Source organism: Anomaloglossus baeobatrachus, chromosome 1, assembly GCF_048569485.1.
Source record: "Anomaloglossus baeobatrachus isolate aAnoBae1 chromosome 1, aAnoBae1.hap1, whole genome shotgun sequence".
NCBI lineage: Eukaryota > Metazoa > Chordata > Amphibia > Anura > Aromobatidae > Anomaloglossus > Anomaloglossus baeobatrachus.
Genome location: NC_134353.1, coordinates 696,413,001 through 696,534,329, shown reverse-complemented (window position 1 = coordinate 696,534,329; position 121,329 = coordinate 696,413,001). Strand labels below are relative to the sequence as shown.

At 46.4% G+C, this 121,329-nt stretch overlaps 3 protein-coding genes across 5 annotated transcripts; 2 read left to right on the top strand and 1 right to left on the bottom strand.

The window, feature by feature from the left end:
* Positions 1-33,587: 33,587 nt before the first annotated feature.
* Positions 33,588-45,136, bottom strand: LOC142249963 (uncharacterized). Its single transcript, XM_075322043.1, has 7 exons — positions 45,127-45,136; positions 35,625-35,731; positions 35,477-35,554; positions 35,319-35,396; positions 35,008-35,221; positions 34,771-34,927; positions 33,588-34,641 (listed from the first exon to the last, which is right to left on the bottom strand). The coding sequence occupies exons 1-7, from the start codon at positions 45,134-45,136 to the stop codon at positions 33,588-33,590; spliced, it is 1,698 nt and encodes a 565-aa protein (XP_075178158.1).
* On the top strand, positions 44,712-96,451 carry PATZ1 (POZ/BTB and AT hook containing zinc finger 1). Of its 3 annotated transcripts, none has more exons than XM_075341756.1 (6): positions 44,712-44,922; positions 47,159-48,346; positions 64,592-64,655; positions 78,271-78,442; positions 86,077-86,214; positions 95,547-96,451. In XM_075341756.1, exons 2-6 carry the CDS (start codon positions 47,199-47,201, stop codon positions 96,068-96,070), a joined length of 2,046 nt encoding a protein of 681 aa, XP_075197871.1. In that variant the 5' UTR covers positions 44,712-44,922; positions 47,159-47,198; the 3' UTR covers positions 96,071-96,451. The 3 variants fall into 3 exon arrangements, with proteins under 3 accessions (XP_075197871.1, XP_075197872.1, XP_075197873.1); XM_075341757.1 differs by having other exon boundaries at positions 44,712-44,935; XM_075341758.1 differs by lacking the exon at positions 86,077-86,214.
* A 14,638-nt stretch (positions 96,452-111,089) lies between these two features.
* On the top strand, positions 111,090-118,419 carry PIK3IP1 (phosphoinositide-3-kinase interacting protein 1). The gene is made up of 4 exons (XM_075320673.1): positions 111,090-111,215; positions 117,140-117,316; positions 117,405-117,483; positions 117,567-118,419. Exons 1-4 carry the CDS (start codon positions 111,155-111,157, stop codon positions 117,769-117,771), a joined length of 522 nt encoding a protein of 173 aa, XP_075176788.1. The 5' UTR covers positions 111,090-111,154; the 3' UTR covers positions 117,772-118,419.
* Positions 118,420-121,329: the final 2,910 nt, after the last annotated feature.

The following is a 121,329-nucleotide window of genomic DNA, read 5'->3' as shown; positions in this document are numbered from 1 at the left end:
TCAAATGCAATGTGCGCATAGATTATACACCATCTACAAAGATTGTGCTGGGGATGCAGGAGGCATGCATTTACGTTGCAGTGCAATATGCAGCGTAAACGCATGAAATTACACAGTGTGCACACATAGCCTTAAAGGGAATCTCACCTAATCTAAGGCTCTGTGCGCACTGGGAAGTGGAATTTTCTTGAGAAAATTCCGCATGCCTTCAAAGATTACCGCACCCGCGGTAAAAAACCGCAGGAAACCGCACCCGAAAACCGCATTCGGTTTGCTGCGGTTTGCTGCGGTTTTACCGCGGTATTATTCGCGGTATTGCCGCGGTTTTGCCGCGTGCGGGTTGGGATGTGCTTTATTGCATTCAATGCAATAAAGCACATTGAAAAAAAAAAAAAGTCATTTAATTCTGAGATAGTAGATAGACAGAAGAATAGATAGAGGGATAGATAGATAGACAGACAGATAGAGGGATAAATAGAGGACAGATCGCTACATTTCCCACGGTCGTCAGTGAGTTCACATTACCGGCCGTGGGAAATGACCGGTAATTACCTCTGCTGTCTGCTGCATTCAGCGCTGTGTCTGTGACAGTCGCGGCTGGATGTCAGCAGTGCAGGACGCCGGAGCTGTGGATTATGTCGGAGCTTTGTTTCGGGGGGGTTAATAAAATGGTGAACGAGGCTTGTTTGTTTTATTTAAAATAAAGGATTTTTCTGTGTGTGTTTTATTCACTTTACTTACGGGTTGATCATGTCAGCTGTCACATAGACGCTGCCATGATCAAGCCTGGAGTTAATGGCGGTGGTCCCCCACCATCATTAACCCCTTGTATTACCTTGCCACCACTGCTACACGGTGGCAAGAAGAGCCGAGGACACGCCGGTCCTGCCGCATAATGCATGCGACAGTGCCGGGGCAGCTGCGGCTGATATTCTCGGCTGCGGGAGGGGGAGTGAGGCGGGGGACATTAACCCTGCCCCTCTCCCTCCCCAGCCTGAGAATACCGGGCCGCTGCTGTGTGCTTACCTCGGCTGGAAGGTAAATATACAGCGGAGCCCACGTTCTTTTTTTCCTATATTTCCGTTTGCTTTCTATGTGTGTTCTATGTGTCTGTGTCTATGTGTTCTATGTCTGTGATGTCTGTGTGTGTGATCTCTGTGTGTTTACTCTGCACGGCTTCCTCTTCCTGTAATGACATCACTTCCCTGCAAAACCGCAGACAAGCGATGCACATTACCGGAGGTAAACCGCGAAATACCGCAGGGAATAACGCAGCAAAACGCGGTGAACCGCACAGAATTTGCTTCCTGCGTTATTCCCTGCGGGATTTCATGATTAACATTGAGTCAATGGAGTGAAATCCCGCAGCGATGTGCGGAAAAGAAGTGACATGCACTTGTTTTTGCTGCGGGATTCCCGCAGCAAAACATGCAGCTGTCAAATTCCGCCCAGTGCGCACAGGATTTTTTTTCTCCATAGGATTTGCTGGTGATTCACTGCAGAGATGTTATGAACATTTTCTGCAGCGAAACATGCAGCAAATCCGCGGAAAATCCGCGGCAAAATCTGGTAAGTGCGCACATAGCCTAAGAGCAGCATATTGTAGGTGCGTATCTCCATATGCATGAGCTGGGCACAATGTACGGGCACTACATCCCATCCACTGTGCTTGTACTGTATATTGCAGCGTTTTGTAAGCAACTGAAACATGCTGCATCCAAAATGCTGCTAACTGTTCGTGGACACGTACGAGGGCACCGAGAGAACCGAGGACTGGTGACATTTTTTTTCCGGATGTGAAGAGAGGCATAATAGAGGACCCAGGATGAGGACATTAATAAAGGATGGGCACATTACTACAGGCGACAAGGATGGGGCACGTTACTACAGGGCACAAAGATAGTGCACATTTTTACAGAGGATAAGGATGGGGCATGTTACTACATGTGCCAAGGATGGACACATTACTACAGGGGACAAGGATGGGGCACATTACTATATGGCACAATGGACACAATGTACGGGCACTACAATGTAATGAGCATTACAAGAGCTTATTTGCAATTTTTAATTCTGCCACATTCATTGCATTTGACTCCATGGGTGTTTTCCAGAGACTAAATCGCAACTACACCCATATATGAACTCACAGAGGGGTGCAAATTCCACAATTTGGTCACTTGAGGGGGCTTCTGCTCTCCTGGTATTTAGGGGGTTTGCAAATGGAATCCGCAAACTATTCTAGGAAAATCTGTGCTCCAAATGTACGGGCACTGCAATGTAATGAGCATTACAAGAGCTTATTTGCAATTTTTAATTCTGCCACATATACCGGCGGCCCGGTATTCTCAGGCTGGGGAGGGAGAGGGGCAGGGTTAATGTCCCCCGCCTCCCTCGCCCTCCCGCAGCCGAGAATATCAGCCGCAGGTGCCCCGGCACTGTCGCATGCATTATGCGGCAGTACCGGAGTGTCCCGGCTCTTCTTGCTGCCGTTTAGCACTGGCAGTCAAGGTAATACAAGGAGTTAATGCTGGCGGATCACCGCCATTAACTCCAGGCTTGATCATGGCAGCGTCTATGAGACAGCTGACATGATCAACCCGTAAGTAAAGTGAAAAAACACAAACACCAACAAATCCTTTATTTTAAATAAAACACAAGCCTCGTTCACCCTTTTATTAACCCCTCCCGAAACAAAGCTCCGGCGTAATCCACAGCTCTGGCGTCCTGCGATGCTTGCATCCAGCCGCGACTGACACAGACACTGCTGAATACAGCCTCGCAGCGAGACAGCAGAGGTAATCACAGGGCATGTCCCACGGCCGGTAATGTTAACTCACTGCCGACCGTGAGAAATGCAGTGTGTGCTCACAGGGACTCCATCCATCCGTGCATCCCTCCCCGCATGCGGTGTTTGGGTACGGTGTACCGCGGGTGCGGTAATCTTTGAATACCTGCGGAATTGTCTTGAGAAAATTCAATTTTCCAGTGCGCACAGGGCCTTAGCCTTGATTAATCCATTGTGGGAGAGAGAGTAGACAGTCACTTCCAACCTACCGGTTTTCTTGTAGACATTCCGCAAGGTGTTCGAGCCGGTCCGGGTCTCTTCAGCCGCATCCTCGCTGCTCAGACTACAACAATGCCAATATGCTGTACAGTTTCCCACCCTGTCCTTTGAACTCGGCTGGAATAAAGAAGCACAGGTAGTTATCTTTTGTCAAAGGTCTGTCTGGAAGAATAAAGGACGAGCTGTCGTTCCATGTTCCCTGGACGACCTAGTATCGCTGGCTATCCACATCAACCTTCGGTTCCAGGAATGAGCGAAATAGATGAGCCGGGAGTAGAGGTCGTTGCGCCTGGCTCCTTCATTCCAGAGGCCCATCATGCCACTACCCGCAGGTTCCTCAGCTTCCTCTGAGGCCATGGAGGTGGATCAAGTGCACACAGCAAGTTGCCCTGTAAAGGCCGACGGACCGCTGTGGGGTGTTTTTACTGCAAAAGTTCCATGCACCTGATCAGTTTTTGTCCAAAAAAACCTTTAAAACGTCCGAGCCTAGGGTCAGTAGGATAGGCTGCCGTAGATGAGAGCAAGTCCTTTTCACCTCTATATTGACTGTGTCCATTGCCAGTGGTGATTCCCGGTTCTCTAAAACAGCCTTACTGGACACTGGTGCTGACAGGAATCTCATACAGCAGGCCGTAGTAGATTAGTATCAGATTCTTGTTTGTCAGCTGCAAATTCCCATTACAGTGCTGTTGGTGGATAGGAAGCCTCTGGCTGAGCTCATCCAGTTCCTCGCTGAGAAAGTTGAGCTCCTTGTGGGGATGTTGCAAACAGAATTGCCTTCCACATTTTACTGGGAATGTCGCATCCGCTGTTGCTGGGCCTGTCATGGCTTTTGAAGCATGAACCAGCTCTTGACTGGAGATCTGGAGACATGCTGTAAGGTCCTGGTGGTGGAAACTCTGGCCCATGCACCGGACTCCTCCAGCGGAGCAACCCGGAGCTAACCCCTATACAGGGACTGTCCGGTCACCCCGCCAGAGGGCCTTGATGCACAGTAGCCGAAGCACTAGCGGTACAGGCACAGTCCGTTCCGGAAAAAAGAAGGAAGATGTCCCGGAGGTCACAGGGTTCCAGATGGTAGTCCCAATAGCAAGGCTTTGGTTCAGGTGCCGGGTGGAGATGACAGGTAGAGCCGGATCCAGCTGGACGAGGGGACGGAGGTCACCACGTGGAGCCGGGGATCTGAGCCGGGTCCGGGCTGAAGAAGTTGGTGGAGTCCTCAGCCGACAGTCACCAACAGGAGTGAAGCAATTGGCGTGGCAGGACGGGCTCTGCGAGACAGACAAGGGTTAATACTGGACAAGGCAAAAGGGGACCTGAACTCCTAGTTTACTAAACACGTAGAACAGGCCCCGCCCACCTGGAATGATAACCCTCTTATACCCTGTACCTGCATATGCAATATCCTGTTTCTGGACGCTGGCCCTTTAAGAGAGGGTCAATGACCGCACGCGCGCTCTAATGTGCGTACGCGAGGCCCGTGTGCCAGACGCCAGGGCAGGACGCGGTGCAGAGGAAGCAGGAGTGCCTGGCAGAGTATCCAGCATCGCAGAGGAGCGCAGGGAGCGGGGAATAGGACGCATGGAGGATGCAGGTGAGGGAGAGGAAGCAGGAAAGCCATGGAGGAGAGGGCCAGAGACCGGAGCGGTGAGCAGGGAGCACCGTCGGGACCCAGAGAGCGGGGCACGGGAACCGGAGAGCGGGGCACGGGACCCGGAGAGCGGGGACCGGGGAGCGTGATAGTACCCCCTCCCCGAAACCGGGACAGGAAGTCACGTATCAGGGGGGTGCCAACATTCTCCCGGGGCTCCCAGGACCTATCCTCGGGACCATAACCTGCCCAGTCCACTAGGAAGAACTGCCGTCCCCGAACGGTCTTCATGGCCACGATATCCCTTACCGCATAGATGTCATCGTCAGCAATAGGAGGAGGAGCAGTACTGATATCAGCGGAGAAGGGACCAAGGACAACCGGCTTGAGCAGGGAGACATGGAAGGAGTTGGGTATTCACATCGTGGCCGGGAGCTGCAGTTTGTAGGAGACCTCATTGATCTTGCTGACGACCTTGAACGGCCTGATGTATCGAGGACCCAAATTGTACGAAGTCAGTTTCAATAGGATGTATTTGGAAGCCAGCCAGACCAGATTGCCTGGAGAGAATTTTGGAGGATCCAGACGCCTCTTGTCGGCGTGTCTCTTCATCCGCAAGGAGGCGCGTTCAAGAGAGGTCTTAACAGTATTCCATATGGCAGAGAAGTCTCGGGTCAGGGCATCAGCAGCGGGGACATCAGAAGCCGGGGATACTGGTAAAGGAACGGAAGGCTGAAGTCCGTAAACGATATGGAGAGGAGAGCTGGAGGTGGACTCGCTGACGTGATGGTTGTAGGAGAATTCAGCCGAAGGAAGAAGCGTGGACCAATCGTCATGATGGGCGTTGACGTAGTGGCGCAGGAATGAAGTCAGGATCTGGTTGACTCGTTCCACTTGGCCATTTGACTGAGGATGGTAGGCTGAAGAAAAGTCCAGAGACACTCCCAGATGCTTGCAGAGGGCCCTCCAGAAGCGTGAGGTAAACCGAGTTCCTCTGTCAGACACGATGTGTGCGGGAAAACCATGTAACCGGAAGATGTGCTGTATGAAGGCGTAAGCGAGCTCCGGAGCGGAGGGCAATCCGACCATGGGGATGAAATGAGCCATTTTAGAGAAACGGTCCACCACGACCCATATGACCGTATGCCCGGAGGACAAGGGCAAGTCTGTAATAAAGTCCATGGCAATGTGTTGCCAAGGTACGGAGGGAATTGGCAAAGGCAGAAGACGGCCATAGGGAAGGTGCTTGGGCGTTTTGTTCCGGGCACAGGATGGACAGGCTGAGACGAAGGAGACGACGTCCTTGCGAAGAGATGGCCACCAATAGTGATGGACAATCGTACTCTATGTCTTCTTTTGGCCAGCATGACCGGCTGTTTTTGAGGCATGACCCCAGTGTAAGACTCTCTGCCTGTCGGTCTCCGAGACATAGGTCTTCCCAGGAGGTATCTGAGCCAGAGTGACAGAAGCCACCGGAATGAGCTTGCTGGGGCAAATGATGGGCTGGAACGCCTCCTCTTCCTGCTCTACTGGCACAAAGGACCTGGACAAGGCATCTGCTCGCACGTTCTTATCCGCGGGCCGGAAATGGAGTTGGAAATCGAACCAGGCAAAGAACAAGGACCATCGGGCTTGTCGTGGGTTCAGTCTTTGAGCCGACCGCAGGTATTCCAGGTTCTTGTGGTCCGTGTAAATGATCACGGGGTATACCGCACCCTCAAGGAGGTAGCGCCATTCTTCCAACGCCAGTTTGACGGCCAGTAGCTCTCGATCACCGATGGTGTAGTTGCGCTCAGGTGCCGAGAAGCTCTTGGAGAAGAATCCGCAAGTGACCATCTTCCCGGTGGAGGTCCTCTGCATCAGTACTTCCCCGGCCCCTGAGGAGGAGGCATCCACCTCCAAGGTGAACTGTCGGTTCAACTCTGGACGATGGAGAACAGGAGAGGAGGCAAAGGCCTGCTTCAGGGAGCGGAATGCAGCGTCAGCTGCCGGTGGCCAGTCCTTCGGGTTAGCCCCCTTCTTGGTCAAGGCCGAGAGAGCGCGCAGTCAGAGCAGAGAAGTGAGGAATAAACTGACGGTAGTAATTGGCGAAACCGAGGAAGCGTTGGATAGCCTTCAGCCCGGAAGGAGGGGGCCAGTTGAGGATGGAAGAGACCTTCTCTGGATCCATCTGCAGACCGATGTTGGAGATCACGTAACCCAGGAAGGGAAGAGACGACTGTTCGAACACGCATTTCTCGTACTTGGCGTACAGGCGGTTCTCTCTCAGCCTTTGTAGGACCAGCTGCACGTTTTCTCTGTGGGTCGGTAGGTCCGGAGAGAAGACCAGGATGTCGTCAAGATACACGACCACACTGACGTAGAGGAGATCCCTGAATACGTCGTTCACTAGTTCTTGGAAGACTGCCGGGGCGTTACACAGACCAAAGGGCATCAGACAATACTCGTAGTGCCCATCACGAGTGTTGAACGCGGTCTTCCATTCGTCCCCGGAGTGGATGCGAACCAGGTTGTAGCACCGCGGAGATCCAACTTGGTGAACACACGGGCTCCTCTAAGCCGATTGAACAATTCGGGAATGAGCGGCAGAGTGTATTTATTTTTCACGGTGATCTGGTTTAGTCCACGGTAGTCAATACAGGGACGCAGGTCACCTTCTTTCTTCTTAATGAAGAAAAAGCCTGCTCCAGCAGGAGACGAGGATCTCCAAATGAATCCCCTAGCCAGATTCTCGGTGATGTAGGTGGACATGGCCCGTGTTTCAGCAGGGGACAAGGGGTATATCCGTCCCCGAGGAGGTGTGGTTCCTGGCAGCAGGTCGATGGCACAGTCGTAGGGACGATGTGGCGGAAGCACCTCCGACTCCTTTTTATCAAACACGTCCGCGAAGGACCAATAGGCGGAAGGCAGTCCTGGTAGAGACTTCGGGGCCGGAGGTCGTCGGTTGGGCTGTATGGACTTCAGACAGTTCACGTGACAGAACGGACCCCATCGGGTGATCTCTCCAGTACACCAGGTGACCGAAGGTTCGTGTTCCCGTAACCAGGGGAGACCCAGCAGGATCTGATGAGACATGCGCAAAAGGACATAGAGAGTGATTTTCTCGGTGTGCAGGGCACCGATGCGAAGTTCCACAGGCTTGGTGATGAACGAGATGGTGTCCGATAGGGGTCTCCCATCCACCGAAGCAATCACGAGGGGTTTGTCTAGTGAAGTAACAGGCACTTGGTACTTGTCCACCGTAGCCTGCTGGATGAAGTTGCCTGCGAGCCAGAGTCGAGATACGCTTCTGCCGTGAACTGGGACTCCTCTGTTGTCACCTGAACAGTCCATGTAATAGGATCTGAGAGAGTCCCAGTACCTAGGGTGGCCTCTCCTACCAACTCTAGGCTTTGGAGTTTCCCGGCCTCTCTGAACAGGACCGTAGCAGATGTGTGCCATCTCCGTAGTAGAGGCAGAGGCCCTTGGCGAGCTGTTCTGCTCGACGTTGCACCGACTGCCTCAGACGGTCGATTTGCATAGGCTCATGGACGGGAATGCCATATGACGCCGCCTGGGGAGCGGCGGGTTTCAACAGAGGAGTGTCGTACTGGACGTCTCTCACAGGACAGTTCTTTGGATCGTTCCTGAAAGCGGAGGTCCACTTGGGTTGCTAGAGCAATCAGGGCATCCAAGGTGGAGGGCACGTCGCGGCCGGCCAACTCGTCCTTGATACGACCAGAGAGCCCTTCTCAGAAAGCGACAGTTAAAGACTCATTGTTTCATCCTAATTCTGAGGCCAAGGTGCGGAAGCGGATGGCATACTGGCCCACCGTCAAGGTCCCCTGACGTAACCTGAGGAGTGATGAGGCGGACGCGGAGGCGCGTCCGGGTTCGTCAAATGCGGTGCGAAAAGCTTGCAGGAAGTCCTGGATGTTGGTGGTTACAGGATCCTCCTTCTCCCACAAGGGATTCATCCAGGCCAGTGCTTCACCCTCTAGATGGGACATCACAAACGCAACCTTGGCTTGGTCTGAGGCAAAAAGATGCGGAAGAAGCTTGAAATGGAGGGAGCACTGATTCAAAACTCTCCTGCAGGCCTTAGGATCCCCAGCATACCGGGGTGGAGATGCCAGCCGGAGTTTAGAGGTCTCCGAGGAAGCCCCCACGGGAGCTGCGGACGTGGACTGAGTAGCCAGGGACGTGGCTGTTGCTTGTAGCATATTCAGGCGGGTGTCCACCGATGTCATGAAAGCCAGCATGCAGGATTGGGTTTCGCGTTGACGTCCTAGTTCCTGCTGTAATCCGGCCAGCTGGGACGCCAGTGCTTCGACGGGATCCATGGCCTGTTCTAGCTGTAAGGTCCTGGTGGTGGAAACTCTGGACCGTGCACCGGACTCCTCCAGCGGAGCAACCCGGAGCTAACCCCTATACAGGGACTGTCCGGTCACCCCGCCAGAGGGCCTTGATGCACAGTAGCCGAAGCACTAGCGGTACCGGCACAGTCCGATCCGGAAAGAGGAAGGAAGATGTCCCGGAGGTCACAGGGTTCCAGATGGTAGTCCCGATAGCAAGGCCCTGGTTCAGGTGCCGGGTGGAGATGACAGGTGGAACCGGATCCAGCTGGACGAGGGGACGGAGGTCACCACATAGAGCGGGGGATTGGAGCCGGGTCCAGGCTGAAGAAGTTGGTGGACTCCTCAGCCGACAGTCACCGACAGGAGTGAAGCAGCAGTCGTGGTTAGGACCGGTTGGCGTGGCAGGACGGGTTCTGCGAGACAGACAAGGGTTAATACTGGACAAGGCAAAAGGGGACCTGAACTCCTAGCTTACTAAACACGTAGAACAGGCCCCGCCCACCTGGAATGATAACCCTCTTATACCCTGTACCTGCATATACAATATCCTGTTTCTGGACGCTGGCCCTTTAAGAGAGGGTCAATGACCGCGCGCGCGCCCTAATGCGCATGCGCGAGGCCCGTGTACCAGACGCCAGGGCAGGAAGCGGTGCAGAGGAAGCAGGAGTGCCTGGCAGAGAATCCAGCGTCGCAGAGGAGCGCAGGGAGTGGGGAACAGGACGCATGGAGGATGCAGGCGAGGGAGAGGAAGCAGGAAAGCCGAGGAGGAGAGGGCCAGAGACCGCAGCAGGGAGCGCCGTCGGGACCCAGAGAGCGGGGCACGGGAACCGGGGAGCGTGACACATGCTCACGTGGGTTTACTGCTGCCACGAAAGATGTCTTGTTTCCATGCAACTGCTTGGCCGCCTGTGAGACCCTCTAACTTCCTGGGTCTGGAGTCCACCTACAGGGCCTATGCAAACGTATTTGACAAGAAAGAGGCCGAGACTCTTATCGCCACACAGACAGTACGACTGTCCTATTGACCTACTCTTCCACATGGTCGTATTCATTCTCTGTCTCAGGCTGACACCCGAGCTATGTCCGAGTACACAAAGGAGAGTCTGGCAAGAGGTTTCATTTAAAAGTCTTCCTTTGTCAAGAAAAACGATGGGTCTCTGTGACCTTGTATCGACTACAGAGGTCTCAACTACAGAAGTCTCAACCAAATGATAAAGAACAAATACCTGCTACCACTTATATCGGAACTGTTCGACCGACTCCGAGGTTCCAGGATTTTATCTAAGCTCGAGCTCCGTGGTGCGTACAATCTAGTTGGATAAAGTCGGGTGATGAATGGAAGATGGCCTTCAACACCCATAACGCCCAATATGAGTATCAGGTGATTCCATCCGGGCTTAGCAAATATCACTCTGGTGCAGTTCCTGGCCACAATGGGCATTTCATTTAGGTCTTAAAGGGAATCTATCAGCAGGTTTTTGCTACTTTTACTACTATTTGAAAGCAGCATGATGTAGGCAAAGACATCCTAAATTTAATGATGTATCCGTTAGTTTACTGGGTGCAGCTGTTCAGATATAATCAAACATTTAATTTTTTTTCACAAGTTGTCCCTGCCCACACCAGGTTTTCAGTGTACTTTTCAATCAACAGAATCTGCTAATCACATAAGAGGGCGGAGTTAGACTTCAGCTTACATGCTCCTCAGTCAGACTAATGATAAAACCACAGTGCTTAAACTAACTTTGCAGGTAAACAAAAACAGCTTGAGACAAGAGACACAGGTCTGCAATCTGAATTTTAACTCTTACAGCATTCTGGGTTTACTTACGTAGCAAAACCTGCTGACAGATGCCCTCTAATTGTGGGTGTCATCCTTTTTCCTACCTATGGATGCTGTCTTTTTATGATTGAACAGTGTCATCTTGAGATGAAAGTATATGCCCACAAAGCTCAACAAATAAAACACACTAGGTAAAAGCCACGTCTCACTAAGCAACATCGCTAGCAACATCGCTGCTGAGGCACGACTTTTGTGACGCAACAGCGATGTTGCTAGCGATGTTACTGTGTGTGACATCCAGCAACAACCTGGCCCCTGCTGTGAGGTCGCTGGTTGTTGCTGAATGTCCTGGACCATTTTTTAGTTGTTGCTCTCCCGCTGTGAAGCACACATCGCTGTGTGTGAAAGCAAGAGAGCAACAACTGAATGTGCAGGCAGCAGGAGCCGCCTTCTGCAGACGCTGGTAACCAATGTAAATATCGGGTAACCAAGAAGCCCTTTCCTTGGTTACCCGATATTTACCTTCATTACCAGCGTCCGCCGCTCTCACGTTGTCAGTGCCGGCTCCCTGCTCCCTGCACACATAGCCAGACTACACATCGGGTAATTAACCCGATGTGTACTCTGGCTAGGAGTGCAGGGAGCCAGGGCTAAGCGGTGTGCGCTGGTAACCAAGGTAAATATCGGGTTGGTTACCCGATATTTACCTTAGTTACCAAGCGCAGCATCGCTTCCACACGTCGCTGGGGGCTGGTCACTGGTTGCTGGTGAGATCTGCCTGTTTGACAGCTCACCAGCAACCCGTGTAGCGACGCTCCAGCGATCCCTGCCAGGTCAGGTTGCTGGTGGGATCGCTGGAGTGTCGCTTAAACTGGGTTTACACACTGAGACTTTCTAGCGATCCAACCTGCGATCTCAACCTAGCCGGGATCGCTACAAAGTCTCTGGTGAGATGTCAAACAGGCAGACCTGGCCAACGACCTAACAGCGATCCGGACCTGCAGAGCGACTAGCTGGTCGTTGGGGACGTGTCAAAACTTCACCCGACTTCATTTAATGCCGCGCGGCTCTGTGTGCCGTGTAAATAAATAAATAATTAAAAAATCCGGCGTGCGGTCCCCCCCTATTTTAATACCAGCCAGATAAAGCCATACGGCTGCAGGCTGGTATTCTCAGGATGGGGAGCCCCACGTTATGGGGAGCCCCCCAGCCTAACAATATCAGCCAGCAGACGCCCAGAATTGCCGCATACATTAGATGCGACAGATCTGGGACTGTACCCGGCTCTTCCCGATTTGCCCTGGTGCGTTGGCAAATCCGGGTAATAAGGAGTTATTGGCAGCCCATAGCTGCCAATAAGTCCAAGATTAATCATGTCAGGCGTCACCCCGAGATACCTTCCATGATTAATCTGTAAGTGACAGTAAATAAACACACACACACCCGAAAAAATCCTTTATTAGAAATTAAAAACACAAACACATTCCCTCATTACCAATTTATTACCCACAACAAAGCCCTCCTTGTCCGGCGTAATCCACGGTCCTCCAGCGTCGCATCCAGCTCTGCTGCATGCAGGTGACAGGAGCAGCAGAAGACACAGCCGCTCCTGTCACCTGCACGCAGCTAATGAAGAGAGCCGTGTGATCGGCTGAGCTGTCACTGAGGTTACCTGGATCCAGCGGTGGATCCAGCGGTGGCCGCGGGTAACCTCAGTGACAGCTCAGCTGATCGCGCTACTCACCTCATTTGCTGCGTGGAGCTGACCGGAGCGGCGGTGAGTAGCGCGATCAGCTGAGCTGTCACTGAGGTTACCCGCGGCCACCGCTGCATCCACCGCTGGATCCAGGTAACCTCAGTGACAGCTCAGCCGATCACACGGCTCTCTTCATTAGCTGCGTGGAGGTGATAGGAGCGGCTGTGTCTTCTGCTGCTCCTGTCACCTGCATGCAGCAGAGCTGGATGCGACGCTTGAGGACCGTGGATTACGTCGGACAAGGAGGGCTTTGTTGTGGGTAATAAATTGGTAATGAGGGAATTTGTTAGTGTTTTTTATTTCTAATAAAGGATTTTTCGTGTGTGTGTTTTTTAACTGTAATTTACAGATTAATCATGGAGGGTGTCTCATAGACGCCTGACATGATTAATCTAGGACTTATTGGCAGCTATGGGCTGCCAATAACTCCTTATTACCCCGATTTGCCAACGCACCAGGGCAAATCGGGAAGAGCCGGGTACAGTCCCAGATCTGTCGCATCTAATGTATGCGGCAATTCTGGGCGGCTGCTGGCTGATATTGTTAGGCTGGGGGGCTCCCCATAACGTGGAGCTCCCCATCCTGAGAATACCAGCCTTTAGCCGTATGGCTTTATCTGGCTGGTATTAAAATTGGGGGGCACCTCACGCCGGATTTTTTAATTATTTATTTATTTATTTTACTGCACAGTATAGACACGCCCACCGGCTGCTGTGATTGGGTGCAGTGACACAGCTGTCACTCAGCGTGTGGGCGTGTCTCACTGCAACCAATCATATTTGCCGGTGGGCGGGGAAAAGCAGGGAATACGAGATTGTTTAATGAGCGGCCGGCTTTTTCAAAAAAGGAAAAGCCGCTGGAGCAGAGTGAACGCCGTCCAGCGCCGGTGATCGAGGATCGGTGAGTATGAGAGAGCGGGGGACACTTCAGTCACTCGGGGGATTAGCGGTCACCGGTGAATCCTTCACCGGTGACCGCTAATCAGGACGCTACACAGACAGAGCCGCGGAGTCGCTGTAAAGTCCCCTTTACACACTGAAACTTGCTAGCGATGCATGCTGCACAGCGGGAAACAAAGGACCTAGGAATGGTCCTGAACGATTTGTAGCGATCACAACTTCACAGCAGGGGCCAGGTCGCTGATAGGTTTCACACACTGCAATGTCGCTGGGGAGGTCGCTGTAACGGCACAAAACTGGTGACGTTACAGCGATGTCGTTTGCGATGTTGCAGTGTGAAAACCCAGCTTTAGTGTGACGGTACCTTAAGATACATGGTTTAGCAAACTGTATCACAAACAATTGGATTAGATACATGATTTAGCAGACTGTGTCACTAATTATTGAATTATTGGATTGGATTAGATACATGATTCACTGGACTGTGACTCATATGATGGAATTAGATACACAGACTGTGTCATACACGATAGGATTAAATACACAGACTGCAATACTCATGATAGGATTAGAGACACAGACTGTGTCACACATGATAATCTGCTGTGCTGTGTATCTAATCCTATCATGTGTGATAGCCTATGTATCTATTGAAATCCTATCATGTTTGATACAGTCCACATAGCTATGTATCTAATCTTGTCATGTGTGATACAGTGTCCACCTAAGTATCACATTTACAGTCACTAAGGGTACCTTCACACTTTAGCGATGCAGCAGCGATCCGACCAGCGATCTGACCTGTTCAGGATCGCTGTTGCATCGCTACATGGTCGCTGGTGAGCTGTCAAACAGGCAGATCTCACCAGTGACCAGTGAACAGCCCCCAGCCAGCAGCGACGTGCAAGCGACGCTGCGCTTGCACGGAGCCGGCGTCTGGAAGCTGCGGACACTGGTAACTAAGGTAAACATCGGGTATGGTTACCCGATGTTTACATTAGTTACCAGCGCACACCGCTTAGCTGTGTGTGCAGGGAGCAGGGAGCCGTGCACACTGAGCGCTGGCTCCTTGCTCTCCTAGCTACAGTACACATCGGGTTAATTAACCCGATGTGTACAGCAGCTACATGTGCAGAGAGCAGGGAGCCGCGCACACTGCTTAGCGCTGGCTCCTTGCTCTCCTAGCTACAGTACACATCGGGTTAATTAACCCGATGTGTACAGCAGCTACATGTGCAGAGAGCCGGAGCCGGCAGCACAGGCAGCGTGAGAGCTGCGGAGGCTGGTAACTAAGGTAAATATCGGGTAACCACCTTGGTTACCCGATGTTTATCTTAGTTACCAGCCTCCGCAGCTGCCAGACGCCGGCTCCTGCTCCCTGCTCGCTTCATTTGTCGCTCTCTCGCTGTCACACACAGCGATCTGTGTGTCACAGCGGGAGAGCGCCTTTGAAGAAAACGAACCAGGGCTGTGTGTAACGAGCAGCGATTTCGCAGCAGGGGCCAGATCGCTGCTCAGTGTCACACACAGCGAGATCGCTAATGAGGTCACTGCTGCGTCACAAAAAGCGTGACTCAGCAGCGATCTCTGCAGCGATCTCGCTGTGTGTGAAGCACCCCTAACAAAATGGCTCTGCACTGGGAACTTAAAGGGAACCTGTCACCAGAATTTTCGCTATTAAACTAAAAGAATCCCCTTCTGCAGCTCCTGGGCTCCATTCTATAAAGATTCATCTCTTGCTAGTGGCCCCCCTTTCAGACCTAAATAACAACTTTATAAAATATTACCTTTTGCTATGGTAATGAGGTTTGCTGGCCCCGTGGGCGGGCTGTATTTCGTCTGTTATCCCCCTCCTGCAGCTGTTCGCCGTCCCCCAGTGTTCGTTTACATAGATGATGCCGCCGCCCTCATCTTCCGCAGTGCTTCGGGAGTCTCGCACATGCGCAGTGGCACTATCACGGGACTGAGCGCTGTTTTCAAATCGCGAGCGCCGGTGATGTTATTACGCAGGCGCGAGATTATGAGCGGTGCTGGGAATGTCATCACCAGCGTCATCCAAGTACCCGCCCATAATCTCACACCTGCGCAATAACATCACCAATTGAATAGCAGTGATTAAAGCTAGCTCTGTTCACTGTTAGGTTAGGGTACATGCCCACGATCCGGATGTAGAAGCATTTTAGAAGCAGTATACTTTATCTTCTGAATACGCTAGTGTCCTGGGCAGAAGAATGCACTGTCTGTGCCCACAATCAGTATTACTGATGCAGCATATTTTCACTGTGTTCTCCCACTTAGAGCACTAGCGTCTCTGCAAGAATAAATTGGCATGCTTTGGCTCGGAAACCCGTGCCGCATATCAGTTTATGTAGCGTCTAAAAGAAGCACAGTGGGCATGGGATTTCTTTAAATCCCATCCACTGTGTTTGTATTGTGCAATGCAACATTTTGGATGTAGAATTTTTTTGTTTTAAATATATTTTTTATTGAAGGTTTTACTAAATATTATACACAACAAATTCAAGGGTGATAATCCATTTTCCAATACGCAGACTGGGTAAGTAATGTTACTGTTAATGAAATATATATAAAATTATCTAATGATAATACAAGTAATAAAAATTAAAATAAATCAACACAAAAAGCCATAATCTAAGAAGCGTATATCAGGAGAATTTGGCCCAAAGCTATACCTATACCACTACCATTTCTGTCAATTGTTATGGCGGAGTTGACCTACAATTGTTTGAGATGCTCTTGTAAGACATACCATGTGGTTGCGGTAAATGGTTCTACAGTACTTCCTTTTCCCTCTAAAGAACAAAATTCTACAATAAAATGTTTCCATTCCAAAAGAAATCTGCCTGCTTGAGACGATTACTAACTGCACTCTATTTTTCTATCTCCATATAATGTTTCATCTAGGCCAGAGGTCTCAAACACGCGGGCCACATGCGGCTCCCTAAGCTGCTTCTTGTGGCTCTCAGACCCCGTGATGATTGTGGCCCAATGAAGGGAGCCGGCACTGGCAGGGCTTTTCTTCCTTCAAATTATTTGCGGCGCTGCTGGTAACACTAATCGTAGGCACGTACAAAGGCACCGAGAGAAACGAGGACAGGTGAAAAGATTTTTTTTGCGGATGTGAAGAGAGGCATAATAGGGGACCAGGATACGATACGATATGATACACTTTATTGATCCCGTGGGAAATTATGGTATCACAGCAGCACAACTTAAATCATAACATGAATTACTTAATTGACAAGACAGTAGAGTTGACAGAAGAACATTATACATTAGATTAGGACATACACAGCGGGTGAACTGAAAGTAGAAGAAATAAAGTAGACATTCACCTTGATGATGTAACACTAATGTTATTGTTGTACATTCCCATAGCAGTTGGCACAAATGATTTCCTATATTTTTCCTTCTTACACCTCAGCAGGATTTGCCGGTTACTGAAGGTGCTCTTCTGTCTCATGAATAGCTCGTATAATGGATGTGCATTATTACTCATAATCGCCATACACTTTTTCAGAGTTCTTCTCTCCACTACCTCCTCAAAAGAGTCCAGATTGCAGCCAACAGCAGAGCTTGCCTTCGTGATAAGCTTATTCAGCTTATTAGTAGAGTTGAGCGCGGTTCGTGGTTCGAGGTTCTCCAGTTCGCGGCTCGAGTGATTTTGGGGGCTGTTCTAGAACTAGAACTCAAGCTTTTTGCTAAAGCTCGATAGTTCTAGATACGTTCGAGAACGGTTCTAGCAGCAAAAAGACCAGCTAATTCCTAGCTGGCTTTCCGCTGTAATAGTGTAAAGGCCCTGTCACACACAGAGATAAATCTGCGGCAGATCTGTGGTTGCAGTGAAATTGTGGACAATCATTTCCAGGTTTGTAGCTGTGTACAAATGGAACAATATGTCCATGATTTCACTGCAACCACAGATCTGCCAAAGATTTATCTCTGTGTGTGACAGGGCCTTTAGTCACTCTGTGACTCACACTATTATGAAATTTCAGTGTATAGTGTGCGGGAACAGCGCATTCAGATCACTGCTGTATGGATAATGGCGATCGCCTTTTTTTTTTTTTTTACTTGTCTTCCTTCCCTAAGCGCGCGCGTGTAGTGGGGCGGGCCAGCATGTCAGCCAATCCCAGACACACACACAGCTAAGTGGACTTTTAGCCAGAGAAGCAACAGCATGTGTGATAGGATGTCCATGTCACATGTCCCTGCATTATAAAACCGGACATTTTCCTCCAGCACGCCATTATCTGCCTTCTGCGTCCTTGGTGTCAGTCATCACTGGCGTAGCTCCTATCGCCGATACTGCTGTGTACGCTCCATACACAGCGCTGTACAGCATAGGGATAGCACTTTCTATCAGTCCTTTTAAGGGCTAATACCGGCAGGGTCAGAGCCATAGGTGACAGGTCCGTGAAAACAGAGTTTAACAGCTACACAAGATGACAGCGTCTGTGTAGCTAAGGTCAGGGATTTCCTCACTGCATTTCTCCATTAGGAGGGATAGAAAGGCAGGCTTCCTTTCCTCTACCCAGAGACCCACAACCCTGCCACTGTACCCTCCTGCCCTTTGCACACTCAAACTCATTGTTACTAAGCCATTATACTAGCAAACACTGAGTGAACTTAGTGGCATCCTAAACGTGGCTGTTGGACTTCTGTATCGTCCCACAAGTGCAAAGATATTTGCAGCACCTCTGCCTGCATTGCACACTCAAACTCATTGTTACTAAGCCATTATACTAGCAAACACTGAGTGAACTTAGTGGCATCCTAAACGTGGCTGTTGGACTTCTGTATCGTCCCACAAGTGCAAAGATATTTGCAGCACGTCTGCCTGCATTGCACACTCAAACTCATTGTTACTAAGCCATTATACTAGCAAACACTGAGTGAACTTAGTGGCATCCTAAACGTGGCTGTTGGACTTCTGTATCGTCCCACAAGTGCAAAGATATTTGCAGCACCTCTGCCTGCATTGCACACTCAAACTCATTGTTACTAAGCCATTATACTAGCAAACACTGAGTGAACTTAATGGCATCCTAAACGTGGCTGTTGGACTTCTGTATCGTCCCACAAGTGCAAAGATATTTGCAGCAACTCTGCCTGCATTGCACACTCAAACTCATTGTTACTTACTAAGACATTATAATACCAAAAATTGAGTAAACTTAGTGGCATACAAGAAGTGGCTGTTGTACTCCATTAGTGCCCCACTGGTGCAAATCTATGTGCAGCACCTCTGCATGACACCCACCTGCCCTGTTTTTAATAAGCTATAATGATAGCAAAAAATACTGACATTTAGTGGCATCATAGAACTGGATGTTGTATTTCATTATTGTCCCACTGGTGCCAAGCTATTTCTAGCACCTGTGCAGGACACCCTCCTGCTCTGTTTTTAATAAGCTATAATGATAGCAAAAAATACTGCCATTTAGTGGCATCATAGAACTGGATGTTGTATTTCATTATTGTCCCACTGGTGCCAAGCTATTTCTAGCACCTGTGCAGGACACCCTCCTGCTCTGTTTTTAATAAGCTATAATGATAGCAAAAAATACTGCCATTTAGTGGCATCATAGAACTGGATGTTGTATTTCATTATTGCCCCACTGGTGCCAAGCTATTTCTAGCACCTGTGCAGGACACCCTCCTGCTCTGTTTTTAATAAGCTATAATGATAGCAAAAAATACTGCCATTTAGTGGCATCATAGAACTGGATATAGTATTTCATTATTGTCCCACTGGTGCCAAGCTATTTCTAGCACCTGTGCAGGACACCCTCCTGCTCTGTTTTTAATAAGCTATAATAATAGCAAAAAATACTGCCATTTAGTGGCATCATAGAACTGGATGTTGTATTTCATTATTGTCCCACTGGTGCCAAGCTATTTCTAGCACCTGTGCAGGACACCCTCCTGCTCTGTTTTTAATAAGCTATAATAATAGCAAAAAATACTGCCATTTAGTGGCATCATAGAACTGGATGTTGTATTTCATTATTGTCCCACTGGTGCCAAGCTATTTCTAGCACCTGTGCAGGACACCCTCCTGCTCTGTTTTTAATAAGCTATAATGATAGCAAAAAATACTGCCATTTAGTGGCATCATAGAACTGGATGTTGTATTTCATTATTGTCCCACTGGTGCCAAGCTATTTCTAGCACCTCTGCATGACACCCTCATGCACATTTTGCTACGCTAATGTTATAGCAAACTCAGGGAATTCATTGCTGCATTTGATAATTCGGAGGGATAGAAAGTGAGGCTTCCTTTAGCTTTTCCTTCTGTTCATAGACAGCATCTCCAAGTCCACACCCGAAGAGCAATTTCTCCTCCACGTGTAAGTGTGGAGAGGCAGCTAGTGCGCATGCGTGTGCCGATTTACCCCAGCCGCAGCCTAACTACAGTGTTTCGCCTAGTGAGTATGCTCAGCCTGACTGTGCCATTCCTGAGGCTAAGTCCTCATTTCGGGATACAGCGCATGCTCCCACACTTAGTGTGAAAAGCCTCTTTGCACAGGTACTTGCATTCCGTGCCGGGTCTAAGTCCTGTTTTGTGCCGAGACACCATGCTAATGCTGATAGTCTTTTTTCAGAGACTCTATTTCATGCAACTGACCATGCTCAGGCACTTACTGCATCAGAGACTAGGTCGGGTAATGAACTCTTTGGCCCTGCCCCTGATGTGGGGTGGCCCATATAGACCACAGGGCATCAGGTGTCCTGACGATGTGGCCAGGCCACTCCCAAATGGCTTGCAGAGGCCCGCCCCTATGACTTGTCACCTCATTATTGATGGTCAGACGATGACTGGTGAGGTGTTTATGTCGTGGCAGCCATGAGGTCATTATTGAAGTTGCGGTTCCAAATAGGACGCTAGTTATGCCACTCATGACATGTCACTCTGCTTTTGTCTCCAGGAGGTGCATTGTGGTCCACCCTGGTTTGGGGCGGACCCAGGTTATAAAACGGGCTGGAGCCAACAAGGAGGTGCGCAGTCTTCTATTATGCTCCGAAAGAGCACACCTCCATGTGTTGAACCCATTGCGGCTTTAGGCCAGAGGTAGGCAGGGATAGGGCGTCGATGCAGGCCGCCACCACAGTTGGTAACGCAGAACGGTTAAGACCAGCTCCTGTCCTACAAGTCCTGCTTGTGCAGCCCAGTGGCATTAACAGGCCTGCTGCTGCTGATGCGCCTGCTGTCCACAGGTGTGGCCCCAATGCACACGGTCAGCGTACTGAATGGCCCCTGTGATGTTAACAGGGAGTTCCTGGGCTGGGTGGGCGTGTGGACCCTGTGACGCTAACAGGGCTCCCAGTCTCAAGATCCGAGTGGCGTCTAACTCGGTTCAGGCAACTATTAGTTTCATAGCCACACAGATCTGTATCCTCCACCTAACCTTCCAGTTGACAACCTCTCCTTTTCCATCTGGGAGCACGGTGGACATTGACTGCTGATGGGGATATATACCTTTCTCTTTCTTTTCTTATTAATTTTCGTTATATAGCGGTAACATAGTATATACCACCTTATCCAAATCTGCCAGTCCCACCGTAACAGATGGTGTTTCTTCATCAAATGTTACTTTTGCTTAACCAACAAACCCACAGACAAAAACTTTTTTCCCCTTTCCAACACACCTGTTCCCCTTTCCACCAGCATTTGTCCTTTTTCAACTCATTTGGTATATGACCAAAAGTGCAACTCTGCAGGGACACCGTACTCAATGCCATCTCAGCACAGCAGCCAGCCCTCGGTCCCTCAGATGTGGACAAGTAAAAGCCCATTTCCTCCTATCCATGACAAAGTGTTGAGATTCACTCTGTGCAGCACTGGTGTTTACTGGAAAAGCAGATCTAAGAATCCGTACCACCTAATGCAGATACTCCTGTATACGTGCGTCCCTTTCTATGGCAGGAATTATTTCGGCAAATTTTGTCTTGTACCGGGGATCTAACAGTGTGGCAACCCAGTAGTTAGCATTACTTCGAATTCGTACAATCCGAGGGTCATGTTGTAGGTAGTGCAGCAAGAAGGCGCTCATGTGTCTTGTGCATCCAGGAGGACCAAGTCCTTGGTGTGTTGGTGGCAGAGAGGTGAGAATCGTGCCTCCTTCCTCTGCCCTCTCCCCCCAACCTCGCACAACCGAAATGTGAGCCAGTTCTCACTCATCTGCTGAGTCTTCCATGCCCATCGCCAGTTCGTCCTCCATTTCTTCATGGGCTCCTGCACCTTCCTCAACAATTTTTGCTGATACTATGCGCCCTTGTTAATCCCTCTCCCCCACCGTCCCTTGACTTCCGCCTAGGTGCCGCTCACCGTCTGGACCTTGTAGATCTTATTATCCCTTCTGCATATGACTCCTCCTGTACTTCCTCCCCTTCCTCTTGGACCAACACCTGACTCCGAATAATGCATACAGTGTGCTCCATCTTGTAGATGACCAGAATTGTCACGCTGAGAATGGCATCGCCAGTGCTAAAGATCTTCGTCGATATTTGTAAACTGTGTAGAAGGGTGCATAGGTCCTTGATCTGACACCACTCCAGCAGCGTGATCTGCACCACCTCTGGATCAAGTTAGCCCAGGGTATACGTCATACCGTATTTCAGCAGGGCTCTGCGGTGCTGCCACAGATGCTGAAACATGTGCAGATTCAAATTCCTGCGTGTCGGAACATCGCATTTCAGGCGTTTAACCGCCAGACCTAAAGACTTCAGGAGCGACGAAAGTTGTTGAGCTGCTGGGTGCGAAGGATGAAAGTGAGCACATAGCAGCGTGCCCGCTGCACAAGGCCATGTAGGCCGGGATGGTATTTTAAAAATTGCTGGAGAAACGGATTCAACACGTGAGCCATACAAGGCACGTGTGTCACATTGCCCTGACGAAGGGCCGCAGACAGGTTTGCATCATTGCCGCACACGGCTGTTAAGTCACCAACGTAGTCCACTCAATCAATTTGTACTCCGGTCGCCAGGTGACAACATGTTCCTTTCGTGCATAGTGCTGATGATGGGAAAGGAGTCGATGCCAGCGGCGCAGGTGGACGCAGGTTATGCTCACCCACTGGGCTGCGTTACCTTGACAGATGCAGAACCACAGGCTGAATGTAGGTGGTGGGTATCTCACAGATGAAGTACCATCATTCAGCTACAACCAATGGGAAGACATCACACCCTTTTTTAGGCCCCTCCTGTCTGCAGACCACTGCCAGACAAAGCTATGAACCTCTTGTTACTGTTACCCCCAGTTCAGTTTTATGATTTTGTGTGCTTGTTACCTGTGACTACTTTTCCTGCTTGCTGTTTATGTACCTCGTTGGCCGATCCGCATTTCACCTCTGCTTGTTTTCTGATTAACTCCAGGCCATCCCATTCTGTTCCTCTTCCTCAATTAATGTTTTGACCCTGCCTGACTACTATTCTCTGGAACTGCAGCCTTCCACAGGTATTGATCAACTTGGGCTCTGTGTAATTCCAAATCACTGTATAGGGGTTAAAGGGTTTCAGGGTTCTGGGTGTCCAGCTTGGTGAGTGGCTTCCCTCTAGCCTATCCTTTACAGCCCATCTGAGTGTGTCGATCCAGGCAGGCGTTACACCGTGCCCTGGTCAGAAGGCCATGTAGGCCGGGATAGTGTTTTAAAAATTGCTGGACAACCAGGTTCAACACGTGAGCCATACAATGTGTGTCACATTGCCCTGAAGAAGGGTCGCAGACTGGTTTGCATCATTGTCGCACCCGACCTTCCCTGGCTGCTGGTTGAGTGGAGACAACCATTGATGAAACTCGGTCTCACTCTCCAGAGCTAATCGTCCACAATTCCTCAGCGGTGTCTCACATTTCCCCTACATTTCAAAGTAAACATTTGACCGCCTGATGGCCTTGAGCTCTGCTGCCAGTATAGTAAGGAGGTGTGTGGGATTCCTTGGGCGCAGTTTCAAGGAAGGGTGGACTGACCACACAGGGTTTGGGCCGAGGTGGAGGACCCACACGAGGTTGAGGAGGCAGAAGCAGTGGAGGAACTTGTACATACAGAGGAAGGATTGACACACAAGTCGTGGGGACGGCAAGACTTGTACAGCAAACCCTTCTCCATCTCTCACCATAGTTACCCAGTGCCCAGTCAGCAACATGTAACTCCCCTGTCCATGCTTACTGGTCCAAGTATCAGTGGTGAAATGCACCCTGTCACACACAGAGTTTCTCAAGGAATCGGTGAGGTTCTGTGCGACCTACTGTGGTAGCGCGGGCACGCCGTTCTTGGAGGAGTGACGACTGGCCATCGGCTCATGGGGCACTGCAATGGGCATAAGGTCTCGAAAATCCTCGGTCTCAAAAGGGTGTAAAGGCAGCCTTTCTGTTGCCAACAAGTTGCAGATGATGAAACTCAACCTCTTAGGCATGTCATGCCCTTCGAAAATTATGTAAAACACAGCGAGGGGACTCCAACCACAGTCTCCCTTGTTTCCACTAATTGGGCCACACACACCCCACTTAACTGGCATCACTTGATCCCCCTGTTCAAAATGAAACAGATGCTTTGCATGAAGCACTCTCAAAAATATGCGTGCCTTTCGCCTCCCCTGGCTGAGCCAGGGGAAGAAAAGTCCTCTGAGAGCCATGTCCACATTGTCAGTGGACAGACACGTGTGCTTATCTGCCAGCAGACCCCCAGCAGCACTGAAGACAGGTTCCGAGAGAACGCAGGCTGCAGGACACGACAAGATCCCCAAGGCGTACGTGGCAAGCTCAGGCAATTTATCCAGATTGGAAGCCTAAAATGAGCAGGGCTCAAGTTGCACAATAATGGCATCGACGTTTCCTTGCATATATTCATATATCTGTGTGTCCTCCTCTTTTTCCTTGTCCAGCTCTTTTGTTTTCGCATGAGTATATGTCCTTGTCACTTTCCCATGTGTTTGTGTTGTGTTGTGAGTTGTTTGTCACCTTTTGGACACCTTGAGGGTGTTTTCTAGGTGTTTTTATGTGTTTGTGAATGCCTGCCATTGTTTCCTATGCAGTTCGAGTTCGGTTCGTCGAACGGTCGACGAACCGAACTCGAACGGGACCTCCGTTCGACGAACCGAACTCGAGCCGAACCACGACCGGTTCGCTCATCTCTACTTATTAGCATCAGAGACCCGCACACTACTACCCCAGCAGATGAGTGCAAAAAAGATGGCACTTGCCACTACAGACTGGTAGAACATTTGTAACATTTTGCTGCACACATTAAAAGACCTCATTTTCCTTAGGAAATACAATCTGCTCAGCCCCTACTTGTAGACCCTCTCTGAGTGGCATCTCCAGTCCAGTTTGCTATGGGGACATTAATAAAGGATGGGCACATTACTACAGGGCACAAGGATGGAGCACATTACTACAGGGGACAAGGATGGGGCACATTACTACAGGGCCCAAAGATGGGGCACATTACTACAGGGCACAAGGATGGTGCACATTATTACGGGGCACAAGGATGGGGCATGTTACTACTGGCTCACAATCTCTGTTCTAGTTAGTGTCAAAAGTTTTCATTGAGGTTGAGGTCATGGATCTATCCAAGCCAGTGAAGTTCTTCCATATCAAATTCAGACACCATGCCTTTATTGACCTTCCTTTACAGTTGGCACATTGTAGTCAGGTAGGAAACATTCTCCTGTCATTCCACAAAACTAGACATTACTGTCACGGGTGACAAGGGGACACAGTGGGACCTATGCTGGCACTAAGACTGGGACCCTGGCGCTCACTCTCACCCCGGAGGTACCTTTGAAGGTAGGGAGGTCTGGGCCCCTGACCTGGCCCTGTCTCCTACCCTGACCTAATACCCTTGCACCCCAAATCCAGGGGTGGGCAAAACACAAAGTAATAAACCTCTCACAAGACAAAGACAAGGGGGTTAAACTGAAACTCACAGACACCGCAAATATCCAGAGAGGGGAGACAAAAAGACACCCGAGGGGATAAACCGAAGGGGAAGGAGAAAGTCACATCAGAAAACTTTCATACAGCACAGACAATAAATCGCTGGTCACCAAACTAATCTGGACTACACATAACAATTACCATCAGATTGTCAGGTAGAGAAGCATAATTCGACACTCCGCAAAATACGTGTCCACTGGAGGCGTGCTTAAAGGGAACCTGTCATGTAAAAAAAAATTATTCTGCAGACATAGGATTAATCTGCAGGTTTGAAGCTGCTTGGTGCTCACAATGAGAGCCCTGCTGCCTGGAGGAAATTAACTTTATTCTTCCCAGCAGCTTCGGGCTTTCAGTCATACAGGCAGGCCGCCACAGCTTCAGTCACTGCTCTGTGCATAGAAAGAGGCAGTTGTGACCAAACCCTGCACTGACTGAAAGCCGGCTCAGCATTTGTGTTAATTAACATAGTAAGTTCCCTTTAATTCCAATCCATCCAAAATTGTGCTTGGTGACATAAGGTTTGCATGCAGGGGCACAGACATGCAAATCCATGCCATGAACCTCCTGGTTGACAGTGGTTGTGCTGGAGTTAATGCCAGAGTAGATTTGGAACTTTGCAGGTTTTGAGTCAGCTATCGTTGGCAATTTATATAAACTATGCACCTCAGCATTCTGTGAACCAATTCAGTTACTTTAAAGGGGTTATGCCACAAACAAAGTACACTTTCATTAACAGATTTTGGAATAAAAATCAGTGCTGTCCTGTCTATACTCTTTTGCATCCTGCCCAGGCTTCTGTCGCCACACTGACAGGTAATAATAATAATAATTTTTATTCATTTACAGTGCCTACAAGTAGTATTCAACCCCCTGCAGATTTAGCAGGTTTGATAAGATGCAAATAAGTTAGAGCCTGCAAACTTCAAACAAGAGCAGGATTTATTAACAGATGCATAAATCTTACAAACCAACAAGTTATGTTGCTCAGTTAAATTTTAATAAATTTTCAACATAAAAGTGTGGGTCAATTATTATTCAACCCCTAGGTTTAATATTTTGTGGAATAACCCTTGTTTGCAATTACAGCTAATAATCGTCTTTTATAAGACCTGATCAGGCCGGCACAGGTCTCTGGAGTTATCTTGGCCCACTTCTCCATGCAGATCTTCTCCAAGTTATCTAGGTTCTTTGGGTGTCTCATGTGGACTTTAATCTTGAGCTCCTTCCACAAGTTTTCAATTGGGTTAAGGTCAGGAGACTGACTAGGCCACTGCAACACCTTGATTTTTTCCCTCTTGAACCAGGCCTTGGTTTTCTTGGCTGTGTGCTTTGGGTCGTTGTCTTGTTGGAAGATGAAATGACGACCCATCTTAAGATCCTTGATGGAGGAGCGCAGGTTCTTGGCCAAAATCTCCAGGTAGGCCATGCGATCCATCTTCCCATGGATGCGGACCAGATGGCCAGGCCCCTTGGCTGAGAAACAGCCCCACAGCATGATGCTGCCACCACCATGCTTGACTGTAGGGATGGTATTCTTGGGGTCGTATGCAGTGCCATCCAGTCTCCAAACATCACGTGTGTGGTTGGCACCAAAGATCTCGATCTTGGTCTCATCAGACCAGAGAACCTTGAACCAGTCTGTCTCAGAGTCCTCCAAGTGATCATGAGCAAACTGTAGACGAGCCTTGACATGACGCTTTGAAAGTAAAGGTACCTTACGGGCTCATCTGGAATGGAGACCATTGCGGTGGAGTACGTTACTTATGGTATTGACTGAAACCAATGTCCCCACTGCCATGAGATCTTCCCGCAGCTCCTTCCTTGTTGTCCTTGGGTTAGCCTTGACTCTTCAGACAAGCCTGGCCTCGGCATGGGTGGAAACTTTCAAAGGCTGTCCAGGCCGTGGAAGGCTAACAGTAGTTCCATAAGCCTTCCACTTCCGGATGATGCTCCCAACAGTGGAGACAGGTAAGCCCAACTCCTTGGAAAGGGTTTTGTACCTCTTGCCAGCCTTGTGACCCTCCACGATCTTGTCTCTGATGGCCTTGGAATGCTCCTTTGTCTTTCCCATGTTGACCAAGTATGAGTGCTGTTCACAAGTTTGGGGAGGGTCTTAATTAGTCAGAAAAGGCTGGAAAAAGATATAATTAATCCAAACATGTGAAGCTCATTGTTCTTTGTGCCTGAAATACTTCTTAATACTTTAGGGGAACCAAACAGAATTCTTGTGGTTTGAGGGGTTGAATAATAAATGACCCTCTGAATAAACTTTTCACAATTTAAAAAAAAAAAAAGAAATAACATTCTTTTTTGCTGAAGTGCATTTCACACTTCCAGGCTGATCTACAGTCCAAATGTCACAATGCCAAGTTAATTCCGAATGTGTAAACCAGCTAAATCTGCAGGGGGTTGAATACTACTTGTAGGCACTGTATATAGCGCTATTAATTCCACAGCGCTTTACATAGATTGGCAACACTGTCCCCATTGGGGCTTACAATCTAGAGTCCCTATCTGTATGTCTTTGGAGTGTGGGAGGAAACCGGAGTACCCGGAGGAAACCCACGCAAACACGGGGAGAACATACAAACTCCTTGCAGATAGTGACCTTGGTGGGATTTGAACCCAGGACCCCAGCGCTGCAAGACTGCAGTGCTAACCACTGAGCCACCGTGCCGCCCGTATAATGCATTATATCAGCAGAGTAATGAAAATTAAAGTCCCATAGAGGGATTAAGTAAAAAAAAAGTTAAAAAGAAATATAAAAATATTTTATTAAAAAAATTACAAAATAAAGAAAATATATATACAGTTAGGTCCACATACAGTGGGGAAATAAGCATTTAGTCAGCCACCAGTTGTGCAAGTTCTCCCACTTAAAAAGATGAGAGAGGCCTGTAATTGACATCATAGGTAGACCACAACTATTAGAGACAAAATGAGAAAACAAATCCAGAAAATCACCTTGTCTGATTTGGCAAGATTTTTTTGGCAAATTATGGTGGAAAATAAGTATTTAGTCATCTAAAAACATGCAAGATTTCTGGCTCTCCCAGACCTGTAACTTCTTCTTTAAGAGGTTCATCTGTCCTCCACTCATTACCTGTAGTAATGGCACCTGTTTGAACTTGTTATCAGTATAAAAGACATCATCCGCAACCTCAAACAGTCACACTCCAAACTCCACTATGGTGAAAACCAAACACCTGTCAAAGGACACCAGAAACAAAATTGTAGCCCGCACCAGGCTGGAAAGACGGAATCTGCAATAGGCAAGCAGCTTGGTGTGATTAAATCAACTGGGGCAGCAATAATAAGAAAATGGAAGACCTACAAGACCACTGATAATCTCCCTCGATCTGGGGCTCCACGCAAGATCTCACCCCGTGGAGTGAAAATTATCACAAGAACGGTGAGGAAAAATCCTGGAACTACACAGTGGGACCTAGTGAATGACCTGCATAGAGGTAACAAAGGCTTCAATCAGTAACAAACTATGCCACCAGTGACTCAGATCCTGCAGTGCCAGACGTGTCCCCCTGCTTAAGCCAGTACATGTCCGGGCCCGTCTGAAGTTTGCTAGAGAGCACTTGGATTATCCAGAAGAATATTGGGAGAATGTCACATGGTCTGATGAAACCAAAGTTGAACTGTTTGGTAGAAACACAACTCGTTGTGTTTGGAGGAGACAGAATGCTGAGTTGCATCCAAAGAACACCATACCTACTGTGAAGCATGGGGGTGGAAACATCATGGTTTGGGGCTGTTTCTCTGCAAAGGGACCAGGACGACTGATCTGTGTACATGACAGAATGAATGGGGCCATGTATCGTGAGATTTTGAGTGCAAATCTCCTGCCATCAGCAAGGGCATTGAAGATGAAACGTGGCTGGGTCTTTCAGCATGATAATGATCCCAAGCACACCGCCAGGGCAACAAAGGAGTAGCTGCGTGAGAAGCATATGAAGGTCCTGGAGTGGCCTAGCCAGTCTCCAGATCTCAACCCCATAGAAAACCTTTGGAGGGAGTTGAAAGTCTGTGTTGTCTAGCGACAGGCCCAAAACATCACTGCTCTATAGGAGATCTGTATAGAGGAATGGGCCAACATATCACCAACAGTGTGTGCCAACCTTGTGAAGACTTACAGAAAACGTTTCACCTCTGTCATTGTCAACAAAGTATATATAACAAAGTATTGAGATTAACTCTTGTTATTGACCAAATACTTATTTTCCACCATAATTTGCAAAACAAATCTTCCCAACTCAGAGAAGGTGATTTTCTGGATTTGTTTTCTCATTTCGTCTCTCATAGTTGTGGTCTACCTATGATGTCAATTACAGGCCTCTCTGATCTTTATAAGTGGGAGAACTTGCACAATTGGCAGCTGACTAAATACTTTTTTTCCCCACTGTAGATTTGGACACTAACACAAATTTAGTTTTTTTTTACCTGTTTACTGAAACATATTCAAGTTATAGTTATATAATGGACATGGACATAAAGTCCTGATTAGAGATGGGCGGACTCGCAGATAATCGGGACTGGCAGGTCCCTGTCATCTGTTTTTTTACAACCTGGTTCTGACACAGAATCCCTGTATAAGGGGTACTTCACACACAGGGAGATCGCTACTGAGATCGCTGCTGAGTCACGTTTTTTGTGACCTCATTAGCGATCTCGCTGTGTGTGACACTGAGCAGCGATCTGGCCCCTGCTGTGAGATCGCTGCTCGTTACACACAGTGCTGGTTCGTTTTTTTATTGTTGCTCTCCCGCTGATAAGCACACATCGCTGTGTGTGACAGCGAGAGAGCAACAATCCTGAATGTGCAGGGAGCAGGAGCCGGCGTCTGACAGCCTGCGGTAAGCTGTAACCAAGGTGGTTACCCGATATTTACCTTCGTTACCAGCCTCCGCAGCTCTCACGCTGCCAGTGCCGGCTCCTGCTCCCTGCACACGCTAAGTTAAGCGGTGTGAGCTGGTAACTAAGGTAAACATCGGGTAACCATACCCGATGTTTACCTTAGTTACTAGTGTCCGCAGCTTCCAGACGCCGGCTACGTGCAAGCGCAGCGTCGCTTGCACGTCGCTGCTGGCTGGGGGCTGGTCACTGGTGAGATCTGCCTGTTTGACAGCTCACCAGCGACCATGTAGCGATGCAGCAGCGATCCTGACCAGGTCAGATCGCTGGTCGGATCGCTGCTGCATCGCTAAAGTGTGAAGGTACCCTAACTGTATGGGGATCAGAAACCGGAGATTAAAACTGTTGCTACAAGGGATCAGGAGATAAGAGCGAGTGCGATCTACTTACCAAAGTTCTGTCATGGGGGCAAGCTGCTTCCAGGTCATGCATTCACTTCCAGAGCAGCTAATTAACCTTCATTTAATATGCACTGCTTTCCCCGCTCACCGGTGCCTGTGATTTGTTGCAGTCAGCCGCGTCCCCACACTGAGTGTCAGCTGACTGCTTCCATTCATAGGCACTATGCTCATCTATATCGTAGTCACACTGGAATGTGGCATCCGATGCAAGAGCATCGGATGCGATATGCTAATGACCCTCGGCTCAGGCTCTGCTGCGAGCGTGGTGTGTCATGTGATTGTGTCCCGATCCTGCGATTGGATGACAGCTGCGGAGGAGAGGGAGGGATTCCACCCATCTCCTCCATTGTCAGCCTTTTTTTGCATACATTACACTGCACTTGGATGTTTCTCTTGCACCCATAGACTTGATTTACCACTACAATGAATGGGTGTGGTTTTTTTGATAGGAATAGCAGGGATTGGTTAGTTCACCTCAGGGCAGTAACAGGATATGAGATAAGTTAAGAGGTCCCTGTGCTTTTGTGTGCAATGATTAAGGACTTCATTGTCCGAAACATGTTTGCCCTGACCTGAGATATATCTCTGTTTTTCACTGTCTTTTTTCATTTTCATTTTTTTGTAATGTTTTTACATTTTTCTAAATAAACTTTTGTGGATTGTACACACGTGGGATGCTGGATCCTTTTTCTTATTTCATAGTCTTGTATGGGTGCGAGTGATAGAAGACTCGCAGACAATCACAGCATGCTGCCATTTTTCCTCCGTTCGATTAGGGCTGAGGAAAAACTCGCAGATGTGAGCTGCAGCATTGTCTTCCATGGGGCCGAGTGCAATGCAAGATTTTCTCACTGCACTAGTGCGAGTCAAACTTCAGTGTGACTATGCCCGTATAGTAAAAATAAATAAATAAATTGGTGTATGTTCCCCCATATTATGATACTAAGGCTACTTTCACACATCAGTTTTCTGTATTCAGGTACAGTCCTTTTTTTTGCCGTATCCAACGTTTCCGGTTTTGTTGTGCAAACCGGAGCAAACCGGACCCACCGGATCCGGTTTTAAGCGGATCCGTTGTGAACGGATCCGGAAAAAAACGGATCCGGTGTGTCCGGTTTGCATCCGTTTTGCATCCGTTATGTCCGTTTTTTGACGGATCCGTTTTTAAAACACTAAACAAACAATTAACGAGTTCCGTATTCTGATTGGCTATTGGGAAAATATAGTATATATACAGTATTTTGAAGCATATATTACAGAATGAAGACAGAGACAAGCAGAAACCATGGATGCTATTCTTGCAAATTACTCAAAGATCACTGCAGATTTTATATTTGAGGCAAATCGCTTGGCTATCATCGTCAGAGAAAAGGAGCGACAGCGACTGAGGCGTCAGCGACATCGACGCTTTTGGATCCATCCCCTGACTGCCCAGAGACTGACACGTGGGGTGTTTTCAACCCTATACCTGGAGCTCCGTGGAAACCATGAAAAATTCACAAGCTATGTCCGGATGGCAGTGAATAATTTTGACGTCCTCCTTGGCCTTGTTGCGGACAACATCCGTAAAACGGACACCTTCTGCCGTTACTCTATAACACCCGAGGAGCGTTTGCTGGTTACGCTTAGGTAAGTTTTTTTTTTTTCGAACTGTATCCTCCTGTAAATTGACTTTTAACTGTAATGTGTTTGCTATTATTTTTTTATAATTATTGTCTTTCCTTTACAGATTCCTTGCAACTGGAGAGTCGCTTTCGTCCCTCCACTACCAGTTTCGACTAGGAATTTCCACCATCTCGGGAATCATTAGAGACACTTGCCAAGCCTTGTGGGATTGCCTCCATGAGGATTTCATCCCCCAGCCCACCAGGGACAGATGGCTTGCAATTGCTGAACAATACTATAACATTTGTCAGTTTCCAAATTGCCTTGGCTCAGTGGACGGCAAACATATAAGAATTGTGAAACCTGCTGCTTCGGGGTCAGAATACTACAATTATAAAAAGTATTTCTCAATTGTCCTAATGGCAATAACGGATGCGGACTACAAATTTATCTCAGTGGACATTGGCGCATATGGGAGATCCAATGACTCGCAGGTCTTTAAAATGTCCCCAATGGGGCGGCGAATCTATGGGAATACTTTTGATTTCCCTCCTGCAAGACCTCTTCCTGGCACATGTGAGCCCCCAATGCCCTTTGTTTTTGTGGCCGACGAAGCCTTTCAACTCTCCCAACATCTGTTGAAGCCATATGCAAGCCGTGGATTGACGCAAACACAAAAAATATATAATTACAGATTATCCAGAGCCAGAAGAATGGTGGAATGCTCCTTTGGGATACTAACCAGCAAATGGCGAGTGTTGTTAACAGCCATTAATTTAAACATTGAAACTGTTGATGAAATAGTGAAAGCATGTGTGGTACTGCACAATTTTGTTTTAACAAAGGAACCTTTGTCCTTGGATGACCAGAGTTTGGAATCCACCTCTTTGACTGACTACACCAGTCCTGGATTTAGGAGTAGTGTTGCCTGTTCAACAATACGTGACAAATATGCTGACTATTTTGTGTCCCCAGAAGGTAGAGTAGATTGGCAAGATCAAATGGTGTAAGATTTTTGTTTAGTTTTATAACAAATAAACATAGTTAAAAATAAATTAAAAAATATCTGGTTAACCTTGTTAATTTTAATCTTTCACTCGCTTTAAAAATTTGTAATTTTTACACCGTCAAATTACAACATGTTATGTTTTTGTATTACCTTGATTATTAACTTAACTTGCAAAATAATATTACCCCCCAAAAAAAACAAGAACAAATAAATACTTTTCAACAAAAAACTTTTATTTTTATTACATAAATAAATTATAAATTGGTATATCTTGGGCTTGGGGTGGAGATAGTACTGGAGGGGCTGACAGGTGGGAACACACGCACAGTTGGAGTATTGAGGGTGGAAAGTGGTGTTGGTGGTGGTGGTGGGGAAGTAACAGAAGGTGAAGGTGTGGTTGAGAAACCAAGAGGGAAACCAGGAGATGGGATGGGATTTGGTAAGGATTGAGGGGTGGAGTGGAGGGATTGGGAGACAGAAGAGGTGGCGGGTGAATTAGTGGCTTGAGTTGGGGTCATGATGGGTGTGGAAGGCGAGATGTGGTAGTGGGAAGGAAGTGTAGGGGCAGATGTGGTTGGGAGCTGGTACTGGGCCGCAGGCTGGTACTGGGCTGCAGGCTGGTACTGGGCAGCAGGCTGGTACTGGGCAGCAGGCTGGTACTGGGCAGCAGGCTGGTACTGGGCAGCAGGGGGAGTAGGGACAATGGCTGGAGGGGGGGCAGGTGCTGGAGGAGGGGTGGGTGGAGGTGGTTGGGAGGAAACCTGCGCCAGAGCCTGCCGTGTGGCTTGCATTACATGCATCTGCTGGTCAGGAGATAGCTTTTCCATGCGCTCTAGTACGGCTTGAAAAAAACAATGATTGGGTGATTTACTTGCATCTAAATGCAGCCTGTCCAGACGCGTGCACAATTCGTGTGTATTTTTTTCCATATTGGCATTTATGAAGCTAAAAGATGAACGATTTTGTTCGGCTAATAATTGAATGGCGTTCTGGAAGGCTGCATTTAAATGCAAGAACTCGGGCGCATAGCTCTTTTCCTGACCCCTATGACGCTGACGCCCAGAACCCAAAGGTGTTCTACTGAGGGCAGCAGTGTCAGAGGGGTGGGGTAGGGGAAAAGCTATCTCATCACCAGCAGCTTCAGGTAATGAAGTCTCACGTGAAGCTCCAGCGCAGGTGGATGGGACAGATGTCGATGGAAGGGAAGGTTCAGATGGGTGGGGTCTGTGCCTGTGTTCCCCAGTGGCGGACTGTTCAGGGATCGCTCCTGTCGGGTTCGATGCAGGCTCCTGAGTGCTGCAGACGGTGCTGGTAAAAAGAGGAAAAACAAAACAATAATTAATTTAATTGCTATACAGTGCCACTGAATAAAAAAAAAAGGCAAAAAAAACCAGACATAAAATATTATACTTTGTACATATTGTGTGGAATATTTACCTTCTGCACACCATAGTTGTCCGGAGGAACGACAACGCTCTAAAGTAACGGTACTTCGATCTGCGTCCTCCGGATCCACTCGGGGCCTGCATCTCTTGATTCAACTCCTTTTTGAAGCGATCCCTGATAGACCGCCACCGCTTCTGAAGTTTGTCACCTGAAAGTGGAAAGCACAAAGTGGTTAGTATACAACACATTACATCCTGCAGCATAACCTACTGAACTGTGAATACTTACGCTGTTTCTTCTGGCCACGAGAATTGAGCTCCCCCCAACCTTCTACCGCTGCGTGGCATACCTCGTCCCAGAGTCGACGGGTTACGATCGAATCAGCGTGGCGGCGGTCAGCCATGTTCCACAGCGGCTCCCTCTCTCTAACTTCATCGATGAGGAGGTCGATGTTGATAAATCCGGCCTCCTCACCGTCAGAATCGGGAGCACGCTGTGATGCCTGTTCAAAGAAACAAAAAAGAAATTAAAAAAAAAAAAAAATTATACCTAAATTCACACAGACATGAAAAAAAAAAAAAATAAACAAAAAAACTTACACTAAGACCACCGCCACCTCGACGACGACCCTGGGACGGTCTTGGGGGAGCTCTATCGTGAGCCCTAGAAGTTGAAGCCTTTAGTGAAGGAAAAAAAAAACCATTATTTACTTATGTGTTTGGTGTGCTGTGGTAAACAATTCCTGTATGAAACTTACACTCTGACCGCCCGCTCCTTGTATTTCTCCACCCCTTCCGTCATCTTCTGGCAGCATCTCCTGTGATGTTTCGGCCACCTATGTAAATGTCGTTTATTAAAAATTTTTTTTTTTTTTTTAAAAAAACACCATAAAAAAAAATATATACCTCAGTTTGTGAACCGGAGGGCGGGCTACCAGAAGACGACATATCTTTTTCTATAACAGGCCTCGCACAGCAAATGGCTTGACAAAACTGTGCCCGCAACACTGCACCTGTAAAAAAATAAAAAACAATGTCTAAGTACATGTACGCAGCTCACAACAGTGATCTGTGGACAGTACTGTGGACATTACCTCAGGGACAATCTCCGCCACAACAATTGAAGACTGGCACCGAACCAAACTGGCACTGCAAATGGCTTGACAAAACTGGGCCCGCAACACTGCACCTGTAAAAAAAGAAAAAAAAATGTCTAAGTACATGTACGCAGCTCACAACAGTGATCTGTGGACAGTACTGTGGACATTACCTCAGGGACAATCTCCGCCCCAACAATTGAAGACTGGCACCGAACCAAACTGGCACTGCAAATGGCTTGACAAAACTGGGGCCGCAACACTGCACCTGTAAAAAAAGAAAAAAAAATGTCTAAGTACATGTACGCAGCTCACAACAGTGATCTGTGGACAGTACTGTGGACATTACCTCAGGGACAATCTCCGCCACAACAATTGAAGACTGGCACCGAACCAAACTGGCACTGCAAATGGCTTGACAAAACTGGGCCCGCAACACTGCACCTGTAAAAAAAGAAAAAAAAATGTCTAAGTACATGTACGCAGCTCACAACAGTGATCTGTGGACAGTACTGTGGACATTACCTCAGGGACAATCTCCGCCCCAACAATTGAAGACTGGCACCGAACCAAACTGGCACTGCAAATGGCTTGACAAAACTGGGGCCGCAACACTGCACCTGTAAAAAAAGAAAAAAAAATGTCTAAGTACATGTACGCAGCTCACAACAGTGATCTGTGGACAGTACTGTGGACATTACCTCAGGGACAATCTCCGCCACAACAATTGAAGACTGGCACCGAACCAAACTGGCACTGCAAATGGCTTGACAAAACTGGGCCCGCAACACTGCACCTGTAAAAAAAGAAAAAAAATGTCTAAGTACATGTACGCAGCTCACAACAGTGATCTGTGGACAGTACTGTGGACATTACCTCAGGGACAATCTCCGCCACAACAATTGAAGACTGGCACCGAACCAAACTGGCACTGCAAATGGCTTGACAAAACTGGGCCCGCAACACTGCACCTGTAAAAAAAGAAAAAAAAATGTCTAAGTACATGTACGCAGCTCACAACAGTGATCTGTGGACAGTACTGTGGACATTACCTCAGGGACAATCTCCGCCACAACAATTGAAGACTGGCACCGAACCAAACTGGCACTGCAAATGGCTTGACAAAACTGGGCCCGCAACACTGCACCTGTAAAAAAAGAAAAAAAAATGTCTAAGTACATGTACGCAGCTCACAACAGTGATCTGTGGACAGTACTGTGGACATTACCTCAGGGACAATCTCCGCCCCAACAATTGAAGACTGGCACCGAACCAAACTGGCACTGCAAATGGCTTGACAAAACTGGGCCCGCAACACTGCACCTGTAAAAAAAGAAAAAAAAATGTCTAAGTACATGTACGCAGCTCACAACAGTGATCTGTGGACAGTACTGTGGACATTACCTCAGGGACAATCTCCGCCACAACAATTGAAGACTGGCACCGAACCAAACTGGCACTGCAAATGGCTTGACAAAACTGGGGCCGCAACACTGCACCTGTAAAAAAAGAAAAAAAAATGTCTAAGTACATGTACGCAGCTCACAACAGTGATCTGTGGACAGTACTGTGGACATTACCTCAGGGACAATCTCCGCCACAACAATTGAAGACTGGCACCGAACCAAACTGGCACTGCAAATGGCTTGACAAAACTGGGCCCGCAACACTGCACCTGTAAAAAAAGAAAAAAAAATGTCTAAGTACATGTACGCAGCTCACAACAGTGATCTGTGGACAGTACTGTGGACATTACCTCAGGGACAATCTCCGCCCCAACAATTGAAGACTGGCACCGAACCAAACTGGCACTGCAAATGGCTTGACAAAACTGGGGCCGCAACACTGCACCTGTAAAAAAAGAAAAAAAAATGTCTAAGTACATGTACGCAGCTCACAACAGTGATCTGTGGACAGTACTGTGGACATTACCTCAGGGACAATCTCCGCCACAACAATTGAAGACTGGCACCGAACCAAACTGGCACTGCAAATGGCTTGACAAAACTGGGGCCGCAACACTGCACCTGTAAAAAAAGAAAAAAAAATGTCTAAGTACATGTACGCAGCTCACAACAGTGATCTGTGGACAGTACTGTGGACATTACCTCAGGGACAATCTCCGCCACAACAATTGAAGACTGGCACCGAACCAAACTGGCACTGCAAATGGCTTGACAAAACTGTGCCCGCAACACTGCACCTGTAAAAAAAGAAAAAAAAATGTCTAAGTACATGTACGCAGCTCACAACAGTGATCTGTGGACAGTACTGTGGACATTACCTCAGGGACAATCTCCGCCACAACAATTGAAGACTGGCACCGAACCAAACTGGCACTGCAAATGGCTTGACAAAACTGGGCCCGCAACACTGTACCTGTAAAAAAAGAAAAAAAAATGTCTAAGTACATGTACGCAGCTCACAACAGTGATCTGTGGACAGTACTGTGGACATTACCTCAGGGACAATCTCCGCCCCAACAATTGAAGACTGGCACCGAACCAAACTGGCACTGCAAATGGCTTGACAAAACTGGGGCCGCAACACTGCACCTGTAAAAAAAGAAAAAAAAATGTCTAAGTACATGTACGCAGCTCACAACAGTGATCTGTGGACAGTACTGTGGACATTACCTCAGGGACAATCTCCGCCACAACAATTGAAGACTGGCACCGAACCAAACTGGCACTGCAAATGGCTTGACAAAACTGTGCCCGCAACACTGCACCTGTAAAAAAATAAAAAACAATGTCTAAGTACATGTACGCAGCTCACAACAGTGATCTGTGGACAGTACTGTGGACATTACCTCAGGGACAATCTCCGCCACAACAATTGAAGACTGGCACCGAACCAAACTGGCACTGCAAATGGCTTGACAAAACTGTGCCCGCAACACTGCACCTGTAAAAAAATAAAAAACAATGTCTAAGTACATGTACGCAGCTCACAACAGTGATCTGTGGACAGTACTGTGGACATTACCTCAGGGACAATCTCCGCCCCAACAATTGAAGACTGGCACCGAACCAAACTGGCACTGCAAATGGCTTGACAAAACTGGGCCCGCAACACTGCACCTGTAAAAAAAGAAAAAAAAATGTCTAAGTACATGTACGCAGCTCACAGCAGTGATCTGTGGACAGTACTGTGGACATACCTCTTCCCTGGAGCACTGGACTGGAGGACAGCAGAAGTTGAAGTCAGGAACCAACGGCAGGAGGTGTGTAGAATGTGCTGGATCCTTTTATAAGTTTTGTGATGATGAAAAAAAAAAAATTTGCGCATGCTCTGTTTACCAAACCGGATGCGGTCACCGCATCCGGTTTAAACCGCATTGCGCCGGATCCGGCATGCATAGACACCCATTGTATACAATGCCGCATTGCGCCGGATCCGGCAGAATGCGGTTTTTTTAAGGGGCAAAAAAACGTTACATGATACGTTCTATCCGGCCGCCGCATTCAATTATTTTGCCGCATCCGGAAAAAACCGGATGCACCGCAAAGCCATCAGGTACAATCCGGTTACAATGCAAGTCTATGGGGATAAACCGGATGCGATACCGGATCCGTTTTATCCTTTTTTTTCCGGATTGTACCTGATGGCAAAAAACTGATGTGTGAAAGTAGCCTAACACAGATAAAGCTCACGGCCACAGGCTTCAGGCCCAGCCCTGCGCTTATTTTGGCTGTGTTTCAAAATAAGAGGAACTGCATGTGGCTTTTTTTTAAATAATTAAAACAGCTTGTGGTTCCCCCAGTTTTGATACCCAGCCAAGATAAAGCCGACAGCTGGGGGCTGGTATTCTCAGACTGGGAAGGGCCATGGTTATTGGCTGCCCCCTAGCCTAAAAATAGCAACCTTCATCTGCCCAGGATTGTCGCATCCATTAGATGTGACAAGCCTGGTGCTTTGCCCAGCTCTTCCTGTTGGCCTAGTGAGGTGGAAATTGGGTTATTAAGGGGTTAATAACAGCTCACAGCTGCTACTAAGCCCTAGAATAGTGATGCAGGCATCTGAAAGTAAATTAACACAGACACCAAAAAATCCTTTATTTGGAATAAAATACAAAAAACACCCTCTTTCACCACTTTATTAACCCCCTAAACACCCCTGTGGGTTTGACATAATCCACTCGAGGTCCCATGGTGATTCCAGCTCTGCTACATCTCAGTCACAAGACAAAACAATCACTGATCTCGGGGAGACCAGCCAGAGAAAACACTGCTGGCAGCCAGCGAGGGCGTTCAAGACAGTAAAATCCTAGGTACATTGCCCCCTGGGAAATATGCAAATCAAAAATGTCCGTGGAGCCTCTGTTAGGAGTCTCAACACAGAAACCAGCCAGATATCCCTCCGGGAAGGACCCAGCCAAGGGGTGGCTCTTTTTAGGAGACCACCATAACCACCATATTAAGTGGCCCTTTTAGTCAATATCCAACTTTTTGACAAGTTTAAAGATATGACAAGGGAAATACCAAGGCCAGGTATCCATCCACAGACAGCTGTTTTGGGGTATTGCCCCTCATCAGTGTGGAGTAGGATTCTGGCCAGGAAAAAATACAAAAAACACCCTCTTTCACCACTTTATTAACCCCCTAAACACCCCTGTGGGTTTGACATAATCCACTCGAGGTCCCATGGTGATTCTAGCTCTGCTACATCTCAGTCACAGGGAGCAGCCATAGACCATGACTGCCCGCTGTGAGCTCCAGGGAAAGAATGAATGAGCCGCGATTAGCGATGACTGGTTGCAGGCAGACGCTGTCACACAGGCTGGGGCCGCATCTGACTGCAACCAATCACAGAGGCCAGACTGGCCGGTGAAAGTAGGGAAAGCAGTGCATATGGATCAGCAATGATGAGCGGCCCAGGGAGGCTGCAGGAGCAGCGCACAGCTGCGTGGGAGCAGTTTACAACTGCAACGGAGCCTTGGTAAGTATGAAGAGCTCCCTTGATTCTTATTTTCTTTATATTTCCTTTATTTTTTATTTATTTATATTTTAAAATTTCTCGAGTGCCGAATCAAACACACGGCACCCGGGCAACTTTGAAAACGCACGGATCCGGACTTTTACAGTCCAGGTCCACCGATCACTAGTCACGACTTTTGGCTTTCATTTGAGGGTATCCACATTAAAATTTGATGAAAAGTTTAGGAGTTTCAGCTCCTTTACATGTGCTACCCTGGTCATAAAGGGCCCAAAAATAATTGGACAATTGACACATAGGCTGTTTTATGGGCAGGTGTGGGCAATTACTTTGTTATTTAATTCTCAATTAAGCACATAAAAGGCCTGAAGTTGATTTGAGGTCTGGTGCTTGCATTTTGAAGTTTTTGCTGAGAAGTAAACATGCGGTCAAAGGAGCTCTCCATCCAGGTGAAACAAGATAGCCTTCATCTGCAAAAACAGAAAAAAAAAATCGGAGAAATTGCTACAATATTAGGAGTGGCTAATTCTACAGTTTGGTACATCCTGAGAAAGAAAGCACTGGTGACCTCTACAATGCAATAAAAACCCTGGAGGCCCATGGAAGACAACAGTGGTGGATGATTGCAGACTAATTATCATCGTGAAGGGAAACCACCTCACAACATCCAATCAAGTGAACAACACTCTCCAGGATGTAGGCGTATTAATATCCAAATCTACCATAAAGAGAAGACTGCATGAAATAAAATACAGAGGGTTCACTGCACGGTGCAAGCCACTCATAAGCCTCAAGAATACGAAGGCTAAATTGGACTTTGCTAAAAAAAAAAAAAAAAATCTTAAAAAAAGCCCAGTTCTGGAAGAACATTCTTTAGACAGACGATACCAAGATCAACCTCTACCAGAATGAGGGAAAGAAAAAAGTACAGCGAATAAGTATTTAAGAGTCATTTGTATGCTAGAAGACCCAGCCCCAACCCATCAATTCTCTGAGGGAAGGTGGTTGTTGGCCAAAATTTGCGATACATGACCCTATCCATCCCCCCCTGCAATACAATGCAGTCGTACTGTCCACTGTGCAGAAAAGCCCCCTAAACTATGATGTTTCTACCCCTATGCTTCACGGTTGGGATGGTATTCTTGGGGTTGTACTCATCCTTCTTTCACAAAACACAGCGAGAGGAGTTGAAACCAAAAAGTCCTATTTTGGTCTCTTCTGACCACTTGACCTTCTCCCACGCTTCCTCTGGATCATGCAGATGATAATTGGCAAACTTCAAATGGGTCTGGACATGTGCTGGACTGAGCAGGGGGACCTTGCGTACCCTGCAGGATTTGAATCCATGACGGAGTAGTGTGTTACTAATGGTAACCTTTGAGACTGTGGTCCCAGCTCTCTTCAAACGGAGCTAGAAATGTGCTGGTGTGAGCAGGGGGACCTTGTAAGTCTTGCAGGAGTTTAATTCATGATGACATAGTGTTTTACTAATGGTAATCTTTGAAACTGTGGTCCCAGTTCTCTTTACGTCATTAACCAAGTCCTCCAACGTAGTTCTGGGCTGATCTCTGACCTTTCTCAGAATCATCCTTACCCTACGGGCCGAGATCTTTCATGGAGCCCCAGACTGAGTAAGATTGACAGTCACCTTGTGAGTCTTCCATTTTCTCATAATTGCACCAACAGCTGTTGCCTCCTCACCAGGCTGCTTGCCTATTGTCCTGTAGCTCATCCCAGCCTTGAGCTTCTTAAAGAAAAACTAACAGGTCTGTGAGAGCCAGAATTCTTGCTGTTTGGTAGGTGATGAAATACTTATTTCATGTAATAAAATGCTAATTAATTATTTAAAAATCATATACCGTAATGTGATTTTCTGGAATTTTTTTGGATTTTGCTTGTCACAGTTGAAGTGTACCTACGATAAAAATTACAGCCCTCTCCATTCTTTGTAAGTGTGAAAACTTGCAAAATTGGCAGAGTATCAACCCGGTATCTCTGTCCCTCCTTATTGTACGGACCCGTAGTGGGAGACTTCCAATATATGTAGAACAAGGTGAAGAAAGATCCAGCAATTTAGAACGACTCCAATGGGCAATAAAAGGAATAAAAGTTTTTTTCTTTTTTCTTTCCGACTTAATTGTACAAGGATAAAAGTTCCAGAGCTCTTGACAGATAGTTGAATGCAAGGTGTATGCAGTATGGACTACGCGTTTCGGCGGTCACAGCCACCTTCTTCACAGTCCCAAGCCAAAACTCACCCAACTTGAGTTTTGACTTGGGACCATGAAGAAGGTGGCTGTGACCGCCAAAACGCATAGTCTATACTGCACACACTGTGCCATCAACTATCTGTCAAGAGCTCTGGAACTTTTATCCTTGTACAATAAAGTCGAAAAGAAAAAAGAAAAATATTCCTTTTATTGCCCATTGGAGTTGTTCTACCTTGCTGGATCTTTCTTCACCTTGATTTTTATATATATAGTACAGACCAAAAGTTTGGACACACCTTCTCATCTCTAGAACAACTGTTAAGATGAGACTTTGTGCAGCAGGCCTTCATGGTAAAATAGGTGCTAGGAAACCCCTGCTAAGGACAGGAAACAAGCAGAAGAGACTTGTTTGGGCTAAAGAACACAAGGAATGGACATTAGACCAGTGGAAATCTGTGCTTTGGTCTGATGAGTTCAAATTTGAGATCTTTGGATCCAACCACCGTGTCTTTGTAGAAAAGGTGAACGGATGGACTCTATATGCGTGGTTCCCACCGTGAAGCATGGAGGAGGAGGTGTGATGGTGTGGGGGTGCTTTGCTGGTGACACTGTTGGGGATTTATTCAAAATTGAAGGCATACTGAACCAGCATGGCTACCACAGCATCTTGCAGCGGCATGCTATTCCATCCAGTTTGCATTTAGTTGGACCATCATTTATTTTTCAATAGGACAATGACCCCAAACACACCTCCAGGCTGTGTAAGGGCTATTTGACTAAGAAGGAGAGTGATAGGGTGCTACACCAGATGACCTGGTCTCCACAGTCACCAGACCTGAACCCAATAGAGATGGTTTGGGGTGAGCTGGACCGCAGCGTGAAGGCAAAAGGGCGAACAAGTGCTAAGCATTTCTGGGAACTCCTTCAAGACTGTTGGAAGACCATTTCCGGTGACTACATCTTGAAGCTCATCAAGAGAATGCCAAGAGTGTGCAAAGCAGTAATCAAAGCAAAAGGTGGCTACTGAAGAACCTAGAATATAAGACATATTTTCAGTTTTCACACTTTTTTTTAAGTATTTCATTCCACATGTGCTAATTCATAGTTTTGATGTCTTCAATGTGAATCTACAATTTTTAGAGTCATGAAAATAAAGAAAACTCTTTGAATGAGGAGGTGTGTCCAAACCTTTGGTATGTACCGTGTATATATATATATATATATATACACACACACACACACACGCAGCGCTAAATATATAGGATAGCTGATATATATCGATAGGCATAAACATATATATACACACACACACACGTAGATATACAGTATACACACACACACACACACACACACACACACAGATATAGGTGGATAATAAAGCGATAGACAGGACCCAGATGGAGGAGCCTGACCCCCCACATGGAGGAGCCTGACCCCCCAGATCTCGCACACGCTGTGGAATGTGAGTTGATAAGAACTAGGAGGATTATTTTCAGGGACTTTCTCTATCTGAGCCATTCGATTCTTTTCCCGGGGGACAGTGGGACATTACTCCGTGTGGTAACAGATCACTGTGGATGTGGACTACCTTGTGTCACTAGTGAATATGCTTATTATTCCGGGAGGGGTAAGAGTGGGGGGGTCGGCATGTGCGGGGTCTCCCAGGCTGCTCACAGGGGCGGGTGGGGGGAGTGCTCACAGGGAGGGGGGACCGGGGGGCGGACACAGATTCTCAGCCTGGGGGGGGGATCAGACACAAAGAGGCTGCGGAGGATCCGGTCAGAGCTACCCCAGTGTCCGGTGTGGGGGGGCTCCGGTATCCGGTTGGGGGTCTCGGTTTCCGGGGTGCAGAGGCAGATTGGAGAGCGCGCCAATACACCGGGATCCTGCACCGGGGCTCCAGAAAGCATCGGCCCGCGCAGCGCGCACCCACGGAGACCAAGGGGAGGAGCTACGCGGGTACGCGCACCAGGTGACATCACCCTGAACCCCACTATGTTATAGGGGACCCTGCAGAGATCCCCTAATAAGCCTTGTGCTGCTGCCGTACAGTCAGGCCTTCATCCACCAAGTGCACCTCCCGGCAGCCGCTGTCTGTCCCGCCCCCTGAACATATCTGACTCCCTCCTTTTTTACAGCCCCCATTAGTCCTGCAGGACATACCTGGAGTCATTGTGCACCTGAGTGTGCTCCCTTCTTACCTTATGTTGTTTTTTTTACCCCAAAAAATAAACAAACATGGCATTTTATTAAGTGGCAGTGACCGTTCTGTGCCCTCTTCTCATAGCAGACTCACTCTGTGCCCTCTTCCCATGGCAGGCTCACTCTGTGCCCTCTTCCCATGGCAGGCTCACTCTGTGCCCTCATCATACCATGCTCACTCTGTGCCCTCTTGTCATGCCAGGCTCACTCTGTGCCCTCTTGTCATGCCAGGCTCACTCTGTGCCCTCTTGTCATGCCAGGCTCACTCTGTGCCCTCATCATACCAGGCTCACTCTGTGCCCTCTTGTCATGCCAGGCTCACTCTGTGCCCTCTTCTCATGGCAGGCTCACTCTGTGCCCTCTTCTCATGCCAGGCTTACTCTGTGCCCTCATCATACCAGGCTCACTGTGCCCTCTTGTCATGCCAGGCTCACTCGGTGCCCTCATCATGCCAGGCTCACTCTGTGTCCTCTTCTCATGCCAGGCTCACTCTGTGCCCTCTTCTCATGCCAGGCTCACTCTGTGCCCTCTTCTCATGCCAGGCTCACTCTGTGCCCTCTTATCATGCCAGGATCACTCTCTTCTCATGCCAGGCTCACTCTGTGTCCTCTTGTCATGCCAGACTCACTCTGTGCTCTCTTGTCATGCCAGGCTCACTCTGTGCCCTCTTGTCATGCCAGGCTCACTCTGTGTCCTCTTGTCTTGCCAGGCTCACTCTGTGCCCTCTTGTCATGCCAGGCTCACTCTGTGCCCTCTTGTCTTGCCAGGCTCACTCTGTGCCCTCTTGTCATGCCAGGCTCACTCTGTGCCCTCTTGTCTTGCCAGGCTCACTCTGTGCCCTCTTGTCTTGCCAGGCTCACTCTGTGCCCTCTTGTCATTCCAGGCTCACTCTGTGCCCTCTTGTCATGCCAGATTTACTCCACTCTGTGCCTTCTTGTCATGCCAGGCTCACTCTGTGCCCTCTTGTCATGCCAGGCTCTCCACTGGGCTATGTGTCCTAATAATTCACATCCGGCAGAGTTGCTTTTGTGTTATGTAACCCTTCCTAGACGTGTGCTGCGGATAACGTGCATGCAGTGGCACAGTGTGGGTTGCCAGCGCTCGGGGTGAGATGTGTATTTTGCACCCCTAACCCGTTAACTCTCAGAGGCACTTCCAGCAGTTCAGTACTGAACCCCTTATCCTCCAATCACTTGTGCGTTAAGAAAATTTGGATTCTTGCCTTTTTGTTCTGCTTTTAGCTGAAATTCAACATAACAAAGTTTTATTACCCTGACCCTAAACCTAACCTCAAATTTTGTGCACCAATTAACGATGGCACACCGGGCAACCAGCCCCGTATCTTCCCCATGATGCACCGCTACTTGTTTTTAACTTAAAAAAAAATAATAGGTGTTTGCAGGGTAAAAAGTATTGCTGTAGAAGTATATGAGAAGTATATGTGAAGCCTTGAAGAATGGAAATCTCTTAGTAGATTTCTGCCACCTAATCTGTGAGCAGCATAATGTAAAGACAGACCCTGATTCCATTGATATGTCACTTAGTGGCCTGCTTGTTATAAAGTCATTGCTTTATCAGCAGGAGATGCTCACTAGAGGACTAGTAAACCTACTGCCTTCTATTCCTTCTTATTCATGAGCTCTATATAACCCTCTCCACCACTGATAGGCAGCTTTCTACCTATGCACAGTGTACTCAGAAAGCTGCCAATCAGTGGTGGGGGCGGCGTTATACAGGGCTGAGCATTCAGAGAACTGGTAGATCTACAGCAGGTACAGCTGTGACCTTATCAAAATGACAGCAAACAGCTCAGTAAGTAATGTATTGCCGGAATCAGGGTCACTGTCCCTACATCATGCTGCTCTCAGTTGAGAAGGCAAAAACTTGGTTAAAACTTCCCTTTAATCTTTGTTATCTTGTTAATCTAAATGTGCTTGCTTATTCAGATCCATTTCAATGACCTTATTGCATTAGTTTTCACATCTTTCTTTAGGTCTAGAATTATATGACTTTGGATCCACATCTTGGTAACAATGGAGCGTTTGGCAGAGGGCTGCGGGCCGTCATGCTTCACCTATCAGGTGCGTCAACACAGCTCTGATGTCCTCAATCAACTCAACCAGCAACGCAAGAGTGGTGGACGCTTTTGTGATGTAGTACTACGTGTCGGAGAGGATAGTTTCCCTGCCCACCGTGCTGTCTTGGCTGCCTGCAGTCAATACTTTGAGACTGTGCTTGGAGATACAGATGGGCCAACACCCCGAGAGCTTGAAATGCATACAATCAGTTCTAAGGTTTTTGGGGACATTTTGGACTTTGCATATACTGCTCGTATCATTATTCGACTAGAGAGTTTTCCAGAGCTGATGACTGCTGCCAAGTTTTTGCTAATGCGCTCAGTTATAGATATTTGCCAAGAGGTCATCAAACAATCCAATGTTCAAATCTTGGTGCCCCCTGCTCGACCAGAACTTATGCTTTTTCGATCAGGGGCTGCTGACCTTGGCTTTCCATTAGACATGACTAATGGAACTGTTATGAGTGGCTCGGGTATTGCAGGATCCATAGGGGATGATGAAGAAGATTCTGTCCGTCCAGGTCCAGCTGTGCCAAGTCAAGCTTCTCTTCTAGCACTTGGTGCTTCCTCACAAATACAAATACCGTCTCAGTACCAAGTGGGCATACAAGGACTTGGAAGTAAACGAGGCCGTGGAAGGCCAAGGAAACCAAGTGTTTTAGACTCTGTTCTATTTGGAGCAGTGGGTGGTTTGCGGGATACTGCAGTACTTCCTTGTGGACTTTGCGATAAAGTTTTCACAGATCCTATGCGACTGCGCCAGCACGAGGCACAGCATGGAGTTACTAGCCTACAGTTGGGATATGGAGACCTACAAGCACCTCGTATTGGAGAGAATGGGCTAACCCAAGACGAAACAGGGACCCCTAGAAAAAGGAACCGAGCAAGAAAACAAGTTGCTTGTGATTTGTGTGGGAAGATTTTTCGAGATGTGTACCATCTTAATAGACACAAGCTGTCTCACTCTGGGGAGAAGCCATATTCTTGTCCTGTATGTGGACTGCGGTTCAAACGTAAAGACAGAATGTCCTACCATGTCCGCTCACATGATGGTTCGGTTGGGAAGCCTTACATCTGTCAGAGCTGTGGAAAAGGATTCTCTAGGTAAGTGTGAACATCATGAGTTTCGGGGCAATGCTTATACGATGTGGCTCATTTATTAATAGTTTGAGTCTGAGATGAACAACACTACATAATGGAAAAAAACCTAGTATATAAACGGCCTTTGTACCATATTACTAATGCACATTACACCACGATACTAGCTTATTCCATTTGATACTGGAATGATGTCAAATACATTTACGTAAACAATAAGTGTGGATAATTTTATGGTTTGGACTTTTTATTTATTTATATAATGCTATCTACCAGACAGTAATATATGGGATTATTCACCAAAATAGCATGGTCATTGCCCTGCTAAATCAACAAGTACAGTAAGTTATTGTAAATCAGGGTTCTGCACCCTGTGGCTCGTGGTGCCTTGATGTGTGGCTTGCAGTTGTCTAGTGCATTAAGGACAGCAAACATCTATGAAGAGCAGGTTTCCAAATGGTGACTTTTCTTAGTAGCCCTGTACAGAAGAGCAGATCTGTATGCGCATTTACTGGCCTTGGGGATGGAGAATATAAATATAGTAAACTGTAGAAAGGATGGTAACACCAGTAAGAGGGGTGCATGCAATAATGTAGGGGAGTGCTAGATGTGAAAATACTAAATGGGCGTAAGGTAAGAAAACCTGGATGTAATCCAAAAATATTAAAAAGACAACAGCACTAGGGTCTGAAAAATAGTGGATTTATAACAGAATATCATAAAAGTGAGTACACCTCTGACATTTTTGTAAATGTTTTATTATATCTTTTCATGGGACAACACTGAAGATATGACACTTGGAAACAATGTAAAGTTGTCAGTGTACAGCTTGTATGACAGTGTAAATTTAGTGCTCTCTAAATAACTCACACAGCCATTAACCCCTTCAGCCCCAAGCCTATTTTGACCCTAAAGACCAGGCCATTTTTTGCAATTCTGACCAGTGTCACTTTATGAGGTTATAACTCTGGAACGCTTCAGCGGATCCCGGTGATTCTGAGATTGTTTTTTCGTGACATATTGGGCTTCATGTTAGTGGTAAATTTAGGCCGATATTTTTTGCATTTCTTTGTGAAAAAAACGGAAATTTCGCGAAAATTTAGAAACTTTTGTAATTTTCAAACTTTGAATTTTTATGCTCTAAAACCAACGAGACATATGACACAAAATAATTAATAAATAACATTTCCCACATGTCTATTTTACATCAGAACAATTTTGGGAAAAAAAAAAAAAATTTAAGGAAGTTATAGGGGTTCAAAGTTTATGAGCAATTTCTCATTTTTACAACAAAATTTACAAAGCCACTTTTTTTTAGGGACCACATCACATTTGAAGCGATTTTGAAAGGTCTACATGACACAGAACACCCAAAAGTGACACCATTCCAAAAACGGCACCCCTCAGGCTACTCAAAACCACATTCAAGAAGGTTATTAACCCTTCAGGTGCTTCACAGTAACTAAAGCAATGTGGAAGGAAAAAATGAACATTTTACTTTTTGCAACAAAAATGTTAATTTAGCCTCAAATATTGCATATTCACAAGGGTAGCAGGATTAAATGAACCCCCAAAATTTGTTGGGCAATTTCTACTGAACACGCAGATACCTCATATGTGGCGAAAAACCACTGTTTGGGCGCACGGCAGGACTCGGAAGGGAAGGAGCGCCATTTGACTTTTTTGAACAGAAAATTAGCTGGAATCTTTATCCTCACCATGTTGCGTTTGGAGAGCCCCTGAGGTGCCGAAACAGTGGAGCTCCCCCACATGTGACCCCATTTTGGAAACTAGACCCCTCATGGAATTTATCTAGATGTTTATTGAGCACTTTGAGCCTCTGGGGGCTTCACAAAAGTTAATAGAGTTGAGCTGTGAAAATAAAAAAACATTTTTTTACCACAAAATTGTTACTTCAACCAGGTAGATTTTTTTTTCACAAGGGTATCAGGAAAAATTGCACCATAAAATGTATTGTACAATTTCTCCTGAGTACACAGACACCTCATATGTGGTAGAAATAAAATGTTTGGGCGCACAGCAGGGCTCGGAAGGCAAGGAGCGTCATTTGACGTTTCAAATGCAAAATTGTCTGGGATAATTAGCGTATTCCATGTTGCGTTTGGAGACCCCCTGAGGTGCCGAAACAGTGGAGCTCCCCCACATGTGACCCCATTTTGGAAACTAGACCCCTCATGGAATTTATCTAGATGTTTATTAAGCACTTTGAGCCTCTGGGGGCTTCACAAAAGTTAATAGAGTTGAGCCGTGAAAATAAAAAAAACCTTTTTTACCACAAAATTGTTACATCAACCAGGTAGCTTTTTTTTCACAAGGGTATCAGGAAAAATTGCAGCATAAAATGTATTGTGCAATTTTTCCTGAGTACGCAGATACCTCATATGTGGTGGAACTCAAATGTTTGGGCGCACAGCAGGGCTCGGAAGGCAAGGAGCGTCATTTGACGTTTCAAACGCAAAATTGTCTGGGACAATTAGCGTATTCCATGCTGTTTGGAGACCCCCTGAGGTGCCGAAACAGTGGCGCTCCCTCACATGTGACCCCATTTTGGAAACTAGACCCCCATGGCATAGAAAAAAAAAACAGCGGAAGATGGGGGAGGGGGGCGGCAGATGGGGCGGCAGCAGATGGGGGGCAGCGGCATATAAAGGGAGCATCTGTGATTGTGAGACGGCGGCTGGGATAGGGTGGGGGCGGATGGGAGAGGGCGCAGTGGATGCAGGAGCGGCAGAGGATGGGGGGAGGGGGCGGGTGGGGGGGATGGGTGGGAAGGGGAGTGGGAGGTGAGATTGGGGATAGTTACCCTACAGGATGGATCTAGGCAGCTGGATCACAGGAGATGAAGGAGGCAGCAGATCGGGGAGGGTGAGAGGTGGGGGAGGGAGCGCAGCGCAGATCACGGAGGAGACAGGTGAGCAGAGCACAGATCACAGAGGAGACAGGTGAGCAGAGCACAGATCACGGGGGTGAGAGGTGAGGGAGAGCGGACAGCAGATCACGGGGGTGACAGGTGAGGGAGCACAGATCACGGGGTGACAGGTGAGGGAGCACAGATCACGGGGGTGAGAGGTGAGAGAGCGCAGATCACGGGGGTGACAGGTGAGGGAGCACAGATCACGGGGGTGACAGGTGAGGGAGCACAGATCACGGGGTGACAGGGGAGGGAGCGCACATCACGGCGGTGACAGGGGAGGGAGCGCACATCACGGCGGTGACAGGGGAGGGAGCGCACATCACGGCGGTGACAGGGGAGGGAGCGCACATCACGGCGGTGACAGGGGAGGGAGCGCACATCACGGCGGTGACAGGGGAGGGAGCGCACATCACGGCGGTGACAGGGGAGGGAGCGCACATCACGGCGGTGACAGGGGAGGGAGCGCACATCACGGCGGTGACAGGGGAGGGAGCGCACATCACGGCGGTGACAGGGGAGGGAGCGCACATCACGGCGGTGACAGGGGAGGGAGCGCACATCACGGCGGTGACAGGGGAGGGGGCGGGTAGCTGACCACGGGGGTGAGAGGTGGGGGGAGCGTGCAGCACATCATGGAGGGGAGGGGGCGAGCAGCACATCACGGAGGGGAGGGGAGGGGGCGAGCAGCACATCACGGAGGGGAGGGGAGGGGGCGAGCAGCACATCACGGAGGGGAGGGGAGGGGGCGAGCAGCACATCACGGAGGGGAGGGGAGGGGAGGGGGCGAGCAGCACATCACGGAGGGGAGGGGAGGGGAGGGAGCGAGCAGCACATCACGGAGGGGAGGGGAGGGAGCGAGCAGCACATCACGGAGGGGAGGGGAGGGGGCGAGCAGCACATCACGGAGGGGAGGGGAGGGGGCGAGCAGCACATCACGGAGGGCAGGGGAGGGAGCGAGCAGCACATCACGGAGGGGAGGGGAGGGAGCGAGCAGCACATCACGGAGGGGAGGGGAGGGAGCGAGCAGCACATCACGGAGGGGAGGGAGCGAGCAGCACATCACGGAGGGGAGGGGAGGGGGCGAGCAGCACATCACGGAGGGGAGGGGAGGGGGCGAGCAGCACATCACGGAGGGGAGGGGGCGAGCAGCACATCACGGAGGGGAGGGGGCGAGCAGCACATCACGGAGGGGAGGGAGCGAGCAGCACATCACGGAGGGGAGGGAGCGAGCAGCACATCACGGAGGGGAGGGAAGGGGAGGGAGCGAGCAGCACATCACGGAGGGGAGGGAGCGAGCAGCACATCACGGAGGGGAGGGGAGGGGGGCGAGCAGCACATCACGGAGGGGAGGGGAGGGGGCGAGCAGCACATCACGGAGGGGAGGGGAGGGGGCGAGCAGCACATCACGGAGGGGAGGGGGCGAGCAGCACATCACGGAGGGGAGGGAAGGGGAGGGGGCGAAGCAGCACATCACGGAGGGGAGGGGGCGAGCACCGATCACGAGGGGGAGGGGCCGGGCAGCAGATCGGAGGGAGCGGTGGCACTATGACAGATGGAGGAGGACAGGGTGCACGATCCCAGTTTTCCTCCATCTGTCACAGTGCCACCGCTCCCTCCGATCTGCTGCACGGAGGTGAGGGGCCGGGCAGCAGATTGGGGGGAGCGGTGGCACTGTGGCAGATGGAGGGCGGCAGCGGATCGGGAGGTGTGGGGGTGAGGGTGCGGGCAGGAGATCGGGGAGACAGGTGACAGATCGCGGTGGGCAGCGGCGGCGGCGGATCGGGACGCTTTTCATACAGTGCAATGGCAGCGCGGCAACTTCCGGGTCCCATGCTCCGGTCTCAGAACAGCATGGGACCGGAGCTTGTCGCCCTGCCATTGCACTGTGTACACTCACTGTGTGCTGGCGTGCTGCAGGGACGATGACGGGGGCGGTCACCGGCAACAGGTCCACTGTGATTGGAGAAATCGGTCACAAGACCGATCTCTCCAATCAGAGCAGTGGAGCTGGGGGAGGGTGATCCAGTGAGGTCACCCAGCTCCAGCCAATGGCCAGTGCTACAGCTGCACTGGCCAGGGCTGGAATTCAATGTTTCAGTCATTTTAAATGGCTGGAACATTACAGTGGCTGTGATTGGTTGAGCGGCGTTCGTCAGCCAATCACAGCCTCCGTAGGTCCGGGGAGGAGGCACCACCCCTCCTAAGGTCAGGAACAGGTCCCCTCCTCCCCGAATCTGCGGTTTATGTTAACCGATCGCAGTCACCGGAGGCTCCGGTGCCGCGATTCCGCCATGACGGAAAGATCCGTCCTTGGTCGTTAAGGCCCAGGGCACAAGGACGGATCTTTCCGTCCATGGTCGTGAAGGGGTTAAAACCACTGGCAACAAAAGTGAGTACACCCCTAAGTAAAAATGGCCAAATTGTGCCCAAAGTGTCAATATAATGTGTGACCACCATTATTTACAAGCACAAACTTAAATTTCTGGGCATAGAGCTTCACTGGAGCCACAGGAATCCTCCTTCCACTCCTCCATGCCAACATCATGGATATGGTGGATGTTGGAGACCTTGCTGTTCTGCACGTTCCATTTAAGGTCTGGAGACATGCTTGACCAGTTCAGCACCTTTACCCTCAGTTACCTGAGCAAGGTAGTGGTCATCTCGCCATGCAGACCAATTTGATGCACTGTGTGGCGTGTGGTCTGAGCACTGACAGGCTAACCTCCTCCCCCCCTTCTTTAACCTCTGCAGTAATACTGGCAGCACTAATATGTCTATTTTCAAAAGCAACCTCTGGATATGACGCTGAGGATATGCACTCAACTTCTTTAGTCGAGCATGGCGAGGCCTGTTCTGAGTGGAGTCTGACTTGTTAAATTGCTGTATGACCTTGGCCACCATCCTGCAGCTCAGTTTCAGGGTGCTGGCAAACCTCTAATAACCTAGGCCGGAGATCCCAACTCCAGTCCTCAAGGTCCACCAACAGTGCATGTTTTCAGGATTTCCTTAGTACTGCACAGGTGATGGAATCATCACCAATGCAGGTGATTAAGGCTGCTTTCACACCTCCGGTTTTAGCAGAGCCGGCCAATCCGGCTCTAAAACCTATGCAACGGATGCGGCGACAAAACCGCATCCTTTGCATAAGTTTTTGACATACGGCCCGTCCGGTTTTTGCCGCTTGCGGCAGCCTACTGAGCTTGTGCAGTGGAAAAAAACGCATGCGGCGGCCGGATGCGGCGCGATGCAGTTTTTTTTGCCGGACAAAAAAACGTGCCAAGCAACTTTCCATCCGGCCGCCGCATCGGCTAAATCTGCCGCATGCGGCAAAAAACGGACGAAACGCAAGCCCATGCGGCACAATACGGCACTAATATAAGTCTATGCAAAAAAAAAAACGCAACCGGCGGCAAAAAAAAACGGTTGCGGTTTTTCTGCAAAGCGCCGGATTGTGCCGCACAGCAAAAACCGGATGTGTGAAAGCAGCCTAAACTAACACCTGTGCAATGCTAGGGAAATCCTGAAAACACGCACTGTTGGTGGAGCTTGAGGACTGGAGTTGGGGAACCCTGGCCTAGGCCATCTTTATGAAGAGAAACAATTCTTTTTTTTTTTTTCAGATCCTCAGAGCATTCTTTGCCATGAGGTACCATGTTGAAATTCCAGTGACCAGTATGAGAGAGTGTGTGAGAGAGAACACCAAATTTACCACACCTGCTCCACATTCACACCTGAGATCTTGTTACACTAATGAGTCACATGACACCAGGGATGGAAAATAGATAATTGGCCACAATTTGGCTATTTTCACTTAGGGGTGTACTCAATTTTTATAGCGATTTAGAGATTATTGCCTGTGTGTTGAGTTACTTAGAGGACACTCCAAATTTACACTGTTATACAAGCTGTACACTGACTACTTTACATTGTATCAAAGTGTCAGATCTCCAGTGTTGTGCCATGAAAAGATATATTCAAATATTTACAAACATGCTGTATGTGATGGTAATAATCCACAATTTTTCAGTTTTTCAAAGACCCTGTTGACTCTTTCATAGTTTGGATTACTTTCAAGGAGTTGCTTCTCCCTTATGCCAATGTGCACAGGGCATTCTGGCTGATACCAGATGGAGGGAGTGCAGTCTCCATTATATGATTGTATGGCAACACCTGGGTGTAAGTATGTGGCAGGGCGCACAAGGGTTTATTGGGATTTTTGGTGGAAGCTGTGGCTGTCATTATACTGGTAATTGGGGGCCTCTGGGTGGAACTGCTGGGAGAGGTTGGGGGGACTGGATGAGGTTGGGGGAACTGGACGAGGTTGGGGGAACTGGACGTCACTACTCGGAGAGCTCTGGATGTGGAAATAGACAGTCAAAGTTGGCTGTGACTATTGGGGTAAGAAAGGTTGGGGATCGCTGTTGTAAATGATCGTTGGCAAAAGGGCCAACATGGTGGGAACAGCGTGTTTATAGAGTCTGGGGTGAGAAGACTGAGAATGATGAAAATTGTGACCTCCAAAGTGATTGCATTCGGAGTGCTGCAATTCTTGGTACAAGAGGGCGTTAAACAATGTGTAGCAATCTTGCCTGGGAAAGGGAACCTGTCGTCACAAAAATATTCAAACCAAGCACAGGTTCTTGGTGCATCCCTGGCATGGCTAAGCATTTCCTACTTGTTTTCCATCTATCTCTGCCCCACCCAACGTTGATTGACAGCTCTGGAGTTACAAAACCTACTACAGGTAACAAAAGAATGGAAAACAAGTAGGTTTGCCCACTCCAAGGGTGCATTGAGCACCAGTGCTTGGTGTGAACAGTCATTTTGTGCTAACAAACCCCCTTTAAGAAGTGCTCAGGAGGTGTTTCCTTGCTGTTAAATTCAGCAGGGTGACAGAAGCAGTGTACACCGCACCCCCAAAATCCAATGGGACTGTACAACCTTTGCTGTTTACTTGCCATGTAACCCTAATATTGTCTGTTGAAAGAGGATAGTAATGTCCTAACTTGCTAATGCTAGGTAGGGCATTATTAGTATTACGAGCAGCAGTTTACCTGCGCCATACCATGCACAACAACACAAGCCACTATCTGTGATAAGACGCATATACCTTCAGAAGGACAAGCTGTGTATAAAGACACATTTCAGAAGGGCAGGCATGCATGGTTCAGATGAAAGGCCCTAGGAGGGGAGGGGTGCTGTGGTTAAGTGGCAGAGTTTAAAGATCTGTAGAAAGTACATGAAATTCCGGCCATTCATCCTCCTCGGTGGAAACGTCGCTTTCAGGTTTCATTATAGGAAACAGAGTTTTAGTGTTTACACAATGCTGCTCTTATTTCACCCTTAAAATGCTGACCTGCTTCTTAAGAAGCGTTCTTGGGTTGCATCTGCTTTGCAATGTGTAGGTGTCATGATCAAAACTTTATCTATAGATACCATGAGGTTCTACATCAGACCTGGGCAAGGGGCGGCCCGCGGGCCACATCCGGCCCGCCTGCTCTCTGTGACCGGCCCGCCCGTCTTCAGCCGATGCAGTGGAGCCGGGCTGCAGCGTGCCGAGCAAGGAGAGATCCTGTGCAGGTCCGCACAGTCAGTGCAGGCAGCGGAACGCAGGAGTCTTTCCTCTGTTCCCTGCCGGCACTAATTGTCAGTGACACACGCGCGCTCTGACGTTGTCAGTACTGCGCTGCGTGTGTCATTTCAAAAGTTCCCGCCCGCCCTGCAGGAGAAGGAGCAGCACAGCAGACGGAATAATTCATCTTGCAGGACCTGCGATGATGTCACGCCCATGTGACTGTGTGGGAGGAGACACAGGATGCCGGGCACAAAGCAAGATACTGAATCCTGAAGGAGATGTGGACACATGATGACTGGTAATAAGAAAAGAGGGGACATGAGGGGGAGGGGGGCTGCAGGGTGAGTGCATATGTAGGAAGATGGAGCTGCAGGGTGAGTGCATATGTGGGAACATGGAGCTGCAGGGTGAGTGCATATGTGGGAAGATGGAGCTGCAGGGTGAGTGCATATGTGGGAAGATGGAGCTGCAGGGTGAGTGCATATGTGGGAACATGGAGCTGCAGGGTGAGTGGCATATGAGGGAACATGGAGCTGCAGGGTGAGTGGCATATGTGGGAACATGGAGCTGCAGGGTGAGTGCATATGTGGGAACATGGAGCTGCAGGGTGAGTGGCATATGTGGGAACATGGAGCTGCAGGGTGAGTGCATATGTGGGAACATGGAGCTGCAGGGTGAGTGCATATGTGGGAACATGGAGCTGCAGGGTGAGTGGCATATGTGGGAACATGGAGCTGCAGGGTGAGTGGCATATGTGGGAACATGGAGCTGCAGGGTGAGTGGCATATGTGGGAACATGGAGCTGCAGGGTGAGTGGCATATGTGGGAACATGGAGCTGCAGGGTGAGTGCATATGTGGGAACATGGAGCTGCAGGGTGAGTGGCATATGTGGGAACATGGAGCTGCAGGGTGAGTGGCATATGTGGGAACATGGAGCTGCAGGGTGAGTGGCATATGTGGGAAGATGGAGCTGCAGGGTGAGTGGCATATGTGGGAACATGGAGTTGCAGGGTGAGTGCATATGTGGGAACATGGAGCTGCAGGGTGAGTGGCATATGTGGGAAGATGGAGTTGCAGGGTGAGTGGCATATGTGGGAAGATGGAGTTGCAGGGTGAGTGGCCTATGAGAGCTGCAGACTGACAGAAGGATGTGAAGGGGTGCAGAGTGTTTGAGAGGGGTAAGTTGGGGTACAGGCAGGGTGAAATATGTGGGCAGGGTTTGTGACATATGGGGGTGTAGTGTGTGTGATATGGGGGTGCAGGCTGTATGGGGAGCAGGGTGTGTGACATATGGGGGTGTAGTATATTACAGGTGTGCTATATGGAGGTGTAGTATATTACAGGTGTACTATATGGAGGTGTAGTATATTACAGGTGTGCTATATGGAGGTGTAGTATATTACAGGTGTACTATATGGGGGTGTACTATATTACAGGTGTAGTATATGGGGTGTAGTGATGTAGTATATTACAGGTGTAGTATATAGGGGTGTAATGATGTAGTATATCGGAGGTGTATTATATAGTGGTGTAGTATAATACAGGTGTATATGGGGGTGTAGTATATTACAGGTATATGGAGGGAGTGTAGTATAATACAGGTGTATATGGGGGGTGTAGTATAATACAGGTGTAGTATATAGGGGTGTAGTGGTGTAGTATATTACAGGTGTAGTATATGGAGGGGGTGTAGTATAATACAGGTGTAGTATATGAGGGTGTAGTGATGTAGTATATTACAGGTGTAGTATATGAGGGTGTAGTGATGTAGTATAATACAGGTGTAGTATATGAGGGTGTAGTGATGTAGTATATTACAGGTGTAGTATATAGGGGTGTAGTGATATAGTATATTACAGGTGTAGTATATAGGGGTGTAGTGGTGTAGTTTATTACAGGTGTAGTATATGGAGGGGGTGTAGTGATGTAGTATATTGGGTAGAACTGAGGTAATTATATTAGTCCGGCCCTCTAAACCAATCCCAATTTCTCATGCGGCCCCATGGGAAAATTAATTGCCCACCCCTGTTCTACATTGTGCAGATATAGGGTATTGACACAATTAAGGCCCCGTTACACGCAACTACATCGCTAACAAGATGTGATGCACATCCGGCCTCGTTAGCGACGTCGTTGCATGTGACACCTACGAGCGACCGCTAACGATCCGAAAAGCGCCACAAATCGTTGATTGTTGACATGTCGTTCCTTTACCAAATATTGTTGCTCGTTTTGGACGCAGGTTGTTCATCGTTCCTGAGGCAGCACACATCGCTACGTGGGACACCCCGGAAACGACGAACAACATCGTTCCTGCGTCCTCCGGCAACGAGGTGGGAGGGACATTAATGCGGCTGCTCTCCGCCCCTCCACTTCTATTGGTGGCCCGCTGTGTAACGTCGCTGTGACGCCGCACGAACCTCCCCCTTAAACAAGAGTTTGTTCGCCAGCCACAGTGACGTCGTTAGAAAGTTGTGTGTGTGACGCGTACTAGCGATATTGTTCGCCACGGGCAGCAATTTGCACGTGATGCACGCAAGATGGGGGCGTGTGCAATCGCTAGCGATGTCGCTGCGTGTAAAGCAGCCTTTAGATGTGCACATTGTGCAGATATTGGGTATTGACAGGATTAGATGTGCACATTGTGCAGATATTGGGTATTGACATGATTAGATGTGCACGTTGTAATATTCTTCTCTGCTGTTTGCATATCTGACTGCACTTGGAATGGAAGTTGTTTGCACGGAAAGCACTGTCAGCTCCCCACACCCCCTTTTTCATTTGCCCATGGGACGCCATCTCAGAACGTGTGCACTAAGCGCCCCCCACCCAAATGGAGGATTGCAGCCTGAGCACACTGATTGGTCAGAATGAGATGGGGAGGGGTGCCAGAAGAACTACAAAGACACACTCTCCTCCCCATCAGGAAAATGTGATGTATACCCTCCTCTGTGCAAAGGACAGAGGAACACAGATAGGGAGGGGGTAACGGAAGGGCTGCAGCTATCACTGAGCATGTGTGGGTGGGCGAGGAGAAATACCCATACACACAGTTATGTGCAGACACTGTGCTGTGATTTTATGCTAGGATTCATCCATCACAAGTTCTCTTTTAATGTCATGTCTTGTTGCATCAGATTAGCCAAGTATTTTACTATCTGCTATATACCTACACCAATCTTCTACCCTGGCAGCTGCCATGTTTCACTGTACAGCATAGCGGTGGTAAATTATTAACCTCCTTATTATTACCAGTCAGTGGCTCGGATTACATTTTGTAACTATTTGTTGCAGACAGTTTTAGAAAAGTTACATAGAATAGCTAAGGCTAGTTTCACATTTGTGTTGAACGGTATCCGTTGCATTGCGCTGTGTGACTGATGCAACGGATGCTGCAAAACAACGGAATCCGTTTTGATTTTTTTTTTTTTTACAGTTTCACCGGCGACAGACTATTGTGAATGATCAGCTGATCACTCCCAGTAGCCGGCCGCCGGGTGATCAGCTGAGCGCTGTCACTTGACGGCGGGCGGGCACTCAGCTGAACGTTCGGCCACCGCAAGCCAAAATAAAGTTTGTAATTTAAAAAAAAAAAAGAGTGAAATCCAGAGGATTCCGCTGCTCAAAACGTTACATGCTGCGTTTCTCCCCCCAGCGGAAGCAACGCAGGTCCTTTTGGTACAATCCGTCAACCATACAAGTTTATGGGAAACAGCGGAATCCGTTAACGGATTCCGCTGTTTTCCAAAAGGGCGGATTGTAACGGAAGGAAAACAACGCAAGTGTGAAAGTACCCTAACATGTCAGCTCAGCACCATTATTATTCCTTTATCTACAAATTACTTGTTTTCCTACTTCCAAAATATAACCACTCTCCAAATTCCATGTGGGGTTGTTTTTGTCCTATCTGACTCATTCACATTTCGGCGGTTTTTCACGTATGAGTGCTATTCGTGTTTTGCAGAGATAGTGCTCTTAGCTATGATAGCTGACTGAGCCATGTGCCTAACCTTGCCAGGTCCTTTTATATGCGTCCACTAAGAAGCCCATTAGTGTTTCCACATAGTATGATACCCTTTCATGTTTCACCAGTGCCAATCACACATAATATGATGCTCCCACAGTACTCATTAAAGGGAACCTGTCACCAGGTTTTTCCCTTTATAGGCTACAGCCACCAGCAGTAAGCCCTTATATACAGTATTCCAGAATGCTATATATAAGAGCCTAGGCCGCTCTGTAGAACATAAAAAAACACCTTTACAAGGGGCTGCTGATAAGTCTTTGGCTTTGTGATCTTTTTTGGTTTCTATGGTAACGAATGTTACATCACATGAAAGTTTTATGTGTCTAATATATGTTTTCAAAATGTTGTTGCTTATGGCAACAGTGTTCTACGCATGCGGAAAAACAAAATGGCGGAGTCTAATGTGATATTCACAGCAACAGAGAGCAGAGGAGTGATAAAATTCTTGTTTCTGCAAGGAAAGTCCACAAAGAATTCATGGGGATATGTCGCAGACATTGGAGGATCAATGGCCTTCATATTCCACAGTTAAGAACTGGGTTGCCAAATTTATAACGGATCACTTCAGCACCAATGATGAGGAACGTCCTGGACGACCGAGAGTGGTTGTTGTTCCGGAGATCATCGATGTTGTGCACAACCTCATACTGGAGAATCAATGAATTTCAGCTAAAGCAATAGCAGACATCATGGGGATTTCCCGTGAACGTGTTTGTGTCATTATCCATGAACATTTGGACATGAGGAAGCTATCTGCAAAGTGGGTCCCCAAATGTTTTACAATAGATCAAAGAAGCATGCGAGTGAAAACTTCCTGGTCCATTTGTCAGCGTTTCCGGACTGATAAGAACTTCCTAGATCGACTGATCACTATGGAGGAGACCTGGATTTATTTGTATGACCTTGAAAGCAAGGAGCAGTCAAAAGAGTGGAGGCACACTGGTTCTCCTCGTCTAAAGAAGTTCAGAGTGAAAAAATCAGTCACTAAGGTGATGGCGTCTGTGTTCTGGGTTAAGGAGGGCGTGCTGCTAGTGGACTACCTTCAAAAGGGTTCCACTATCAATACAAGGTATTACATTGAACTTTTGAACCAATTGAAGGCAGTTCTGAAGGCCAAAAGGCACAGCAAGTTGTCCAAAGGAATCTTGTTCCTGCAAAACAACTCCTTCGCTCACACAGCAAAACTGGCAGAGCTGGGCTTCCAGCTGGTTGACCACCCACCTTATTCATCAGATCTAGCTCCCTCCAACTATCATCTGTTTCCAAACCTGAAGAAACACCTGAAGGGTACCAAATTTCACACCATTTCTGATGCCATGGCTGCTATGGATGCCTGGTTTGAGGCACAACCGAAATCCTTCTTTTTGCTAGGCTTACAGAACTTGGAATACTGATGTATGTGGAATAAATGTAAAATTTCATCATCCTATCTCCTTTCTTTCTGGGTAAAGCCAAAAACTTATCAGCAGCCCCTTGTATAATACCGACCTAGCAGGCGATCTGGTACGATGGTCTCTGCTCTCAGTTCTGCGCCTTCGCCATTTTGTGTCTTCTGCCCAGCCTCGTGTGCATGATGTGTCCTGCATCATTCACAGAAAGGCCTCCATTGTGCTCTTCTGCATGCATACTTTGATCTGCCCGGTTGAGGGCAGATCAAATTATTGTAGTGCACATGGACAGGTGGTCTTTGACCTTTTCTCACGCCTGCGCATTACAGTAGTTTGCTCTGCCCTCAGCCTGGCAGATATAAGTGTGCAGGAGCGCAATGGAGGCCTCTCTGTGTATGACGCATGATGCACCATGCACATGAGGCTGGACAGCCCCTTGTATAATACCGACCTAGCAGGCGATCTGGTACGATGGTCTCTGCTCTCAGTTCTGCGCCTTCGCCATTTTGTGTCTTCTGCCCAGCCTCGTGTGCATGATGTGTCCTGCATCATTCACAGAAAGGCCTCCATTGTGCTCTTCTGCATGCATACTTTGATCTGCCCGGTTGAGGGCAGATCAAATTATTGTAGTGCACATGGACAGGTGGTCTTTGACCTTTTCTCACGCCTGCGCATTACAGTAGTTTGCTCTGCCCTCAGCCTGGCAGATATAAGTGTGCAGGAGCGCAATGGAGGCCTCTCTGTGTATGACGCATGATGCACCATGCACATGAGGCTGGACAGGAGGATGGCAATCCCACAAGATCCACAGATGTTTGGCAAAACGTATTGGCACACAGATGCATCAGACATAGCTTGAATGCACACAGTTCATATTTATGTGTGGAAAATCCACAGATTTAAAGGGTATTCCCATCGCCCAAGATCCTATCACAATATGTAGTGCATGTAATAATAATAATATTAGCAAATACCTCCAATTAGAAGTGTAGTATAGTTCTCCTGATTAGCTATGTTTCTTATCTCATGTGCAGGGCATAGCATTTTAGGTATCCATGGTTACGACCATTCATATAGCGACAGTTAGTTAGTTGCTCATGGTTAACTTGTTCCAGCTAAGTAGATTTTTAAAAATGTCATCTACTTGTTGTGGATATTTTCTGTGTGCAACAATACGCAGCATCTAAGGGGTACTTTGCAGACTACGACATCGCAGGTGGGATGTCGGTGGTGTCAAATCGAAAGTGACGCACATCCGGCATCGCTGTCGACATTGCAGTACGTGAATCCTTTTACATACAATTAACGAGCGCAAAAGCGTCGTTAACGTATCATCGGTGTAGGGTCCGACATTTACATAATTTTGCAGCAGTGACAGGTACGATGTTGTTCCTCTTTCCTGCGGCAGCACACATCGCTGTGTGTGAAGCCGTAGGAGCGAGGAACATCACCTTACCTGCGTCCTGCTGCAATGATGAAGGAAGGAAGGTGGCCGGGATGTTTACGTCCCGCTCATCTCCGCCCCGCCGCTGCTATTGGCCACCTGCCGTGTGACGCCGCACGACCCGCCCCCTTAGGAAGGATGCGGGTTGCCGGCCAGAGCGACGTCGCAGGGCAGGTAAGTTAATGTGAAGCTGCTGTAGCGATAATGTTCGCTACAGCAGCAATCACAAGATATCGTGCTGCGACAGGGGCGGGGACTATCGCTGTCGGCATCGCAGTATCGGCTTGCGATGTCGTAGTGTGCAAAGTACCCCGTACACTTCCACTAAAGAGGATGAGATTGTAGAAATATCATGCCCGCTGTGCTGTTTTTTACGCTGCATACCCTGACCTGCATTTTTTTTAAAATCTGCAGCAGAAATGTCTCTTGCAGCTATGCTGAGTTTTATGTGTGGATTCTTTCCACAGAATTGCATATGTGTTTTTTGTGGATTTTCACTGTGGAAGCACATGATAAACACAGGTAAATAACACATAACTGTATTAATAAAGCTTTGCCAAAGCCAAATACCAGAATGTATTAAAATCAAGGCAGCTTTATTGAAAACATGATACACCAAAAAACTGCTGCATCAAAAACACAATCAAATCACATGTAAAAGATTTCACTCAAAACACAATGAAAGAAAACGCAAGTAACCTAATATAGCTAATAGGTGCAGAAAATCTGCAACATCAAAAACTCACCATGTGGAAATGGAGCCTTGGGCCACGTGCGGAAGTTCAGAACATAGTGAGTTTGTAGAGATAATACATGACGTCCTCATGAAATCAGCTTTTGTTATTCTGATGCGTAAATCTGTGATTTGTCTTTCTCTATAGGCCGGATCACCTGAACGGACATATAAAACAAGTTCATACATCAGAGAGACCCCACAAGTGTGAGGTATGGGGATCGGATGGGGGCCAGTGATTACAATATTGAAAGATTGTTGTTGAGTAAAGGGATTGTCCACTATTAGGACAACCCCTTCTGATTCCACATTTCCCCCAGGTAAAATAATAAAGCCTATACAGTGGAACCTCGCTTAATGAGTAACCCAGTTAGAGAGTATTTCGCCTAACGAGCAAGGCTTTCTGTAAATTTGTAACTCGGTTTACGAGAAAGCCTTGCTGTACGAGCAAAATACTCACCGCACACACTTCCGGTTCCGTACATCCACCGCACTCTGACCCGCTCTTGCAGTCCACACAAACACACACAAGCACGCACAAACATAAACAAACAAACACACACGCACACACACATATTACGCTCACCCTACCTTCCGTTCCCTCGCCGGCTCCCTGGAACTTGCATGTATCGGGTAACCAAGGTGACCACTGCCGGACCTTCAGCTCCCAGCGTGCCGACGTCAAAGGCAGGAGCCGCTTGCCTCTGATTGGCCAGCGCGCTCCCTTTGAGTAGCGCCTGACAGGGGAAGTTCCTCTCTTGTCGCGATGGTTACCGGATACACATCCTGTGGAGGGAGGAACTTCCTCTGTCAGGCGCTACTCAAAGGCAGCGCGCTGGCCAATCAGAGGCAAGCGGCTCCTGCCTTTCACGTCAGCGCGCTGAGTGCGGAAGGTCCGGTATCGGTCGCCTTGGTTACCCGATACACGTCTTGTACAGGCGAACTACAAGTTCCAGGAGACCGGCGAAGGAACGGAAGGTAAGGTGAGCATAATCTGTTTGCGCGTGTGTGTTTGTGTGTGTGTTTGTACGTGTTTGTATGTGTGTGGAATGGCACAGTAGGGCACCAGGATGGGACATTTAACAAGTTGTGGAACGAATTGTCTGCATTGCAATGATTTCCTATGGGAAATCTTGCTTTGCTGAACGAGTAACTTGGTAAACAAGCACACTCCCAGAACGGATTGCTCTCGTTAACCAAGGTTCCACTGTATTCACCTCCCGTACCAGTGGTTTCTCGGCTCGCGGTCCCAGGGCTCACGTGGGGTTGTGACATCAGCAAGCACAGTGTCCAGTCAGCGCCGGCTTCCTTCTCCCCACCTTTAAAGTAAACGAGCAATCAACAGAAAGTGAGCGCAGCCGCTGCACTCACTTCCTGGTGATTAACTCGTATGGTCTGGAGGCCAAGAGACAGAAGCTGTCACTGATTGGATGCGGGGCTCGCATGACATCACAACCCCGGGACCGCGAGCTGAGACACCACTGGTACGGGAGGTGAATATAGGCTTAATTATTTTACTTGGAGGAAACATGGAAAAAGAAGGAATTGTCTTACTAGTGGACAATCCCTCTAAGTCTATGACACATAAATTGCACGTATTGTCGAGAGTTCAGAAAAACTGAACATTAACCTGCATTTTGTATATGAGTTTGTATTATTCTTGTAAAATTTCAATGAAAATTAGTTGCATAAAAATATGCCATTCTCACATTGTTTTGTGGGTTTAGTTCTTACTTCAATTTTGGCTTTTTGATTTTTTTTTTTCTCATTACAGAGTATCGAAGAAGCTAATTAATGTTTTATTTTGATAGATCAGACTTTTACGGACTTGGTGATACCAAATACTTTTATATATATATTTTTTTTATTTCTATATATTTAATGGGGGGGAAAGGGTTTGATTCAACTTTTCATATTTGATTAAATGTCTTTTTTTTTTTTCTTTTTTATACTTTTCACTTTGGTTTTTTTTTTAAAGTTTCCTTAGGGGATTTCAACCTGCAATCATCTGATTGCTTATAGTATATACTGCAATACCACAGTATTGCAGTATACGGTATAGTGAAAACCACAGTATCCTTTTGCAGCTCACACATATCTGAGCCCCCGGGTGTCAATGTAACCCATTAGTGCCGTGCGATTGAGTCACAGGGCGATGAAGGGAGCAGGCGAGTGCTCGCACATACGGTGATAACAATAAAATGCCGGTGACTAAATGGTTAACAGCCACAACCAGATCTCAGCTCTTATAATAAATATCCAGCATCTATCTCCTAACAGCCATGTTACATCAGGGCCCGACCCTCGGCCGCATACAGAAAGACCTCAGCTCCTACGCCCCCTCCATACGCAGTTAACCCCATAACAGACATATAGTTACTGTCATATGCGCTAAAACCTGGAAAGCCCTGTTAAAATTATTCAATATCATACTGTATTAGACAAAAATGATTGCTTCTCATCTCTTAAGTTCATGTTAAAGGTTTTTTGCAGGCTCTAGAGACTAATATTTCAGGCACTCTGTGAGTTCAGATTTATGTGATTACAGATTAACGAATTGTGACAGTGTGCAATACGCACACTGTCACGATTCCTCTGTTTCCAGCAAGAGTGGGTGATCATGTGACCGCAAGTATGCAATGCAAACTAGAATGTACTTCTCTTAAGGTTCTATTGAGAGAAGTAGATCAGAATCTCGTCAGTACATGACCACAGGTATACAAATTGCATACTTGCATCCTTGCCGCTGCCCTCTCAAGCTGGGAATACAGGGCTATCTGCAGTCACAAAGAGTTACTGCAGAAATTTGCCTAGAGCCCAGAAAACCACTTTAAAGTTTTTTTTTTATTATAAACATTGAAGTGGGCATCTAGGTCCCGGTTCATAATTGCATTTGTGCCTATTTTGTGTCTAGTTTGTTATGTGTTTTGGCTGATTTTCATTTGTGCAATATTCAGCTTTCCATTTTCATTTTTTTTTTATAGGTAATCTGTCTCCAGGTTTTTGCCATCTAATCTGAGAGCAGCATAACGCAGGTGCAGAGACCCTGATTCCAGCGGTGTATCACTTACTGGGCTGCTTAGTGTAGTTTTGATAAAATCACCGATTAATCTTCAGTAGATTATCATTAGAGGACTACGTGGCCTGCTGTCAGGTAGTCCAGCATATTCATGAGCTTTGTATAACTGTTAGATCTGCAGCAGAGAAAACTGATTTTATCAAAATGACAGCAAACAGCTCAGTAAGTGACACATCGCTGGAATCAGGGTCTCTGTCTCTACATTATGCTGCTCTTAGATGAGATAGAATAAACCTGGTGACAGATTCCCTTTTAAAGGAACCAACCACCAGGATTTTGTTATACAGTCATATGAAAAAGTTTGGGCATCCCTATTAATGTTAACCTTTTTTCTTTATAACAATTTGGGGTTTTGCAACAGCTATTTCAGTTTCATATATCTAATAACTGATGGACTGAGTAATATTTCTGGGTTGAAATGAGGTTTATTGTACTAACAGAAAATACGCAATCCACATTTAAACAAAATTTGACCGGTGCAAAAGTATGGGCACCCTTATCAATTTCTTGATTTGAACACTCCTAACTACTTTTTACTGACTTACTAAAGCACTAAATTGGTTTTGTAACCTCATTGAGCTTTGAACTTCATAGTCAGGTGTATCCAATCATGAGAAAAGGTTTTTAAGGTGGCCACTTGCAAGTTGTTCTCCTATTTGAATCTCCTATGAAGAGTGGCATCATGGGCTCCTCAAAACAACTCTCAAATGATCTGAAAACAAAGATTATTTAACATAGTTGTTCAGGTGAAGGATACAAAAAGTTGTCTCAGAGATTTAAACTGTCAGTTTCCACTGTGAGGAACATAGTAAGGAAATGGAAGAACACAGGTACAGTTCTTGTTAAGCCCAGAAGTGGCAGGCCAAGAAAAATATCAGAAAGGCATAGAAGAAGAATGGTGAGAACAGTCAAGGACAATCCACAGACCACCTCCAAAGACCTGCAGTATCATCTTGCTGTAGATGGTGTCAATGTGCATCGGTCAACAATACAGCGCACGTTGCACAAGGAGAAGCTGTATGGGAGAGTGATGTGAAAGAAGCTGTTACTGCAAGCACGCCACAAACAGAGTTGCCTGAGGTATGCAAAAGCACATTTGGACAAGCCAGTTACATTTTTGAAGACGGTCCTGTGGACTGATGAAACAAAGATTGAGTTGTTTGGTCATACAAAACACGGAGGCAAAAAAAACACGGCATTCCAAGAAAGGCACTTGCTACCCACAGTAAAATTTGGTGGAGGTTCCATCTTGCTTTGGGGCTGTGTGGCCAATGCCGGCACCGGGAATCTTGTTAAAGTTGAGGGTCGCATGGATTCAACTCAGTATCAGCAGATTCTTGACAATAATGTGCAAGAATCAGTGATGAAGTTGAAGTTACGCAGGGGATGGATATTTCAGCAAGACAATGATCCAAAACACAGCTCCAAATCTACTCAGGCATTCATGCAGAGGAACAATTACAATGTTCTGGAATGGCCATCCCAGTCCCCAGACCTGAATATCATTGAACATCTGTGGGATGATTTGAAGTGGCTGTCCATGCTCGGCGACCATCAAATTTAACTGAACTGGAATTGTTTTGTAAACAGGAATGGTCAATTTTACCTTCATCCAGGATCCAGGAACTCATTAAAAGCTACAGGAAGCGACTAGAGGCTGTGATTTTTTCAAAAGGAGGATCTACAAAATATTAATGTCACTTTTATGTTGAGGTGCCCATACTTTTGCACCGGTCAAATTTTGTTTAAAAGCGGATTGCACATTTTCTGTTAGTACAATAAACCTCATTTCAAACCAGAAATATTACTCAGTCCATCAGTTATTAGATATATGAAACTGAAATAGCTGTTGCAAAAACCCAAATTGTTATAAAGAAAAAAGGTTAACAATAATAGGGGTGCCCAAACTTTTTCATGTGACTGTATGAGGTAAAGGCAGAGCCATACTGTTACTAGGATGCTGAATCCAAGAATACCGTTTGTGGAAAGATGGGATGCTTGATTACTGAAATATCTTTAATTAAAATTACAGAAATGCCCTGCACCTTTGATTGACGTGTGCATCGGGTCCTCTGTGTATATTCCTCCTCCTGCGTCCTCTATGCCTCCATATCCCCCTGCTGTTGGCGGCACGTGCGCATTGCCACAGTAACTATGTCTTCATTAAAATGGCGCCGGAGTCCGATCATGCACATACTGCAATCTCAGGTGCTACTTTATTGAAGACACTACAGAGAACACTATGAGCGGCATCGGTGTGTGCGCAGACTTTTATTCTTTATTTTATATCTGCGCATGCGCCGATGCTGCCTGTAGTCGTTCTCCACAGTGTCTTCAATAAAATGGCGCCGGAGATCGAGGTTCGCATATGAATGTACTCCCCCCTGAAGTGACTTTCTGTACGCCAGATATTTTGGTGCACTTTTTTGCAGTGAAAAGTCAGAAAATAGTGAAAAGCATTTTATACTTTGCACAAAATTCATCAACCGTGTGCACCATTTTGAAGATCTTTACCTCAGAAAATGGCAGCAAACACAACAAAATAATAAAAAGTGAAACCCTAATGATGAATTGGGATCCTAGTCTTTTATATGCAGCTATAAAAGTAATGATTTAGGGTGCTTCCTTTTTCTCATTTATATGGCATATGGAAATTAAAATAAAAGTGACTGCAGAATTTATTTGGCTGTATCTATTTGAGCTGTTACAGATCCAGCAGTTAAAGAAACAAAGCAATTGTTAGCTAGTGTAACTCGAGGCATACAGTAAGGATCAGTCTACACCAACTATGGGGCATATAGTTAAAGAATATACAGTCATATGAAACTGTTTGGGCACCCCTATTAATGTTAACCTTTTTTCTTTATAACAATTTGGGTTTTTGCAGCAGCTATTTCAGTTTCATATATCTAATAACTGATGGACTCAGTAATATTTCTGGATTGAAATGAGGTTTATTGTACTAACAGAAAATGTGCAATCCGCATTTAAACAAAATTTGACAGGTGCAAAAGTATGGGCACCTTAACATAAAAGTGACAATATTTTGTACATCCTCCTTTTGCAAAAATAACAGCCTCTAGTCGCTTCCTGTAGCTTTTAATGAGTTCCTGGATTCTGGATGAAGGTATTTTTGACCATTCCTGTTTACAATACAATTCCAGTTCAGTTAAGTTTGATGGTCGCCGAGCATGGACAGCACGCTTCAAATCATCCCACAGATGTTCAATGATATTCAGGTCTGGGGACTGGGATGGCCATTCCAGAACATAGTAATTGTTCCTCTGCATGAATGCCTGAGTAGATTTGGAGCGGTGTTTTGGATCATTGTCTTGCTGAAATATCCATCCCCTGCGTAACTTCAACTTCGTCACTGATTCTTGCACATTATTGTCAAGAATCTGCTGATACTGAGTTGAATCCATGCGACCCTCAACTTTAACAAGATTCCCGGTGCCGGCATTGGCCACACAGCCCCAAAGCAAGATGGAACCTCCACCAAATTTTACTGTGGGTAGCAAGTGCTTTTCTTGGAATGCCGTGTTTTTTTTGCCTCCGTGTTTTGTATGACCAAACAACTCAATCTTTGTTTCATCAGTCCACAGGACCTTCTTCCAAAATGTAACTGGCTTGTCCAAATGTGCTTTTGCATACCTCAGGCAACTCTGTTTGTGGCGTGCTTGCAGAAACGGCTTCTTTCGCATCACTCTCCCATACAGCTTCTCCTTGTGCAAAGTGCACTGTATTGTTGACCGATGCACATTGACACCATCTGCAGCAAGATGATGCTGCAGGTCTTTGGAGGTGGTCTGTGGATTGTCCTTGACTGTTCTCACCATTCTTCTTCTATGCCTTTCTGATATTTTTCTTGGCCTGCAACTTCTGGGCTTAACAAGAACTGTACCTGTGTTCTTCCATTTCCTTACTATGTTCCTCACAGTGGAAACTGACAGTTTAAATCTCTGAGACAACTTTTTGTATCCTTCCCCTGAACAACTATGTTGAATAATCTTTGTTTTCAGATCATTTGAGAGTTGTTTTGAGGAGCCCATGATGCCACTCTTCATAGGTGATTCAAATAGGAGAACAACTTGCAAGTGGCCACCTTAAATACCTTTTCTCATGATTGAATACACCTGCCTATGAAGTTCAAAGCTCAATGAGGTTACAAAACCAATTTAGTGCTTCAGTAAGTCAGTAAAAAATAGTTAGGAGTGTTCAAATCAAGAAATTGATAAGGGTGCCCATACTTTTGCACTGGTCAAATTTTGTTTAAATGCGGATTGCACATTTTCTGTTAGTACAATAAACCTAATTTCAATCCAGAAATATTACTGAGTCCATCAGTTATTAGATATATGAAACTGAAATAGCTGTTGCAAAAACCCAAATTGTTATAAAGAAAAAAGGTTAACATTAATAGGGGTGCCCAAACTTTTCCATATGACTGTATATACTTTTCCATATGACTGTATGGTATACTTCATTGCATGAGAAAAACATATGCACCAAAATAGATTTTTCTTTTCCTAAATATATAAAATTGTTATTAAAGGGGTTGTCCACTACCTGGACAAACCCTTCTCAATCCCCGAGTTCGTCCACATAAGAATAAAAGAAGCTTATATTAACCCTGTCGGCTGCAGTTCCAGTGGTGTCGAAACTCGCGTTCCCGAGGCTCACGTGACGTTATAACATGCGAGCCCTGAACCCAATCAGTAACGGCTTCTCTGTCCGGACATATAAGTAATTCCAATAAGTGAGTGGAAGCCTCAACTTTCACTTTCTATTAATTACTTAAGCATCTGAAGGCCAGCAGAGAGAAACCGGCGGTGATTGAGCACAGGGCTCGTGTGTCATAACAACGTCACGTGATCCTCGGGAGCACGAGTTCCTACACTGCTAGTCAGCAGCAGAGGTATGAGCTTTTTTATTTTTATGAGTGCTAACATGGGGAATGAGAAGGGGTTGTCCAAGTACTTGGCAACTCCTTTAAAACAACTCTTCTACTAGGAGTTAAAAATTACATGTAAGTCAGTACCTGTACATAATACAGATCTTAGTTCTGGAATCATTTTCTGATCAGTTCTATTAGGGCATAGCTGCAGGGGCGTAACTAGAGTTTGATGGGCCCCGGTGCAAAGTTCAGACCTGGGCCCCCCCTCCACGTACATCGACATTTAGGGTACAGGATAATGACACTGACACTCGGGGTACAGGATAATGATGCTGACACTTGGCTCTTACCCACAGCACCCAGATTTCCCATGATCTGAAATCCCTCTATCAGTACCCAGCTTTCCTATTTTCTGATATCCATCTTGTCCTCGGCACACTGCACCCAAGCTGGGTGCTGAGACATGATGTATAGCAGAGCATGGGAAAGCTGGGTGCTGAGAGAAGATGTATAGCAGAGCATGGGAAAGCTGGGTGCTGAGGGAAAAGAGCCTTTTTCCCTCAGCACAAAACGTTCCCATCCCCTGCTTGTATCTTTGTCCCCCCTTGTATATAGTTCTCCAAATACAATAATGGCACCCACATAGCCTTCCAAATAGCATAAAGGGTCCCACATAACACTTCATATATTAGAATACACTTCCATAGTCCTCCATGTATTATAATGCATTTCCCATAGTTCTCCATGCATTATAATTCACCCCATAGTACTCAATATATAATACTGCACCACATAGTCCTCCATATATTATAATGCACCCCCATAATCCTCCATGTATAAAGTAGCCCTTCAATTATTATCTTGAATTTCTCATAGTTTTCTATGTATTATATTTCACCCCATAGTTCTCCATGTATTATACTGCACCACATAGGCCTCCATATATTATAATGCAGCCCTATAGTCCTCCTTGTATAAAGTAGCCCTCCAATTATTATAATGAATTTCTCATAGTTCTCCATATATTATAATTCACCCCATAGTTCTCCATATATTATACTGCACCACATAGTCCCCAATGGTTTATAATGCACCCCCATAATCCATGTATAAGGTAGCCTCCATAGTCCTCCATATATTATAATGTAGCCCCCATAGTCCTATATGTATTATAACGCAACCCCATAAAACTTCATATTGCATTATGCAGCCCCATACTCCTCCATGCATAAGGCACCCCTATATTCCATGTATAAGGTGTCCTTCATTTTGTATTATGCAGCCCCCCCAGACCTCCATATATAATAATGCAGCCAGCCTCTCCAGGCCTCCATGTATAATAATGCAGCCAGCCTCCTCAGGCCTCCATGTATAATGTAGCAGCCAGCTTCTCCAGGCCTCCATGTATAACAATGCACCCAGCCTCCTCAGGCCTCCATGTATAATATAGCACCCAGTCTCTCCAGACCACCTCCATGTATAACAATGCATCCAGCCTCCTCAGGCCTCCATGTATAATATAGCAGCCAGCCTCTCCAGGCCTCCATGTATAACAATGCACCCAGCCTCCTCAGGCCTCCATGTATAATGCAGTATCTCTAGGCCTCCATGTATAATAATGCAGCTTCCCCAGACCTCCATGTATAAAGCAGCCTCTCCAGGCCTCCATGTATAATAATGCAGCCACCCCAGACCTCCATATATAATGCAGCCTCCCCAGACCTCCATGTATAAAGCAGCCTCTACAGGCCTCCATGTATAAAGCAGCCTCTCCAGGCCTCCATATATAATGCAGCCTCCTCAGACCTCCATGTATAAAGCAGCCTCTACAGGCCTCCATGTATAAAGCAGCCTCTCCAGGCCTCCATATATAATGCAGCCTCCTCAGACCTCCATGTATAAAGCAGCCTCTACAGGCCTCCATGTATAAAGCAGCCTCTCCAGGCTTCCATATACAATAATGCAGCTTCCCCAGAACTGCCTTCCCAAGCCTCTGGCCATCGTTTACTCACTTATATTAAAAAAAAAAAAACAAGTACTCACCTTCTCTCTTCCTTCCACCGCTGCTGTCTTCCCCGCTGCTCGTTCTCCCGGTGCTGCGGTCGGCGTCCTCCTGTCCTGCACTCTGTGCACTCAGCACAGCAGTCGCTCGGGAGTGACGTCATCGCACAGGGGGAGAATGGTGATGCATAGCGCGGCACCGGTCGCGCTATGCTTCATCATTACTGTGCGCGGTGACTGGGGAGACGCTGCAGCCGCTGACACCAGGCAGGGGGCCCCGGTGCCGCCGCTGACAACAGGCAGGGGGGCCCGGTGGCGGCAGCGGGTCAAATAGCGGCCGCGAGGTCTGTGACAGATCAGCGCAGCTCCTCTCACGCTGACAGGAGCTGGCTGCTGATCTGCCTGGCGGCCACCGGGCCCCTAACCTCCCGGGCCCGGTCGCGATCGTGACCGCTGCGACCGCGGTAGTTACGCCACTGCATAGCTGTTACCTGTGACTACAGTTGTGTCTTCAGCTAGTCTGGGATAGTCTAAGACACACCTCCGTATCTTATCATTGGTTCAGGCAGTTTCTCTCTGCTTCCCTGTAGTTTTGCTTCCTCTGATTGGCTGCTTTGAATAAACACAAGTTTTTGAATTGCTCATGTAGAAGTTATAGTGCATGGAGAAATTATTTCTATCACAGCCAGAATGATTGTAAAGACTGATTACTAGGCTACCAGTGACAAAAGCTTGATCATTTCTCACATATATACTAGGAAAAATGGGACTGAGGCTTTTCGCCGGATTCGGCGCACTCCAGTACAGTGTATGCAGTACAATGGCAGCGCGACAAGATCCGGTCACATGCTGTCATGTGACAGGAGCATGTGACCCGAAAGTTGCTGCGCTGCCATTGTACAGTATTACACTGTATTAGAGTCCACTGAATCCAGCAAATCGGCGAAAAGCCGGATCTGTGAAACCGGCCTTAGTAAGTGGGAACCTGGAGGGTTTCTTTAAGCAATCGATTATGTCAGGAGTGTAAGCTAGAGATTCAGATCGGGGATGTTGGGGCACCTGAGTGGGCCTCTTACCAAGTAACCTTGATTACAACTATGGTGGCACACCCTTATAGTGGGTATGCGGGAGCCTCACCAGATGACCGCACTGTTACTGAAATTAAATTGCAATACAAAGAGTAACACCAATATTACTGCCATACAGTGACCATATAGTGGTAGAGATCAGTCCTGCAGAACATATAAGAGATTACAGTACAGTTATAGATGGTGACTTATAGCTGACTTTCTTTCTGATGGATCACTTTCCTATGTTTTCCATTCAGCCCAGAGGGACATGACAACTTCAGCCACGACTGGTCTGCAGAATTTACAACAAGGACACATCTGACTTCTCATATTTTTAGCATTGTCCCCATCTATTCCCAACCTGCACAAACTCCTCATACTGCGGTCAACCAAAATGCTGTGCCGCTGCTGTCGTATGTGTACCTATTACTACACCTACTGTGTGGTACTAAAAGAGGGTTTCTCTTACTACCCAACTTAACAATGTCCACTACTGTTCCCGCTACAAAGTAAAACGCCTCCTTTGTGCCCTCTAGATGGTAAAACAAACCTTTAGAATATATTATAGCCCTGTGCCAGTGCCCTGGAAAACAATGCCCAAGTTTTGTCCCCTAGAAAATAATAATGCACCCTGAGTGCCCCTTTAACCCCTTCACGACCTATGACGTACCAGCACGTCATAGATCGTGTAGCTTGCTTTGATACGGGATCACACGCTAAGCCCGCAAATTTTTTGCATATTACCTGCTCCCATCGGCGGCCCTGTGATGTGATCAGGGGTGCTGATGGGTTGTTATGACAGCCGGAGGTCAGCTGATGACCTGTGTCACTGTCATGACGTAGTTCCTGTGAATGTTGGCTGAGCACCGGCGTTCATAGGAACACAGCATTTGTGCTGTACAGAGTGGTGTTGAAGCACCACTCTGTATAACACAAGCTATCGGAGTATATCAGCTTTACGTCCCCTAAGGGGACTAGTAAAAACAAAAGGTTTAACAAAAATATGAAGAAAAAAATAAAAAAAAACATAAAAGTTAAAATAACCCCCATTTTGCTGCCCACTGAAAAAAAAATAAAAACCTGATAAAAAATACACATATTTGGTATTGCCACGTTCATGAATGCCTGATCTATCAAATTATAAAATAAATTAATTTGATTGGTAAACAGCATAAGTGGAAAACACAAGAATTACGGTTTTTTTCACCCCCACAACATTGCGATAAAATATATGATGCTTATACAGCTCTTCTCTACACCGTATGATGTCACCGTGGCTATCCTCTGCACAGTATGATGGGCCCACAGCTCTCCTATAAACAGTATCATGTCACCATAGCTCCCCTATAGAAAATATAATGCCCACACAGCTCTCTATACACTGTATAATGGACCCACAGCTCCCCTCTACACTGTATGATGTTCCCACAGCTCCCTTCTACACAGTCTGATGTCACCACAGCTCCCCTCTACACACTAAGATGTTCCACAGCTCCCCCTCTCTATAATATAATGTCCCAATAGCTCCCCTCTACACTGTATAATGGGTCCACAGCTCCCCTCTACACTATATGCTGAGCTTACAGCTCCCCTCTACATAATATGATGTTCCCACAGCTCACTTCTATACAATATGATATCCCCAAAGCTCCCCTCTACACAGTATGATGTTTCCACAGCTCCCCTCTACACAGTATGATGTCCCCACAGCTCCCCAATGTCCCCACAGATCCTTTCTAAACAATATGATGTTCCCACAGCTCACTTCTACACAATACGATATCTCAGTAGCTCTCCTCTAGACTGTATCATGGACCCACAGCTCCCCTCTACACAGTATGATGTCCCCACAGCTAACCTCTATACAATATGATGTTCTCCCAGTTCCTCGCTTCATAATATATCTCCACAGCTCCCCTCTACATAATATGTTGTTCCCACAGCTCCCCTCTACATAATATGTTGTTCCCACTGCTTCACTCTACACAATATGATAACCCCACAGCTCCCCCTTCACAGTATGATGTTCACACAGCTCCTCTCTTCACAGAATGATGGGACCACAGCTTTCCTCTACACAGTATGATGTCCCCACAGCTCACTTCTACACAATACGATATCCCAGTAGCTCTCCTCTAGACTGTATGATGGACCCACAGCTCCCCTCTACACAGTATGATGTCCCCACAGCTAACCTCTATACAATGTGATGTTCTCCCAGTTCCTCGCTTCATAATATATCTCCACAGCTCCCCTCTACACAATATGTTTTTCCCACAGCTCCCCTCTACATAATATGTTGTTCCCACTGCTCCCCTCTACATAATGTTGTTCCCACAGCTCCCCTCTACATAATATGTTGTTCGCACTGCTCCACTCTACACAATATGATAACCCCACAGCTCCCCCTTCACAGTATGATGTTCACACAGCTCCTCTCTTCACAGAATGATGGGACCACAGCTTTCCTCTACACAGTATGATGTCCAAACAACTCCCATCTGTATAATATGATGTCCCTACAGCTCCCCTATACACAGTATAATGCCCCCAAAACTGTATGATGCCCCCATGGTAGTCCCCACACCGTGTGATGGCCTCTTAGTAGCCCCCACTCTTTATAATTCTTCCTGAAAAATTTGATAGCGTGTCTGACACAAATGTAAACAAATCCTTAGATAGAAGATAAATGATATTATCAATATACTGTATATAAAATACATCAACTTTGTAAATTTCATCTAAAAATATGGTAACTGCTGACACAATTTCTGTTTCAGACGTGTAACGCATCCTTTGCTACCCGGGACCGATTGCGCTCACACCTGGCATGTCATGAGGATAAAGTTCCATGTCAGGTGTGCGGGAAATACTTAAGAGCTGCGTATATGGCCGACCATCTGAAGAAACACACTGAAGGACCTAGCAACTTTTGCACCATCTGTAACCGAGGTAACTACAGGGTGTATCCATTGTAAGCAGCATTTCATGTCAGGAAATGGCGCGGTACATTGAAGTCTTTCTATATGTCTACTTTTTACTGTTCTTTGCTGAAACAGACATCACCAAGTTTGTAGTTTGGTATATAATAGACTGTAAGGAAGTGATATTATCCATAATAACTTTATTTCTATGGCGCAGCACTTTACAAATCACAGGAAACTTGCAAACAATATCAGCCATTACAGAATAACACAGAATTCAGCAAGTCAGACAAGACACATGAGGCCGTGCTCCCAAGAGCTCACAATCTAGGAGTTAATGGGGGGGGCACAAAAAGTAAAAACTGCTTGTATTGTATGATTCAGCCCTTATTAGTATAAAGAAGCGTATTCATGTAAAGCTGCATCAGCTCATATCTCTGTATCTCAAGATACAAAAGTGCTACTAAGTGCATGGAGGATGTGGGAAATGGGTGATAGGAGGGACCAGATTCTAATCAAAATGTAGGAAGGGAAAACAGGGAACAGTTAAATTGGCTTGTATAAAAAAAACAACAGTTTTTTAGGTCACACTAAAAATGTGAATATTGGGAATTAATTGGATTGAATGTCTGGGATAGAGCATTCCAGAGATCATGCGCAGCATGAGAAAAATCTTCAATATACGAATGGGAGGTTGGGATTATTATTTATTATGCTCTTATATAGCGCATTTAAATAAGTATTCAACCTGTCACCAATTTTTTAAGTGAACATATTTCTAAAGATGCTATTGACATGAAATTCTCAGCAGATGTCGGTAACAACCCATCCAATCCACAGTCAAAGATATTCAAACCATAGATGTCCAGAAATGTACGTATAATAATGAGAAATACAAGGAAACTAGAAGGAAACAGCGCAATAGGGTCTTATCTAGTAAGGAACATGGTGAATATACAGTTAGGTCCAGAAATATTTGGACAGTGATACAAGTTTTGTTATTTTAGCTGTTTACAAAAACATGTTCAGAAATACAATTATATATATAATATGGGCTGAAAGTGCACACTCCCAGCTGCAATATGAGAGTTTTCACATCCAAATCGGAGAAAGGGTTTAGGAATCATAGCTCTGTAATGCATAGCCTCCTCTTTTTCAAGGGACCAAAAGTAATTGGACAAGGGACTCTAAGGGCTGCAATTAACTCTGAAGGCGTCTCCCTCGTTAACCTGTAATCAATGAAGTAGTTAAAAGGTCTGGGGTTGATTACAGGTGTGTGGTTTTCAATTTGGAAGCTGTTGCTGTGACCAGACAACATGCGGTCTAAGGAACTCTCAATTGAGGTGAAGCAGAACATCCTGAGGCTGAAAAAAAAGAAAAAATCCATCAGAGAGATAGCAGACATGCTTGGAGTAGCAAAATCAACAGTCGGGTACATTCTGAGAAAAAAGGAATTGACTGGTGAGCTTGGGAACTCAAAAAGGCCTGGGCGTCCACGGATGACAACAGTGGTGGATGATCGCCGCATACTTTCTTTGGTGAAGAAGAACCCGTTCACAACATCAACTGAAGTCCAGAACACTCTCAGTGAAGTAGGTGTATCTGTCTCTAAGTCAACAGTAAAGAGAAGACTCCATGAAAGTAAATACAAAGGGTTCACATCTAGGTGCAAACCATTCATCAATTCCAAAAATAGACAGGCCAGAGTTAAATTTGCTGAAAAACACCTCATGAAGCCAGCTCAGTTCTGGAAAAGTATTCTATGGACAGATGAGACAAAGATCAACCTGTACCAGAATGATGGGAAGAAAAAAGTTTGGAGAAGAAAGGGAACGGCACATGATCCAAGGCACACCACATCCTCTGTAAAACATGGTGGAGGCAACGTGATGGCATGGGCATGCATGGCTTTCAATGGCACTGGGTCACTTGTGTTTATTGATGACATAACAGCAGACAAGAGTAGCCGGATGAATTCTGAAGTGTACCGGGATATACTTTCAGCCCAGATTCAGCCAAATGCCGCAAAGTTGATCGGACGGCGCTTCATAGTACAGATGGACAATGACCCCAAGCATACAGCCAAAGCTACCCAGGAGTTCATGAGTGCAAAAAAGTGGAACATTCTGCAATGGCCAAGTGAATCACCAGATCTTAACCCAATTGAGCATGCATTTCACTTGCTCAAATCCAGACTTAAGACGGAAAGACCCACAAACAAGCAAGACCTGAAGGCTGCGGCTGTAAAGGCCTGGCAAAGCATTAAGAAGGAGGAAACCCAGCGTTTGGTGATGTCCATGGGTTCCAGACTTAAGGCAGTGATTGCCTCCAAAGGATTCGCAACAAAATATTGAAAATAAAAATATTTTGTTTGGGTTTGGTTTATTTGTCCAATTACTTTTGACCTCCTAAAATGTGGAGTATTTGTAAAGAAATGTGTACAATTCCTACAATTTCTATCAGATATTTTTGTTCAAACCTTCAAATTAAACGTTACAATCTGCACTTGAATTCTGTTGTAGAGGTTTCATTTCAAATCCAATGTGGTGGCATGCAGAGCCCAACTCGCGAAAATTGTGTCACTGTCCAAATATTTCTGGACCTAACTGTATAAGCTCTATTCGTCAAAAAATAAAATATCACAGCTCCCAGAATATAGTGAAGAAAATAATATTTATTATATAAAAGCATTTTTACTGTGTGATAGCAAAACATAATAAAACTTATATAAATCTGGTATTGCTGTAATCGTACCGACCTGAAGAGTGAAACAGTCTTATCACTAATACCACACAATGAACTAAGCAAAAATAAAAAACTATTCTTGTACTCCTGTACTAATCTGCTGCCATCTACTAGAATGACGAAGATGAAATGAGGGTGAATATTTCAGCGAGACCATGATCCCAAACATACAGCCAAGGAAACTATTTGTTACAGAAAAAGAAAATAAAGCTGCTAGAATGGCCCAATTACCTGACCTGAATCCAATAGAAAGGAACTAAAGCTCAGCATTCATTGAAGGAGCCCAAAGAACCATCCGGATTTGAAGAGTGTTTGTGTGGAAGAATGGGCCAAACTCACACCTGAGCAATGCATGCGACTAGTTTCTCCATACAGAAGGCGTCTTGAAGGTGTCATCGCCAACACGTTTTGTACAAAGTATTAAATATATTCCTGTGTCATTTCTTATTATTACACCACTGAATTTATGGACACCTATGGTTTGATTTCTTTGCCTGTATGCATTGCATGGGTTGTTCCCAACATCTGGTGAGAATTTCATGTCAATATCCCCTTTAAAAATATATTTAAAAAATTGGTGTTCAGTACTTAATTCAGTCACTGTATGGCTGGTTTCAGACGTCCGTGTTTATTTAAGTACCAGTCACACACATGGTTATGGTCATACGTGTGTCTCACGTGTGACATCCGTGTTTGCATATGTGCGACAGGTACCGGAGAAAACACGGGTCTGTGAAATAAAAAGATTTTTCATATTTACCTGCTTTCTCCGGCTTAGCTGCCTCCCGCTCCTGACTGCCGCTCATTATATTCATCGATTATTCACCGCACCCAAGACCTGGAAGCCAGAGCATCGCGGGTACAGCAAGGGATACAGCACCGCCAAGGACAGGCAAGTATTCTTCAGCACAGTGACATCCAGGAGGTCATCGAAGTTCCCAATGAATTCTGACATCCTGATGACATCCACGCTACAGCTTCATGGGTTCATCAGAGTTCACTGGGAACTGTGATGAGTCCCCGATGCTGTCCCCGCAATGTTCCGGCTTCTAGGTTCTCACCACACACACAAACACTGATCACATATACACACATATGTATACACACATAGCAGACACACATGGATACACCGAGCGCATACACACATAGTGCATATGCATGTGTATACACACACACACACACACACTGCTGTACACTTACCCAGCGATGCGGTACTGAAGTTCCCAGCCCTCCTCCACAGTGCACTGAATATTCAGTGAGTATAATGAGCGGCGATAAGGAGCGGGAGGCAGCAGAGCCGGAGACAGTATCGCTGGAGAGAACTAAATATAGAAAATATTTTTATTAAAAAGACCCATATTTTCTCCGGTATGTGTTACACTGATGTCACAAGGATCACATCAGTGTGCGATCCGTGTGACATCCATGCTGCCAGAGATGCCTGCGTGTGTGCGTGTGGGGTCATGAAAGGTCACACGGTCCGTGTATGAGGCACATCAGAGAATAACATGGGTACATGTGACATCCGTGTTAAAAACGGATGTCACACGTACCTAAAACACGGACGTCTTAAACCAGCCTATTCTGCAGTGCTTTACAAACATTATCACTTCCCCATTGTGGCTCACAATCAAAATTTCCTATTGGTATTACTTTTAAGTAAAGGATGGAAAAAAACATGCAAACTAGAGGAGAACATACATCCTCGTGGGATTTAAATGCAGGAGCCCTGTCCTGCAAAGTAACAGTTCTAACCCCTGAGCCACCAAGCTCACTGCGCTGTGCATTGTGAAGGATATTAGTCTACGATTAATAGTCTCCATGAATTCCTATCACTACCGATCTGCAACTGCAACTAAGCACACGTACGGATGCACTGCTGTGCCTGGACAGGCTTTAAAGAACCCTTTGTTCACCTGAACAATCTGGTTCCTTGGGGCTTGGACACCACTAGTTATACATTGGTCAGTCTCCAGTAATTTTTCTCAGAATACCCCTTTCATAGGTTTTCTGTATTGATGTAAATATATCTTAATCATTGACCTATATTGAGTATATGCTATACTCTTGTAATTTTACCTTTCCAAGACCTTTGCTTGCTGTTGGCAAACAAATATATCTATTTTTTAAATGCAGTCTAAACCTCTTTGTTCACAATGTTCTGCTCATACTGCTGCTTAGTCTATTAAGGTATATTCAGACGGTGCAGATGTTTCTGTGATGTTCCACTGATCTGAGTGGGGTTACAGGTATCCATGCACAGGCCTGTCTGGTGATGTTTGCGGCCATAGCCGGATATGACAGAAGGAGAACAGTTGAGCAGGATGTCTTAAGTAAATACAGAATAAGGGTTCCTTTACACATCAGTGATTTTTGTTCATATATGGAAAAAATTTCCGAGTTTCATCACTGTTTTTGATCAGACTGTCATCAGAGTTTGGTCAAAGTTTCATCAGTTTTCTAGGATGAGACAAATAACTCACGGAAACAGTCTGTGAAAACCAGATAGTACATAGATGGCGTCCTAGTGCTTACCGTTTTTATGTTTTCTTTCACGGATCCGGAGACTGTTATTGGTGAGTTTGATGCAGTAGACAAAGATGCTTAGGTGAGCACCATAAAAAATAATGCATATAGAGCGAGTGCACAGGAAACTGTGTATAAATGTATGATTAAAAGACAAAGAATATACACCCACAAAAATCCTGGCACATCCAAGAATTAAACTTTTATTATACAATCAAGAAAAACTAAACAAGCAAAAACTCATTAAAACATTTACAATAGCAAAGAAAGCCAAGAAATTTCCATTTTAGCATGTGATAAAACTAAAAATGGGAAACATAAACACATTTAATGCCCAAAATCGTGGACTGTTAAGGCCTAAGACACATGGCATGAAAATCGGATTGAGTGGAATGTGATAAAACATCGCATTCCCCTCGGACCAATTCTAGCCTGTGTGTCAGCACCCATGAGCGATTATTTTCTCAGCCCTAATCGGACCGAGAAAACAATTGCAGCATTTTGCGGGTGTAATGCGATCATTGTTTCTCGCGCACCCATTCAAGTCTATGGGGAGAGAGAAAAATCGCACTGCACTGCACAGTACACCAGTGTACCGCGAGTGCAAAGCGAGAATGGCAATAGCCGTCAACAGAGGAGAGAGGGAGATAAATCCCTCCCTCCCCTCCGCAGCGTCGGCCCACCACTCCTCAGAGGCGGCCCGCCTCCTGCAGCTGTGACACTCGGCTCCTGCTGTACTGCCAGCGTGACCCGAGTGTCATGCCAGGGGATCGCAGTAATCCATGTGTGGCCTCAGCCTCAGAAAGTCCCCACACTAATATAAAACATCCAAAAAACATAACATGAGATAATCACAGAAATCTAACACACCAAAGACCAGGGGTCTCAAACTCTGCTAGGGCCCCACACAGATAAAAAATAATTTGGGGAGGCCGCATTCATTGCAGGAGAAAGTGACATTTTTATTGGTGCCATATTTATTTTCTCTCTACACCTCTGGATCACAGTTTTTGAACATTCTTTGCTCATTTATTATAACAAACGTGTACTTTTTTTGTGTGTGAATATGTGTGTATGTATGTATGTATGCATGTATATATATACAGTAAATATATCTTTCTTGTACGTAATATAGTTTTAATATCAAAGCTAATTCTCTAAAACAGAGACAAGGTTGTGCCTATAGTCCAGTAATTCAGCAATACAAAGCAAGGACTAAAACTTAACTTTTACTATATATCTTTAAAATCTTCCATGAATATACAAAACGTGTAGCGCATAAATATAAAGTGCAAATAAACAAATTGTCCACGATTTCACCCAATCCTTCTCCACGAGTGGATACACCATACACCCTAATATGGTGTATGAAAATCCACAGGCGGAAGATACCGTAAACTTGCTAGTCCAAGGGTAGATGATTAAAGCTAACCCCTGTCATGCCCCATGTAGATACTTCTGCCCAGACAAGGGCAGCAACCAAGCGTGATGGCTGTCCAAAAAGCAAATAAGGCCCTCCCAATGCGTTTCCCTCTCAGGTCAGAGAATTCATCAGAGGTGATAAGAGAAGGAATAAGGCTACTTTCACACATCCAGCTGTAGCAGTGCGGCACAATCCAGCGCTCTGCTGAAAAAACGAAACCGGGTTTTTTTGCCGCCGGTTTCGTGTTTTCCAGCATTGACTTGCATTGGCGCCGCATTGTGCCGCATGGGCTTGCGTTCCGTCCAGTTTTTGCCGATCCAGCAAAAAAAAACGCGCTGCGGCGCATTTTTCAATGCATGCCTATGGATGCCGGATGCGGCGCGATGCAGCAAGAACCGCATCCGGCCGCCGCATGCGGTTTCTTCCACTGCGCATGCTCAGTAGCGTGCCGCAACCGGAAAAAAACAGACGGGCCGCATGTAAAAACTTATGCAAAGGATGCAGTGTTTTCGCCGCATCCGTTGCATAGGTTTCACAGCCGGATTGAGCCGCAGTGCTCAAACCGGATGTGTGAAAGTAGCCTAACTCAACTTGCAGTGGCAGGAAGCAATGCAAAAATGCACAATACCAGTAGTGCCACTGAAGGTTATCCTCCGAAAAACTTTCACTTGCAAAGTGTTTCCCTGGTCTGTTCTTGCAGAATTCAAGCCCAGTCTTAGCACAAAATACACAGCACTTGCAGCCATCTGAAGAACCAGTTATATTTCTTTTGTGGAAATGATGATCTGAAAGATAAAATACTGACAAGCTCAAAGTCTTGGGAAATTCAGAAAATTTCTACCTAGCCATGCAGATGTTGGCAATGCAAAATACATTTGTGAGGTACCTGAGTGGTCTGCATATTTTGATGTTGTAAGCAGCTGGAGGTCTGTCTGTGGCAGCATCTTACCTGCTTTTATCTTGTTTAGGTTTCTCCTCTGCCTCATACTTAAAAGTCCATGTAAAAACACATCATGGCGCCCTCCTCAGCGCGGGCCCTCACCCGCCGGAGTCCGTCCCAAACGGTGCAGCGCTGTTCCACTGTGTCCGGACCTGTGGCGTGAAAGGCAAGCGTTGCACAGCCGGCTGTCCGTGCAGAGGGGGGCGCATCCGTCAGCTAGAAGGGGTTGTTAGCTATTGAGTTCATTGTGGTTGTAAAGATTAGGGACTAATAAACCATGGACCATTAATGCATACAGATGTGCAGAGTAATAACTAAGCTACTTTCACACTTGTGTCACAGGTCCACTTCATCATGTATGTGTTGCTCCTGATGGCTAGAATAGTCTGGCCTGAAGATACTAGTGTGAACAAAGCCTTAGCCTGCACAAACCTAACTTTATGAAGGGATTAAAAAAAAAAGTATATGTATTTTTTTAATTCATAATTGGTGGTAACTTTTGTTGATGGGGGGGTGCATGCTCAATAAAACGTGACCACCTCTACAAGAAAAATGCTAAAGAGAATCAACTCCATCGAAGAAAACAAAACTGCATGGAAATAGCAATGTTACACAGTTAAAGGGAACCTGTCACCTGAAATTTCGCTATTGAACTAAAAGAATCCCCTTCTGCAGTTCCTTGGCTGCATTCTAGAAAGGTTCATCTTGCTACTGGCCCCCTTTCAGACCTAAATAACCACTTTATAAAATATTACCTTTTGCTATGCTAATGATGTTTTATGGCCACGGGGGCGGGCTGTATTGCGTCCGTTATTCCCTCCTCCTGTCGCTGTTCGCCGTCCCCCAGTGTTGATTGACAGATGACGCCGCCGCATGCCCACCGGCGCTCGCATTTTGGACTGTGCTCAGTCCCACGATTGCGAGCGCCGGTGATCGTATTGTGCGAGATTATGGGCGGGTACTTGAATGACGCTGGTGATCACCGGCGCTCGCAATTTGAACAGTGCTCAGTCCCGCGATACTTCCACTGGGCATGCGCGAGACTTCATGAGCACTGAGTAACAGGAGAGCGGCGGCGTCATCTGTCAATCAACACTGGGGGACGGCGAACAGCGGCAGGAGGGGGGGAATAACGGATGCAATACAGCCCGCCCCCGTGGCCATAAAACATCATTAGCATACTAAAAGGTAAGATTTTAAAAACTGTTTTTTAGTTTAATAGCGAAATCTCAGGTGACAGGTTCCCTTTAAGAGCAGAAGAAAAGACCACGGCTGTCTGAGTTAAAAGGGTTTTCTGGTTTTATCTAAATAAAGCTTAATCATAAAGGAATGAAAAGTTCTACAACTTTCTTATACACGATGCCAGTTTGACCAGTCGTTTTTTTCCAATGATTGCTGCGTAGATATTGTTGTCAAATCACCATGAGGCATCAGATGACAACATTCAGCAATGATCATGGTGCATAGTCCAATACATAAAGGGGAAACATCGTGATCCTACAAACTATGCAATTAGGGAATCTAAGCAAATTTCTAGTGTGAACAGAAGAAAAAAAGCAAATGATGTTAAAGGGAATGTTTAAATTACCTATTGTTAAAATCAGGTTTTTATGTTTTGTTTTTTGTTGATAATGTTTATGTTTTCAGTTTTACATGTATTATAAAAAAAAAAATGCAATTTTCACAAAAGCAACTAGACACTTCCTGTTCATTACCACTGACTTGTAAGCAGTCTTCTCATCACAGACAGGAATGCAATTACAGATAACATCTCTATACACAGTAAATAACACAGGTTCCACTGTCCACAGTATGTTATGTCAGATCTCCCTCTCCCTTCACTGTGATTTCTACCTTGATCATTAATGCAGTTCAGTATTGTCTGAGTCAGTTATTTGCTGCTAATGTCCACGTGACAGTCGGAGTCCAATAGCTGGTGTATATACAATGATGGCCGAAAGTGTTGGCACCTTTGAAATGGATCCATGTGCAATTACACTTGTTTTGTTGTACACATGTTCATTTCATTTGTGTGTATTGGAACAACACAAAAAGAAAAAAAGGCAAATTGGACAACCCCAATAAAAGGTCTGGACAAAATTGTTGACACCCTCAACTTTGATTGCACACCCTTTGGAATAAATAACTACAATCAATCACTTCCTATAACCATCAACAAGTTTCCTATACCTCTCAACTGGAACTTTGGACCACTCCTCTTTTGCGAACTGCTGCAGGTCTCTCATATTTGAAGGCTGCGTTCTTCCAACAGCAACTTCAACATCTCTCAACAGACTCATTGCTGGCCATTTCAGAACTCTCCAGCACGGTTTCCATCCATTTCTGGTAGCTTCTTGAAGTATATTTGGGGTCACTGTGCTGCTGGAAGACCCATGACCTAGGACATAAGCCCAGCTTCTTGACACTGGACACAACATTGGGACCCAAAATCTTCAGTTTTCATGATGCCTTGCACAGTCAAAGCACCCAGGGCCAGAGGCAGCAAACAACCCCAAAACATCTTTGAACCTCCACCATATTTGACTGTAGGTACTGTGTTCTTATCTTTGTAGGCTTCATTCCATTTTGGGTAAACAGTATAATGATGCACTTTACCAAAAAGCTCTGTCTTCGTTTCATCTGTCCACAAGATGCTTTCCTAGAAGGATTTTTGCTTTCTCCTATACATTTTGACAAACTGCAGTCTAGCTTTTTTATGTCTCTGTGTCAGCAGTGGGGTCCTCCTGGGTCTCCTGCCATAGTGTTTTATTTTATTCAAATGTCAGGACTGCCACTGATGCACCTGAGCCTGCAGGAGAGCTTGAATGTCTTTGGAACTTAATTGTAGTTGCTTATCCACCATACGGACAATCCTGTGTTGTAACCTTTCATCAATTTTTCTCTGCCATCAACTTCTGGGGAGATTAGCTACAGGGTAAATAGCAGTATACCAAAATAAGTGGATCCACAGTAATTGACCTAATTAGCTGGATCAGGCGTTTAAACAAGAAAGACTAACATTAAAAAATATAACTTTTAATATATGTGCGGATAAAAGTGAGCAGAGGCTCACAGGTTATAAACATAGGTGGCTCGTACCCACCCAAAATAACTAAAATTGGGCTAATACCAAGGGCCCAAAGCAGTATGCCTCAGTAAGGTACCCCAGTGAACCAGATTCCACAAAATGGTATAATAGTCCTACCTGAAGCAAAGACACACAAGAAAACTGCAATCCGAGCCCCATCCAGGGGGAAATATATATCTGTGTGTTTCAAAAAGAACCTCCTAAACCATTATAAACCGTACATTTCATGAATCCCACACCACGTGGGAACGGTCTTACCAGGTCCGGAGATTACACGGGCATTAAAGATAGGAATGAACCAATAACCTATCTTTAATGCCCGTGTAATCATATTTTTTAATGTTAAGCTGGTGTCACACACAGCGACAACGACAACAACGTCGCTGCTACGTCACCATTTTCTGTGACGTTGCAGCGACGTCCCGTCGCTGTCGCTGTGTGTGACATCCAGCAACGACCTGGCCCCTGCTGTGAGGTCGCCGGTCGTTGCTGAATGTCCAGCTTCATTTTTTGGTCGTCACTCTCCCGCTGTGACACACACATCGCTGTGTGTGACAGCGAGAGAGCGACGAAATGAAGCGAGCAGGAGCCGGCACTGGCAGCTGCGGTAAGCTGTAACCAGCGTAAACATCGGGTAACCAAGGGAAGTCCTTTCCCTGGTTACCCGATGTTTACGCTGGTTACCAGCCTCCGCTCTTGCTGCCAGTGCCGGCTCCTGCACTGTGACATGTGGCTGCAGTACTCATCGGGTAATTAACCCGATGTATACTGTAGCAAGGAGAGCAAGGAGCCAGCGCTAAGCAGTGCGCGCGGCTCCCTGCTCTCTGAACTGTGACATGTAGCTGCAGCACACATCGGGTTAATTAACCCGATGTGTACTGTAGGAGAGCAAGGAGCCAGCGCTAAGCGCGGCTCCCTGCTCTCTGCACATGTAGCAAAGCGACGTTATGATCGCTGCTTCTGCTGTGTTTGACAGCTAAGCAGCGATCATAACAGCGACTTACAAGGTCGCTGTTACGTCACCGAAAATGGTGACGTAACAGCGACGTCGTTGTCGCTGTCGTTTAGTGTGAACCCAGCTTTAGTCTTTCTTGTTTAAACGCCTGATCCAGCTAATTAGATTAGCTACAGTGCTATGGGTTATAAACGTCTTGATTATGTTGTGCACCGTAGACAAGTCAACATCAAGATCTCTGAGATTGTTGATATTTTTCAACAATTTTGGTTCTCAAGTTCCCAGACAGTTCTCTTCTCCTCTTTCTGTTCTCCATGCTTAGTGTGGCATACACAGATACACAATACAAAGACTGAATCAACGTCTCCCCTTTTTATCTGGTTTCAGGTGTGATTTTCACATTGCCCCCACCTGTTACTTGATACAGGTGAGGTTGAACAACCATCACATGTTTGAAACAAAGTTGTTTACTCAAAATTTTGGAAACGTGGCAACAGTTTTGTCCTGCCCATGTTAGGGGTTTTGTGTGAAATTATGTCCAAGTTGCCTTTTTTTCAGTTTTTTTTGGAGTGTGTTCTTCCAATATACTCATTTATTTCCTTTGTGTTTAAAAAAATAGAAAAATACCCTTAAAACTTCAATTTATTAAATACATAGTAAAATAACCCACACCGAGGTGTTTCAAGAAAACAATTGATTACTATTGCACAAACAACAAATTATTGATACTGGATGAAATTGTTTGGGTACACAGAAAAGGGTGATCGATTGCCCTATCAAGGCACTCCCTTCTGTGTCCTACCTGCCAACGTAGGTCGGCATACTATTTAACATTATGGCGCCCCCAATCACCATCGACGGCCCCTATCATCACTCTACACATCCCTGCCAGAAAAAGGTGCAATAACAAAAAAATAAAGTGAACAGTGCAATAAGGTGCTTTAATAATACACACTGGTGTAGGGTAAATATACTACAAGATTAAAGGTATAGGGGTACTTATCACTTTCTCAAAGATATCCACATCCAGACTTTCCCTCAACACGTTTCCCCACTATCGGTTATTCAGGAGCCTGGATTTACAAGCCAGGTGTTCTCCTGGCTGTGATGTAGTTCGGATTTAGTGCTGCAATAACAGTCTATGGATGGGTATAACCTGGCCTAATGTCTTGGTAATGTTAATACTCCAGCATAATAGCTGGCTGCTGATGCAAAGCGATGAGAAGTCTTGACTTATATAACATATGATAGAGCTTGACCAACAACTCAGCGACTTAATAATCGCTTATGAATAGTTCCTACACAATGCTTTTTGCCCCTGAGTCAAAGCTAACCAAAAATCAGGATAGAAGTGAGGGAGACAGGACAAGAATAAGAAAATAAGACTAGACAGGAAGAAGGGAAATTCAGAGTATTCCTCTCGTCTACAACTCTACAGGGGAAAACACCAGTTCATTATGGAGAGTAATCTCATATCCTTTCAATAATGGTTCCCAGGGAGCCAAGTTTTTTCAAACAACGTAACTATATCTAGAAGGATAAGAGAGACCTTCTCGTTAACTATGATCCATGAGCATTTCAATTTTACCCTATAAGATATACCATCTACCTACCTTACAACTCGATCACTGCTAATCAAAGGAGTTTTTCAAGCTCCTGCAATAGTAATTCTGGTAGCAATGAACATATATAAGATTAGTTTTTGGGTATGCTTCGGGATATCAGGTATAGGTCTTTTCAGTAACACCTCTCAATGAGATTGAGCACACTTGCGTGACTGTAGAAGATAATAAGCGAATCCAAATGTGTTGTACCCTAGGGCAGGGCCACCAGGTAGAATATACATTTGACATAAAATCCTGATTTCACAATGGCTGATTTTCTGATTTCACATTCCTGTTTATTGTTTTTCCATATTGAAGCATAAGTTGTAAAACAGCTACTGCTGATCCTGTGGGAATAAATGGCTATTGAGTACTGGAGCAGAACGAAGGCAGATAACCCGTATTAATCTGGTCCTGCTCACAGAATTTGATAAACTTCTATCCAGTTACTTCTCTGTGAGCAACAAAACACATTTGTGCCCTGTATCTCTTGTATCAGTGGACAGTGGAGTGGACTCTGATGTGTATGTTCAGCTCCCAGAGCAATACCTACTTTGGACACGATAATAAGCACTATTCTAATGAGAGTAGGGCCGGATCCGTATGGGTTTCTGAATGTATACAATCACTGAAAGCAAACATCCTAAAAGTAAGGAATTGGAACCAAAAGTAAATTAGAATGTTGTGTAATTCCTAATTATCTAATTAGTAAGCTTTGTTTCCATAAAATTGGAAAACCTGTGTAATATTTCTCTTATCTTTTCATATATTTAATTATAGTCTCATGACAAAAAGATGAATACAACTGGTCAGAATATAAAGAGGACTATTCACCATTTCTTTTCATGTTGAACTGGACACTCAATATAATAGTGGCGGCAGTGAGAATAAAACATGTTTGTTTGCTTTCTTTATTTTCACTTTTATTTTGTGGAGATATTAGCAAACAAAGTATTTGGCACATAATGAGTTAACTTTTTGTTTACTTCAAGTGGGTATTATCAGACGGTTTTAACTGGGGGTGTGTATTTATTCTTCCTGTATGATGCTGACCAATCAAGCAGGCAGTTAAGGGTACTTTACATGCTGCGATATCGATACCGATATTGCTAGCGAGCGTACCCGCCCCCGTCGGTTGTGCGTCACGGGCAAATCGCCCATTTCCGGTGGACGCAGGTAAGGAGATGTTCGTCGTTCCTGCGGTGTCACACATAGCGATGTGTGCTGCCGCAGGAACGACGCACAACATCGTACCTGCAGCAGTAACGATATTTGGAAAAGGAGGGACGTGTCAACGAGCAACGATTTTTCACGTATTTGCGCTCGTTGATAGTCACTCCTTGGTGTCACACGCTGCGATGTCGCTAACGGCGCCGGATGTGCATCACTAACGACGTGACCCTGACGATATATCGATAGCGATGTCGCAGCGTGTAAAGCACCCTTAACACTAAAATGAAAGACGATCACACCCTCACAATAACTTAGAGCAGGATTCTTAGTGTGTGACATGTAATGATACTGCTCTGATCTCCTGGCCTAGCCTCCTGCATGAGTCAGTGAGGGAGAGGGGCAGTGCAGCGGAGGTTAGCTGTGTTACTTTACAAACCCTTCTATCAGCTTTCCTGATTGCCAAGTGTGTCAGAAATCACACTTAAGGCTATGTGCCCACGCTACGGAAAATGCGCGGATTTTGCCGCGGATTTCTCGCGGAACAGCCGCGGATTTTCCAGAAATCTGCAGCACAGCTACTCTCCAGCCATTTCTATGGCATTTTGGAAATGCTGTGCCCACGCTGCGGATTTTTCCGCAGCGGAAATCGTGCGGATTTTCGTGCGGAAAAATCTGCAGCATGTCAATTATTGTCGCGGATTTTCGTGTGGATTTTGCCTATTCAATCAAATTAAAAAAACAAAACAAAAAAAAACGCAAAATCCGCAACAAAATCCGCGTCAAATCCGCATCAAACCCGCATCAAATCCGCACAAAATCCGCACCTATGAAAAGGTGCGGATTCCGGGGTAAAGCTGCGGATTTTGATGCAGAAAAATCCGCAGATACAGAGTCCTGTGGGCACATAGCCTAAAGCGGGCTTTACACGCTGCGACATCGCTAATGCAAACTCGTTGGGGTCACGGAATTTGTGACGCACATCCGGCCGCATTAGCGATGCCGTTGCGTGTAACACCGATAAGCGATTTTGCATCGATGCAAAATCGCTAATCGGCGACACGGGGGTCCATTCTCAAATCTCGTTACTGCAGCAGTAACGAGGTTGTTCCTCGTTCCTGCGGCAGCACACATCGCTGCGTGTGACGCCGCAGGAACGAGGAAGCTCCCCTTACCTGCCTCCCGCCCGCTATGAGGAAGGAAGGAGGTGGGCGGGATGTTACGTCCCGCTCAGCTCCGCCCCTCCGCTGCTATTGGGCGGCGGTTCAGTGACGTCGCTGTGACGCCGCACGGACTGCCCCCTTAGAAAGGAGGCGGTTCGCCCGTCACAGCGACGTCGCCGGACAGGTATGTATGTGTGACCGGTCTGGGCGATGTTGTGCGGCACGGGCAGCGATTTGCCCGTGTCGCGCAACAGATGGGGGCGGCTACCCACACTAGCGATATCGGGACCGATATCGCAGTGTGTAAAGTAGCCTTAAGTCTCATATGCTGAGGCAACTTATAATCGCTCTGTAGTGAGGGCAGGCTGTGATTATGTCTCACACAGGAGTAACCTGCTTCTTCTGGGCTACTCCTGTATGAGATGTAATGAGAGTCTGCTCTAATCTCCCTGTAGAGCGATTGCAAAATTAGCACAACAGACATATGTGTAATTCTGACACCTTGAATTCTCATCTGTGGACAAGCAGTGTGGGGAGGGATAGTACAACAGAGCTGACAATGCTATCAGAGAGGGAGAGGTTTGTGATGTGACAGAGCTAAACTTAGCTGTGCTGCCCCTTCCCTCCACAGACCTTATCTGAAAGTTATGAGTCATCTATACACTATTCTCCCAGCATTTTCTAACTATGCAGGAGGTTAGACCAGGAGATTACATCATTAGATATCACACCCTGAGAAACCTAAGCTGTAGTGTGGGTGTGCTCTATTTCTGTTGTGTTGCTGACTGCTTGTGATTCAGCAACTTATATTAGGGGGAAGTACACTTTACCAGGGAAAACTGATATCACTGACTTGGACTTAAAAAAAAAAGTTTCTCTAGGTGCCAAATAATTTGATTCCTAAAAACTCCGCAACAGAGAGGTGAAATAAAAAAAAAGTTCAATTCTACTCGTGTCCTTTTCAACGAGAAAAAAAAAATGGTGAAAGTCCTCCCCAGATTATGTCATAAATGTATGATAAATGGTTGTGTCATCTGTGAAACCAATGGAGAGAACTAGGGTACCCCAAATCTGTCCATTGAAGCAGGTGCTGATTTTTGCATTTAGGTGAGGGGGCCATGCCAGTATATGGCTTTCTATTGATTTTTTTTTTTTCTCTGATCTCTGGAAATAACGGGGACCTGTTCTTCCACATCTATCAAACATTTATGCCACATCCAATAAACATGCCATAAATGTTCAAGTTGGTAATACTTTTTTGCACCAGCATATTAAAACATTCCAATGTACGGTATTACTATTGGGATATGTATTATAAATTATATAATTTTTTGCTGTATTTTGTATATGACTTAGAGACATTTCATTTCAGCTTTCATGGCATGTCATACATCTAAATAATTAGTAATTACATTATAATGTGTAGTTGTCAGGGGGCTAGAAAATCACTAAAAATAGATAAAATGTTCATTACCATAACATAGCCATACTTTTTCACTGATTGTTCTTATTTTGCAGAAGGGGATAAATGTCAGCATGGAGAACAGGAGAGTTCTGACTCTTACGGTGACCTGTCTGATGCAAGCGACCTCAAGACACCAGAGAAACAGAGTTCTAATGGATCATATGCGACGTATGACTTGGTGATTCCCAAGAAAATAGAGCCAGAATCAGAGAAGCGGTATCCCTGTTCAGAATGTGGCAGCTTCTTTCGCTCAAAGGCCTATCTTAATAAACACATCCAGAAAGTGCATGCCAGGCCACTTGGTGCATCCCTTGGTGATTTAGGGTCAGCATTGGGCCCTGCACTTGGGCCTGCCTTGGGCCCTGCACTGGGACCACCCCTTGGGCCTTCAATAGGTCCAACTCTTGGGGCATCTCTTGGGCCAGCTTTAGGCTCTGCACTGGCATCTCCTTTCTCTCCACAGCAAAATATGTCTCTACTGGAGTCATTTGGTTTTCAAATTGTACAGTCAGCTTTCGCTTCGTCTCTGGTGGAACCTGAGGTAGAACAGCAGGGAATAGGGGGTGAAGGGAAGTAAAAGTGACATTATGTAACAATGAGAAATCTGGTAGTGCCGAATTCATGTGAGAAGCACTACTGTGCATGAGACCCAAAATAGCACTACAAAAGACTGTAAGACCAAATGATCTTGGTAGGAATGGTGTAGGCTAAGGTTCCGAGACGTGCACAGTGAAGACACCATACCAAGAAAGATAAGCACTTAGCATTTTTTCAACACTGTCATCCTTACACTGATCTCAGAACTGTACAATGCCTCATGAACTGAGGGGTTAATGTCTCATGGGGGCATGATGACAAATTTCTATGTGAATGTTTTGTACTCTCCTGAAAACTAATTATGAAAATGCACAAAGCTAAACACATTGTAATAAACAGATTCACACGTGATTTCTTCCCAGATATACGGTTTTAATGTTTGTTTGCTTTGCTAATTAATTAAGAAGTAAAATGGTTGTAGGTGTGCTCATACACACAGCTGTGTAACTAGCCATAGGGTCATGCACAGTGCAAATCACTAGTCATTTCTGCAGGGGTGACATTAGCCCAATGACCTGAGACATGACACTCGTCCAATGACCTGAGGGGTGACACGAACTCAATGACCCGAGGGATGACACAAGCTCAATGACCCGAGGGATGACACTCGTCCAATGACCCGAGGGATGACACTCGTCCAATGACCCGAGGAATGACACTAGCCCAATGACCCGAGGGATCACACTAGTCCAATGATGTGATGTGTGTGTGTGTGTGATCTGCTGTGTGTGTCTGCAATCGGCTGTGTGTGTGTCTGCAATCGGCTGTGTTTTTCTGCGATCGGCTGTGTATGTCTGCGTTCGGCTGTGTATGTCTGCGTTCGGCTGTGTGTGCCTGTGATCGGCTGTGTGTGCCTGTGATCGGCTGTGTGTGCCTGTGATCGGATGTGTGTATCTGTGATCGGCTGTGTGTGCCTGTGATCGGATGTGTGTATCTGTGATCGGCTGTGTATGCCTGTGATCGGCTGTGTGTATCTGTGATCAGCTGTGTGTGCCTGCAATTGGATGTGTGTATCTGTGATGGCTGTGTGTGCCTGCGATCTGCTGTGTGTGATCTGCTGTGTATATCTGTGACCTGCTGTGTGTGTGTGTGTGCCTGCGATCGGATGTGTGTATCTGTGAGCGGCTGTGTGTATCTGTGATCGGCTGTGTGTGATCTGCTGTGTATATCTGCGATCTGCTGTGTGTGTGTGTGTGTGTGTGTGTGTGTGATCTGCTGTGTGTGTCTGGGATCTTCTGTGTGTGTCAGCGTGTCAGCTAGCAGCAGGTTAGGACGGCGTGCAGCACCGACCGGAGATCACAGGAGGACCTGGGAACCACGCAGACGTCCTGGTTTGGTGAGTATGAGTCTCCTGGGAAGTGGGGGGGGTCTGCTTTTTGGGGACTAAACTTACCCCCAACCGTGTTTCTCCAAGAATAAGACCTCCTCCAAAAATAAGCCCTAGTGCTTTTTTGGGGGGGCAAAAAAAATATAAGACAGTGTCTTATTTTTGGAAAAACATGGTATAATGCAGGTGTAGTATATAGTGATGTAGTGGTGTAGTATAATACAGGTGTAGTATATGGAGGAGGTGTAGTGATGTAGTATATTACACGTGTAGTATATAGGGGTGTAGTGATGTAGTATATTACACGTGTAGTATATAGGGGTGTAGTGATGTATTATATTACAGGTTTAGTATATAGGGGTGTAGTGGTGTAGTATATTACAGGTGTAGTATATAGGGGTGTAGTGATGTAGTATATTACATGTGTAGTATATAGGGGTGTAGTATAATACAGGTGTAGTATATAGTGGTGTATATGGAGGAGGTGTAGTGATGTAGTATATTACAGGTGTAGCATATAGGGGTGTAGTGATGTAGTATATTACAGATTTAGTATATAGGGGTGTAGTGATGTAGTATATTACACGTGTAGTATATAGGGGTGTAGTGATGTAGTATATTACACGTGTAGTATATAGGGGTGTAATGATGTATTATATTACAGGTTTAGTATATAGGGGTGTAGTGGTGTAGTATATTACAGGTGTAGTATATAGGGGTGTAGTGATGTAGTATATTACATGTGTAGTATATAGGGGTGTAGTATAATACAGGTGTAGTATATAGTGGTGTATATGGAGGAGGTGTAGTGATGTAGTATATTACAGGTGTAGCATATAGGGGTGTAGTGATGTAGTATATTACAGATTTAGTATATATGGGTGTAGTGATGTAGTATATTACAGGTGTAGTATATAGAGGTGTAGTGATGTAGTATATTACAGGTTTAGTATATAGGGGTGTAGTATATTACAGGTGTATATAGGGGTGTAGTGATGTAGTATATTACAGGTGTAGTATATAGGGGTGTAGAAATGTATATTACAGGTGTATATAGGGGTGTAGTAGTGTAGTATATTACAGGTGTAGTATATAGGGGTGTAGTGATGTAGTATATTACAGGTGTAGTATATAGTGGTGTAGTATAATACAGGTGTATATGGAGGAGGTGTAGTAATGTAGTCTATTACAGGTGTAGCATATAGGGGTGTAGTATTGTAGTATATTACAGATTTAGTATGTAGGGGTGTAGTGATATAGTATATTACAGGTGTAGTATATAGGGGGTGTAGTGATGTAGTATATTACAGGTTTAGTATATAGGGGTGTAGTGATGTAGTATATTACAGGTTTAGTATATAGGGGTGTAGTGATGTAGTATATTACAGGTGTAGTATATAGGGGTGTAGTGATGTAGTATATTACAGGAGTAGTATATGGAGGAGGTGTAGTGATGTAGTATATTACAGGTGTAGCATATAGGGGTGTAGTGATGTAGTATATTACAGGTTTAGTATATAGGGGTGTAGTGATGTAGTATATTACAGGTTTAGTATATAGGGGTGTAGTGATGTAGTATATTACAGGTGTAGTATATAGGGGTGTAGTGATGTAGTATATTACAGGTGTAGTATATGGAGGAGGTGTAGTAATGTAGTATATTGGGTATAACTGAGTTTATATTAGTCCGGCCCTCTAAAACCATTGCAATTTCTCATGCGGCCCCATGGGAAAATTAATTGCCCACCCCTGCACTAGCCCAATGTCCTGAGGACACTATCCCAATGACCTGGACAGTTACCCAAAGCTTGTGCTTGTCATTTCACATTTGGGAAACTAACTTTGAATAGTTTTACAGATATTTGTACAGTATAAAATTATTTTGACATTATAGAGTACACTGATTTCAGGGATGTATCACTTACTAAACAGCTTGCTGTAATTTCAATTCAATCAGAGTTTTATCAGTATGAGATTATCACTGCGGGACTAAGTATCTTTTACAAGCCAGTGTAGTCTCATCTGTGCAATCTCACCCTCGCCACTCATTATTAGCTTGCTGACAATGTACAGTGTATACAGGAAGAGGACAATTAGTGGATTGAGAGGGGTTATACACAGCTCAATATTCTCACCACTATCACATCTCCAGCTGAGAAAACAGGGATTCTATCAAAACTGCAGCAAGTAGTCCAGTAAGTGACACATCGCTGGAATAACGCTCTTTGCCCCTGCATCAAGCTGCTCTGATATAACTTAGCAAACTGCTGTTAACAGATTCCCTTTAAAAAAACAAAACAGAAACCTGTCACTCAATCCAGGAAGGTGAAAACAGCAAGGACCATCCCATATGACATTCTCCTCATTCTCTACAGCACATCCCTGTCTACATGATGTGTTGCCGACCAACAATATTGTTTCTGCCAGCATAAAAAACATGACGAACGTGAAATTAGCATTTTCTCGTTTGACTGCTATCAATTTGGCATTGGATGGCAACGATGAGGAAAAATCTTTTCCGCAGATGATTACTGCCTGTTTAAAACGTCTTAAAAAAAGCATATTATTAGCCCCATAAGGTGACAACCCTTTGTTAAACAGAGCCAGTAATCATGAAAATCCTGTTTACAGGGAACTGAACCCCAGGCAGCATGAATGGCTCCGCCATGTCAGCCAGGTATCTTCATATGAATACTGTAGCGTTTCAGAGAAAACATATATTTTAAAGACTGCCAGGAACCATGCTGCTGATAAGAAATCCAGCTTCTCCCTACACCCCTTCAGTCACAGGCCTCTCCCTATACACACCCATAGCGAGACCTGTCACTGAAGGGGAGGAGAGCGTGGAGAAGGCTCCCAGGACCGGTCTGTTGGACTAGTTGTCTAACCTGAATTGTCCCTGTAATATCACAATGCTTCAGAGTAAAACACACTTGGCTGATATGGCAAAGCCAGTGTCTGATTCATGCTGCTTGTGTTTCAGGCAGCATGAATCAGACAGCTGTCAGGTTTCATTTAATCTGCCAGCCATATGTTATAGAGCAGAAGGACCTTAGCCAATACTTGGCTTGGTTGAAAAAGATTCAGAAAAATCTGTAACTTATTGATTGAAATTCCTGCTCTTTTTATGCTTAAAAAGGAATTTATCAGCAGGTTTTTGCTATGCAAGCTGAGAGCAGCACGATTTCAAGGATGAAATCCTGATTCTAGCGATGTGTCAACAACTGAGCTGTTGGCTGTCATTTCTTTACAACCAATGTTTTCTCTGCTGCAGAGCTAGAAGTTCACTGAATGCTGAGCTCTGTATAACCCCGCCCACACCACTGATTGGCAGCTTTCTGTGTATAATACATAAGCAAAATTCTGGCAATCAGTGGTGAGGACAGGGATACACAGAGTAGTTAACTAGAACGCACTGACACCTAACATTGTAGTGATAATCTGCTGATAAAACCTCTCTATAGCCAAGACGCGTACACCTGGCTTTAGAGTAGTGCTCATGACCCTAAGTGCGGTGACTTCTGATCAGGCGCAGTGTGCTTACACCTGGGGTTGGACGCACTGAATACTGAGAGGTACGCACGGCTTTGTATAGAGATGTAGCGACACTGGGCATTGTTTAGTCCTGGGGCATGATTACTTAAATGGGCAGATTAGTTAGGTAGGAGAAACAATGCCTTGTCACAGCCCTCATTAGCATGTCATAAACGATCTTTTGAAATACTTTTTCTAAAGATCTGTTTATGTATGCTACTATTTACAGGGACGGTTAGGGTGTGTGTGCACGCGATAAGGACCCGCTGCGTCCTGACCTGCGAGTCTCCGCCGCTTGAGACCACAGCTGCTCGTGCCCACAATCCGGACTCAGGCAGTTGCGGTATCTCGCTGTGTTCTCCCTGTGGAGAATACTTGTGTCTGCGCAGCAAAGAATTGACATGCGGCTCGGGAGGCCGCACCGCAGGTCAGTTTTCACTGTGCGAAAACAAGCACAGTGGGCATGGGATTTCTAGAAATCCCATCCATTGTGCTTGTACTGTACAATGCAGCTGTCATGATTGACTCCTGGCTCAGCTGGAGCTGAGCCTTTTTTTTTAGTTTCACTTCTGAGCCAGGTCACGTTAGGGGTTAATCCTTTCTGCCTCGTTCTGGAGGTCAGGCTGCTTTATTAGGGCACTGTTTCTCTTGGACTTCGCCAGTGATACTTCTGGCTCTGCTGTGTTCTGCTCTTGAGTGACCTGTTGTCTGCCCTGCCCCCCTCCTGACCTCCGTGTTCACCTGACCTGTTAACCTCCTCTGTTGTCTGTTTCCATCAGTGTCTCTCCCGCTGTCTCCCTGTTCGTTCCTTATCTGTTTACCTTAAATTCTGTCTTGTCTTCCCACTCCCCCTCGCTTCTAGGCTCTGATTTCCCGGCTACTGACTATTTGCTTCCCTCTGACTACGTTTAGACTTTGCCCTTGTGTACTTACAACACCTCATGTTGTGACACGGCTTTCTGACGATTCGACTGCCATCTGGTGGGCTTGACTAGTATTACCTCTGCTAGGGAATTCCCAGCTCATACATTTCCTCCACTTTTACGCCCCCTAGTGGTTTACCAGCTAACTACCTTCTCAGATAGTTTCAGGAATCCTCTCAGTCCCACATTAATGCGCTGTACTGCTATTGTACATCTTAGAGTACAGCGTGACAGCAGCATTTTGGACGTTGGGTAAACACGCTGCGTCTAAAACGCTGTGAACCCTACTCATGGGCACGCAGCCTTAAGCAGGGATTCTAGATATGCACCCAGGACTGCTTGTGATTCAGGGTGCCCAGAGCACCTGACAGGCTCCCTTTAAGCTGGGAGTAGCTGGGTCTCGCTGCTCTGAGGACATTGCAAAACCAGGGAGCCCATCTGCATATTTCTAGTGCATTCTGGGAAGAAAGAAGAGTCTCCTTAAAGGGAACCTGTCGGGTTCTCAATGCACCTAGCACCACTAGAAGTTCTGGGTGTATATTGATAATCCCTCCCTAACAGTCTCAGCATATAGTAGCATAAATAAACAGATCTTCAGAAAAAGTATTTCTAAAGATCATTTATGAGATGCAAATGAGGCCAGGGACTAGTCGCAAGGGCATTAGTTCCCTGGCTAGTCGGCCCTCTTTGCATGTTATCACGCCCCTGTGGACATGATGACCTGCTTTACAATGCCCAGCGTCAAGGCAGTGCGGCTTTGTGCCCAACTTTGAGCTTCTTTGACTCCAGGTGTATGTGTATCCGGCTTCAAAGACGCTCAGTGCCCATGGTCGTCCGCACTTCCGGTCATGCGCATTGCTCAGAAGCTGGGTATATGTGTCCTGGCTGTAGAGAGGAGTAGTGCGCTTGAATGAAAGTATGGGCAACTTCTGATTATGGGCAGTGAGCGCCTTTGAACTCGGGTATGCATACACCCAGCGGAAAAGAAGCTCAATGCTGATGGGTACAAAACCGTGCGGCTTTGTATTGTGCTGACATGATGCTGGGCATGGTAAAGCAGGTCATCACGCCCACAGGTGTCAAAAGAGCGAAGGCCGAACACAAATTGAGAATTGCAAAAGAGGCCAAGAGTAAGATAAAAGGATTTTGTGGTATATTAAAAGCAAAAGAGAGAAGAGGGGGGTGGCCGGAGCTTCATAGAGCAGGACGCCTGAGGATTCAGCTCCTTTGCCCGGGAGTAAAATAAGCACATTTACATTAGCTTGGAGTGCCCAGGATGGGGAAGAGAAAGCCCCCTAAGACTGCCAGAGACCCGGGAGCCCCAGCACCGCTTACCCTGGACTTCTACCTACTGAAAGAGCTGCCAGGGGAACAAGAACAGAACCCGGACGGCTGGAGCGCCGCATCCCCTGCTTCCACAGACGGCTGTAGCACCAGGAGGTATGGGAGACAGCGGACGGGGAGAGCCGGTCCACGTCGCAGATGGAGGGAGAGGTGAGGAGCCTGAAGAGGTCGGCAGCGCAGATGGAGGAAGAGGTGAAGATCCTACGGACGCCGGCAGGAGGGGAGCCAACCTCGTGGTCAAATGGCGTCGGCGGAGGAGACGCGCGGTGACCCACCAGCTCGCGGGTGGGAGCGGGACTGCAGCGAGCCGGCCGGGAGCGTGCGCCCATGGACTGCAGGACCGGGCAGGAGGTACACTTTCTCCCTAGACGCGAGCTCCGACGGTCACACGGAGATGGTGGAGATGCCACCCCTCCCCCCTCTGGAGATCCTGGAGAGCGGCGGCGGCTGGAGCCCGTCGGCTCCTGTAGAAAGGTCACAGGGGGAGTCATAACCGGTGACATAACCTGGTGCGACGGGGGTGAGGAGTGGGGGAGCTCCGGCTGTGAGAAATTGAATGGCCGAGAGGGGGGCAGGGGAGAGGCACAGGAGGAGGCTCGAGAGGCCAGGAATGAGGCCCTGCAGCCTGCTGTAATTCCCCAGCCTGTGTGGGATGACCCAGAACTCCATAAAGATGTCCCCCTGTCCTCCCCACTGGGACCACCAATATTACAGAGTGAGACTCTCACTCCCAGGCCCCAAAGAAACCAGAAATCATCTGGGGATGCAGGGCCAAGGGGCCCAGTCCCTGTAGCACAGCATAAAGGGACCTCCAAGACCTTCCCACTGAGCTCGCCTGTCAGAGCTTTCAAGAGGGGGCCTCCGGAAAACCTGACTGCTGGACCCACAGCCCCACAGCCTGCATGCCCTCCAGCAGATTGGTGGGAATTTGTATGTCAGCTCCCTACAAAAAAGGATTTCCAAGCACTTATTTCTGAAGTAAAAGACACCTGCAGGTCTGAAATAGCGGCGGTCCGACAGGATGTAGTTTCTATCTCTAAAAGAATAAACCAGCTGGAGACTGATCATAATGATGCTAGAACAACCATTCGCCACCTCCATTCCCATACCTCCTCTCAAGCCGACGCCATAAGAGAGTTACAACGTCATATTGAAGATCTAGACAACAGAGGCAGGTGCCACAATATACGGGTCAGAGGTGTTACTGAGGCCCAAACAAAGGAGGATGTTACAAAAATCCTGCAGACCATATTTAACTCACTCCTCCAGCGTCCTCCTGATAGCCCAATTCCTATGGACAGAGCACACAGGGCCCTGCGCCCCAAAAATTTGGCAGGGAACCCGAGAGACATTATGTCACATCGCGGACTTCCAACTTAAAGAGGAAATAATGTTCAGAGCACGACCGCCAAAACAAGCGATGTATCGAGATACTAAGATTCAACTGTTCGAAGATCTCTCATGGTTGACGCTACAGCAGCGGAGGGCCCTCCGCCCACTACTATCATCCCTAAGGGCCAATAATATCCTCTATAGATGGGGGTTCCCGTTCAGCCTATCTGCACGGCGGGAGGAGACGTCGGCCAGCCTTCGGACCCCTGCAGACTTGGAGCCTTTCTGTCGGGCATTTGACCTTCCTGTTCTGGACCTACCAGACTGGACTTTGCCCCAGCAGATACCGTAGCTTCCTCAGGCCTGGCAACCAGCCGCAGCAGCACGTAAACGGTGACCTAGAGGACTGAGAACTGAAGGACCTACCTGATCGCATTTTTCCCGTGAATTTACGGTTATCTTTTGATCTCACATGGGGTTCCCAGGGGGTCAACTGGTCTACTTATATTGCTTTCCTTTTTTCCTGGGACTTTCTCCTTCTTAAAGAATCCCGGGGGGTTTGGATCCCAAGTCCGGTTTGTGAAGTTTCGCCACTCACCCTTCTGCAGAGTCGTACCAATTGATTCGCACTTTGGTTTACAGTGCAGGTTATATTTAGTGAGATACCCTTAACTTTGTGCAAAAGTAAGTCGACTCTGCTGTTGGGGTAGTGGACGGTTGGGGTTGATTGCTATACCCTTAGTGCATAATTGAAGAGTTTCTATTTTGTAGTAGAACATAGGTATGTTTTGGTTTATTCTTTATTGTCCTGGTTGCACTCACAGGTATGCAATTCACTATAGTAGACACGCTCTGTTTCAGAAGGGTCCAGGGAGTATATCTACCTTGCACATTAAGCGACAGTCTCAAGCACTAGTCCTCACACTAGCTTACATTAAGGCACCGGGATGGCTACGTTGATGAGCCTTAACGTGAAGGGGTTGAATTCTGATGTTAAAAGGAGGCTGGTTCTCCAGGAGATGCGAAAATCACTGGCGGAAGTGGTGTTTCTGCAAGAGACACACTTCACAGAAAAAAGCTCTTTTAACTTTGCCCGCCATTGGTTTCCCCAATCCTTTTCAGCTACAAACACAAAAAAGAAAGCTGGGGTAGCTATACTGATTTCTCGCACTTGCCCACTTCAAGTGAGTAAGTGGGAGGCAGATCCCTCAGGTCGCTACATGATCATCCAGGGCACTCTGAATGGGATAAAATTAATCCTGTGTAACCTCTATGCCCCAAACTCTAATCAGAACAGATTTGTTTCCTCGGTCCTTTCACACCTCCCGTCAGACTGGGGGGCCATTCATATTATAGGGGGGGACTTTAATATGGTGTTTTCGGACAGAGCTGATAGAATGCTTGCACCCTCACACTCGACAAGCCCACATAAATCATCCCATCTGTTTACGGGATTCCGCAAATTGATCCATAAATACCAACTATTTGACCTGTGGAGAATTGATAACCCGACAGCAAGACAATACACCTTCTACTCACACCCCCATAATTCCCATAGTCGAATCGATTATTTCTTTGGTAATGTCCTCACGCTTAGAACACTCCGACAAGCACAAATAGGCAGTATCACGTGGTCAGACCATGCCCCTCTATTACTAAACCTTAATTTAACAAATGTTCCTTCAAAAAGAACCCACTGGAGACTAAATGAATCCTTACTCACCAATCCTATCTCTCGAGAATCCATCCGTAAAGCTATACAGAATTACTTTGGGGAGAATTCTCAGACCCCTCCATCTTTCCCAGTGATATGGGAAGCCCACAAGGCGGTTATTAGAGGGGAGTGCATAGCCATTTCTTGTAAGCTTAAAAAGGACTCACAGCAACTTTACCGTCAATGTGAAATAGACCTCCGATCGGCGGAGGAACGCCTTCACACCCACCCCTCTAAGACTCGCCTAAAAGCGGTAATAGACCTTACACCTAAATTAAAAGAGATTTCACATGGGAAAATAGAAAAGCTCCTACGTTACTCACGCCAGAAGTATTATGAGTATGGCAACAAACCACATACGATGCTGGCCAGAAGGCTTCGGGACCAAACGATAACTTCCGCCCCCTGTGCCATAAAGGATACTTCAGGCACCCCTCATTACGATCCCACAAAAATCGCACAACTTTTCCACACATACTACACAACCTTGTACTCTATCCCTTCGTCGTTGTCAATGTTCCACCCAGATAGAACAACAATATTGAATGATTATTTGACTGACTGTCACCTTCCAAAACTGCCCCAGGAGGCTCTGGATGATCTTAATCGAGAAATAGTCCCAGACGAGATCCATCAGACCATTAAGGACCTCCCAAATCACAAAGCTCCGGGCCCGGATGGGTTTACCTACCTATATTATAAAACCTTTCTGGGAGAGTTGTCACCTCATTTGACTCATCTTTTTAATCTTTTTATGACGGGTGAGGGCATCCCAAATACATTTCTACACTCTTATATAACGGTCATCCCTAAAGCAGGTAGGGACCCCATGGAATGTGCGAGCTACCGCCCTATTAGCCTCTTAAATTCTGATCTCAAAATATTCACCAAACTGTTGGCGGACCGCCTAAATAATTGGCTTCCACAGCTGGTCCATAAAGACCAAGTAGGATTCGTTCGCTATTGACAGGCGGGAGACAACACCTGAAGGATCTCGGATCTGGTGGAAGTGGTGAATAGGGAAGGCGTGGAAGCACTTCTTCTGGGACTAGACGCGGAGAAGGCTTTCGATAGGCTGGATTGGTCCTTCATGTTTTCTGTGTTGGACCACTTCGGCCTGTCGGGACTATTTGTCTCAGCTCTGCGGGGCCTGTATTCTCTCCCTGCGGTGACAATTCGCCTCCCTCATGCACACTCCGATCCCCTGCCCATCCGAAATGGAACTAGGCAGGGCTGTCCTCTGTCCCCTTTGCTATATGTCCTAAGCATTGAACCACTGGCAGCACATATTCGACTCAATCCGGACCTTATGGGGGTCAAGGTTCGGGATAAGTCCTTTAAAGTGGCCCTATTTGCGGACGACGTCCTGTTGTCCCTGACTAATCCCGTCATTTCCCTACCAAATTTACACGCAGTATTAACTAGACTCTCGCTAGACTCTACGCTAGACACTCGGGTTATAAACTTAATTCCGACAAAACAGAGGCTTTACCGCTTAACCTCCCAGAAACTAAATTACAGTCCCTCAAACAAAATTTTAAGTACTCTTGGCGTTCAGATTCCCTACAATACTTAGGAGTCAAAATAACCCCCAGTTATAAAACATTATACCAAGCCAACTTCCCACCCCTAATACGCGATGTGGAAAATAGTCTAAAAAAATGGTCATCCTTACAGATCTCTTTTTTGGGTAAAATTGCTACAATTAAAATGTCAGTCATCCCTAAATTTCTGTATCTGTTCGAAACACTCCCGGTGCGGGTTCCCCTGGGGCTACTGAAAAAAGTCCAGTCAAAACTATTCCAATTTATATGGCATTTGGGAAGGCATCGTATCCCAGACTCAGTTCTGTGTGCACCACGTACAAAGGGGGGCTTGTCGTGTCCGAATCTCAAACTTTATTACTATGCCGCACACTTGCGTAGCTTGGCATCATGGACGACCCTGCCGGCTTTTAACAAGTGGACAGAGATAGAGAAGCTTTGGATGGCACCTTTCTACCCAAGCTCTCTAATATGGGGACGCCCTAGTGAAACCCCCTCCAGAGACCTCCTAGGCCCAATGGCATTTACAAGAGAGGTGTGGCGACAGTGTAGAATGAAGTTCCAGCTGGCCTCACAGTCTTCCCTATTGACCCCTTTCTTGTTCACACCACACTTGACAGAGGGCAAGAGTCCGGGGGTGACGGGGCAATGGGCAAAGGCGGGCCTTTATTGTTTTCGGGATGTGGTCAACCCGGCTACTCTGAAATTGAAGCCATTTTCGGATCTACGATATCAATATAAACTACCTCTCCACCTATATTTCTCATATCAACAGATATCACATTTTTTCACGGACATTATGGGACAGGCGGGGGTGCGGCGTCCCAAAGCATTCGAGACACTGCTCTGGCCGGACCTCGACCAGGGGACTGATCTCGGCCATTTATAACATTTTGATAATTGGGGACTCATCGGATACACTGAAGCATTCTTACATAAAGAGATGGGAGGGTTGGGTTGGACGCCCCCTTTCAGACGCACTCTGGTCAGTGATATGGGCTAGGACATTTCGGTCCTCAATTAGCACTCTTTACAAGGAAAACCAAGTAAAGGTCCTCATGAGATGGTACCACACACCAGAACTCCTTCACAAATTTAACCATACCCATCCAGATGTGTGTTGGAGATGTGGCCTTGGGGGGGCATCCCAATACCATATATTCTGGACATGCCCGACCATTGATGGCTTCTGGGAGGAGGTGGAGTGCCTGATGGGCAGATTGGTGGGTGGCAATGTGACTAGAGATCCGGTAGTGTATTTGCTGAATGCCCTCCCGCCGTCTTTAAGCAAACCTGAACTAAAGCTTCTACTGCATGTCCTTCCTGCGGCCAAGTGTCTAATTTCACTGTTCTGGAGGAGGGTAGCCCCGCCCTCTGTCTCGGATCTGTATGCCCGAATAAAAGATATCAGGAATATGGAAAAGCTCACAGCCCAGCTCCATAATACAATGGATAAGTTCACAGCGACATGGTCTCTTTGGGATGCCCTTGTGGACACCTACCAGATGTAGGACCGGACATAGGTTAAGGGTGACTGGTACTCGTGATTTAGACTGGTTTCAAGTGTTGCGAGAATCCTTCTCTGTGTACCCCTAGGCCTAGCCCCGATCTCTCCCTTCCTGCGGCCTGTTACAAGATGGAACCCCTCCCACCTTCTATTTGACTCTTAGAGTGTTTATGATATAGCCCATCTGTAAGCATACTTGTGAAATGGTACATTTATTCATGTAATTGCATGTCCGTTTGTTCTTTTATTTTCTTTTCTGTTGTAAAATATGTTTAAAAAACCTTTTTCAAAATAAAAAAAAAAAAGCAAAAGAGAAGTGGAGACTATTGGAGTCCTGCAGATGGCCCTTGAGGTCCCTTCCAACTCTACCATTTATAAGAGGAGAGTGAAGAGGCTTCTGGGATTGTGTGGTATAATGTCACGCGAGCCCCAATGCTAACACCACTGGAAAGGTGCCTGCACCAGAGCGGAGTATAGCTATAAGGGTATGTGCGCACGTCTGCGTTCTATTCCGCAGCGTTTAAGTCACTGCATGTGCGTTTCAAAACGCAGACGAAAAGCTGCGTCCTGAAAGCATTGTGCCTGCAGAATTCATGCGTTCTGGATGCTTGCTCTGCCATAGACAGAGTGGGGAAAGCATCCGGAACGCACAAAAGAAGTGACATGTTGCTTTTTAGAACGGAGCGTTTTGGCAAAATATTTCAGCAGCCGAAACGCTGCGTTCTAAAACACAACGTGCGCATGGATTATGCACAATCTTCATAGATTGTGCTGGGGACGCAGGACGCATCCTTTTTCTAGTGTGCACAGGGCCTAGCAGTCTGACATTGACTTAATGCATGCTAAGGCCAGGTTCCCACCATGTATGTGCTGCGGCCCCTCGGCAGTGCACATCCCAGTGATACCCGTACACTGCCCTTTGTCCGGTACGTCCCGCACTCCCATCCGCAGTGTGGATAGACATGCGATGGATCTTGAATCCGCAGATCCTGTCGGTTTGCGCTGCGGATGTTTCGCATCATGGGCGTGAGGCGTCTTCACATCTCATGCACTTCGCTGGACCTGTAAAACAGTGGGTTTTCTGCAGTGAAATCCGCTGTGGAAATCTGCTGGTTCCGCACGGTGGGAACGTAGCCGTCTGTTGTGTTGTGGTGCACCACATTAGTATTTAGGGCCACGTGACTAACACGAGACCCATATCTCCTGGGAACAAAGGAACCCGACTGCCCATATTATACATAAATGACTTCTGCCTGAAGACCGAGCAGCATGTCACTGATATTAATGGAGGCCGTGACACTAGGGTGACGCAGAGAAGGTACCACACATACACAGCAGGACCCCCATGACTAGAATGGGCTCTGTGGGTATTACTGCAGAACAGGACAGTAATAACCTCACTGCGCGGAGACAATAATACACTATGCGAGTATGCGGCTGCCCCCAGCTGCGGCCACTGAGCATGCGCGGCAATCCTGCCCAAACCGGCTCCGGCTGCCTGCTGTACCAGCGCTCTGCGGAACAGAACACGTCGTGCCCATGGCCATACGTGATAATCACCACGGACACCACACAGCCGGACTATAAAGTATATCACACACCAGAAAAGCCGCACTGTGTGACTGACGTTCCCAGCGCCAGGGAAGAGGGCTGCTGTTATTACACGGGCAGTATACACGGCGCCACAGAGCACACATGTGCGGCGCAGTGTGAGCCCCGCCCCCCTCAGTGCAGACGTTTCCGGCCCGGAGCCCCGCCCTCTATGATGTGAGGAGGAGGAGCCGCTGCTGAGAAAAACAACTCAGAGTCACAGCAGTGACAGTGGAGAGCAGACTGACCATGGTGCTGCCCCGGCTCCTCATCCTGCTCCTGGGCTGCCAGCTGCTCTGCGGGACCCCAGGTACCTCCCCGCCATTACCGGGCACAGCTCTCACCCCTGCTCTCTGACTGGCACGCTTACTAGCTGCGCTGCCACCAGCATTGTGCCCACTGCAGGCACATAGTGAAGGGGCGAATTCTGGAATTTGCACATCCCCCCCCCCCCCCTCCTTCTTTCTGCATACCCCTCTAGCCCCTTCTTCCCCTCATGGCTACCTAGTCACATGACCTTGTTTTTCTGTAAGGTTTGGGAGGTGAGGAGAAGCAGTGGCCCCCGCCCATGTAGACTGGAGGAGTGATTGGGGCTCCTTGTCTCTGAGCTGCCTCTGTACTTCTTATTGGTGGAGGAGTTAGACCACAGATTTCCTCTAGTGTGTGCCCCATACCAGAGGGGGCTACTGGTGAATGCCCCTCTATCACACCTGTATACACAGGAGAGGGCAGAGCAGCTAGTTACCTGCAGGGCTTCCCTCTGTATCCAGATGGCAGCCTGTATTCTGTGGCTATAGTGTGTACCCCCTACCAGGGGGCTACTGGTGAATACCCCTCTATACACAGGAGAGGGCAGAGCAGCTACCTGCTGGGCTCCCCTGTGTATCCAGATGGCAGCCTGTATTCTGTGGCTATCGTGTGTGCCCTATACCAGGGGGGGGGCTACTAGTGACGAATGTCCCTCTATCAGCTCCTGTACACACTGGAGAGGGCAGGACAGCTACTTGCAGGGCTCCCCTGTGCACCCAGATGGCAGCCTGTATTGTGGATATAGTGTGTGCCCGATATCAGGGGGGCTGCTGGTGTTAAATGCCCCTGTATACACATCAGAGAGCTGAGCAGCAGCCTGCAGGGCTCCCCTGTGCACCCAGATGGTATTGTTTATAGTGTGTGCCCCTGTATAAACAGAAGACTGAGAAGTAGTCCCCTGTGTACCCACCGAAGTGGCAGCCTGTATTCTGTGGATATAGTGTATGCCCTGTACCAGGGTGGATGCGGGTGAATGCCCCTCTATCACCCCCTCCACTCAGGAAAGCCGAGCAGTAGCCTGCAGGACTCCCTTGTGCATGCAGGTGGCAGCCTGTATTCTGTGGCTGAAGTGGAATCAAAGTCTGCTCTGCACAAAATGTACTAATCTAGAAATCCCCAATCCCGCACTTCGTCCCAGATTGTGTACTGTGTATAAAGTGCATCTCCCTATCGGGTACTGACTATTTAAGGTCAGTGAAGACACACACCGCACTTTGGCCCAGACATTCTGTACCTCGCTTACTCTGTCAATAGAATATTTTCCAGTGAAACACATCCAGGAATTAAGGGGATTGTCCATGTTCTCTAAAATGGAGCCTCTCGAACTTCTACTGTAGCCTTTTCTTCTATAGTGGACGCCATACCAAAATGATAAATATTCCTTCTGTCCCGATATAACAGAATAGGAAACACAATGGACTCATTTTCTACTTAACAGAATACAGCTGCTGGCAAAGAACACTGTGCAGCAGATGACCACATATAAAAACTGACTGAGAGCAGGGCCGTGGAGTCGGTAAACCACACGTTCGACTCAGACTCCTCAATTTCTCTTGCACCGACTCAGACTCCGACTCCTACATATATTGCTTATAGTTAGGTGAAAAATGTATTATAATACATGAACATGTGTATGTGAACAAAAGACATTTAATAACTTTTGATACAATAATCAAGATATTTGGATAGAACATAAAATATATTTAGTGAATACAACTTTAGAACACAAACTAATAAATTGTAAATATGTAAAACTATGTAATATACAGTAGATTACATATATCGTGTATTATATTACATATTGTATTACATATTTACAATTTTAGTTTTGTGTTCTAAAGTTATATTCCAATAAATATATTTTATGTGCTAAATATCTTGATTATTGTATCATAAAAATAATTAAATGTCTAATGTTCACATTGTACTACAATACATTTTTCATTTAAATATAAGCATTATACTAAATGTTATTTAGTAAAATATTCAGCACATTCTGCATTGCACTCCTGTCCCCAATTTATTATATATTTTAGTCTGAGTCGGTGCATTTTATACCGACTCCACCAAAATGAGCTCCGACTCCACAGCCCTGGTCTACACCATGGGTGTCAAAACTCGGTCACAGAGGGCCACATCACTATTATGGTTGCCTTGAAATGGGTGTTTATAATTGTAACTACACCAAACATTGTTGCATAGCTTGAGACCCATTGAAACACACCAGTACAGAAGCGCATGTAAGGCTATCAACTCTACTACTACAATGGATGCAGCCAGCAACTTTTTTTTTTTTTTTAAAGACTACTTGTCATGCTAGGAGACATGGCATAATGGGTTTTATTTGAGACAAAAAAAAAGGAATATAAATCTATACTCACCTTGGTGGAAGGAAAAAAGACGTATAGATGACCGCTACTGCAGATCCACTGGCTAAAGAGCCGATAAGTAGGAGAGGGATGATCTATTGATTAAACGCGTTTGAAACTGCCTCACTTTTTTAAAAGAAAAAAAGTGGCTTTTCCTGATGTGACAGCTTCGAAACGCGTTGAATCAGTAAACCACTTTTTTTAACGTACAAGCATCATTGACCGGCAGCATGGAATAACCAGTAATCATCCTCTCTCCTAAATACTTGTCGCAAGTTGTCCCTTTACTCAGCACTCTCCCTTACGCAGAAATTAAACGTTTATTGGAGAATTCTTCCAGTGAGAACCGTTGATATAGATAGATATCTATCTATCATCTCCTGAGACCCCACATCTGCATCCATTAATCATGTTTTAAACAAAATGTAAGAGTGATTCACATGTATGGTTATAATGGAATTCAGTTTGATTTCTTGGTCAGAATACATTAGTGTTGGGATTCATTATTGAAAACATCTGGCAGTTGTGCCATCTCTGACTTGCTGAACAGTGGTGAGGAGGAACGCAGCAGAGATCACAATCAAAGATGGCACTCTTACTGTGCTCTTAGTTTCCTGTGTCCTAAGGTCCTGTGTGCATGGTGCAGTTTGCGGCCCTAAACTGTATGCAGTCCTTCCCCAGCAAAGTGAGATTTCAGAAAGACTATGCGCACGTTTCTTGTCTTGGTTGGAGAAAAATGCAGCATGTCACTTCTTTTTTCCTTGCGTTTTGCCATTGACAAAAAAACAAAACAAAAACGCAGGTGAAAAGACATGCATTTTTTGATGCGTTTTTCTGCCACAAGGTGTAGTTTTGAGATGCAGAAATTTTCTGCAGTATGCGCACATAGCTTAACGCAGGACAGGCCAGCACTTAGCAGAGGGCGCAGTGCCAGCACACTGTGTGGGTGCCATCTCGGATTCTGAGCTTTGGCATGCATCTCTACACCACTCTGTTTTACAAATAGCAGAAGGTCCAGCTCTCAACGTTCCTGTATGGAAACCCAGTCTATGTCAAGATGCAACTGGGCAGATTTGGCCTGGGGTTTTTACTATTGTTTAGAGTACATGTCAAACACATCGGTTGCCTAAAATGCCTGTTTTGGTAAATACCGTGTTTCCCCGAAAGTAAGGCCCTGTCTTACATTAATTTTACCCCCAAAAGTCCCACCCTGCCTTACTTTCGGGGGAGGCCTTACATTGGAAAAAAAATGACAATCCTCCCCCCTGCAGCCTCCCCATTGTTTGAGAGTCTGGCATCCACCCCATCCTCCCCCCTGCAGCCTCCCCATTGTTTGAGAGTCTGGCATCCACCCCATCCTCCCCCCTGCAGCTTCCCCATACAGTGGTTCTGCCCCCCACTCTGCCACCACACACACTGACACATACGGTACCGGTACAGCCCCACACGGCACCCACACACATATCGTACCGTACACACACACTGACACATACAGCCCCATACGGCACCCATACACATACCGTACACATACCGTACACACACACACACAGACACACAGAGAGAGAGTTTCGGAACTTACCGTTACTTTCCTTCTGTTTCGATCTCCTCTGCGGTGCCGGGGGGACGATTCAGATGCCAGGGACGCTGGACCAATCGGAGCGAGCAGGCGGTGACGTCGCGGCTGATTTCGGCCAATCAGCTGCGAGCCGGCTGACTGGCCAATCGCAGCTCGAGCTGAGGGCCAATCAGCTGCGAGCCGGCTGACTGGCCAATCGCAGCTCGAGCTGAGGGCCAATCAGCTGCGAGCCGGCTGACTGGCCAATCGCAGCTCGAGCTGATGGCCAGCAGGGAGCCTTGCGGGGGCCATTCACCGGAGGCGGACCACGGGTGGCACGAGACTGGAGAAGGCCTGGATGGAGCGAGGGAACAGCGGCAAGTTCCTGTACTGTCCCCAGTGACTCCACCCATATGCGGCCTTACATTCCCCGGGCCCCCCGCTACCCTGCCTTACAATCGGGGGGTGCCCTACATTGGCGGACCCCCCCGAAACCCCCACCCTGCCTTACTTTCGGGGGGGTCCTACTTTCGGGGAAACACGGTAGTTATGAAAAATAAAGTCTGTTACATCTAGTCTTATAGAGCTAGTTTTTCTTCTGTTTATTCTTATTGGAGCTGTATTAGTAAATTGACAACTTAAGGTCCAGTCACACTAAACAACTTACCAGCGATCCCAACAACGATAGGGATCGCTGGTAAGTTGCTAGGAGGTTGCTGGTGAGATGTCACACTGCGACGCTCCAGCGATCCCACCAGCAACCTGACCTGGCAGGGATCGCTGGAGCGTCGCTACACTAGTTGCTGGTGAGCTCACCAGCAACCAGTGACCAGCCCCCAGCGCCGCGTGGAAGATGCTGCGCTTGGTAACTAAGGTAAATATCGGGTAACCAACCCGATATTTACCTTGGTTACCAGCGCACGGAGCTACACGTGCAGAGAGCAGGGAGCAGGGCACACAGAGCGCTGGCTCCCTGCTCTCCTAGTTACAGCACACATCGGGTTAATTACCCGATGTGTGCTGTAGCTAAATGTGCACAGAGCAGGGCACACCGGGTGCAGCTGCACAGGGTACATATATAGGGTATAGAGTACAGGGTGCAGCTGCACAAAGCAGGGAGCAGCGCACACTGCTTAGCACTGGCTCCCTACTCTCCTAGCTACAGCACACATCGGGTTAATTAACCCGATGTGTCCTGCAGCTACATGTGCACAGAGCAGGAGCCGGCACTGACAGTGAGAGCGGTGGAGGCTGGTAACAAAGGTAAATATCGGGTAACCAAGGACAGGGCTTCTTGGTTACCCGATGTTTACCGTGGTTACCAGCCTCCGCAGAAGCCGGCTCCTGCTGCCTGCACATTTAGTTGTTGCTGTCTCGCTGTCACACACAGCGATCTGTGCTTCACAGCGGGACAGCAACAACTAAAAAATGGCCCAGGACATTCAGCAACAACCAACAACCTCACAGCAGGGGCCAGGTTGTTGCTGGATGTCACACACAGCAACATCGCTGCTACGTCACAAAAGTTGTTCATTAGCAGCGATGTTGCTAGCGATGTTGCTTAGTGTGACGGGGCCTTTAGTGTTACCATTCAATGTCAAAAGGGCATTTATACAGTTAACCCTGTGTACGTACAAAGTCCCCACCTAGTAATACCCAATTGTACGTGATCACATTTCTAATGGTTTTACAACTGTTGAGTGTTCTTTTAAGCTACTCCAACACATACTTGTTCCATTCAACTTTTTGCCTTACCAGATGTCTTACTAAATATAATATACCAAACACCCAAGGGGCCTGCCAATGTGCTTATGTATTCATTGTTTGAGTGTCAAAATGATTCTTTAGAGAAAAAATTTGGCCCCAGTTTTAAGCTTCCTTTTTCCTCATTTTACTTGCTCCAATCCATTAAACAACTTTATACGTATTAACTATGGCATCAATTGTCTGTTGTGCCTTCTTGACGAGTATACACCCTAAACCAAGTATCTCTGCTTACAGCTCCTAGCAATGATGTACTGGAATTATCTGCAACTCCGCAGCCTTCAGAGATGCCAGAGGAATCTACAACGGCCGAGCAACAGGCACCAGAGCAAGTCAATGTGGCACAGCCTGTAATTAGCATCAGCGAGAGAGTCCAAGTGAAACCCCGTGATAAGAAGGACCTGGGGACATTAGGTAACGCTGATCTATACATAGCGCTTCACTTTCCTGATGCATATAATGAAGGCGTGTTATTGACCAGTTCTGTCTACTTCTGTTACAGGCTATGTCCTGGGAATTCTTATGGTTGTGATCATTATAGCCATTGGCAGCGGCATTGTTGTGGGATACATATACAAAAGGTTAGTCCCCAACATATTACTCTTCATTGTCTTTCTTATACATAGTTACTATTGGTCTAACTTTTATATTGTTTCTTTTATAGGGGCAGAGATCTAAAGCAAAAGCATGACCAGGAGATTGAGGACAGGCGGCTTCAGAGGATAAATCTTCCATTATCAGCCTTCTCAAACCCTACATGTGACACAATTGATGAAACCACAATAGAGGTGTCAGCTTGTCACACTCCAAATGCAGTGCAAGAAGGTACTGTCCCCCTAATGGACAGTGCGGGTACCCCAGGAGCATGAAGAAATCCCTTGTGATATTGGATGTGGACTGATGACTCTTAGTGTAGAGATGGCAGTGTCATACATGTCATCGTGCTATGGCAGTGGACTGTGGCAGGAGAATGGTATCCATAAACCGCTACTTTCCTCGAGAGGAGACAGTATCTTGTATATCTGCTGAACATCAAAAGGTTGTCATGATATGGTTAATTGTTTGAGGCCAAGAATTCCTTAACATGTCACAAATTTCTGGGGGGTGCGTGTACAATTCAGCTGTGTAGCTCTGGCTGCCTGGGGCAGTTCTCTCCCTTATGCATTAAGTCTCATAGACTCCAAAGAAAAAACAAATCCAGGGAGATTAGGCTTTTCTACACAATGAAAGCTGATGACAAATCTGCACATATAAAGAACTGTAGAGCTTGCACCAGACCATTGTATATGGATGCCAGGCTCTGGCTGGTAACTCTGTACCACTTTCTTCCAGTAGGGTTATCCTTTAGTGCTTGCTTGTAAGTTAAGATGATCCTACCAATGTTAATGTGGTGCTGAGGTATGTAAAAACAAAACAGAAATGGATGTACAAACTGTAAGAAATTTGTTTTATTACCTTTTTTTGTACATGAGTGTTTTCTTTAAATAAAATGAAATTCAGGCAGTGCCTGGCAGTCACATCAGTCTCATATACATCCAGTGCAGATGCCTCATGATCAGCAATGGGAAGATTACAGTAACTTATTTGCAGCTTTTAATGAATTACATATGCATTTTACTTGCATTTGATCTACTGATCCCTCATTCTCAGTGTTTAACCCATACTATTGTTGATCCTGACTATGCTTTTCAAGGGAATCAGTCAGTGGGTTTTTGCTACCTCAGCTGAGAGCAACAAAGAGATCCTGAATCCAACGATGTTCAACTTTATTACTGGGTGCAGCTGTTCTGCCACAATCAAAATTCTTAGATTTAGGCGTGTAGCAGAGCTGTCCCACCCACACCAGGCTCTCAATAGAGTGTACATTGATGGTGAAGTGACAATCAAGGTGTAAAACTATACTCTAAAGCCCCCATCACATATAACGACTTACCAGCGATCCAGAAAACGATGCAACCTGGTAAGTCGCTGGTGAGATGTCAGACCTTACCAACGATGCAATAACAATGAGTGACCTGTATAGGAGGTCATTGTTAGGTGTCAAACACAGCTATGTGTCCTGCCCAGCAGGACATCACCTTTTGAAGGAAATGGTCCAGACTCTTCGGCAATGACTAGCAATCTCACAGCAGGGGCCTGATCGCTGGTAGGTGTCACACATGAGATCGCTGGCGCGTCACAGAAACTGTGACACAGCAACAATCGCGTATGTGACGGGACTTTTAGTAATGAAGTCCTGCTGCTTAGACAAACAGATCGGACTGTGACAAGACAAGCAACCCTAAATTGTGTTAATCTTTGGAGCTTACATAGTAAAACATGCAGACAGATTCCCTTTAAGAGTTATCTATGACTTTTTTTATTGCCTCTATGCAGGGAACATATTAAACTATGTGCCCACAGAAAACCTACGGCTTTATCTGGATTTTCCAGATAAATCCGCAGGTTTTAGCAAGCACAGACATTCCCCATGTTATTCTATGGGACATGGGGAGTGCTATGTGCGGCTGCGGATGTCCCGCAGCCGCACATAACTGCATGTCAATTATTCCTGCGGAAATTCCAGCCCTGCACTATGGAGATGAAGCCGGGACTTCTGCAGGTTTACCGCAGCTATGGATAGGTGCGGGACACTTGCGGCCGTACCTGCAGATAAATGCATGGGTACAAAGTCCCATAGACACATTGCACTTGTGCGAGCATACCCTAAGAGAAAATATCGCATTGCGCTCTTCCCCAAGACAATGATACAGTTCACATCTAAGTCTGTCTCAGCCTTAATCGGACTGCAAGTCTATGTGTGCGAGTGAAACATCGGACTGCAATGCGATAATCACATCAGCTGACGGAGAGATTAACTGCTCCATCTTCTCTGCAGCTGTGATCTGATCACAGTTGCATGACATAGCTGGCAGCAGAGCAAGAGCCGAGGGGCATTAGCATCAGATGCCATACGCTAGTGTGACTCCAGCCGTATACTAAGTGTAAACTCTTGGGGGGAGTATGAACTAGTGGACAATGATTGGCTGCAGCAGTCACTTGGTGTCTTGCCAAACATGCACATTACAGATCAGTTATCAGATATAACCCTAACAGTACAGGGGAGTTTACCAGCTGAGGATAGGTTTTTTGTTTTTTTTTCCGTTTCCTGTTTAATGGCAACTATTGTTTCTCTTCACTCATCTCCAAGATGCAGCCTCAGGAGCCAACCCTGATACTGGATGAGTATCTTCCAGCCTTTGGATAAAACCCTACAAATTAGACACCAATCCTGGTTTCCAGGCTCTTACTACACATGGTTATCCATGACCAGAAAGTGAAATCACTGCTATAAAACAATGACATGTGAAGTCTGGCCCTCCAGCTAGGTTCCACACGTCTGTATACCATGTCAGCAGGCTTCAGCTACAAAAGATAAAGATTGGAGTCTTTACTAGTGGTTATACAAATATATTTAACTCCAAATATTAAATGTAAAATAAGTTTCAGGCTGAGAGGTTTGGGGGGGAAAACAAGCATTCAGACACTGCACCAGCTCTGATACCCCACCTATAGCTATACTGCTACATTTACACCACTAACACTGTATTCTAACCTATTTTTCCTCACAAAGTCATTTTAGATTTGGAAAACCATAAAGATACACTATAAACCTAGTGCTGTTGAAATAAAGCACAAGATTGGGAAAGAAAAAAAAAAAGCTACTGCATTCCTATGGTGCTAAGGGAAGCATCATACACATAACAAAAGTAAAACACATCAAAGGACATATGTAATAAGTACAAAAAAGTGAAATTCCAGTTTTCATGTATAAAAAAAAAAAAACAAACCCCACAGCAATTATACCAAGTAGTGGTTTTGAATCACATTACCTTTGAAAAAAAAAATTAATTGCGTGTGGTTGAATAAATATGTAACAATCTTCCACCTGCAATTAATTTTCTATAGAGAAGGGGAGACCTTAAAATGTAAGGAGTGAAAAGTACTCAACACATTAGGAGCAAGAAATGACAATAGGTGGTCTATCAATCCCAAGACATGCTGTGGTTCTAAGGACATGTATATATGCAATATCTTGGCAAACCCCCTGAGATATCCTTATTTTCAAGGCTTCATGTGCTCTGCATTTGTTTTGCTCTATAGATCCATATGGTACTGCACAATCATACAGTGCCTACATAATTATACAGTTACTCAGGTTATCCCCCACCTTTTATGTATAATTCAGATAAATTAGCATCCTCAGCCATGTGCCAATTTACAGATATTTTTCCCTTCCAGTATTTTATCTAGGACAAACACTAGCAAGAATAAGACACTGACTAAAATGTATGTACTCTGCAATGCTGCAGCATTTCAGAGATATCGTATTTTTCAGATTATAAGACGCACTTTTCCTTCCAAAAATTTGGGAGGAAAATGAGGAG

Coding starts and splice junctions, on each gene's coding strand:
- PIK3IP1 (XM_075320673.1), top strand. CDS start 111,155: ATGGTGCTGCCCCGGCTCCTCATCCTGCTCCTGGGCTGCCAGCTGCTC. Junction 111,216..117,139: donor GCTGCTCTGCGGGACCCCAG/GTACCTCCCCGC, acceptor CTCTGCTTACAG/CTCCTAGCAATGATGTACTG. Junction 117,317..117,404: donor GAAGGACCTGGGGACATTAG/GTAACGCTGATC, acceptor CTTCTGTTACAG/GCTATGTCCTGGGAATTCTT.
- LOC142249963 (XM_075322043.1), bottom strand. Junction 35,397..35,476: donor AAGGAGCGGGCGGTCAGAGT/GTAAGTTTCATA, acceptor CCTTCACTAAAG/GCTTCAACTTCTAGGGCTCA. Junction 34,642..34,770: donor ACAACTATGGTGTGCAGAAG/GTAAATATTCCA, acceptor TCTTTTTACCAG/CACCGTCTGCAGCACTCAGG.
- PATZ1 (XM_075341756.1), top strand. CDS start 47,199: ATGGAGCGTTTGGCAGAGGGCTGCGGGCCGTCATGCTTCACCTATCAG. Junction 64,656..78,270: donor AGAGACCCCACAAGTGTGAG/GTATGGGGATCG, acceptor TTTCTGTTTCAG/ACGTGTAACGCATCCTTTGC. Junction 86,215..95,546: donor CCGGACCTGTGGCGTGAAAG/GCAAGCGTTGCA, acceptor CTTATTTTGCAG/AAGGGGATAAATGTCAGCAT.